Source organism: Pelecanus crispus, chromosome 2, assembly GCF_030463565.1.
Source record: "Pelecanus crispus isolate bPelCri1 chromosome 2, bPelCri1.pri, whole genome shotgun sequence".
NCBI classification, from domain to species: Eukaryota; Metazoa; Chordata; class Aves; order Pelecaniformes; family Pelecanidae; genus Pelecanus; species Pelecanus crispus.
The window spans coordinates 136,553,295-136,693,829 of record NC_134644.1 but is presented as its reverse complement, the minus strand read 5'-3'; the positions used below and the strand labels follow the sequence as shown (position 1 = coordinate 136,693,829).

The 140,535-nt window shown below is 41.4% G+C and overlaps 4 protein-coding genes, 1 long non-coding RNA gene and 1 other non-coding gene across 8 annotated transcripts in view; 4 read left to right on the top strand and 2 right to left on the bottom strand.

Moving 5' to 3' along the window:
- The window catches only part of PPP1R42 (protein phosphatase 1 regulatory subunit 42), a 21,403-nt gene extending 1,983 nt beyond the window's left edge, over positions 1 to 19,420 (top strand). The window contains exons 2-8 of the mRNA XM_075706072.1: positions 374 to 540; positions 988 to 1,126; positions 2,956 to 3,072; positions 8,974 to 9,091; positions 10,387 to 10,515; positions 11,784 to 11,939; positions 19,416 to 19,420. Coding sequence (XP_075562187.1) covers positions 374 to 540; positions 988 to 1,126; positions 2,956 to 3,072; positions 8,974 to 9,091; positions 10,387 to 10,515; positions 11,784 to 11,939; positions 19,416 to 19,420 — 831 coding nt within the window. The remainder of the gene's footprint in view (positions 1 to 373; positions 541 to 987; positions 1,127 to 2,955; positions 3,073 to 8,973; positions 9,092 to 10,386; positions 10,516 to 11,783; positions 11,940 to 19,415) is intronic.
- A 9,594-nt stretch (positions 19,421 to 29,014) lies between these two features.
- Positions 29,015 to 32,127, top strand: TCF24 (transcription factor 24). Its single transcript, XM_009479423.2, has 2 exons — positions 29,015 to 29,422; positions 32,014 to 32,127. Exons 1-2 carry the CDS (start codon positions 29,039 to 29,041, stop codon positions 32,125 to 32,127), a joined length of 498 nt encoding a protein of 165 aa, XP_009477698.2. The 5' UTR covers positions 29,015 to 29,038.
- A 4,327-nt stretch (positions 32,128 to 36,454) lies between these two features.
- LOC142592922 (uncharacterized) lies at positions 36,455 to 40,670 on the top strand. 2 transcript variants are annotated; one of them, XR_012830842.1, is made up of 6 exons: positions 36,455 to 36,575; positions 37,076 to 37,198; positions 37,559 to 37,687; positions 38,473 to 38,578; positions 39,116 to 39,269; positions 40,644 to 40,670. It is a non-coding gene; the product is annotated as an uncharacterized LOC142592922 (long non-coding RNA). The 2 variants fall into 2 exon arrangements; XR_012830841.1 differs by lacking the exon at positions 37,076 to 37,198.
- LOC142593083 (small nucleolar RNA SNORD87) lies at positions 38,956 to 39,034 on the top strand. Its single transcript, XR_012830884.1, has one exon. It is a non-coding gene; the product is annotated as a small nucleolar RNA SNORD87 (small nucleolar RNA).
- Positions 40,542 to 50,197, bottom strand: MCMDC2 (minichromosome maintenance domain containing 2). Its single transcript, XM_009485894.2, has 14 exons — positions 50,098 to 50,197; positions 49,876 to 50,006; positions 49,720 to 49,779; positions 49,192 to 49,387; positions 48,043 to 48,165; positions 47,760 to 47,867; positions 46,436 to 46,564; positions 45,681 to 45,912; positions 43,692 to 43,897; positions 43,195 to 43,361; positions 42,633 to 42,809; positions 41,931 to 42,073; positions 41,245 to 41,354; positions 40,542 to 40,708 (listed from the first exon to the last, which is right to left on the bottom strand). The coding sequence occupies exons 1-14, from the start codon at positions 50,195 to 50,197 to the stop codon at positions 40,542 to 40,544; spliced, it is 2,049 nt and encodes a 682-aa protein (XP_009484169.2).
- Positions 50,198 to 54,686: 4,489 nt separating this feature from the next.
- SGK3 (serum/glucocorticoid regulated kinase family member 3) lies at positions 54,687 to 91,231 on the bottom strand. 2 transcript variants are annotated; one of them, XM_075728266.1, is made up of 17 exons: positions 91,207 to 91,231; positions 83,728 to 83,930; positions 79,257 to 79,340; positions 77,253 to 77,325; positions 74,477 to 74,552; positions 68,895 to 68,982; positions 66,877 to 66,926; positions 65,474 to 65,531; positions 64,595 to 64,678; positions 64,366 to 64,497; positions 62,182 to 62,294; positions 61,925 to 61,961; positions 61,725 to 61,811; positions 59,496 to 59,591; positions 58,476 to 58,631; positions 57,016 to 57,105; positions 54,687 to 56,006 (listed from the first exon to the last, which is right to left on the bottom strand). In XM_075728266.1, exons 2-17 carry the CDS (start codon positions 83,803 to 83,805, stop codon positions 55,836 to 55,838), a joined length of 1,473 nt encoding a protein of 490 aa, XP_075584381.1. In that variant the 5' UTR covers positions 83,806 to 83,930; positions 91,207 to 91,231; the 3' UTR covers positions 54,687 to 55,835. The 2 variants fall into 2 exon arrangements, with proteins under 2 accessions (XP_075584381.1, XP_075584382.1); XM_075728267.1 differs by lacking the exons at positions 77,253 to 77,325; positions 79,257 to 79,340; positions 83,728 to 83,930; positions 91,207 to 91,231 and adding an exon at positions 77,091 to 77,180.
- Between the last annotated feature and the right edge of the window lie 49,304 nt (positions 91,232 to 140,535).

The following is a 140,535-nucleotide window of genomic DNA, read 5'->3' as shown; positions in this document are numbered from 1 at the left end:
TTCCTTTGCCAAGAACTGGTTGCCATTACATCACAGAGGTTTGATGGAGACAAGTACACTAATAATGTGCTTTTCTGAAATTCACCCGATGAAGGCAGGGAAGGGAATGAAGTCATACAGGATGTATGCTGATGGCTGTAGTCCTCAGCTTCTATACGGCAGAACAGTAATGATAGATTTCAGTCCTAAATGTATGCAGGACGTGATTACTGACATTCAGTTTTTCTAGGAAAAATAGGTGTTAAAAGTGTTTGTTAAAGATGAAAATGTATAAATCATGGAGCAGAGCTTAAATATAAAAGCAATCCACAGCTTCCAGAAGCAGGCAGTGAGTGAACTCTATGTAGCATTAATTTGTTATTGTTTATTTCAGGGTGACCTCTCTTTGTGTAAAAATCTTAGAGTTCTGTATTTATATGATAATCAAATCAGTCAAATCCAGAACTTGGACTTTGCTTCAAATATAACACACCTTTACCTTCAGAACAATTGTATTACATGTATAGAAAATCTCTCGTCGCTGAAAAGCCTTGAAAAACTGTGAGTTGAAAATCATGTATTTATTTTACTAGTAAAAGAATAATTATTACACTAAGAAATTAAAAAAATTATGTAGCCAGTAAGGTCCTTTCAACTCTTAAATGTTGCTTTTCAAATAAAAGTAATTGCTTATGGTTTTTTTAACAAAGTGTTCTATGATAAAAATAAAGTGATGGCATATCATCTTAACATATTTATTTGCATTTAAATTATTTTCCTTTTTCAGCCATTTAATAATAATAGTAGCAATATCTAAAACCCCTGAAAAAAACTTGGATCTGTTAGCTGTATGTTCTACTCACATGCTAGGTTATTTACTTTTTCTATTATAATTTCCAAATATTATTCAGTAATACTTAAAATATTTAATTGTTTTAATATATTGAGGCCTTGTGTTAGCTTTTACTTTCAAAGGCTATTAAATCTATTTTGTGTTCTATTCTGCAGGTATTTGGGGGGCAACTGCATCACTGTAGTAGAGGGTTTGGATAAATTAGAAGAAATAAGGGAGCTACATGTTGAAAGTCAACACCTCCCTCTTGGTGAAAAGCTTCTGTTTGATCCAAGATCTCTTAGGTCCCTGGCAGTAAGTACATTTTGAGAGTTTCAATGAGCCATTTATCAGTTGATCAGTATTTTTAAGAGAAGTGATGAGGATCTGATCACTGTGTGTTTTCCTTTTCTCCCAATTGGTGTCATTCTTTCAAATTCTACCAAGGGACTCCCATCCCAATTCTTATATAAGCCAGGAGTCCAGCAGATTCCACTTCTTCATTTATTTTTCTATGAAGGATGGAAATAAGACTAAAGAGAGAGCGGAAGTAAGGAAATGTGTGGATGCCCTATACCAACAGAATGTGAATAAATTAAAAAAGGGGTAGGAATTTGTCACAGTTAGTTATCTTAGTCTACTTAATTTATAGTGAATTAGTTTGTTGATACTTCTCTGATTTGATTGTTACATTAGTTTATTTACTGCCTCACGTATTTCTCTAGAGAATGCAACGGCAAAAGGTGCAAACAGCTTTTTTTCTGGATGTTAAGAGCAACACAATGAAAAGCATTCAGTTTTAGTTCTGCAGTTCTTCTGTAGAAACGAGCCATTCCTGTGGGACCACTTTTACTTTGTTCCTTCTATATTGGAGAAATTATGAAAGTAGAGGGAGGTTATATAGCTGTAGTCTTCCCAGGATAACTCATATATTTCAATGTTTTTCAGCATCCTGGCCTAGACTCGCTAGCATTTTGTTCTTCATGGCTTTTATTAAAGGTCTTTTGGCGTGGTGTTTGTTTTGGTTTGGTTTTTTTAAGAAACACTTGGCATTCTTGACCATGTAACATCTTTGTGGAAGCTGCATGTAAAAACATTCTATTTTTATCCTTTGAGTGTTAAGTGTTTGGTCCCTCTTTAAGACATCACTTCTTACTTCATTGTCTTCTATCTGTTTCTGGTTCTTAATGCTGTCAGAGATGAAAGAGACAAAAATATGGGACCATATAGCTCTATGTGTACCACAAGCAAATGTTTTGATGATGACAATATCATGAATCTTTTGACTGAGGAGATTAAGTTTATGCACTGTGTGCATCAGGATGACACTGGTAATTTCTGCCTCCAATGTAGATCTTGGTCAAATTTTAGAAGGGGGTTACTTTTTCTGTATACACTGCTGAAATAGACATTTTCTAACTAATGGTAAATCCCATATCTAAACTCACTGGATTAGGTGCCCTATTACATCTTCTAGAGATAGAAGCTTCTTGTTCCTTTTACATGAAACTACATTAAGAATTTCCTGAGGTAAATACCTGAAACACACCTACTTTTTATCTAGAATGTAAAGATCTCTCTAACTATTGTCTGTTACAAAAGGCAAAGTGCATTATGTCACTCACCAATGTTCCAACAAAGGGGCAAGGAGTAGATGTATGTATACCGAGAGGTTTGTAGGATCAAGCCTGAAAGAAAAACAGTACAGTCCAGCTGTTACATGAGACTACATGGGTATCAGATATAGATTTCAGCTCTATGCACTTCAGATGTAACCTTGGAAAAGGCAGTCAATTTCTGTGTCCGTTTTGTACTTCAAATGTAGCGTTAGTAGCACTTGCAGAACTCTGTAAAGCATTGGAACATGTTTAGAGAAAAACAAAAAGTCCGTATTTACTAAGAATTCCTGAAATAATTGAGAAAAAAATCTTACTTTGGTTTGACTTCAAAACCAAAATAAACAGCATTTGAGGACAAGACGCAAGGACAGCATAAAACAATGTGTGAGGAATATGGTAGTTGTATTTGCATATTTCTGCTTCATATGCTTGTTCTTCCTTTAAGAGAATTTTCTGTAAGAATTTGCAACTTGACTCATGCATGGCATGAAAAAAAAAATTTTTTTTTCTGCTTTCTTCCTCCAGAAATCCTTGTCTGTGTTGAATATCAGCAATAACAACATTGATGAATTAGAAGAACTGGCAGTTTTGGAAAATCTTTCTTACCTTAGAGCTGCTGACAATCAACTTCAGTATATGAAGGTATTGAAATAAATATTTGTTCTATTTAGTATGGGTGATAAGAATCAGTCAAATTCATTTTTATCACTAAATAATGAGTAAAAATAAACTTTACTTCTACAGTTACTGAACCTCTGACTTTCCAAGTATGCTGTCTTTTCTCATCCAAAAATCTTGTTCAGATTAAAAATGGAGAACCATTTATCTAGGATGTCCAAACGTCCTTTAAGCCTACGTGAATTGGCAATTGCGCATGCATCTAGTAAATGCATGGAAGTTAAAACTATAATATAATATGTCCAAAATGTAGAGTTAGTGTGCATGTTTCGGCCATCTGAGTGACTATCAGTGGCTTAATTTGCAAAGATGACGTGGCCATTAATTAACTTGCAATATTTTACCATATTACAGTTTTTAATTCTGTATTTTAATGTAAATAAAAGACGATTCTTGGATATCAGATCATCTATCTGATTTCACAGCCATTCTAATATCAAAATAACTTTTTGACTATTGTTGCTGGAGTAGCATAAGAAGTATTTGTCTTGAAAGTATACACTGAATTTCTATCATAAATTTCTGCTAAGGAAAGACATGTCTTCATAAGCAAGAGCTCTAGCTTCCACAGTAGCAGCTAAACCAAATGAAATAAAAGTATTTATGCTCTTCCTTTTGCAGGAATTAATGTGGTTCAAACAGAATGTTCTAGACTTACAACTTCCAGCTTATCTCCGCAAAAAGGAACAGGAGTATTGGCCTTGTCACTTCTCATTATTTTTATAAGTTATGATGTCTTCTACTTCTTGACATAAAGAGCAGTTAAAAAATAATTTTAGTGTCATGCCAGTAACTGAATATCAAATTTGTGTTGAACAATATGCTGGCACCACCATTGCAAGGTGGAAGCATGGAACAAACTTTATAAATGACATAATAAACACTGATTTAATTTAATATAGGCATTACTGTTCTGCTTTTTTTGAAATTTATATTTTTATTAATAAATACTAAAATGAATTGGCTTAAATCATAACCCAAGTCACCAAGACAAAGCCTTGATTAAAATAAACTCTTTCATTACCCATTTGCATATACATTCTATTTCCTTAGAAAAGTTAAGTTTCATTGGTTAGTAATTATTAAAATAACTATTCTTATTACTTCTTAGAACACTTAATATCTTTTACATTAAATTTGGCAGTTCTTTTTACTAGTGAGGACATTCCAGTGCTTTGTGTGCATAATCTAATCTAGCAATTTTCTAGGTCATTATACTTTATTTGGACTCTTCATTTTTTACATTTTAATATTAAAAAATGTTGAATGATGCATTTCTTTTTTACTAGAGGATTATTAATGTATTGTATTTCAAGCTGTGTTTCTGGCTGGCAGTTGTGATTGAATTCATATCAAAATACAATTCATGTAGGTTTTTGCTGGGTAATTAAAACCATATTGAATGTGCTGGTTACATCAAAATAACAGTAAGTTTTTTAAATAGGTAGTGTCTCCAAAGCTTCCCTTTTGAAAAGGATTCCTTTTCTAAATAAAACATATTACAGTGATTTTTTAATTGTCTTTTTTCTTTCTTATAAATACAAAAGACTTCAGTTGTGATGATCTTAAAAGATTATCTTAGCCAAAGAACCAATTATTTTTAAGAATGAGATTGCCAGTTCAGAGACAGCATTTTCAGTATCTCAGAGGACAAACCAGTATCTTCTGAAACAGAATAAGGAGAGAACAAAAAACCTGTATTATTCAGTAACTGTGTATATATTATTTAAACATTATTAAAAGTCATTATTTCCTCATCAGGAAGACGAGCATTAAGATTTACCCAAATCAATTAGACATTTAGATTTCCATGTTACACAGTCACAGCTTTTGAAAAATTATGTGGTTAGCATTTGAGTTAGCTGCTGCTGCTATCAGTTACTCTTGGATCAAGCTCTGGTAAATTTTGAAAGTGACTGTCCTGTGTGTTTTCTAAACAATCTCCAAGTTTTGAAAATATGGAGCAGATAGGGTATTTCTATTCCTATCCTTGCAGCCCTGTAAAGTTAATGACCATATTGAATGTGTCTAACATACGGTGTGGTGCAGCTGGTATCCAGCTTCCCAGCTACAATTACTATGGTTAGAGATTACATTTTAGTAGGCTCTACTTATCACTAATATAAATTCTTATTTAAACTAAAAAAAACCCCAACAGACTGTTGAAAAAGCAGTAGGCCATGCAAAGTATTTAAAAAAAAGTCAGTTTTAGCTGTACTTGAGGCTTTAACTTATGGTTAGCATCTAGCAGAAGAACAATTTTAAACATCCACTGTTTAAAAAAAAATAGTTGAGGGAAGTTTTGAGTATGTTTCAATTTATTTGCAACCCTGAATTTCATGATGCCATAGCTTACATTATTCTACAACTGTGATAGCTGAAAGGGTTTTAGGGGGTATACAATTGTACTACATATACTTAATTGCTTCTGCTGGCTGAACTTGTTACGCCTAGCAAAGGCTCTTTCATTCCCACACAAGCTGCCTCCATTCTCCTCCTTCTTGCCCCACTGTTTTCAAAACTCTGAAGTATACCTCTTTTTCATGCCAAAGGCTCTACATCCCTTGCTTTCCCATTCCTGTTTCCCCATCACTGCCATCAAGAACATCCCCAGGAATGTTTGGCATTGATCAGAGACCATGGCAGTGCTGCATGACAGAGAAGTGCCGAAGAGCTCTGTACCCAGCTCTGCTTCAGCCGGTGGGAAGAGAAGCTCTAGAGGAGCCATCCAGGTCTTAGCAGGGTTGGTCAACAGCAGTGATCTGTGTAGCAGAGGTAGATGGCAGCAGGAATAATATGGAATCTTTGCAAAAGAGGGAAATGTGAAAGGCATAAGAAATGCATGAAATACAATCTTCTCATGTAGACTTTTCTCACTTTCGTATAATTAGTATAATTTTTTTTATATCTAAACATCTCATTTTTTTCACATTATTATGAAAACCCATACTCCCTTGCTTTTCAATAATATCACGTCGATTTCAGCATAGTTGAAAATTAGGGCCAGTGCTTTCAAGCACTTAAGGTTCTGGCTAACTCAGTGCATTGTTAGCATAATTAACAGACATCAAGACATACGACCTTGTTTCACATAACTGAAGTTTATATAACGCAGTCCGAACAGTAGACAGAACAAAATTAAGTATTTTTTCTCAATTCATGCAAAATAACCTACTAGGACTGGCTACCACATGTAAAAAGCATATCATAGGTCAGATATCAAGAATATAATTTATTTTAATAGAATTGGCTTTTCTTTGTTTTCTGTTTCTTGCTTCTTCATTTATTTATCCTATCGAGCTTCTAGTTTACTTTAGTCAGGTTCACAAGGACTTCTAGGCTGCAGTGTATTTGGGTTGGAATACTAAGGGAATTTTTTAAAAATACTACTCCTATTAAAAAAACCCACAACTATTCCTGTTTACAAAAAGCCAGAATATTATTTATTTATTAATTACATTAGTTTTGGGAAGATTATGACTTGTGTATTTGGATAGATAGAGAAAACATAGCTAGAAATACCTATAAAAATCTGTATTTCCTAAGTCTTTCATTTATTCAACCTCTGCCCGATATTGATTATGACAAGAGGATATCACAAAAGATGAATTCATTCGCTTCAGAATTGAGTCAGGAACAAGAGAAAAATTATAGATTTTTCTCAAATAGATTATGACAGGTAGTCAAAATGGTGACAAATTGCTGTCTGTAGATGTAGTTAGGGCAGTTGGACTAGACGTTTCCGATAAAAACTGGAGCATACTGGTCAAATACCAATTCTTAAATGGCCATCATTAATTGGTAGGAACATTATTGCCAGCACTACAGCTGCCTACTAAGGCACTTGCCCTTCCCCCTCTCCCCCCCCCAATGGAATATAATTTGCTCGTCAGTATTTTGTAGGAGACCTCATAGTGATAGCATGACATGATCATTTATCAAACGGAGACTGCCCAGAAGAGTGTCTGGTCCCTTTAGTACAGCTTATTGAAAGGCTGGGAAGTGAAAGCACTTTATTAGAGACAGGAAGGCAATGAACAACTAGAGCGTATCGAAAGGGTAATCATATTTCAGCACAGGATTAGTGTGCTCTTAGGTAAACATACACTGGAGTAAGCATGTTCTGGGTCATTTATCAAGTAAGTCACAGCTAACAAAAATCTACAGGACTCTTTGTATACATTCATCAAAGTTAAACTGTATCCATTTTATTTCAGTAATAGACAAGTTTGTGTTGCAAAACTATCGCTTGAAAAAAATTTTTCTAGTGAAGTCTCAAACACATTACAGATTTCCATGACAATGCCTGAATGCTCAGGTAAGAATAAGTAAATGCACTTGCTAAATGCTATTTCTTTTTTAATAACCCTAGCCTAAAATACTTTTCACCTAAATTGCTGTGTTTGTGATTAAGTGTTAGCACAGTTTAGGAACTGGGGGGGTTATCATACTGCCATTCTGATACACGCTGATGAAGCTTTGCCATGTAACATTAGGAGATTTATCAATATTTCTTCATGTGGACTGGTCCTCAGAGGTTCTTGCGGTGTTTTATCAGTCTTGCTCCTCACAGAACCAGACTTATGCTCTCTATTTTTCTGAAAAGACATTATCCTCACCGGCTAACAACAGATGATAGATGATATCGCCATCATCATCGATAGATGAAAAATTATATGGTTTGGAGGTGTGACGCTGTGCTGCCACTTCTTCTTCCATGTGATTTTTCTAAACGTGTGTTATATAACTGATAGAATATTCCCAGGAGGATTTTCTACCAAGGGAGTAGAGCCTGCAGAACCGGAATTCTCCTTGCTTATATTACCCAGGTGATTTTCTAAATTTGAAGGAGCTGAGAGATATCTACATTGTTAGATACTTCATTATTGGCATCAAGCTACAAAATTCTACAGACTTTGCAGTTTAGAATCTGTCACATCGTGGCTAGTAGATTTTTTCCAAATTATTACAACTGTAGAACATAAATTCTCTCTCCTCTTGTATTCATACAGATTGTTTTGAGTCCCTCCTTAAGCTTTTCACACATATAAGGAAGCCTATCAAGAATGACAGTTAAGTGAAATTTTGAAAAGAAAGTATTTTAGGAAGTAGGGTATCTGAGTAGAAAGGACAAACCTGCTAAGCTTTGCATCCTTTTAACTTGAATTTATTGTATTTAAAAGACAGAAGTTGTTTCATCTAGGTCATACTGCCCTTGGTTAACCAGACAGAAACCCAGATGGAGAAAGGTGTATTTCAAAAATTTCACTATTTGGGCCAATACTGTAACTGACCACCCACAGTTATGTAGGGGGGGATTACTGTTTCTCCTGTAAAATACATTTTTACATATATATAAAGAGAGAAGCAGTCTACCATGGTTTGCACAATTTTTAGCTTTTTTTAGAGTCTGTTCTTTCTCTGTAAAGTATTAATTCTTCCACAATTTTTTCAAAATCTAATCAGACACTGATACTTCAGGGCTCTGTAAGACCATGGGGATGTATTAACAGACATTACATATCATACACATTTTTTTGGCTGGTAATTCCTCATCTTTAGGTGCTTATAAGTGGGATTATAGTGGTAATTTTCCATAGCCGGCATTACTGTATCCTTAAAAATGCAGAGCTTTGCAACTGTATCACCATTTCTTCTGTGCAGTTATGATATATTCAGGGAATGCTACGCACCACTCTGTTTGAAAATGCACATTCTTAACGTACATATTAATACATGAATAGCCTCATTGAAGTTATTTCTGTGTGCAGGATTTGGACCTGGCTGAACAAATCGCATTACTACTGAATTTTACTCTGGAGGGGGAAAAATAATCACAACGTTCTGTTCTTGTATCAATTGCAGGATTTAGAAGTTGTATTAAACAAATGGACAAAGCTACGTAGAATGGATCTTACAGGAAACCCCATCTGCCACAAGCCAAAGTACAGGGACAGGATTGTGGTACAGTCGCGAACTTTAGGTAAAAAATAAAACCAATAGCCAGCCCCAAAACCCATCCATAACCCTCACCATTGTAGAAAATAACTGATACATTAATCGTTCTTGAATTGCACTATGTATGTAAACACAATCACTGCCATAAGTATTTATGTCAAATGATAAATTTTTAATTTATGTACAGGTAGTGTAGCTAAAATGGCTTATGTAATCAACTGCACAAATTGTGTTGCTTAGCTTTTGCTATTAGTAGTAGTAATCATTCATTTTATAATAGATGATTGGTGAGATTGTTATAAGACAATAAGATTTTTTTGTGTTCATATTTCAGATTTTGTGAAACTGATTTTCAAAGATAAGTTGAGTCTACTCCCCTATCAGCCTATAGTAGTTGCTTAGGTGTTTTAGTTGTACAGTTACAGTTGTACAGGTTTGAATTTGTTATATAACATTTGTCCTTAAACTTAAAAGTGGTTTACACTTACATTATGAATGTATTTGTTAATCTTAACCTTACTGTGATGCAGTTTACATTATTATTTTGAGATAATGTTAGCATAAAAGGAAGCAACTTAGTCTTCTATATATGTAAGTATTCATACTGTAGAAACAAGGAAAAAATATCTGCTCGTTTTTTTACTTTTTTGGATAAAGGTGGCAATTATCTTAAAAGTTGTAATTACAGAACTTGTTTTTCTTTTTTCTGAGAGTACAAAACATTGGCCATTAAGAAAACAAAAAAAGCCTATCTGCACAATGAAAATAACAGTGCCTTAGGACAGTTTTAACAAAACCTAAATTTGTGGCCAAGTATTTCATTTGGTCTGACTCAAAAATGCAGCTGCAACCAAGGAAACATAGAGCGTAAGCTTTATGGCACCTAAGTGAGTAAAGTTAATCTTAAAGACCTAAATCTGTCTGTCTGTCTTCATGATCAGTAGGATTCCTTGATTGCTAAGACATGCAGTTTCTCTCTCTTAACTTGAATTTCTGCATCTATATATATCTTGTGTAAGAGCATAGCTTTTGTTCAAAACTTTCTATAAGGTGTTGCATGTTAACTGAATGTGAAATATATGTATTTCCCGTGAAAGTTATAAAAATAATAGATGCTTTCTTTTGTAATTAAGGCATGTCAACTCACTCTTGCAGCTTTCATATGAATATCAAGCTGTATTGGGTATTATTTTTACCAAAAGACTAAAAAGAGAAAAAAAGATTTGAAGAGAGCAAATACAGAATCAGTACACATCACATACAGCTTTGTACAGCCTTTTTGCTAACTTCGGGTATCACAGAAAATGTTCTCTTTGACAGAATCCCTTGATGGGAAAGAAATTAAAGAAATGGAAAGACAGTTCCTAATGAATTGGAAAGCCTCCAAAGCTGCCAGGAAAAAAAATAAAGACAGAATGACAAACGAACATGCAGCCTATCTACATTTTTGTAAGCAAGCTAATCAATTACTTCATGATTATTTGCAATATCATAGAAACAATAAAATAGTAGCTAACAGTAAATGTACTAGGAATAAGACTTGTACTGGTGGTGCAACCAAAACACAGGAGTAGAAATGGAACTTTTCCAACATAAAATTTAATTTTAGCAATAGTTCATGTGGTGGTTTTTCCTCCCATCCCAATCTCCCAGAATTATGGACAGGAGTAGCTAATACATTTTGAATGTTTGTAAATAATCATTATTATTTTCCATAATAAAAAAAAAAAAGTGTTGGGCATTCTAGAATAAATATGCATGAAATATATTGGACTTTTAAAATCTATTTGTTGCTACTTATTTGATCTGTGTAAATTCCAGTCCTTTTAAAGGCCTTCACAAGATACATGTCTAGCAGAAGTAAAAGTTTCAAACTTGGAAAGAAAAAAAAAGTCTGGGAGGAAAAAAAGACTTAAACTTAAAAGAAAAAGCCACAGGTTCTTGAAGTGGGAAAACAAATTAGTTTTGAAACTCAAGCAAAACCTGAAATAAACTTTGAGGCTTTTAAAAAATGGTGGGGTGGGGGTGGTTGTTGTTATAGAGTTGACTGCAGATTAAAACATAAGTGACTTAACAGCATGTCTTGCCATCTTGCAGGATTTGGAAACAGACATTAGACTTCAAATTATTCAAAATGGTTTGAATGACCATATTTATAAAATAAAATAAAATTGGTGGCAGTTACACTGTTGTTTTGAGAAGATAAACTGCGATATGTAACTTGGGGGAGAGAGCAAGTTCTTTATAGCCATACTATCACAAATTATTAATTCATGAAATCTCATGAAGATTTTTGAAGACATGAAGTGAAAAGCACTGAGCCTGTCAGTCTCAGCCCCAAGAAAGTTGCAGTCTGCTTAGAGTTTGGAAGCCATATGTGAATGGCAATGGTTCTGAAAGTAATATTCTGTCTTCTGAATAACTACCGATATAGGGGGGTGCTATGTAATTGAATTTACTCCCTTTCAAATAACTCTACCTGAATATGAATACCTACTTTAATATTCACCTTCATCTGTGTTTGCAGCAGTTTCCATAATTTCATACAAAGTTTTCCATTCTCAATTATCAAATTTGAGGTATTTTACCCTAAGGCTTATTACACTGTTTTCTATAACAAGATATATTGGAACCTGTGATCAATCATACTGAATATTTAAATAGATATGTTTTGACTTGGGCTATTGAATGAATCCTTTTTTCTCTGTTTTCTGCAGCTGACTTTGAAACACCTTATCCTATTCTTCCCTTTCACTACAGTCACTCTGTGAAAGAAAAAACAAATTTTTTTGTTTTGTCCGAGATGCACAAAGTCAAAGGAAAACCTCTGCCAAGAATCCTGGAAAAAAAAAAAAAATCAGATGAAAACACAGGTATGTTCCTCAGACATCTTCCTCTTAGTTCTGTTGTTATTGCATGTACAGCTCTTACTGAATCAGTTGGAAAATTAGTACATGAAGGTAGAATTTCATCTGAAATCAGTTTCAGAGTTTTTTAACCATGTTGTAATTGTTGTCTGTCTGTCTTTGAAAGACAGGATAATAGATTTCAGTTTCTGCTTATAAATCAGTAGACTAGCTAATAGTAATAACTTTACTCCAGTGTTATTAGTTTCTGTCATCCATTTGATTGTAATCTTCCAAAAAGGTAAAATAATATAGAAGTTAATTCTTGGAAGTATAGTTACTGTCAACAACATTGGTGAAAGTTGATCCCACACACGCAGTAATATGCAGAAGGAGAAACAATCACTTTTCATCATTATAGCTTAACTTCTAAAATACACTGGAACATGTCTTATGTACTTGATTAGCATTTTCCTGTGGCTCAAGACCATCAAGATAATCAAGAAAGAAAATCTGATGTGTGTGCCTTACAGACATTTAGACATTAGAATAATTTAAACAATTCAGAGTTTAGCGTATGTATTCCTTACTCACATAAGCAGCCTTGTGAACTCTAATGCAACTGTTTGTGGAAATAAAATCTGCTCACAGGGATTTGCAGTTTGGGACCTATAGTTTTTCCAGTTTTACCTGTAGTAATATTTTAATTCAGTATTTGGGACCTAATATCACTCCTTCCAGATTTTTAATACTACTTTTAGCCTGTTTTATTATTTATCAGCTGTACTGGCCAACAAAAAAGTCCATCATTTATGCAATGCTATAGATAAAATAAATAAATAAATCCAACTGACATAGGTATTCTTTTGTAACTAAATTACTAAATGTAGTGTCTTATTTTGCATTCAAATCAGAATTTATTAGTATGTTTGAAAATTTAACTGGGCAACATTTAATGCTATTTTATTCTTGACAACTCACCGCTTTCCATTCCATCAGTTTTGTTCATACTGATTATTTGTTCCAACTAAAAATAGCTGCTTTTCCCTTGAGAAGGGAAGAAGAATTGCAAATCACAGAGCTGCTCTCTTCCGAAGTATCATTTTTGTTCTTCATGTGACAATAGATATATTCTGGCCTAAAAAGAAACTGAACTTGTCATATATGTGCCCATTCTTGAATTTTTTTCCTGCTGCAGAAGTGGAGAAGTTTAAAAACAAGAACTGCAGGAACAATGCACTAGTTATCACAAAATAGTATGACTACGTGATTATTTTCCAGTGAATAGTCCAGGCTTGTGAAATTTAGAGGGGTTACAGCCTACTACAGCCTCATGCCATACAAACATGCTTTTTTTTCCTTTTAATTCCATTGTACAATGAGTTTATCCACATGCTCAGTGTTCTGTCAGCTTGCATTTCATCTTTATTAGCATTCTGTCTTTTGGGCCAGGCTGAATAAAACTACACTTTTAATTTACCATTCCCCTTAGTTCTAATAAAGGATGGAACATGTGTGTATGACACCTCCCAGAAAGTTATTTTCTTCAGTGTAAGAACTTCTGCTATCTCCTTAGAGATAAAGCATCCTGATTCTACTCTACTGTGTTAAAAAGCTGACCAATTGTTTAGCTGCTTTGCTTGACAAAAATTTTCCCAGTATTAAGAATCTGGAGTACAATCCTGGCCCTGTTGAAATCCCTTTTGACCCTAGAAAGGCAAAGATTGCATCTTCCTTACTTGATTAGAATAAAATGTGTGTATTTGTATTAATTTACATTTGCAAATTAAACAATTTGAGTGATTTGTTTTGTTTTTACTGTTAGTCTAGAAGATTTTACTCTGATTCACATAAAGGATAGAATAAACTACAGTCAGATGACTTGCATTTAATATTTTCAAAAAATTTTTAAGCGGGACTTTTATCTTGGATGCTGAAGGTTGCTGTACATGACAATTTCATGTGTAATCACTGATCTTGAGACATATTCTAGTCTTGTTATTAGTGGAATTCCATGGAAACCAAAGTGTCTTGGGAATTAGTTAAAGGTTTGTGAATTCTTTAAAATGGGTTTTTTTTGGGGGGGGTGGTATCAAAATACAGACATATTAATTCTCAGAGTATATGCAGATATGAAATAATGACAAATCACAGTATTCCCTTGCCAGATCCGGTAGTTGGGAATATGCATAAATGTGCCCACAGGTAAAGTGAGGAAATTTTGTCAAACTGAACAAATACCTGTTTTGCTTAATTGAAGTTCAGTATCAGACCAAAGAAATTAGTGAATTTTAATCCTACCCTGTGTGTTAGTCAAATAAATTATTCCAACAGATGTTTCCTCTTTCCCTATACATGCTAGGTGATGTTTGACCTTGGCAACTGAAAAACAGGCATTAAATACCTTTTTAACCTACATCTAAGATCCACTGAGGATTGCATACAGCTTGAACAATGAAAAAGGCCAGTTATTACTAGATTACTGAAATATGTCATTAATCTTTCTTTTTTGATGATATAAAAACAATAGCAATTTTATATTGGATTTTAAGTTAGTTCTGAACATTTAGAGAGAATTACGGATATTGGCAGGAAGTAATTAAAAGAAAACAAATCACTTAACTATTTTAAAGATACCTAATACCTTCCAATGGGATACACTATTATCCATTTTCCCTGAGTAGAGAAGTTGTTGAAATTTTGATGTTGTAAACTTAACCTGTAACCAGCAGTTTCTGCCCACGTTTCCTTACTCATGGAATGAAATAACATAGTAGGTGTTCGTAGCAATATTGCAGCAATTCAGAATCTGGTGGGAAAGTCACGTTTTGTCTCTCCAGTGCATGTTATGTGATTAGCAATATGGTAATATCTTTAAATTATATAGTCAGCATGTAATAAGTACCCTGGCTTGCATCAACTAATCATAAGCCACTCTCCTAGCCACCATGCACATCCCGTACAGTTCAAGTTCTCGTTCAAATGGAAGGAACTTGCAGTGAGCAATGTTAGTTCTCCTTCTTCTTAGCAGTTTGGCAGGTACTTTTATCAACATTGTATGTATTTATGTATTTATTTATTTACTTATTTATTAAATATTTATAAAAGCTTTGAGTTGAGGTGATTTATGTGGTCTGAAATCTATATAGAGTAACGTGTATTTGATAACAGGTAAGAATGTACATGTTCTGCATGTATACTGGGCTTTTGTTTATATGAATCTAACTGGCATTGTAATAAATAGAATTATTAAAGCCTATTATATGACAGTTTTTTGGGGAGGGCTGATACTGAGATTATAATGATTGTATACCCAAAAGATAACTTTTGCAATCATGTTTCATATTACAGAATATAGTTCTCTTATTTGAGAGGGCGGTGGGGGAATATGTTAACTCCAGGTAACCTAAATCTTGTTATCTTACTGAATATCAATTCCAGAATACTTTTGAAAATTCAAAAATAAAAAATATTTTCAGCTTTGGCTTCAGATAAAGGAGAAATACAGAGTTAAGGTACAAACTAGTGCAGTTTTAGCTGTGCACCCTACAGCTGATTTTACCCACTGAATAGCCTACAAGCACTCCAACTGTATTCAGAATTACATGCATTAAATATTTGGAGATACCAGCTGGAGCACTTCGGCAGAGCTGAGAGCATGTTTTGAACAGACCTGGAGTGCCTTTTCCAGCAGCTATAGCCCGTCTCACTGCCTTTCCTTGGTGGTGGTGTTGAAGGAAAAATGCAAACATTTCCTCAGTGAGGTCTAGAAAATATCAATCAGCAATTAGCGATGAAGGCTGTGGAAGAGAAATGTAAGGAATTTACTTGCTGTTGAATTATTCAGCCATGATATGGGATATGAGAGGAGTCACTGTAATGCTAGATAAAGCATAAGGCTGAAAAGATGAAGTTCTGAAACTGAATATTGTTGCTGAAGCAGAGCTATTTGAATGGAGATCAGGTGTAAACAGTTTCTGGTTACTGTGGCCCACACAAGGTTTCAGCGGGCAATTCGCCAATTTGGTGGTTGGTTCCCTGTTTTCTGGAGGATATGCACTACCTGCACAGGCGAGTGTGAGTGCATTTGTAAGACCGTAATTAACATTACAGGATTGTGTATCTTCACGGTATTTTCTGTATCCGTGTTTACAGTCTTGTTGAATTAATTCAGCAGAATGTGGTGCTGAATGATTCTGTCCATGATAATTCATGATCTGTTTTGAAGGAAAAATATAACTCTTATTGCAAACATGCAAGATTATGTACAAACAGCATTATCTTCTCTCTAAACTTAAATTTCAGTAGTGGTAATTAGGGAAAAAAAAAAAAACAAAAGAGTAGTTTTACTATATGCCAAATCCATAGTACTTAACACTGCCACTTCATTCAGCATCCCAAATAGAGTGATAAAAGGCATCCCTTTTTGGCCATGAATTCTGCTGTTTACCTGGAGATTACTTGATTTGGAAATTATCCTTTCTTTCCTGTGTCCATGCCTCCCCACTCCAGTTCTCTGTGCTGCTGGCTGTGCCCAAAACCGGGAAAGAGAAAGGATCTAAAATACAGTAACAGAACCCATGCACTAATAGACCCCCCGTGCCCTTGAAAAGACTAAATGCTTTTTCAGATCACTGGGAGAGCGCACGCGTCTCCTGATGAGCAGATTGCCAGCTAGACCACAGGTACTGCTACGTGTCTGGATGACCGGGTATCATATAGGCACATTCTTGTCGGGAGGTATATGCCTCCTGATTGGCAAGCTGGCAGGAGCACATTTGCTTGCATTAGTCCGCTACCTCTTCCAGGAGATACGTGCTGTTTCCCAGACCTTTAGAAGACCAAGTGGCACGTGCAACTTCTCAGCCAGTAGTAGGTCAAAAAAATTACCAGGGCACATCTGGGTCTGCAGGCTGTAATACACCTTCAAGAATGTTGAAACCCAGACTGTTTGAAACCTTCCACATAAAATACATGAATATTTAGAATCATTTAGGTTGGAAAAGACCCTTAAGATCATCGAGTCCAACTGCCAATCACATTTTAAACAGAATGCATATACAGAGAGGGCTATTCAGTGACTTTAGAGCGAGCTGCATCTTGTAAATGGCTCCATCAAAATCATATCAGGAATGAAGTACTACTTTAGGATGGTAAAATAAACAAAAAGCAAACTCAAATCTTTGCACATCTATTTTTCAGGCGTTACGTGTTCATTATAGTAGTTATTAGATAAATGAAACGGACATCCAGTATGCATTGTTTACTTTTTTCCTATCCTTACATCTTTGTTGTCGGTACTTTTACAGACTACTGTTGAGATAAAAACTCAAAACTTCATAGCAATTTTAGTCTGCTGCGTTAGCATTGAACATTTTTTATCATGTAACTAATTTACAAAATTATAAAAATCACTTTTATATACACAAAGCATGAATCAAATTAACAAAGTAAAGAAATAATGCCATGTTTTCAGGTTTTTAAAACAGATACCTGCATGAGAGATTTAAAAAGTAATCTGAAGTTAAAATAAAGACTGTTACTTGAATAGGGATATACAAATAAATTCTGTAATACCTCGGTATAACTCTGGAAGCTATTCAGTTGAAATCAGTTCCAACAAACTAATTTACTGCAATGATATACACACTGTTTCACTATTTGCCTGCCTGCATCCCACCACACGTTCTGTAGGCATACTCCCATATCTGAAAAGTTGAAAGCAGTTGCTTTAACAAACTTGAGGTGAAAACGCAACCATTGTGCCCTCATCTAGCAAGATGAGATGCTACATTTTGGAGGACAGCGTTACAACCGCTGGTTATATAGGAACAGCTATACCTCCTCAAATTCACTTCCAGCACCTGGGATGCATCCCACCCAGTTGCAAAGATTTGGATATGTCAGATGGGCCTTAGCGGTTCCTAACTTGAGCATCATCTACTGTTGGGAGTACTTCTCCCCACTAAAAAACATTCCTAGGGCCTAGGCGGTGCGAGACCAGGCCTTGCCAGTAAAGATTCTGATGCTTTCAGAGCAATCCGCAGCTTTTTGGTGTGTTAGAAGTACCGAAAGAGGAACAAAGCAAGGCGTCAGTGCTTGAACACCTCCCCTTGGTACTGCTCTGACCCTGATCAGAATATATGTATAGATACACAGGCTTTGTAATCACTGTGTACACATTTGAAATGTAAATCAGTAACCAATGAAAAAATCCTATTTTTCTTAAATGTCACATTAAAAATAGTGCAAGGTGTAAGTTAATGTAATGCCATACTATTTCTTTATATATGCTGGTATAAAGCAGTGCATAGAACTGCCTGTGATACAATCAAAAAGTTCTGAAGTTGGGGAAGAAGGGGAAAAAAATAGCCAAAAAATCGAGTCGGTGTTCAAGATGTGCCTGTTGATTTTTCAGGATGAGGATTATGACACATGATCTGTTAGAATGGGAATGTCTGTCATTGTAATTCAGAGTGTAACTGATAAAAATGAGGGGATCTGAAAGTCTCTTCCATGTTTTCCTTATGATTTTTTATCTTCATGTACTACACAAAGTAGCTATCCTGACTAACAGAGCCCTGAGGGGAATCAATTAACATGTGAAACTGCTTATTTACAGTCACTAAATGATAAATGTTACATATTGTGACTGTAACAAATAAATTTTACTTTTCCAGAAAAAAAAAGTGAGTTTTTACTTTAAGTCATGTGGCCTTGAAGGATTCTAGGAGTTCACTGCTAAAAAAATGTATTTGAACCTTACCTATTCAGTCAAATAACACTGTAACCAGACACTACAGAAATGACTGGCTACATCATTCTGTTCTCTTAATTGTAAGCAGAATTAATTGCTGCATCAAAACCAAGATAAATCAGAGCCAGCTGTGAAATGATCCATGTAACAGACTAATACTTTAACTCAAAAAAAGAATCAGAGCAAAAAGATCTTCCTTTCTTAGAGAGTTAATATATTAGACTGTCACAGTAATCACTAATTACATGTCCAGTAAAGTTGGCTATAATCAGTTACACGTAGTTTGTAGTAAAATGTTTTGGAATAAAAGACTGAGTCTTATCTGATTTCATTTAGATGAGAAATTGCTTTGATTATTACTAAGATTTTTGTTTCTTGTGGAACTTGATACAAATTTATCTGGCCAAAATTGTTAACTGTCACCATTTTTCTGTGTGGAAAAAGCTGGTCAATTTTGTAATAAGGGAATGTATAGTACTCCAGATCATCAGATTACGTCAATTCAGATTAGTCTGCCCTCAGGTTTGGCATTGGTTAAAAAAAAAGGGCTTTCACTGCATCAGTCGATAACCTCACAAATAGGTGAAGACCTTTTTTTCATCTGCAGCTTTTGATAACCCTGCTTATATGTTTTGGAGAAATGTTGTGTTGCCCTCAGAAGCCTTAATGAAGACAGGAGCAACAGGGGCTTTGGTGTGGTTCTGACGTGAAGATCTCATCTGTCTTCTCTGATCTCTCTGACGTAGGTTGAGGAGGAATCTGAAGTAACGCCAAAATTAAGTTGAATTCTAAAACCCAGAAGTTACAGGATGTGAAGATTTGGCCATTATTGGATTTTTATTTTTTTTTTCCTCAAAGCTCACAAAGAAAGGTATTGGCATCTCTTTGGTTATGCTATCTGTGTCTTTGTATGTTGAACTTAACACTGCCCTTTAAGAGCATTCAGAAAAATAAGGTGACTGCCTATTTATTCAGAAGTAATGCTTTGTATTAGAAGCATGTAAAACTATCAGCACTTGGTAGGCTAAACTGGTTGCCTATTAAACTTCCTCAAGAAAGAAGTTTGTTTTTAACCAGTGTCTTACCTAGTTTGTGACCTGAATACACAAGCAGCTGCTTCTTTCCGTATATGATACTCTTAGCAGTTATGCAGAGGCATGCTTATAGTCTCTTACTTCAAGAAGAAAGGAGCTATTAGCACATGATTTTTGAGATCTGCAGTCCTAAAAAATCATTTCCATCATTTGGATTTTTCCAAGGTCTGGTCAATAACATGGAATAGTTAAGAGAGAAGGCACAAGAAGATTAATGATGCCCACGCTGATTAATTTTTGGATTGGGAGTATTACACATTAATTTTACTTCAAATTCTGTTTTAAGTAACTGGGACTTGAGTTTGGCTGCTTTGCACTAGTTTGAGTAATTGAATGATACCTCAAGACTTCTGATATAGGAAAATTCCAAATGTACAGATAAAGAAAGGAAAGCCCAGACTGTAAATTGCCCTTGGAATAAAACCTTTCCCAATGGAGTTTCTCCATATGAATGTCAGCTCAGCATCTTATGCTTGAGACCCTCTCTGAAATAAGAAAGGAATTTTTCCTGAATAAGGAAATCGGGATCTGTCTTTTTGCATTCAATGTTTTGTGTATTTTGTTATAATTTGTATTTTATTGCCCTTTGATAAAGATAATTCAAATACATTTACCTCCTGCATGCATTCTCCCCTTGAAGAACAAGACCTTTATCTTCATTATAAAGAAACAGGTTTCCAAAACTAAGGTAGTAAATGAGTGGTACTATAATCCTGAGGTGCCACTTGCTTCTGTTAAAGCTAGCGAGTCATTTGCCTTTAAAATAAGAAAATACAAAACAATAAATAAAGCTCTGATGCGTAGCTGTCATTATTAGTCCATTACTGAAATTAGTATTAATCGAGCATGATACTTCTTGTTTTAGCTGTTGTAATCAATGATACTGAGGTCGAGGAAGACAGAAAAGCATACATTAAAAAAAAGTTGCTTCTTGTTTAGGCATTTCCCAGAGAATGTCAATACTTTCGGTCAGCGCGTTTAAAGTGGCAGCTGCTGGATTACTGACTCAATGCAGTGCATTAGGAGGTCACCTCCTGATCTTTATAGCATGGCATTATCTTTCCACCTTACACTTCCTTACGCACACCCATTTAAAAGCGTTTAATGGATTTTTAGTATTTCTCAATGCGGGTTATGCTGTGTGAGCCATTTAGAGTGTGACTGACTTTTCACAGGTTCTGAGTCTTTCTGGCTTAAAGATTTTAGTTTCCTGTACATTAAATGAAATATTTAAGACCTGAAGGAATTATTCCCTGTACCGAGTGGGCCATGGGGTTTCACACAGAGAATCCTGCAGCCAAGCAACTCACATCTAGCTAAAGCAAAGCCCTATCAAAGTCTTCAGTGGTGAAATAGCAGAGTGGGTCTCAGTCTCTCTGGATCTAATCTCCCTCTTGCTTTTTATATTCTGTAATAGCTTGGCTCCAGCCCAGCTGCATGCATGTATGTTTAGTCCCATTCTTTGGCCTGCTCTAACCCTGCCCCCCGCATTTTAAGTCCGCAATTCCCCTTGAGTGCAATCATTCACACTGACATTTGATGCATAAATATTCACACTTCTCCAGCTCCAGCAAAGCCAGCCCTTACCCTGCTCGGCTCCCGCTCCACTCGCTCCTGCTGGCCGCAACAGCGCGCTTCCCACGTGGCTGCTAGCGAGGGAAAACCGCAAGCCAGATCTCCTGGGGTTCTCATCCTTCACCCTGGTTTTCCTTTCTCTTTTCTTAGAGTGAGAACGGCCAAGCTAAGGGAGACCCTTTCAAATTGGACACCTTTCTTGTGATCTACAGTGGAACAGTTTAGAAGTACTTCCTTAAATATGGGTGGGTATGAAATGGCATTATGGTGGGATCTCAGCATCTCTAAGTCTTAAAAAAAAACCATCCAAACTTGGTATTATGCTCTAACACTTGTGTGTACACACACTAGAATGGGGCCCTTCTGATACGTATTTTAGATATATTTTAAAAGCAATTATTACTGAGAAAAGTGGATGCTTCTTGGTGGTAGCTGAGAGGATGGAATACTGAAATCATGCTTCATTTTTGCAACTTGCCTCTGAAAATTTTGTGGGTTTTAAAAAAACATTTATTTTAAAATATTTGGATTTATGGCTGTGGATGGGAAAATCTGGAGAGAGGACAGTTTTAAAGGGGGGGGTAAGAGATAGCATTTGAACATTTTGATTGTTTTATGGTTGTTAGTGAAAATGTTCAACAAAAATTGTCATTCAAAATGGCATTTTGATTAAGACAACATTTTTGGAAGCTAAACTACTTTGATCAGCAAATTTGGAAGGAGAGATTAAATTAAAAATGTTTGTCCTATTTTCTTTTTCAATGTTAAAATCTTACTTATAGCATACAGGAGAGGCACTGATGTATTCTGGTATTCCAGTATTAAGAAGCAGCTACCTTTAGTAACTTACAAAATACAATAAAAGGCATTTTGCTACACTGTAATACAACATATTTAACAAAACTGCAGAATATGCTGTAGTCCTACAACACACTAACAACATGGCATTTGGAGGAAGGGAAAAAAGGTATTTAATTGGAAAATTTCAAAATATTTGTTTGAATTTGGAATGCACCCCCATTATGAAATGTTGAGTTTTCCCCATGAAGCAGAAGGTAGAATCATAGAATCATAGAATCATAGAATCATTTAGGTTGGAAAAGACCTTTAAGATCATCCAGTCCAACCATTAACCTACACTACCAAGTCCACCACTAAACCCATTAAGGGTAAAGTAATAATTAATTTCATGTTTCCTGGCTGGGTGGCTGGATTGTTTTTTGATGAAAGTAAAACTAGAATAGAATCATTACGGTTGGAAAGGACACCTAAGATCATCAGTCCAACCATCAACCCAACACCACCATGCCCACTAAACCATGTCCCCAAGTGCCACATCTACCTGTTTTTGAACACTTCCAGGGATGGTGACTCCACCACCTCTCTGGGCAGCCTGTTCCAATGCTTGACCACCCTTTCCGTGAAGAAACTTTTCCTAATATCCAACCTAAACCTCCCCTGACGCAACTTGAGGCCATTTCCTCTCGTCCTGTCGCTAGTTACTTGGGAGAAGACTCTCCCGTGGCTGTGTCTCGCCTTTGATTTGCTTCCAAGCCACAGCTGGAGTCAGTGGGACCTGATGAGGTACGGCCCGTGTGTGGCTCTGCACCGTAACTCTTCACTCAGACAAGCAATGTTCCCCTAGTCCATCAGTAGTAGCAATATCCACACTTCAGCTTACCAGCAGGCAAACATACTTGGTAAGTCCTATACAGAAATGGGAACGGGAGAAAATTAACAAATTGGAAAGAAACACCATGGAATGTTCATGCTGAATTGTAGCTGTAAAACCAGAAAAATAATTTGACGTGAAGGGAGCAAAGTGTACCTGGATAATCATCACTCTGTCTCTAGTGGAGCTTTTTCTTACCTAAATCACACTGGAAATGTGTCTCTCCATGACCCTGACATTTCTCAGATTTGAAATATACTGTGGAAGGTAAGGCAGGAAAGCAATTCTCAGACATTTAGCTGGGAAAGAAGAAGCAGAAACAGCTGCAGCAGCTTGTTACGGCTTTAGACTTAAATAGTGGGTTGATACAAGAAAATAATCACTGTATCTCTTTGTAGTTACAACGGAGAAGTCCTCACGTGGGAGAAAGTTTTGAAGGGGCAAAGAGCAACTATCTCTACCTTTATATCTGTTTGCTTTTTCTTTTTTTTAATGTATCTAAAGCACCTCTTCATCGGTAACGCTGTTAGCAGCCAGGGTGGTCTCCCCAAACCCTGCTCACAAATCTCACCAGGCAATCTCTCACTGCGCTCCGCAGCGAGCTGGGTTTGGAGTTGTCAAAAGGTGGTAATGGGGGGTCCACCACTTCTCTTCCAACTCCTTCTGCTGGATGTCCTGCACTGAGGCCGAACTCAGCACGCGTACAATGGGAAAGTCAAAAAAATACATCATTTTGTGTGAGAGCAGAAGAGCACAGCACTCATCATCTGCAAATTTAGGGTGGCCGGGGATTCTCAGGCAGCTAGGACACCTACTGCCGAGTCCTCTGCCTGTCGTTGCCCTGTGCTGGCGTTGCGGAGGGTGCCACGGCCTAGTTAAAAGCCCTTTTGGAGCGGGCATGTCTTGGGCCGGCAGACCCCGGACACCTCCTTGGGATATGGGAGAGCTGGTGCCCGGGCTGGTGTGCCGGACCCAGCCAGCCCACGTTCGGCACTTACAGAGTGAAGGGGGAGCCCCCGGGGAACGGGGGCTGGAAGGCAGCTCTCCCCGCGCCCCGGCGAGTCCGGGGGGTGCTCCCGTGTCACACCACGGCGTCAGCGAGCGTGCTGGCAGTGCAAGCTTGAGGACGCGTTCAGCGACTGCTTGTCTGAGCCCCGGAGGCCGGCTGAGTGAATTTCTAAGAGGTTTTAGGTGCAGAAAGGCGCCGGCGATGCTCGCTGGCGCTGGAGGCAGGGCGGGAAACCTCGGGGCTGAAACGCGGGCCGGGATGCGGGGCTGGCTCGGCGGGGCTGCTTGGAGCTGCCGCCGCCGTGCCCCGCGGAGCCGCAGCCTTCGCCCGCCCGGGCCGCGGGCGGCTGAGGCCCGGTCCGAGGCGCGGGCGGGCCCGCAACCGCGGCCGTGAGCGCCGAGAGGAGCCCCCGTCAGAGCGCTCCTGACGGGCGACGGGAAACCCCTACCGAGGCGGCCAGCGCCGGGCCACGGCACACCCGGAGGCACCGCTTCGGCTTCAGGAACTAAACCCACCTCCCCCAGCGCAGCCCGGGAGCCCCCCTCGCCGTCCGGCCCTCTCCACCTCGCCGGGGGCGGCTCCCCCGAGGGCAGGAAGGGCCGCGGGGCCTCGGCGGGGCCGGGCGGGGCAGGGGCTGCGGCCGGCGGGCAGCGCCCGCTCGTCGCCCTCAGCGCCGCCCTCAAACCCTCGGCCCGGCGCCTTTGGCTGCCGCGGCCTCGCTCCGTGCCGACCCCGGGGGCCCGCGGCTGCGGCCGCCGCTCACCGGGCGCTGTCGGGGCCGGGGCCGGGGCCGGGGCCGGGGCCGGGGCCGGGGCGGCTGAAGGCAGGTGCCGGCTCCCCCGGCCGCGGCCGTCCCCCCGCCGGGCCCTCACCGGGCTCGTCCCTCCCGCCCCTAAATCATCCCTTCCCGGGGCTCCCAATTATCGCCGGAGATTAAGTCCTTAATTTTCTTGGCTGCAAACCCGGTAACGAATGGCTCGGGCGTTGTTTTTCTACTGCTCCCGCCGCTTGATTTATTGTGCCTGCGTTATCGCACAATCAGGCTGCGCTCAAAATGTTTTCCTGGGCTAATTCTATACCCCCGGTATTTATTTTGACTGTCCCTTCTCATTAACGTCACTAATTTTTAATCGCTCCCCGCTCGCTTTTTAAAGCACCCCTCCGCCCGCCCGGTCGCGCCTCATCCCCTTGGCGTTCCCACCCCAGGCCCGCGGGCCGGGCCCCCGCGGGGGGCAGCCGCGACCCCCTGCCCCGCGGCTGCGGGACGGAGCCGCGCCCGTGGCCCCCCCCGGCCCCGGGAGCCCCCGCGAAGCAGAGGGGGAGCGGCGGGAAGGGACCTGCTCTTGACAAAGCGTGGCCTGAGCGCCCAGCCCAGCCATTAAATCAGCCCCCCCACAGCAACCCCGTTACTTCAGCCTGAGGAAGGCGGCGCGGAGCGGCGGGGCGGGATCCCTGCGGCCCGGCCCCGCACGGGCGCTGCGGGCAGCCGGTGCCGGGCGGAGGCGGCGGGGAGCGGGGGGAGCCTGGGGGGGGGGTGGGGGGGGGTCTGGGGGGGGCGTGAGGCCGAGCCGCCCCACGACAGCTCCGTGATTGATGACCCAGCCGCCCGGGAAGGGGCGGTCGCTGCCGCCCGGGCTGGCGGGGGGAGCCCGGCGCCCAGGTGCGACCCAGCCCCGCCGCACTCGCCGGCCGCGCCGTCTTATAAGGGCGGACGGGACGGGACGGGACGGGGCCGCGGCGGGCGGGAACGGTAAGGGTAAGTTCGTAAGGGTAAGGTAAGGTAAGGGTAAGGGTAAGGGTAAGTTCGTCCCCGGGCCGGGGGCGGCGGGGTCCCCGCCCCGGTCGCGGCGTTGGGCGGCGGGGTGACCGCACCGCTCCGCGCCCCGGCGCCGCTGCCGCCTTCGCACCCCGAGGGGCCGGGAGTACCCCGGGAACACCCGGGGGGTGTTCGCGTTGGCTCTCACCGGAGTTACCCAAAGGGCACAGTCTTTTTAAAAGCCATGCAAAATAATACAGATTCACTGTAATTTTTTTTTTTTTTTTTCCCCTCCGAGGAACAACTGAAAAGGCTGCGAACGAGTTTATCTGGTGGTTGGACTGGACGATCTTAAAGGTCTTTTCCAACCTAAACGATTGTGTGCGCTGAAGTTTCCACCTATTGCTTTTCAGTTTGCGTACCCTTGCGCTGGCGCCTTCCAGCTTGTCCGGCTGGGCAGGTTGCCTTCATCGCCGTTTCATTCACGCGGAATATGGGACTAAAACAAGTGTTGCGCTGTTTTCTTTGGTAAACTAATTAGATTTTAAACCCGTTATGTCTGTGTAACATCGTGTAAAAACGCATCTGCCCGCGTTAGAAATACCGCAATAGAAATGCTGTAGAAATAACAGAAGTACTGTGACTTAACCTTCACACCCCCATTTCCAGGTGTCTCTGCACGCCAGGCAGCAAGTGGGTGTCTGCAAAAAATTCTTGCCGTTATCTTAAAAACCAGACCTCTTTCTTCTTAAATTTTACAGGGGATTGCATGGAAACTGATTGTCGCCCAGCAGCATTTTATTTACTTCATTTTCCAGCCCCAGTTTTTTGGACCACGAGGTTTGGGTGATGACTGGGCGTACCGAGCACGCAGCACCCAAAGCGTGCGCCCTGATCGCGCCGGCGTGAAGAGCGACGCTGCCCAGCCCCGGTGTGCGACAGACGTGATCTGGGCTGGGGACCCACCGCGTTTTGGCTACACACACCTACATACCATCAGTCGATCCCGTGTTTCTGCATAGCGGATTTTCGTGGGCCGTTTGCTGTATGTGTTTGATGGGAAATCCAACAGTGAAGAAATTCATTCAGAGGGAAATCTCTCATTTCCAGAGCTGAAATTTTGCCTTTTTTTTTTCCCGTAGGCCCGGGATTTCATCCGATTTAGAGGCAAAGCTCCTAAAACAGAAATTTCTACTTCAAGGGGCACCCAAGGAAATGAGGTTTTTAGGTACGTGCGTTTCTATATACTGTATGTCACGCAAAGTCATTCTCGCGCTTGATTTGATTATACACCAACAGCAAAATCAAAACTGCATGTAACCCAGCCTCAATCCAGTGTTCCAGTAGACAAGCAGGTATTTGTACTAACCCAGTCTGTCTGTATCCTTGTGTAATTCGGGCTTTTCCAGGAATCAGGGAAGACTGCTTCGTTTCAGTGGGATTTCAACGGGAGGGCAAATGAGAAATCCTGCTGATAAACCTGAAATGATAGACTCTTTTGCCATATTTTATGATTGTATTGATTCTGCAGTGGCAATAGGGATGATTTTTTGCCACTAAAATGCATCTAGATCTGACTGTACTTAATGCAGCGAGAAAATACCAAGAAAAAAAAGCACATGGGACCTTTTTTTATTTTAAGTTAAAGGAAATAACCAAGTTAAGGACCATTTTTCAGCCCTCACTCAAGACAAGCTCATGTAGACTTCATGTGAGTTTTATTTTATATGGGTCATAATTATCACACTAAAAAAGAATAATGAGGGTTTTTTCCTTTGGTTTACAGTTATAATGCACACAGAGTATTTCAGAAATAATTTTGGTCTAAACTGTACTACTGTTCAAGAACATTGCCTGATAAAACTCTGAGTCAGATTAACAGCAAATTAATCACAATAAAGCAACAAAAATAGCAATGTCTTCCAAATACCATCAAATTAGAGCATTGCGAAAAAGATTATTTAGAAACCTTTCCTCTTCTCTGCTATAAATCTTTGACTTGGTTCACTGCCTCGGGCTTTTTACCTTTATCAGCCGCAATTACACAGGGACATCCGTGGGACTTCAGCATGCGGTTGAAATGCTTTGCAAAATCAAGGCCTAATTTTTGTAAATGTAGATGTTCAGTCATTTACACGCATCAGTTTCATTTACAGTTTCCAAATTACATAGTAGTTGAATGAAATTAAATGTTTTAATAACTTGTTGCTACCCTTGTTGTCTAGCTGGGCCATCCCAGAAAGAGCTGCTCCCAACACATGAAAGCCAGGATCTGTCTGGGACATCTAGAAGGGCTGCTTGACTAAGGACAGCAGGATCAGGTATTATTCTAGCTAAGAAGTGCTGCACTTTGGGGAATACCGATTGAATTGCATTTTACTGTGGAATTGAATGAATTAAAGGACTGTGAGTTTTATTACTGGCAGAGCTGACCGACCGTCTTCTCTGAAAGTTGGGGAAAGACCTTGCGGTCATTATTTTCAGCTTTGCTCAAAAGGAGCTTTTTGCTGTTGTTTTTCAAAGGGTTCTTTTGCCCCCCAATGGCCAAAATCCAGTTTACAAGATGCTTTTTACGTTTGAAAACATAGAAGCTACAGGATAAGTGTGGAAATTCCTGAGTAGCGTTAGGGGTGGGAGGACAGAAGTCGGTTCCTGATGCTTTAAAATCATGGAGCAAGCTTCATGCTTCAAAAACTCAGTACTATGCTCTGTGGCTTCATTCACTGCTGCATCTGACAAATGGTATTTTCCTTTCTGTAATCCACAGAGCACTGACCACTTAAAGACCCTCAATAAAATGATGGCAGGTAAATAGAAAATATATGCACAGTCCCAAGTCCCAAATTATACAAATAATGTGCTTTAAAAAGATCGCATTTAGCCTAATTTTTAGTTGGTCGTAAATGGAAACCGCTGTGGCAGTGCTGCTCAGCATTGCCTCTTGGGTTTTCTCAGAAGAGCCAGGTGAACTTTGTGCTACAAGTGATTTAAAGAAATTGTTCTGTGCAATACTCTCCCCAAAAAATTGAAATCTTTGTGAAGAGTTTAACTTCCGTTTCTGTACCTGTGTGTGATATCAAACTTATAAGCAGCTCGCGGAAGAGCAGCTCGCGCAGCAGCATCCTGGCTTTTTCTGGCGCGGGCAGCACTTGCATTTCTGATAATCCTTGTTTTTAGAAAGCATTTGCTTCGGCACAGCATGGCGGCTGGCTTTAGAGATGCTCTTCTTGGTTGCAGGACCCTCCCTGCCGGGGAAGTCACCAATGGACTGTGGACACTTAGCTGAGAGCAGCGAGGAGATCTCGGGCCCGGGTGCAGAGCCCGATTCCCTGCTGCCTTCTGCTGCCGGCAGCAATTCCTGCCTGCCCTCGGCGGCCGGGCAGCGGGCTGGGGCACCTCCTGGCAGACCCGCCGCCGCTAACGCCGCTCGAGAGCGCAGTCGGGTTCAGACCCTGCGCCATGCCTTCCTCGAGCTGCAGAAGACTCTCCCCTCCGTGCCGCCCGACACCAAGCTCTCCAAGCTGGATGTGCTCCTCCTGGCCACCACCTACATCGCGCACCTCACTCGCAGCCTTCAGGATGAGGAAGAGTCGCCGGGAGAGGGCTTGGGTACCCTCCGAGGGGATGGATACCTCCACCCTGTCAAGGTAGGAGAGCTGAGGAGCCGCTACCACCTCCTCTCAGTGAAGAAGTAAATAGGTGTTAAAGATACTTAGATGAAACTGAGGATTTCAAGCGTATTTACTTTGCCAGACTTAATGTATGAAAAGACTGCCTAGACTAACCATCGCATCCAGGTGCTAGGGGCCCGATGGAAATGTCCCGGAGCTTTGTCCCTCCAGCTTCAGGGCCTTTGCACGAAAATACCAAATACAGTGTAGGTCCAAACCCAGTGGGACCTGGTCCCTTGGAAGTGAAGGCGGAGGGCAGCACCGGAGGAGTCCCAGCGCCTCCTCGGCCCCCGCGTGGAAACCTCGGTGATCCCCAGGAAATCCACCAGCCCCCGCCGCAGGGGCTGTGCGTGGCTGGAGCGATGCGCTGCCCGCAGCCGCCACCCCAGCCACGGCGGGGCCCGCTTTGCTTCTCCTGCCCAGGCAGCCAAGGCGTGGGAGGTGGTGGTAATTACCAGCTACGTGTTAATTCCTTCTATGAAAGTCATTTTCTGATGCATTTATTTCGTCTAGTTGGTATACACTGTTGTTGCTTTTGCCTTCGTCAAAAAAATTCACGGCCATACAGAGGGGACGAGAAAGGGGAACTGCTCTTGGGGAGGACCTGGGGCTGGAAACTGGTTTCAAATGCATTGCTCAGTGACTGACGGGACTCTTAAAATACCACGGGGTATTTTCTTTGGCTCTGGTCTCAGGGAGCGAGTTAGAGCACCAGGGTGGTTTTTTTCTTCTTTTTTTTTTTTTTTAAGTCTGGTGAATTCAGAATGATTTAATTAAGATTAATTTGTGAAGTAATCTCTAATTCCTATAAAGTGACTAATTCAGAGAGTTTCTTGTTCACAGTGTTGGGTGCTGTAAAAAGCGTGATGTGAACGTAGGCTTCTGAGGCCATTTAAATGATTAGCAGGCTCATTAAGAAAGCAAAACCTTTACATCAATTAGAAGATGGCTATAATTTAAGAAAAAAATATTTTGATGTATTTCAGACTAAGTTTGAAGTAGCTTCTGTTAGTTCCCTTGGTCGGAGTGAAAGGACACAGGTCTCTTACGGTACTTTTTATCAGCTGCCAACTATTACTGCAGTGAAATACTTTTAAGTAGTTATTACAGCAGTTAAATGATCCAGATGCACATTTCCTGGGCTACTGGAATAACAGCAATACTGCACTCATCTAGCAATGATTTTTGATAATCTTACTTAATGTGCCATATACCCATATTAAGTTTTGTAAAGATTCTATGAGTCTAACCAACCTTTCAAATATTCCTGGTAGTAAATTAATTTTTTAGTTGGCACTAGAACACAAGTGTCACAGACAAATCATAGTACATGCTTCAAAAAAAAAAAAAACCCAAAGTGCAGGATATGAGACAACCAGTACAGATAAGGACTGTAACTACACTCGTATATCAAGCACGGTAACTACAAACAGCGAGGAAAGTAAAATGTCCAAGTACCGTTGTGTGCAAACCAAACAAAAATTACAGTTAATGACTTTAAATTCAGATGTCTTATTGGTGACGAATTCGTAACATCACTCTTGAAATAAAAATACTTCAGTGAGATTGTACGGTCTTTCCAACTGAGAATATGCTGCTTCATTATGTCTTTAAATAGCAGAGCTGAGATTTCACTGCAGTATTAAGCCCCTCTAGTTTTTAGAGCTCTCTTTCATTACCCACAGGAAAGGTGCCAGACTGTTCCCAAAAGCATCTTTAAAAAAAAAAAAGTTATTCTTTTGGAACAACACGCTGGCTGTGTTTCAGCTATTTTTGCATCAGATGTGTATGACAAGTTGTCTTTTCGAACGTCCACCTCGCTCATAATGAACTCGGCACATCGCGCTGGAGCTGAATGCTTCCTCCCAAGAGAAGGGCAGGCAGCTGCAGTCGCCCTTGCTGCAGGGCTGTCTGCAGTAAGGGACTTGCTTGGGTGAAGAAACTCGAGCACCACGAATAGATATTTAACACCAATGTAACCGATTATTCCAATAATCAATGAAGGGAAAGATGAATTGCCTCATTGGAAATTGTTGGAGCTGACAAAGAACTGTTGTCAGTGCTGAAGACTGCCGAGGAGCAATTGTATTAAGTTCCCTCCAACGCAGCCTTCAGCAGCCCCCGCGCCGCGGTCGGTGTGGTGGGGGCCGGCCAGCACGAACGGGTACGCAGGCAGGGCCGCGATCTCTGCAGGCGTTGGTGTGTCCCCACAGTATCCCTGGCACCGTAAAGAGGAATGCTTTTGTTTTATTCTACCAACAGAACATCGAGTATACTAACTGTGGTACGGTGACCGATCAGCGTGACTTGCGTGTTGGGTCCCGGGGGGCTTAGGAGCTGCGCCTCACGATTAATTACCAAAGCAAATACTCGGGCTGAGGTTCCGTTACCCAGCTTCTAGCGACTTTTTTCCAACAAATGACAAAATGGGAACTTTCCGCAGATAGCAACACTTTCCTATTTTCTCATATTGTGATTCCATCAATGTTTAAAACTTGGCTGAGAACCGCATTCGGACTGTGCAGTTCCTGCGTGTCTCAGCGCCGTGCTTGTCTCTTCTCTTGCAGAAGTGGCCGATGCGATCCAGGTTATACATTGGAGCTACGGGACAGTTTTTGACTCACTCGGCACAAGGAGACAGCGCAAACCAAGGAGAAACATCAACAACTTCACAAATCTAATCTCCCCTCTCGCTTCTAAAAAAAAAGTTATTTATTACACCTTTTATATATATATATATTTAAGTTAATATCTACAGACAAACTATAATTCCTGAAATACTGTTTGCAGGGGAGAAGGAATCGATTCTGAAATGTAATTAATACTTCATTAAGTTAATGTGACGCATGATTGGTTTCTATCACAGAGGACGTTGCTGGGATCTGAAAGGGGGAAGTGAAGGCGATGGCGGTCAGCACCAAGACGGGAGGCAGCCCCAGGGCAGAGCTGCCAGCAGCGTAGGTAACCTCATCCCTCCGGGACAGGCGGTGAATAGGTACGCTGTGGAAAAGGGGGGAGAAGGAGCGATGCAGTACTGGCTAAGTACAGAGCACTACACGCTTGGGTGAGAAGCAGAGGGCAAGTCAAAAAATAGCAGTCGAAATCCCATGTGCACTTTCTTCGCTGCACGAAGCCGATGGCAGAAATGCCCCTGACCGCCGTCGTCAGGTCAGGGCTTCGTCCTTCGGATAATCTTAAATGTATGTAGTTATTCCTGAAAATGTGGATGCATGCTCACCTCGAGTAAAAACGGGCTGAAATCTATCCTGCGTACGCACAGTGCTACATACAACAGACACAAACTGCTCTGTACGTTGATATTCTTTGTATTGATCCATATGGTTGTGTTGCATGCTACAGGGTTTAAAACATGTGTAAGTGTTGCCTCAGTACTACTTGTCTGCTCACGATACCGAGGCTCGTTTATCTTGTCTTTTAGTGGGCTCGTGCATTCAAGCAAACGAGCCTTGAGAGTCGGCTTGTTCATAGCACATTTTTCACTTAAACATCTTCTATATTTAAGCAAGAAAAGCTGAAATTAAATGCACAAATGCCATCTAATGTATCTGTTCTGTAAAACACTGTACTTCTTACATAGTTCGTTATTGCTGAGGTAAACATTTTATTAAATATTATTCAGTGGATGTTATGCATTTATTGAGTTGCAGAATCTCTATCAGTTTCTCATTGTACACGACCAATAGTTTCTAATAGTAATATTCTGCATTTATAGTAACTTCTTCCTGAAGGCTTCATCACAGTTTACGTTTTAAAGTGACATTTAGCAGAAAAGGAAAACACAAATACCAGCAAGAACAACCTTTATATAAAAAAAAAATCACTTTATTGCTTTCATTCTTGAGTCAAACTTATGACATCTTTCAGAGGTGCTCGGCATGTCAGTGCAAGTCGAGTGTTTGGTATCACAGAAAGTCAGGCCTCCGGTATAAGAAAGTACATAAAAATTAGCAGAGCCATTAGAAAGACTTGGACAAACCATCTAGGCTATGTGAGCGTTGTAAAGCATGGTAAAATCTGGAACTCCCCTCCACCCCTGCAGCATTCTAAGCTTTTAACTAGATTGTTCTTTTAAAGAGTAAAAATACTTAAAATAGTTTAAATATATATATATTTAAACTTTTAGGCATATAGTTCTTACTTACAATTCTAAGTGGTTTATTATGAGAATCATGTAGCCAGAGCACCCTTCAACCACACAAATGACCGTATTTTGGGGGGGGGGGGGGGAAAAAAACCATGTACAAAAGGGCAGTTTTGCATAGCCAAGCATCTACTCTTACATAAACAAGAGTCTGACTTGTTAAAGAACTGTACTCACTTGCCATAGTAGTGAAAAGTGGGCAAGCATGACCTCTTATTGGGACAGCTATTTGTATTCAGAAATACTAATGAGGAGATGTGAGGGAGTTGTAAAGGTGACAGCAGTCAAGTCTGATGAAAGAGTGACACAACAGGGAGGGTTTCCAGGAGTACTTTGCTGTACAAGGTGAAGGCGTGAGACACAGCTTACACTTTAGACTGATAAAACGCCAAGTAGCAATGTAGAAGCCCAGAGAATTCCATCTCATTTTGTATGTAACTGAGGTCTAAATGAATGGCGTCAGGTCAGGGAATAAAGGACAAGCGAAATCTCAGCCAGAAAGCAACGTCAAACCCTGAGCTGCCACTGCATAGCAGCGGTCTGATAATAAAACCAAACCACGTAGGAATCGTGCATACCAAATGGCGTAGGGAAAACGCAAAATGCGGTGATGTTTGCATCAATTGCATGCTCTTACCTAGTGCAGAGCTGCTGGTTACTTCACAGGCTCTTAACTAATACACCTGGAAGGGACACAATTCAAGAAACTAAAAAAAAAAAAAAAGGAAAAAAGACATACACCCCCCAGTTTTTAAAGGCTTCTTCAATAAACGTAATTGAAAGATTCTGACTGCTTATTCATGAAGTAAGCATGAAAAATGGATAGGAATAAGGGTTAGAAACATGGCAAGTTATGAATGGATGGCTTGGAGAAAACATCTCTACTCAGACTTTTACTACATACAGGCGGAGTTTTTACAGCGGTCAGAAGACAGCCCGTGCAATGGAGCAGCAAACACCGGAGCTACTTTGTACCCACAACGTTTGTATAAATTGTGGCCACATACATGACAACGCAGAGACCTTAGCAGCATTTTATAGATGTATTAAAGGACGGTAAGAATACACTGAATTACAACAGCTGTTTTTTACTTGGGAAGAACTCCCCATACTTATGAGTTGGGATTTTTTTTTCTGAGACAGATTATTCTGCATCAGCTGCAAATTGCTATGCCTCTTCTACCAGAGCCAAGACACCGGGTTGGGTAACCCACTTAATTTGATCAGTGGAAGAGCTCTTGTCTTCCAGAAATTTATACCAGGATCAAAACAGATCCTCTGAGCCTGTTTGCTTCAAACCTGATGTTTGCATCAAATGTTACATTTCTTAGGAACAGTTCGTATCCTTGTATACCAAAATATAACAATTTGGCATTTGGCACTGGAAATACGCATGCATTTTGGAATAAAAGTCTACAATGTTCACACATCGCTATCAAAAGGAACCATTTTTCATGGAGTAACTTAAAGATGTTAGCAAACCTGTTACTGTCATCACAGCTTTTCCTTTGCAGGGACGGGGCCGGTAAACTTCAGACGGCCATACACAAATAACCAGCCTACGCAAAACCTGCTGCGTAGAGATCTTTTTTCCCTCATACGTGCAGCTGTAACTACAATACCGCGCCCTCCAGTCACATATTGCATTTCCCTGGCACATACCCTGCCAATCGCTCCTTTTTCCCTTGGAGACCCTTAGCACAAAGTATTCATTGTGCTTGTGTAAACTAAACGACGACAGCACCGCCGAGATGAATTTTCCATGGCTTTGGCTTCTGAAAGACTCACTATTCAGTGAGGATGGAAGCATTTCGAGGTTGAAAACGCTGGGGTTTATTAAGACTCCTGTGGTACATAAGACACACCAAAAAGACCGTGATGACCTCTGCATGTCAGGTAGTCTTTCTCAGGTACTTTTGCTTTTCTCAGCCAGACCGCGACCCCATAAGCCGCCCCCCAAACACCGACCTGCGAGCTCGCCGCCAGCTCCCCAGGCCCGAGCGGCTCAGCCCGGTGCCGCCGCAGCCAGACCCCAGGCCCGGCGGGTTTCCGCTGCCAGCCCTCCTACCCGAACCCCAGCGAAAGCGCCGCTTACGGCGGCTGCTACCGGATTCCGGCGGCTGCCGGTCCGAAGGAACCAGGCGGCCCCTCGGGGCTCCCGGGACGAGCGCCGCTGCGGCGGCCTGAGGGCGGGAAGCCACGGCGCAGGAACGCCTGTGCCGCCCGCGGGCTGCGAGGCCACAGCCAGGGCCGGCGGGCGGGCGGGCGCACGGCCCCCTCCTCCGCCCCGGCCTCACAGGTGCTGCCGCGGCGCCGGGAACCGCAACCGCCACTGCAACCGCCGCTGTAACCGCCGCTGTAACCGCCGCCGCAACCTCCGCCGCCGCCCCAGGAACCGCCGCCGGCACGGGCACCGCCTCACGCGTGCGCATGCGCGCGCAGCCACGCCCGGTGCCCCCGCAGGCCCCGCCCCGCCGGAAAGTGCCGCCGGGGTGCCGCGCGCCTGCTCCGCCCCTGGCGCGCGGCCTATTTAAGGGTATCCCGCCCGGGGCTCGCTCCTTCCGCGCGCCCCGCGGCCCTGAGGACTGGGGCGCGTGGCGGAGGAGCCGGGGGGGGGGACCCCTCCCGACAGGGCTCCCGTGAAGGCGAGGGGCGCCCCGGTGGCGGGGGCTGTTCCGTGCCTGCCCCGGCCTCCCGTGCCGGAGCGGCAGCTTGGGCCGCCCAGCCTAATGCCGCTCCGCCGGGGCGGCCGAGCGGGCCTCCGGCAGCGGCGCGCCGCTGGCTGGCTTCCGGGGGGGGGGGGGGGGGGGGGCGGCGCGGCCCAAGCCGCCGCCCGCGGGCTCGGTGCCGCCGCCTCCGTAGAGGAGCTCCTCAGCTCGTCGGTGCGCGCACACGCTCGTCTGATCGTTGGAGTGATTTCTGATTGTTTCTTTTCAGAGGAATTGGAAATATACCCGACTGTTTAACGTAAGAAACCCAGTTCTGACCATTCAAAACAATGCAGCCTCAAGAATTGAAGGGATGGGTTGCTGGCTCTGTTTTCTAAACAGCATAAGCCATCCCTTGAAAGATGAGTGTTTGCCATGCTGTTGTATCTTGGTTTTGGTAGCCAGGTGTAGCAGCGATGCACTGACAGCTGCCTTGGTCTGGGTGCTGGGGTTTTAGTTCCAGCTGATGCTTGCTAGCCACACGGGCTTCCCAGGGCCTGCATAAGTCCTCTGAGCCTGAGGTGGACCTAATTAGAACATACTGCTCCACGGGCGAGCTGTGGTGGTTACGTTACCTCTTGGTTCATCGGGTCTTCAAAGGAATGACAGGTTGGACATCCAGAGAGACCTGGTTTTGCTGATAAATCACTTTCATTGGCAAATGCATGTCCTAATTCTAAAGATAAATTACCTTTTTCCCCTTCGGGAATTTGGCAAGCGGTGTATGGTGACCCTGACGATGCCCTTTTTGGATTGTAGGCGCAGATCCAAAATGGTGGGTCCTGGCTGGGACAGGACCTCAGGGCTATGGGCAGTCTCTGCAGTAATGCTCTCCTGCCAGGACCGTGCTGACCTTAATCCAGCTGACAGGAAAATGTGTCAGTAAGTTGCCCAGAGCACAGCACGTGAACTGGGGTTAAGGGCTGTGCCCTGCCAGGGTGCTCCTCTCCCCGGTGATGGCTGCTTGTTAGGAGCAGTGTAACAGCCCTGCAATCAGTCATTCTCCATCCTGGAGCTTGCTTTCGGTAAAATGGTCACGCCTCTGTTCACCCTTGATCTTGGCTGATGCTGCCTGTACTTTTTCTCCCCAGGCAATGATAAAGCCAGCAATTAGGCTGCCCAGTAGGTTGGTATTTCTGTGAGTGGCTTACCTTCCCCAAGGAAATGTTGATGTTCTCTGCTACTGGCTTAGCAGTGGAGTTTTCCAAATCAGACTTCTTTTACCTCTCTCCCTTGTTTTAGGCAGCAAGTGAAGAGATGAGTTTGTTATTGGCTTTGGGAATCTTCAATCTGGACTCTGCTACACTGTTGCCTTCCAAGCAGAAAGATGTCACGTGAATTCTGGAGCTACAGAACTAATTACTTCTTACTGTACGTAAAAATATTGAGGAAAGCCTCCTGAAATCTAGATTTCTGGAGCTGTTTTATGGCTTGTAAATTCTCTTACAGATGGAACAAGAAATTCTAACAAAATGTATTACGACAGCTTTTAAAACCTCTAAGACTTGCTCCCCAGAGCAAAGCAAGTGCAGTCCAAGAATCCCAAAGGAATTGGAGGGGAGAGGTTTGTAGTAGTGTCAGAGCATCTAGGTTTTTAACTGGGGGGAGAAACAAGACTTCTGCTTTGAAGGATTAACAGATGCTAGTTGGAAGTGAGAGACTAAAGTGAAGAACAGCATGTTCAAATCACAGTCCCTGTTGGCACTTAACCATATCGGTCTGATGGAATATATTCCAAAGGGAAAGGCAGTGAAATTTACTTCTAGAAAGACACTCAGCATCTGGGGCTTGAATAGAACAACAGGGAGGGGCCTGGGGTTTTGTGCTGCGAGAGCTTTTTTCTCTTGTTCCTGGCTATACTGAAGCCATTCTGTGCTTAACAAAGAAAGTTCTGCTTGGATTTATCGAAGCACATCTCTTGAGACAAACTTAACAAATCCCCTTGTGTTTGATACCTGGAAAAAATGACACCAGTCTTAATCACAGGTGGCAAAATGCTTGCTGGCGTAATGATGATGACTCTTTGCCGTTTACCCAACTGAATTTTGTGAGGAGCAATGTTGTATCTGATGTGCCAGCAAATTAGTAGGATTTTTCCAGTTTCCAGATGGTAGATTTGCTACCATCATATCTGATTTTACTTACTCTTTTTAAAGGTGCTATGACATCAGATGACTTTCTCCGTTGTCTTCAAGCCTTGTGTAGGCACATGCAGCCAATGGTAGACTCCATCCACTTCTAGGAGTATGGGTGTTTAAGAACGTAAGTCGCTTTTTCATTGTGATACGGTAGTACTTGGGCTCCAGTAAGCTATGCTGCTAGCCACTGAAGGCCTGTACTGGCCACATTTGCTGCTGTCTGGAACTGCGCTGGCTTACATCAGCCAAAGGTGTGGCCTGTAAGTCAAGGACACTTGTGGACTACTGACTGACTGCGCTCTCCTTTACTAGCACTACTGCTACTAGTCTTCTAATTTTTGCTTAAAATATCACAGGGGAAGCTGGGTAGAGGTGAGGTTAAAAAGTTGTGCTCTTCTTGCAGAAATTTTTTTTTCTAAGGATATATGTTCCTTAACACAGCTTGTCAAAAATAGTGATTTGTAACGGAATTCTATTTAAGTCTAGTCTAGAAGTAATTTTGCTGGCATAATGATGAAATCTTTGCCGTTTACCCATCTGACTGGTTTTTGATGTGGATCTTTGAATCTGAAATGCCAGTAAAGTTAATAACTTTGTGTAAGATTGGTTAAGCATACAGAAAACTGACTAACTAATTTTGAAATTCCTTTTCTTTTTTTAGCTTGAAAATGGCAGCCTGAAATGTGGAGTTCTAATGCACTTTGAAATGTTTTCATGGCCCTTCCTGCTCCTCAGAAACACTGTTTGATTCAATAGTAAGGCAGAGGAGTAGCTGTTTAGTGAAAATGTGTGAATAATCTTCAAATGAAGTTCAGGTGAGATTGTCCCTCTAGAAGGGGAAGTGGCCTTGTGGACTCTCTTAGAACTTACTTGTTACATGTAAATATTCATATTAAATTCAACAAAATGGAATAAATCAAGCGTTAAAACATGTAGGAAAACTTGTGTTATGTTGTCTAAATGAGAGTGCTTGCAGTGTTAGTGGTAGCAGCTTTTCTGCTTCTCTCCAAAGCAATGTGTGTATGAAAAAGATCTTGGATTTCTGTTTTCAGTGACTGTTTTTTTTGTTGAGGCTATGTGAGCAGCAGCACCATGATCCTGCTGGATGACATCCTGGGTAGGAGTCGTACCAAGCCTTTGATATTCAGCTTGTCCAGATTTGACAGGAAGTCTGTACAATTTTTCTGCTGCTTTTCTTAACATGGACCTCTTGGATGTAAACTTGCTCAGTATTATGTCCATTGCTGTATCCTTACTAGGAAGATAAAACCAGGGAGGTCCACAGTTGGAGAAGCATGCTGTAGCTCAGACTCCTCATCTTCTACCACAGCACTCTTTACAGTTGTTTTTGCAGTGAGGTAGAGCTGAACTCACTGAGCTGCCTACCCACCAGGTCATCTAATAATGGGTTTTTTCACCTTCCTGTAGGGTTCTATGGTTCTGGGCCATATGCACCCTGCAGTCTGTATAAAGTAAGGTGGAAATACTGGGGTTCCTTCCCCTGCCCCAGATTGTAGGAGCACACCAGCATCCTGATCTAATACTATGTTGCTGTGATGTAAAACTAAGGCATAGAACATCAAGCAGTGTGGTGATACTTTTATACCTTTTAAAACATGAGTAATAATTTGAGAGTTGGCTTACACTAGAAAAAGTTTTAAGGTACTTAAAACGGTTTAATCCTCATTGGGTGATACACTTGAAGCAACAAAAACTGCAGAGAGTTCATGTAGTTGAAATGAAACATTAGATTCTAAACTCCTGGTTTAATTGTTAGTTGTAGTCTTATTAAAAACCCTGCTTTACTCCTGTCACTTAACTGTGGATGAACAGTGGCAGCCAGGAAGAGACGTTCAGGTTGTGGCTTTGTTCTGAAGCCATGGCCTCCTAGGATGAAGACATCACTCCTGCCTTCAAACAACCCTGTCACAAAACTCGTAACAATCCTGTCAGCTATGCTTTATTCCTTAGAAAAACAGCACTGAACTGTCTTACAAAAATATTAAACTTTTAGTTGTGTATTTCTAACTGCAGTCTCTCAAAAAGCTAAAATGGAAACTTCAGGCTTTACTTGCAGAGCGGGGTTTTTACTCTTCCTTACTGTTAATGTGAATTCCTGGGCCATATGCACCAATAAACTTCAGCAGTTGATGGTGACACTGCATTAGGTAACTGTCTCTCTGTTGCAGGGAGTTTTCATCACTGAGGTCAAATGGAAATACAGGATTTGGTGCTACACATAATGCAGACTTACCTAAGCAAAGAAGAAATGAAGACTTGCGCTATAAGACTTGATAAACTCTTGCCAGGAGGACTTCAAAGGAAAAAAAGCTGTGACAGATTACTTAGTAATGCACTCTTGTATTTTACATCATTTTTGTTACATCATAATTCTTGTCTCACTGCCAAATTTGCATGTGAACAAATGGGACTGTGATGCTAGATAAACAAAAAACAAGCCCTCAGGCCCTTGTCTTTTCTTTCCCCAGTGGGGGAAGTTTGTCTTTAGTTTAACCTGGATGAGTGTTACAGGAGCAATGCCTCCTATAAGCCAGCATAGAGGATGGAGGCTTGGTGCTGGGCTGTGGCCTAATTACATACAGCACTGAGAGGCTTTGCAGGAAAGTCAGGTGAAAGACTTTTCTTGTATCAGTCTTCAACAGTGGAAATTGTGGCCTTTGATTTGAAATAAACTAACTGTTACTGCAATCAGTTGTCATAAGCTTTTTTAAAACTGCCAAAATATGAAAATGGTGTACCCAAGACTAAAGACTGAGTTAAATCATTTACCGTGTTTTAGGGTAAGAGATGACTCAAGTAACAAGATGGCAATCAACGCATCTTCCTCAAGTACTTTCTTTCTTAAACTTAGTTTAGTATGAGCCTTAGACAGTGAAATCCTAAGAGAGGAATATAAGCATGCCAGAAATAAAAAATATTGTAGATGTGAATGCAGTATGTATTGCCCTGTTTCAAGCACTTCTGTAAATTGAAAGTTAACACTGGAGTGGTTTTTCCCCCCCCGCCCCCATACTTAAGCTGTGTAAACTTCCCACAAAACTGTGCAGTTAGACTTGTCACTGACAAACTACATATTATGATGCGTGACTTCCTTGTACTATGGAGGAAGCAGTGGAACTTGGCACATTACCTACTGTTAATATGTTTTCTGTTTGCATAATACAAAGCTGTGATAATTTAAATCCCATTTTTGTTTCTCTAGATAGCTTTAATCGTGAGAATTGTTTCTTAAATCACTGGGTTTTTTTCCCTGGCAAAATCCTCTAAACTTTTTTTTTGTGATATCAATATATAAAATAAATGGTATTCTTAAATGGTAGATAAGATTGTTTACACTTGACTTTTTCAAAACTTAGTCTTGTCTAGTTTTTTATTTAACAAGCTCTTGAGCAGGTTAGCACACTTTCTGTTTGAAACATAGATGTGTTTCCTTTACTATGAAAAGTAGAACATACAGAATTTTTAGTGCAGATGCTGATAATGTTGATCCATGAATAGAATCTCTTCTCACTCTGCGACTTGCAAGATAGTAGCCCTGAATGAGGTTTTCTGCTTCTGAACTCAGTTCAACATGGAGATTCTTAGCAAACAAAATGAACTAGAGAGAGGGTATACATTTTAAATATTTAACTGGAAAAATAAAGAATGTACATTTTTCACACCTTTTAACATACCAGTGGCATAGTAATATAGTTTGGACAAAATAGTTTACCACTAGTTTTTATGAAGACAGCTGTCACTATTCAGCTATGGATAAGGATAGATCTCGGATACTAAACAGAAACATCTGTTAATTATACTAGAAATATTGACAGTTTATTTAGAATGGAATATTAGCTTTTACTACTGATTGTAAACTATTCTGGTCAAAAGTAGGTATTGGAGATCTGTTCTCATGTGAATGTTAACCTAGTATGTTTTTCAAAAATGAGATCAAACTGAATTTATTATGCTGGCCCTTCGAAAGAACTGAAGGGAATTTTATCATTGATCCTATTAGTGCTACTGGGAATATGGTGGGGGAAAGGGTAGGAAGTGAGTATTGACAGGTTTAAAAATAAGCAGTCGGAATGTGCGGAGAGAACCACCTGATTCCAGAAACAATGTGAAATCCCCAAGTATAATGCATTTCTAAATTATTGGGTAGTATCTGTTACCTCCTCATAATCCTGCATGCTGAATTGCTGGGAGGCTTTGTACAGTATGGCTTCAGGATTAATGGCTTTTTTCAAGATATGATGTACAAGAGGAGAAGATAGTCGACAGGAAGGAAACTCATTGTATATCAAAAGCCCAAAAACATCTAGAAGGTTAGGTGGGATCAAACTCGTATCCTAAAGAGAAGACCCAGAGAAAGAAGACAATTACTTTATTTTAGCCTTTTGACTTGTAGAAAGAGTGCAGTTTTTTCAATCTGAAATGTTCAATATCCATATATTCTGAGTCCTGCAAGATTATCTACTGAATTACCTATAATACAGGCAGTAAAATTTTGTTTCAATAGTAGTTAGCAAAAGCTATTCTGAATAAAATAAACGATACCTACTTTTGGGAAAGCTGGCTCATTTCAGAAGATACTTGAGTTAAAGTCACTAAGTAGCGACTTTTTGGGAAATACTAACAAATTTGATTGTTCCCATTATTTTATAAGTTGAAATAACCATAAACACAAATGACTGCTATAGTACAGTTACTGTCATAACAAGGCAAGTGCTTTACCATCTGTCCAATTAAAAAATTGTCCTTCTGTATATGTTTCTTTGAGGAACAATCCACATCTACATAAGACCAAAAATTGGTCTGAACTGAAATAGTAACTTGTTGGTCAGCTGCTTCTCCATACTTCTTCCCAGGAATGAATACTGTTGTCGTTCTGCTCTCGAGCACTAGGACAGGGCAAAATAGCATCAGTTAAGTAATCGATCTAGTTCAACTATAAATTCTAGTTGCCCCCCCACACTTGTCTGAAACCAGTCATGATTATGTATTTCACTGAATCGTCATGATCAATGGATCTCTGCAGCATAGCCTGTGTAGCAAATGTAAGCTAATAGGACCTTGGCTTTTTTTTGTCCTTTTTTCTTACACAGGCTGGTTAAAAATAGCTTATAGATTTTACCAGCAGTTGAGGGCCGTAGGCTGGGGAACAAACCTAGCCATGAATTTGCATGTTTGTTTTGTTCTGTCCCCTCATTTATTAGTAGGTGTGAGATTACCGGACTGCAGAAGTTCAAGTTTATCCTTTTTATATGAAGATAAGTCTCCTATGTAACAGATACCACCCTTAGCCAGCACAGCACTGCAAGCGTGAATACTAGCACTTCCAGTTCCGTGTTTATCTTTGGACACAGAAGGAAAAATTTCACTAGAAGGTGGGTGTCGTATGCCACGAGGCAGAAGACAGATGCTGTAATTCAGAAGCCTAGAGGATTAAATAATTTTGTCAGTCATGAACTGTTATTGTTCAATTTTCCAAAACTTAAACAACTCAATACTACACTATATGATGGTATTTATACATATTAAGATCACTTAGAAAATAAAACAAAAAAAAAAGCCTTAACATAAAACCGGTGTCAAAGCTAAATGTTTAAAGTAACTTTGAATACAAAGGTACAAGTCCGAACTTTCTTGCCAACGGCTGCCAACAGGACTGTATTTCTTATGGATTTAACATATGAGGCAAATCATGGTTTGCAATAGCAGTAATTCCTAGGAAGTCAATGAAGTCTCATTATTTAGCCCCATATTGTTAACTCATATTCCTATTCTAGAGAAACTCTTGCAGTGATTGAAATCCTGGATTTGCAATCCTGGCCATCTGGGAAAAATGGAAAAGGCTGGGAATGTGCAAGCTCTGCCTGCCTGGGTTACCCCCCTCCTCCTTCCCTCCCCAGTCCTTTTTGAGAAAGCGGGTATTCGATTTCTTTTTCATCCCCTGTACTGTGTTCCTTGGCACAAAGAGGTTGCAAATTGTCTGTCTGGTTCCACAATCAAGGGCTCCTAATGATTTTAAGATGTCAGAGCACAATTTAGTCTATTATTAATAACTGGGGGAAAATTATTAATTAAAATGAATAAGTATTAATAAATAGGCTAGCATACCATATAACCATGATGTAGGAAATGCCTATGTTGACAGGCTACTGACAATAAAATACTATGCGCACATGCACGACAGTACAAATGACAGTACTGACCAAGAGTTACAGTGTGCAACTGTTCTACTAGTAACCAGATGTTTTGATTCTCAAAACACTCCGAGTTCCTATGCTTTCTTTTATGAAATCTTACTCTTAACCTGGGGAAAGAAATCCTGCAGCCCACATTTTTTTCAAATTTGAACTAGTTTCTACAGCTAAATTTTGCAAATGGTTAAGAAAGTATTTTTTTTCCACAACAAAAAATACTACTGAATTTGTGGAAGAACTCTCAAATGAAAATAAAATTCATGCCACTTTCAAAGTTGTTTTCCAAAAATAAAAATGAATCCCTGTTTTGAGTTGGGGAAGGAGAAAGTAGTTTTGTTTAAATTAATGTAAATTTAAAGGTGAGCATGCTGTACTTTTCTGCAGTGTATGTGAAATTGTGTTAACAGTTTATAGGTGTGCGAAGGGGTAAATACATAACATGCATAAATACAGAAAAACATTCTGTTAAAGGCAACAACAGCCGGATTTATGACCTCCATGTAAAGGCATACATGACTTCTGATACCTTATCAGTATAGTTTTTATGAAAAAGAATGATAAAGATGTAAGTATCTATTTACACACTGCTTACTAACTGAAAATGCTGATAGCTGGGAAGTGGTGATGAAAAGGCTTGAAGTGACACAAGATTTGAAAAGTAGAGCCCTTTGCTTTCATCATTACCAGCTTCTGGGACAGTCCTCAGTTTTGATTTTGGAAGAAAAGTTTTATTTGAGCTCTGCTAAGCAGTGCTAGTGTTAACATCTTACTGAGATCGTTACAAGAGTGTTAAGGGGTTTTATTATTAGTGAAGTTCTGATCTAGATTTATCACTTGAAATAAATAAAAATGTCCCAGGGATAAATATTGGCTATCTTTACTAAGTTGGAGCCCTGTATTTTCTTTTAAAGTGTAGTCTCTTTAGCCTTTCATGTAAGACTGATCCTGTTATCTTTAAAAAGACTCATGTTTTTAATTCTAACTATTTACGTGAAAAATAAGAAATCTCTTTACCTATCGATTACTAGTGTGTCGCTTGTCATAATCAACAGATCCAGATAATCTGCATTTTCTTTTTCACATGTCTGTACTAGACTCAGCAATATTGCGAGTTTCAAAGTATTGTAAGTGCCTGGTGGAACAACTTGAGAAGCAAAGATATTGGCAAGGATGGCTGTAAACCTCCAGCATGAACTTGAAGTCAGTGAGAGAAGATACTTAAAATTGTCACTGACAAAAGAAGGACCTAATGAAAACAAAGTACAGGTTAACAAACACTTCCTAAGAGAGCTATGCAGATATATTAGAACAAATCACCATTCTAGTCTTGATACAAAACTAACAAAGAAAGACTGTTTATGTGTTAAGCACAAATGCAGAATGTAAACATCTGACACTATTAATTTTACTAGTAAAAAAGTAGCAGACACAATGTGCTAAAACTGATGGAATAAGAAAGGGATAATGAACTGAAGTATCAGGTTCCTTTAATGTATGATTTCCAAGTACCTTCCAATGGATAGGAGAAGTTGGAAAGAGAAGTTGAAGAACCACAGTAAATAATTACATAGTTTCCCAACACATGGAAACCGGGCAAAAGAAGATATTCTCAAATAGCAGTAAGGATACATTTCAGTCTGTAAGAGGAAAGTCCCAGAGTGGTTTTGTAATCCAGACCTCTAGATAATAGAAAACTGCACCAACTTTCAAGATTGTGTTCTAGAAGGTTTTCCAACTTTTTTAGTCAATTTTTAATGGAACTTTCTTACCATTTGGTTTACAGAGCTGTACACTATTGACTTCTATACATGCTGTAGCTTGTAAGCCATTTTGTACACAAGCTGGAATTCCTATAATCTTGTACTGGTTTCCTATTTTCATTTTATTGGCCAGTTCATCTAGAAATTAAAAAAAAAAAGGTGGTGGTGGGGGAGAACCTGCAGATGTGTTAGGGCATAAAAACAGTTTTAAAGACATGTTCAGAAAACTTTTCTTCACATTCTGAACAGTGCAATTTTATGATTTAATTGCAGAAAACAACAGTTGGATGCAAAAGGTAAGGAAAGCACAGTGGGTGAGGAAAAGTAGATTCCTGATAAAGAAAATGGATGATGCATTTAGTTCTCCATTAAAAAGAAAATGGACAGTTGTTTGCAAGTACGTGTTCCTACTCTGAAACTTGTGGTGACACCATTATCAGTTACTGTCCTATAAAATGTCAGAGAAAAAAACCACAATAAAGGGGAGATCCAAGCTAAACAGATTTCAAAAAGACACACAAATAGCTTTGGGAACCTTTGTATTTCTGTGCATTAAAAAAAAAAAAAATCACATTTATTTTTTGGAAATGAGAGTTAGGTCGAAATATGAATCTCAGCTGTGAGACCCTCTCTAACCTCATTGATCACTGAAGCCAATGGAAATTTAATGCATGCATAGCTTGCTGTATCTCACCCATAGATTCTGTTTTATAACAATACGTGCACAGTGTCAGTTTTTAAGTGTTTCTCATGATCTTGGAGCTATTTAGTTTTCAAGAAATTAACCATATAATTCCATAGACTTTTGGAATGGCGGGGTTTTTTTTGAAGAGAATTAATGGAAGTATGTTGGTGAGTTGTCATTTTAGTTGGATAGTCACATTAGAAATCATCTAAAGTTTCCAGTGGAATGTAGTGGTAGTAGAAGCCAAAAATCCTGATGGAATGCGGAAAACAGCTAGGTTGAGGAAGGATGTTAAAAATGCATGAAGTTAGTACAAAACAGTATTGACCAAAGGAAGCAGAAAGGAGGCAAAAACAAGCTACAGTTAGAATGCGATACTGCAGCACTGGCCAGGGGATTTTATTTAAATGAAGGTATAAAAGTGAACACAACAGTTTTGCCATGTGCGTTCTTCAGTCACCTGTGTATACTGTTTAGTCACCTAGCTAATTTTATGTATTCCCCCTCCCCCAATTTTATTAAAGAACTGCAATATAAATTATGACTTTCACCATTTTATTCAGAGAAATGGACCTAGAAGGAAAATGCAAGGGATTATTACAGTTCAATTCTAAAACATTTTTGACAAAACTCCAAAATTCAGCTTACCTCTCAAGAAAACTGTAAACGTCTGAATCCTAAAATGTGATTTATCATTGGAATATCCTTTCAAAGCATCAAGAACTTTTGCATCAATCATTTCAACTATTTGTTTATCTTTCAAAATAAAGGCAAAGAAAAGGTTAGTTCTCTTGAAAACATTACAGTTGCTTTTTTTTTTTTAAACGACTGGTGTATTTTGGGGCTTTTTGCACTTAACCATTTTGTTTACTTATTGTGTAACAGAAGTAGGAAAGTAACAGGCCTAACAGTAAAACTACATAGCTCCTACCACCAAGTACTCTAAATTTCATGTCTTCCTGCAGTGGCGAAGAACACAGACTACACACAAAATCATTCCTCACTGTGGCAGATTCTGTAGCTCCAGGCAGATGCACTCTTATATACCTAAACCCTAAAATAAAAATAAAAAATAAGTAATTTACCAAACATTTAAAATGAGGACATGGCTTTCATTTTAAATTTCCCATTAAGAATAGAAGTGATTAAAATACTGGACAGCGAAATTCCAAATTTATCATGTGTTTCTTCAGATGAGCATATGTTCATATACTATGCTTCCACTAAAATGATCTGTATCACGCATTAAAGGTTGACCACGAGATGGCGGAATTTCCTGTTGCACATTCCCAAGCAGAGCAGCCTGGCCTGGCTTTCTGAGGCGCAGGGAGCAAGGGACCGCTGCTTCTGCCTGGCATGGAAACGACATGGGATATGGATATTCATTATTAGGGGTACACGCCCTCATAAAGACGTCGTCATGATGTATTCTGCAGTCTCCTAACTTTGGCATTTGGCTTCTCTTTTATAATTTTATGGTCTCTGTTACAGGAAGCAGCAAACAAAACAGCCTTAAAAGTACTTACGGCCTAATCCTGCAACGATACAAGCACTTCAGTAATACTACTCAAAGAAGTAGTTCCACAGAAGTCAACTACTCATTAAAGCAAACTTGTACTATGCTAGAAGCTGTTGCCCGTAGCTTAAGCATACTGTTCTGTGGTATTTTTACATAAACAGAAACACAGTTTCCAAGGAAAAAAAAAAAGTATTCTACTAGTTCAGCTCTTTTCTTTCAGCTAATTTATTAAATTATATTGATGACATATCTTAGAAGACACATGTCTTAGACATATCTTATGTCTTAGATGACATATCTTTTCTCACATAAACTGTCTTCAGCATTAGGAAAATGGATTGCTGGCATAGCTATGCTCCCAAAACATTTGTTAATGCTGAGCAACCACTGGCAAGGTCCGCTGCTTTCAATAATAAAAATGATACTGTGCTCATTACACAAATGTTGGCATAAGAAGACTGCATAGGAAAATGTCTTTTTCATGCAGGTTTTTAATCTCTGTTAAGTTATCAAAACTATGAAAAAGCTTTTGAAATAGTAATTTTTTTTTTGTTTTACTACCTTCAGAAAATGGACAGGTTTCCTCAGTACAAAGAAATCTTGCTCCTTGTGTGTATTTTGTTACAGTTCCCATTGCAATCGCTATTCCTTCAGACATATAAAATCTTTGAGATGTGTAATTAAAGGGAAACGCGGAAAGACTCAGAACATAACTTGGTAAAGGTGGCAAATGTGTTGGTTTCAGCAGTATACTAATCTAACAAGAGACACAATTACATTAATACCATAATTTTTTTTTTTTATTTAAAACAGCTTTACTTACATGGACAAACACACAATGTAATATATAGCTATGAGAAAAAAAATTCAGAAACACATGAAGTATAAGAGTAATTAGGTTTCATATTAGTTATCTCAAAATTCTTGCAATTTGGTTGGGTAAGACTTCCAGCTATTTTTAATTACAAATAATACTACAACCAAAGGGAAAATGAAAACTGAAAAGTTAATACAAAAATAGTATTTGTTAATACTCCACCATACTTAAAAGATTGCAGATCTAAATAGAGGAAAACAATGCAGACTCACCTGGGCCTCTGTTTGCAGTTGTTCAATTAAAGATAATGTCTTAATAGCTATGAAACATACCTGTGATTGAAAAATAACTTCATCTTAGAAAGGAAAATCTAGTTAAAATATAGAAGATGTACTTTTGTCTACTCTTGTCTGTAAATACCTACTTACTGACTGAAAAATCTGTGCAGCTTGTATGGGATTATGAAGAATGTAGTTTCCAAGAGTTGCATCTAATTCAGCAATATCAGAAGGATTTATTGAAATAATGAAACGATAAACAGCATAACTTTGTTTTGAGTCTGCAGGAGCAAAAAGTAGCTTAAATAAAAATAACAAATCTGTGTGACATTACTTATCAATTTAACAGACTATCTCTTGAGTGAGTAATACCATTATACTTTTTGCAATCATGCACGAATTTCTGAAGGCCACCACTTCTGTCAAGGTAAACAAGGGCAATTTCCCGCATTTTCTGTATTTCACAATGCATCTTCCAAGAAAGATCTTTGCACTCCATCAAAATATTGGAGTAAACTGTGAAGAAATTATGTTAGAACTGGCCATGCTAAGATAATAATAAAGGCATATATTAACAAAGCCATACAAAATTAAAATACTGTCTTTTTCAGACTATGCCATTCTTTAAGGATTTTCTAAAATTCAATGGAAAGTTCTTTCCAATGGCTGAAGCATACTACATTCCCAAAGTAAATTCCTGAAGAATGCTCTAGTGTTTTCTTTTCTCAGTGAATTATTTCACTGCCCAATTCCCTAACCCATGAAATTAAAGCTTGCATTTAATTTAACCTCCCCTATATATTTTACATGTATAATCAGCCTATCAAAAGTAAGACTTAAACATTTCCCTTATCTGAGAAGTCCGTCATAGCTGTTAGAAGTGTGAAACTGGGCAACACCTTTTCCCTTCTTTAAATCTGACTTTCCTACTCTGCTGTTACTGCCTGTAGCACCCACTTAAGGTGTTGATCTTGCACACGCTTATTTCCATCCCTGTACACAGAAGATCAGTTCTGATTCCCATAGACAAAACTTTCACAACTACAATTTTGGTTTGGAGGCTGACTGTGCTCTTCAGCGCCGTTTTCATTGTGTATTATCCACATTTCTGCTTTTTTTTTTTTTTTTTAAAGTAGAATCTTGTACCATGAAGCTACTTTGCTGAATTTTGAGGGAGAATTACTAAGGCCAAAATACAGTATTTGTGTATCTGTTTTACTGTCTTACAGATTTTCTTCTACAAAGTGTCCTTTGTCCTCTCTGTTGATGACCAATATGAAACGCCACTTAAGTCTTCAAAAATAGATTTAGCTACCTGGTAAAGGACAAGACACAGAGTTACTGGGCTGATGAGGAAGCAAAGCTCATAGCGTATGAAAGATCCCCTGCAGGAGTTCACAGAACTGGCTACGGGAGGACAAACAGATCAGCATCCAAGAGAGGAGTAACTGGATACCCGTGCAACGCTCGTATGGCAGCAGCGTAAACCCTGTCCGCTGAGAATTGTACGCTGTGGGCTGGTGGACGTGTTTAGTGCCTGAAGGATCAAATTTTAAGCGCAAGTTGAAAGAGAATTTATAGTAGGGATTTTTTTCCTAGTTCCTTCAGGATTACTCCTACATGATTACTGCTCCATCCCTTGAAATCTTCAGCAAGAAGGGATTAAAGCAGCACACACGCGCACAGATCCACCGTCACCTCCCTGGACCCTGCGTTCCCCGGGCTAGAAAGGAAAGGACAACCAAGCACGACTAGGAAGGACTAAGCTGTGGCCCAGGTCATTGCGCACTAAGCACTGTCATCGCCTAAGCTTCAAAAAATAGAGTCTGACCAGTCCCACTACCGGGGTGACCGTGTTCGTCCGTGCCCCCCGCAGCCAGCTAACCCCACCCCAGCGTGTGTGGCGCGGCACGATGCCCAACATCGCCCTCCCAGCTTCCAGCTCCCGCCATCAGCACCCCTTCCTCACAAACTTCACCGTCGCCCTCCCCAAAATACTCGCCGGGCTTCCTACACCCCCCTTTTCAGCACTGCTGTGTCGGCAGCAGCGGGCACTGAGGGCGGCCAGGCTGCCCACACCACGCTGGGTCGCCCGCCGCAGGCCGGGGCTACCGGTGCCCGCTCCCTCACGCCCTGAGGCGGCTCCCGCCGCCGCCCGCTGGCGGGCTGGGGCGCGGCCCTGAGCCAGCGGCACCGCGGGGCCCAGGCGCCACAGCTCCCCCCGCCCGGCCCCGGCGGGCTCGGCCTCCCGCGGCCACCGCTGCCGGGCCCCTGACGGGCAGCGCCCGAACCGCTCCCCCCGCGCCTTAGCGAGGGCAAAAGCCCAGCCCAGCCCCGCCGATACCCGCAGCTGCACAGGCGCAGCGGCCGTGACTCTGCCCCCTGAAGCACGCGGCTGCTGTGGGGTGCGCTGCCCTCGCCTGACTGTGGGCACAGGCCTGCGCAGGGCGCTAGAAGAGGGTCATGGACTGACAGCATACTAAGTAGAATTGTAGAATTGTTTAGGTTGGAAAAGTCCTTTAAGAGCATCCAGTCCAACCATTAACCTAACGCGACCAAGTCCACCACTAAAACAATTAAGGGGAGAGTGATAGTTAATTTCATGTTTCCTGGCTTGGTGGCTGGATTATTTTTTAATGAAAGTAAAACTAGAATAGAATCATTAAGGTTGGAAAGGACCTCCAAGATCATCAGTCCAACCATCAACCCAACACCACCATGCCCACTAAACCATGTCCCAAAGTGCCACATCTGCCCATTTTTGAACACTTCCAGGGATGGTGACTCCACCACCTCTCTGGGCAGCCTGTTCCAATGCTTGACTACCCTTTCCATAAAGAAATTTTTCCTAATATCCAACCTAAACCTCCCCTGGCACAGCTTAAGCCCATTTCCTCTCGTCCTATCGCTAACTACATGGGAGAAGAGACCAACACCCACCTCACTACAACCTCCTTTCAGGTAGTTGTAGAGAGCGATAAGGTCTCCCCTCAGCCTCCTCTTCTCTAGGCTAAACAACACCAGGTCCCTCAGCCACTCCTCTAAGTCCTAAAAGACAACATATTTGTAAAACTATGTTCTCCCTTTCATTAATAAATACTGCATATCTAACTGCTGCCTTTAGCATGCCAGCCATCTGCAAACTTACCTCCCAGGACAGCACCTCTAAACTCTTTTTCTGTTGTATTTCAGTTCACATTTTTACAACTGCCAAGCATTTCAGTCAGTCATCTTGTCTCTCATGCTCTTCCCAGACCAAAAAAACGCAGAGCACAGAGGCAGCACACTTCCTTTGCTTCCACAGCACCAGGAGCGAAGGCCGCCTACTCCTGGGGTTCAGCTGCACCTCTCAGGGGAGAGCAATCCCCTTTTGCTATGGGCAGCCAAAACCCCCTGCATTAGTCACAAAAAGGCAAATGTTACCTCCCTTTATTACGTATCTGGCAAAACAGGAAGGGGGTACCCACAGGTGGTTCCAGTGTAGGTTCTTCAGCAATCTCCTATCTAGGCTTTACCACAACTACTGCTTCAGATTTCACTTTTCAGCTTAGCATGGGTGAAGGGGCCACCACACTCTGAACCGCGCCGTCTGGCTCTGAAAGCCAGCGTCACAAAATGCAGGGATGCAGAACGAGAGCACTAGGTAACAGATGTACGGGGAGGCTTTGCTGCTTGATGTTGTACACAGTCTGTTATCTTTAGAAGTCCTGATCCGACCGAGGCATTACACAATACAAACTTACAGTAGAACAAAGTGAACTTAAATATTGCAAGTGGTATGTTTAACACATTCACACTTTGCCAAAAAGGCAGAGCCTGCTGAAGTAAAAAGCTTAATAAGCAATTATTAAGCTGCTCTCCCAGAAGTACCTTCAACTACCACTGCCATTTTTTTTTTTTTTTTAAATAGAAAAGGAAAGAAACCCCAAATTTATGACAAAAAAACCCAAACAAACCCAAAAAACCAAAGTCCTCACCCAGTCAGGCAGCCAGTTATAGGCATCTTGGAAATACAAGACAAAGAAACTAAAATGGGTGCCAGCTCCCACAGTAGCAAGTATCCCCTCTCCTTCCCATCTCTCCACAGTACTGCACTGCCTTGCTGGGAGCAGCTACAGTATGTGCTTCCTTGCCATAAAAAGAAGGTAGTTACAGTAGCCCACAATCATTTCAGGAGTGTAGAGGGTAAAAATTCAGTATGAGAATGGATACCTTTTTCTTACAATCAATTTCTGCTTTCCAATCCATCAGAAAGACATATGTAAAAAAAAAAAAAAAAAACAACAAAACAAGAAAAGGATAAGGCTGTTGTTTCCAAATGATTATAACTGCAAGAACAGGATTCATGTAGTTGTCGATTGTCCTGAACAGCCGCACAGCTATTTCCAAAGAGCAGCACTATGGAAAATGCACACCAAGCCAGCAGTCCACTCCCACAAACGATACAGTTCCTACCTCCCTTCCATGCCAATGTCAATTCTTACTACTTTTACTGAGCCACTCCTTCCAACAGCGCACATAGCAACTGCTCAGCATCACTTAAGCACTAAGCAGGAGATAGTGCTATAGAAAATACTCCTTGAGATAAGCAAGGAGTCCTGTTTTAGTTTCCACTTGTCTAATGTTTCACTGTTGACACAACATTAATTTCAAAAGAATTATGATTTGATAGACTCGTTTCCCCAATATTCTCAATTTTTAACTGATCTTGATGCGCTATAGATAGCGTTTCTCTTGGCTAGTTCTTACTTTGTCAAAAATGAGATGATTTAGATATTGAAATTTATCTAACATTTAACTCTTGCTACTCATCAGTGTCTTATCAGACTTCTCTCACATCAAGGCATTTAACTGAATGTGTTTATGAACAAAAACCACAGAACATTTTTGAAGTAACAGACAAAAATAAGTTGTTATTTACAAGTAATATATATAATAAAACTACTACCGTGAAAGGCCTTTATACACTGTAACTGCAATTTTTACATTGTTTAAAAAAAATTTCCTTAAACAGAAATTGTTCAGAATTATCAGTTTGTCCATACACGTGTATGTTACAAGAAATACAACAGCTTTTCACATTTTTAAAATTATCAGCGTAATTTACATTCCCCCCCCCAATGTCAAGTGAATATTTAAAAATGGTGCCAACTGGAACGAAGACAAGTAGGTATGATACAATCAATACAATCAATTTGGAACATATTAGTGTTTCAAACTATAAATACGTGAGAAAAATCCCTAATATTTGGCATGATCCCCTCACCACCCACCCCTAAAAGGTCAAAGCAAAATGGCCTTTTAAAGTAACAGTGATTATTGCATATTGTATCTTTGGAAAAGCAGAGTTTTAACCAAAAATATTTTTAATGTAGTTGAAATATAGACATGTTTACCGCAAGGAGGAACAAGAAGTAGAACACGTGATCAGTAATGTTATCAAATCAATCCAATTAATTTGTTCCGTCCTTGCTTTGAGTAATCCCCCATACCTCAGATAATCCATTTGAACGAATGGGTGCTTCAACAAGCGCAAGAGCAACAATCCAGTTTTACACAACCAACTTTTCATTCTGTAGAAGTCCTTTAACAATCTCGGTCTTAACTTATATTAACCCCTCATTTAAGTGCTGACAGGTAAATTAACATATATTTCAAACTGATGTAACAGGGAAAACATTTACTTTTTTAAACCAGGATATACAAAAGATGATTTGCATAGTTACAATTCAAGCACAAAGTCACTGTAAATAGGTACAAAAGCATTTTATAAATTTACTGCTGTTTGTGCCAGACAAGTCTTAGATAGGTACGAATGTAAACCTGAAGGGACTGAGGAGAACAGTCAGTGTTTTTTGCTTAAAAAATACGTAGAGAATGCTTTTTAAAGGTTTTAAAAAATATTTTCTGCAGCAGGAACAAACAGTTCAAACCCCAAAGCAAGCCATCCAAAATGCCCAAATTCGTCCTATACAGCAGAGAAAGTTTGTTCATAGGTTTCAAACCTACATACCAAACGAGGCACTAGTTACACTATTTTGGAATGTGTCCATAACCCTAACATTTCAGTTCACCCCAAGACTTCCAGAACACTGTTGGCTTCTAACTTCCTAGGAAAACATATCTTCAGAAGGTGGTGCGTATGAAAATCCAACAAACGCATCATCCGCCTCTAGGACACTGGCATTAACAATGTTGTAATCTGAAGAAACGCAAACTGAGTATGGGACCATTTCTTCTGTAAACACTGCATCAAAATTCCCAATATCATCTGGTCCAACCTAGAAAACAGAAAGATCTATCAGTTGTCTTATTAATACTGTGTTTTAAACTTGTGCTTGTCCTTTAGATTTCAAAATCTACTTTATGTCATTCTTTCCTATTTAAGTACAGGAAATTTAAGGAAGCACACCACAACATCCCTGAAAAGTTATTAAAAGCCTGCCTGTCTCTTTTAGGCTGGAGTTCAGGCCAAAGCCTACACACCTTTATGATTTGATAAACCTAATATATAAGAAGAAATGTCTCCTTCTTAAATGTTAGGGAAATGCAAAAACTAATACCCCCCCCCCCCCAAAATCCCAACCCCCAAAATCAAAACCCACAAAAAAACCCCCCAAACCACACCAAATTTTCTTTCTCCCATTTTCCATCAATAATACTTTAAGTGTTAAATTCTAGCAATAGTACTGTTGTTATGATAGATCAGCTTCCCAGTAACACACCTGAGGACTAAAGCACAGTAATACTTAGTCACAGAGAGAAGAGACCAGACAGCTAAGGCTTCTTCACCAAACAGACATAAACTCAACAAAAGGTGATGCTCTTGCCTTTGTGAGATCGCACCTCATGTGATTTTAGGAAGGATTTCCTCCTCATTCCCCCACCCCCGAGTTTTTGGACAAGCAGTTGCAGGTTGACACAGTTTAAACTGAAGGGAGGATAAAGAAAAGCTGCAACTAAGGCTTAATAACTACAAAAAAAGCAGGAAATCAGTCTTTTGGAAACTCTGCAAATACAGAGGCTATCTGTATTTTCTTCTTTGGTCTTCAGACCCCACAAAAATTGACAGTATTTTGACAGGAATGAGCAGAGGAAACAGCAAAATGTCAAATCGAGTTTTAAGTAAAAAAAGACAGTATCACTGCTCAAAATGACTGCTCAGAAGGCCAGTCAGCACTGCGGGGTTCCCATTCTTCACCATTCTGAAACAAACATTCTTTGCAAATAGATGAGCCCACAAAAGCAGAAATTTGTCAGGTATGAACTGAAACAGCACCAGACACCTACCACATTAGGATTAAATGGTGGTGGAATCTTCTTCTGAAGAAGATCAGTCCAGCTGAGAGATTCAAAGAACGGGTGTTTTTGAATTTCAAGCTGCAGTAAGGAATAAAGATTTTAGATGCTTCAGAAATCCATCCTGTGCAACACAGTAAATACTCCTTCAGACTGCATGCACATAAGGAAGTCAAGTCCTTCATCAGTTTGTTTATTCACAGTTTACTTTGCAATAAAAGCTGCAGCTGGTAAAAACAGCAATTAAAATTTGTTAGCCTGCCTCTACAAACTGGTTTCCTTTTAAGATTAGCTCAGTTGGTTAGAACATGGTGCTAATAACACCAAGTTCACAGGTTCAATCCCTGCTTAGTGCAGGAGGGTTGGGCTCGATGATCTCTCAAGGTCCCTTCAAACCCAAAGCATTCTATGATTCTGTGATTCTATAATTGTGTTTTCTGCTTTTAAGACTTAAAATCAACCACCTTGAAGTCTACCACAGAGCAAGAGTGTCTTCTGTTAGTATCTCTGCTCCTGCCTTAAAGTTTTGTCAGTTTTTGTAAAGCAGATCACTGAGAAGCAGCTGCTTCAACAACTCTGCAATACGCTTACTAGTCACAAAGCAACAAAACTATGCTAAACACTACCATCCTTCATCTTGCTCCACACTGTGAGAACAACCAGCGGGGTTAGCTCAGTTGGTTAGAACATGGCGCTAATAACGGCAAGTTCACAGGTTCAATCCCTGCTCACTGCAGGGGGGTTGGGCTCGATGATCTCTCAAGGTCCCTTCCAACCCAAAGCATTCTATGATTCTATGATTGTCTAAATGCTCTGTTACAAGGTCATCAGACCACCTAACGTTAAGGCTGCAAAGCAGAAGACTATGAAGATCTCACAATTAACAGACGGAGTCCTTCTAGATCATTCCTCATCGCAGTTCTGAAGACATCTATACTTTCTTGTGTCACCTTCTTGCAAACAAAGTTTTTGTTGTTACACAGGGAAAGCATCTGTCATGATTTTAAGGCTAAAAAAGAAGAGCTGCTGTTTGCAAGGTATTAGTGCTCTTCTTCATCTGAAGACTGTTTTTCATGTAGTTAGTTAAACTGACATTACCAGAAAATAGCCTTTTCTTTTGATTATTTCCCAGTTTCACTATGAACAGTGAAACCTACCTTAGTACTGACCACTACACCAGGAATTGTTTCCTGTGTTTCCTTTGCTGGCAGGTACAGCAGCAACCAAGCTCAAAGTATTTATATCCCACAACAATCATCTCTCTCCTGTCCCCAACAACTTTCAGAGATTGACCAGACTGATGTCTTTAATGAAGAAATAAAAAGGAGGGAAAGGGAGACAGACATAACAGAGCAATCTCTATCTCCAACTATTAAACCTGCGCTGTGCACATAAATTTGGTGATGTCCCTTTAAATGAAGTACAGCTTGATAAATTAGGACAGTACATACAAAATCTTCCCTTGCTCCAAGTCTGCTTTGCCGATCCTTCTCCAAAAGTTCTTCCAGAATAGACCAGGCTGTAAGACTGATTCCTGGGCGCAAAACTAGGGGTTTATGAAGAATATTCTCGTACATTTCAGCAACATCACGGCAGTAAAAAGGAGGCTAAAAAATAAAAGTTATACATTAATTTCAAGCCACATGCAACATTTTGTTTCATGTGTATGGATCAGTAAATAATTCTATAAGAAATACAAACTGCTAGTGTTTGTATTTCTAGCACTTCTAGTGCTAGAAGAAGAAATCTACCTCTTTTATGCACTAACTTTGAGTCATCCCCACTGCCAGGTCTTTACACTCGATAGCTTCCCCACCCACCTCCTCTTAACATGTTCTCACACTCAGAAGTAGCCATAGATGCCATCCAGCTTCAAAGCTCCCATTGAACTTGCCTGAAAAGAACATGAGAGTGGAAAAACAAATCTATCTCCCTATTTAAGGTCCTATGGGAGGAGATAAAACTCAAGAAAACTAACAGAACAGATTGTTGCTGGAGTGATGACATATGACTAGAAGCAGCATAGTAAGATTTTTTGTTTTAATGCTACATCAAGTGGAAAAGCTAGGAGAAATTCTGGGAGACCCAAGTAAAAAAAAAAGTATTTTAATTTTATTTATCCCAGTATTTGGCAAAATTTCACTTATAAGTTGGGGTTTTTTTAATGGGGTATTATCACTGTTGATTCAGTTTAGTCTCACATTCCCTCAAAGTGATGACTACTTGTCTTCATCTGAGTTGATGTCCAGCAGTTCACTGGAGAGCAAAATTTTAGACATCAAGAGGCAATACAAAATCCAAAAGAGAAAAACAGGTGCTGTGTTAAGTACAAGACAAACTGTTCATCCATTTAAGTGAAGTATTTGAATATTTTGCAAAAGTTAGCATCTCTAACAACACTCCAGGGTTACTTCGCATAAAGGGGAAGGAGGGTGGGAAGCAACCTCTGCCCCCCCATATTAAGTACATACCAGCCCATAAAGCATTTCATAGAGAACTGCACCAAGGCACCACCAGTCCACTGTGTTGTCATAAGGCTGCTTTTTAATGACTTCTGGTGCAAGATACTAAAATAAAATAAAAAAAAATTAAAAAGTATATTAGACCATTAAGCTAGCAAGAGTAAAACCTAGGTTTTAGTCACATCACAGTAAACACTGTCAGGAAAAGTTGCTTCATAGCAATTGTAAGACTGCTAAGTATTTATCTTGTCCTTCAACAAACCTGGTAAATACTTGGTCACCATCTGGTCATTTACCACATAGGACAGCTGTTGTCCCAGCTGAAACAATACTTCCCACACACTACTGTTTTACCAAACTACTTTGCCACCTCTATTATGAAACTTGCTTTACATTTCAGATAGGTTGCTGCACTGTTGCAGGGGCAACATCTCTCAGGAAGCTGGCTACTAGCCATGCCTATTCTGCCATCCCCAGCCTGCATGCTCCCCATCCAGTATACAAAAATGAAAGGAGAAGATCTTAATTCTGCTTCAAATCTATCATTATTGAGAAATTGTATGACCTATATTAAGTTTCACTGTAAACCTCAACGAGGGCATGAGTTGCGAGTTGCTAAACTAGAGATTCTTGTCAAATAGATCACTTGACTGATTTGTGATAAACATCTGGTACCATTGAACACTGAATGACAATGCTAACTGGCTTCCATCTGCCTTGCAAGAAATCTGCACAGCATCTCAGAGTTTACTAACACTACAGCACAAGGACAGCCACTTCATAATACGAGACTATTCTTTTTAAGTAATATAGAATTACCATGGCTGGATCATCATCTCAGTCCTCATCTACAGCACACAAAGTTTTTAACCTCTCAAAACAAGGGGATGCTCACTTCCATCATTCTACTATCCAACTTCTGAAACTTAATTCAAAAATAGATACTAGCATTGTCAGACAAGGCACAGACTGAAACTCACAGTTAAATTACATCAGTCTTTCTCAAACTTTCTGTATGTGTGAGTGCCCTGTAACTCATTTGTCTATAGATGACCCTGCAAAAGCATGAAAAGCAGCTGAAGTATTTTGAACTCAACTACTTAAGCTTTTTCTAATCTTTCACAACCTTGTTTGAGCTTTTTAGGTGTTGGAACTCACCAAGTCATTCAACTCAGTGTTTAGAAACACTGAGAAGATCATTACACTTTTAGCAGGATCGTGAAAGATTTGAATCTAAGTCTTGCATTAGTAAGGCTAATAGACAACTGCTATGTTTAGTCTTGACATTTTTAAGAACTCATACGAAGCAACAGCATCAGCATCCTCATATGTTGCAATTCATGCAAGTCCAAGATGAGTGTGAAGACTAAGTCTCTGAACACAGGAAAAACACCCACAGATTTTCTCAAACAGATCCAGAGTTACCAGTGTTCTATACATTGTCCTTTGAACTTACCAAAATATTCAACAAATACTGTTTCAGCTCACATTTACCACTCAGCTTTATGGATTCCTACTCTGATCATAACTAGGGTAAGTTGTCACATGTTGCCGACCTGCCTTTTTTTTGTTTTTTTTTAGTTCAAATGTTTCAGCTGAATACTGCTCCTCACTCATCCTTTGCTGCCTTCAAAGGCCTTTTCTGTAATTTGAAGTACATTTATCAGATTATCAAAGCCAGTAATCCTGGCATTTCAGTGAATCCCTCATATGTGTTCAAGACTTCCAGATTCTGATTTTAGTAAAGAGAGACAACAGAGTTGAAGAAACTCAGTCAGCAAGTTCAGTTTCACACATACGCAAAATTTGCTCGAGACTCACAGATACTAAGTCCTTATAAACTTACTAAAAATCAGTGGCAGAATATGGTAAGTAGATTCATATTGGCAAATCTGTTGCAGCTGTTACATAAGCTAGCTGTCCTGTGTCTAGCCAGCAGTTACGAGATATGGGAGGAACAGAATGTTTGAAAAGGACTGGAAAAAAGGAGGAAGGAAGAGATGTGTTATGGGGATGTGGGTAGTAAGTAGGAGACACTGTGTATTAGTAAAAAAGACAAAGGACAGATCTGCAGGAAGCTTGGTTTTGGTTTGGTTTCATGGAAGAGTGTGTTGAAAGAATACAAATCTCCAACAGTACAAAATGGAATATTTGATCTTCCAGTTACATAAATATTAATAATAGTCAACAGTCATTAATTAGTTACTGGTCAAAAACCTGTGAAAGTTGTAAACATACTTCTGGTGTCCCACAAAAAGTTGCAGTGGTATCAGAACTTGCAATCCCCTCTTTACAAAGTCCAAAGTCTGTCAACACAACATGACCCTGTTTAAGAAAGAGTGGTATTTTAAAAATGGAACATTGTCAACATGTGGATATACATAACTGTCAATTTTGTGAGAGAACACAGAAAACAAAAAATAATGTTGCATACTTACTAGTGAATCTAGGAGAATGTTTTCTGGTTTTAAATCCCTATTAAAAAAAAAACCAAAATGTATTAATTCAAAACAGCAATCCCTAACATAAGAGCTTCAGAGGCAAGGACTCAAGGATTCTTCAGCTGAAAGCTTCAAGTTTTGGTGAAATTGTTATGTTTGAGTTTCCCATAAGATGATTTCATGTAGTAGTTTTTAATCAGTAATTTGTCCTATTTTGAACTTGTGCGAGACAAGGATGCATTTCAGAAACTTACCTGTACACTATATTTATGGAGTGTAAGTAGCCCAGTGCACTGGCTATTTCAGCAGCATAAAATCTGGCTCTGTGCTCAGGAAAGGAACGTTCTCTTTGTAAGTGAAAGAACAGCTGTAAATATGCAAATAGTAAATAGGAACATTACACACAAAAAAACAGGTTAACAACATGTAATTTTAACAGTAAAAAGTAATTTTATTTAGCTGTCCACTTTTTTTTTTAAAAAAACGTAAAATGAAATACAATTGGTTTTGCTGCATGACTTCGTCATTCCTTCGCTCACTTCTTTTCCTCTCTTTTGTAGCTCAGAAATGGATAGGTAACTCAAACACATAAAAACTTTCCCCTACAACCAAGACTAGTCAAAAGCAACTAGAGTAAACCACTAAGCTGTGAATAGAGTTTGGCAAGATTACATGATGCAAGACAGCCTCCTAACACAGTGTAAACTGGTGTCAAATACATAATCATCCATTATGTATATATAACCTGTATAGGCTTGCATTTGAAGTTTTGTATAGAAGTATTTATATACTTGTATTCTGAAATCACCTAGATGTAGATCACTTTGGGAGATGTATATTCCAAGCTGATCCACAAAATCTCTCAACTAGAGAGCTGTCTGGCTTCAAATAATTTAAACAGATATGGAAGTCTAGCTGAAGATTAAATCACAAATATACAGATGAAACTATACTACGCATTCAACTTCTGAAACTTTTAAGAGAACAGGAATTTTCTGTTTTCTGCCTACAAAGTTTGGGAAAAAATATAAAAAGCCACCAAAGCTTTTCAAGCACTTCATTCAAATTTGAAAGCCGTTTTGAACTGTGTGTTAGTTTGCCTGGAAGAATGCCAAACAAAGTTGTGGCCAGGAATTCAGAGTAGAGCAAACCAGGAGTTTGCTAATACTGTCTAAATAAGATGACAGTACATTAGACAAGAGAAAGGTCCATCTCATCCTAATTCTGACACTTAGAAGGGATCAAAACACCAGCTCTAGAAGCATCATAAATACTGACGGTAGGCCATATGAACTAATGTATACCCCAGTTCATATCTCATCCTGGTTTATTCAGCATTCTTTATACTTGTCTGTGTATATCCAGGTGCAGCAACATAATAGGAAGCTTTGAGATATGCCAAAACAAACTATGTAAATTCTACCCCTTCTCCTGTGCTCTTTCAGCTACCAGAGTTTTATCATCTACAACAGTATCCTGTCTCATCCTTCTTTCCTGTTCTGCTTTAAGCACCTGTAAGACCTTCTAATGTGTACATTTTACACCAATAAATTACCAAATTGAAAACACAGCAAGTGACAAGACATACAGCTCTTCTTTAGAGCATATATGTTGAAGAGTTCCTTTCATACAATAATTTTTCACTACATTGTTTTCTTCAATCACAACTAATTTCCTAGATAGGTCCAGGTGTTATTAGTCTACAAGACCCTTGATTTTCCACAGAACCTTTTGGAGGAACAGAAGCAACATTTTATGCCCTTCTCATGTGTACTGGCTGTTCAGCCAGTTTATACATGAGTTTCCTGAGCACTCCTGGAAGTACTGGGTACTTTGAAAAGCAACAGGTCCCTAGCTGAAGACAAACTCCTCCAGAAGTGTATTTAAGCATACACAGACTTTCTCCATTTCTTTCACAAGTTTTCCCCCATGTTACTTAGTGGCTCCTCAGATTCAACAGCATCACTTCAAGGCAAAGAATCCTGAGGATAAGGCTATTTGGCAAGAAGCAATTAGACCATGCAAAGCTACAGAATAATCCCAAGGTTCCCAATAATATCAGTGTAGTAAATTCAGTTGCCAGTTTCCTTTCTCCTGCTTTCGAAATACTAGCATCTCAGCTAATGTAGATGCAAGAGGAAAAGACAGTTTTACATGGTGAAAAATGTCAACATAAGATTAATTAATAATAAAAGTACATTTATGTAACTGCAAAATACAGTATTTGTATCTGACAACCATGAATAAATTTAGGATTAAAGTTGTCGATAAGAAGAGGAACAGGGTCTGTATAGCTATAGAAGTCTGTAGTAACAGCAGGTAATAACAAGATTTTCAGAATTGTGAGAATACTGATCATGGCCCACTGTAAAGGATCATTTCATTCCTCCCACCTAGAATTAGCAAAATAGACTCAAATCCAAACAACCACCACATACCTCTCCTCCATTAACAAAATCCAGGACAAAGTAAAGCTTTTCTGTTGTTTGGAATGAGTAATGTAATCCCACCAAAAATGGATGCTTCACATTTTTCAAAAGCACATTACGTTCAGCCATAATATGTTTTTGCTGTAAGGAAGTAAAAGATCAATAAGTAAACAGGAATGATTTTGTAATTAAAGGAAAAAGGAAGGGAGGTGGGTGGAGAAAGAGTATTTCTTTTTACCTCTTTCCTATTAAGAACAATTTTTTTCTGCAGCACTTTGACAGCATAGTATTTCCCATCCAGTTTTCGTTTTGCAAGAAGAACCTGTGAAATTCAAATCAAATTATGAAATGTGATTGTTGCAGTTCACATTCTGTTAGTAATATTTTAATAATTTCAGCATAACTGGAAAGTATGCGTGCTATTTTTTTGCAATAAAATTTCTTTGCTTTTAGTATAGTCAATCAGTAATATAATCACCAACAGAGTGAGCTACAGTTCAGCAAAATCTGTCATGCTAGTGATAACATGAAAGACTGAATTATAACATTTATTTTCCAGGACCTGCTGAATCTCTATCAAGTTCAATTTCAGCTGTTTTTTTAAGTTTTAAAGATAATTTAATGGAAAACAACAACTTGAAAAATAACCCAAAACCAAAGATTTCAAGAGGGATTCTCTGCTGCATCTTTGTAGAATATCACGTCACTTTTCAATGGGCTGTTGCTCACACTGTTCCATAGCGTTACGGGTTTGATAAAACAGTCCATGCCAACAAAGGGAAATGCACGATTCGTACTCCAGCTGCTGCACAAGCAACAGGGGTACCTCCCTTCCTCTCTGGGGGAAACAGAGGATCCCCATTGCCCTTAATGAGAAAGGGAAATGCTCCCTTTTGTTACTCCCAACAAGTGACAGAGGCAGCCAACTGCCACACCAGGGGAAAAATGGCAGGGCTATAAAGAAGCAGCAACAGGGATCCAATACGACAGTTTATACACCACCCTAGACTGACACCACTTCCAAAACCTCTGGCCAAGTCTAGCCAAGAGTCAGTACACACAAGACACCAGCCAGCATCCTTGCACCAGGGTAAGATGCAGTAATAAGAAAGCTCACCTTGCCAAAGCTGCCTTTCCCAATAACTTTCAGGAAATCAAAGTCTGTTGGTTTAGCACTGAAAGATATTTAGGAAGGAGACAGGTCATCTGGATAGAAATTACAAGCTTTACAGCTGTACAACAGGCTACTGTAGCACTTGAGTTGTAATGTGAGAAGAACAGTCTGTTAGCAACCTCCTCTATTCTTCATTCTACCCAACACCCAGACTTCTGCAGACCTTCTCTTGGAGACAATGACGCTTCTTCATTTTGCAATTCTGTTTTCCCATTTAGTTTTCCTCCAGGGAAAGTACTCAAGTTGCAACCTTTGAGTTTATTTTATTTTGTAAGTTTAAGATGTAAAGGAGGAGCAAGACTGTTCTTTTATTCTCCACAGTCTAGTTTCTTGTAATTTTTAAGTCTCCATTTCCCCATGACTTCCTGGAGCTTATGTCTCATTTCCAGAGGGCCAAATGGATTCTTAAGCTTACACAAAGGAAGGAAGGAAGGACCAAGTTTGTTATCTATTCTCTCTTTGCATATCCCATCCTTCCCTCCGTCCATTCCCCTCTCATTTTAAATTACAGCAAGAGGAGTCAGGCCCTAAGACCTTCCTCTTCTGTGTGTGTATGTATGAACTCACTCTCAGTTTTTCCACTTCCCACATCACCACTCCTTTTCAGTTATTTCCCAGGATTCCCTCACTTTTTCCTAAATACAATGTGGAGATATTTTTGTCAGCAAAACAATTATCCATGTTTTCAAATTCCGAAACAACAGTTACATCACCATGCACCTCTCCATTTATTGCCCCTGAAGGGAAGTACTCTTAAATTTCATTTCTTACTGCAATCTACTAAGCATTTCCTCCTGTTGGCCCAGAACAAATCTGAGGAAAGCAAAACCAAAATAGCAGTCACCTCCTAGATGAGAAATGCACAGATTCACAGAGAACTGATAACAGAAACTCTACAGAAGACACCAGAGAAGCAAGTTATGACTGCAGTAACTAGGTTTGTAGTATCAACAAGGCAAGCTGCTCCTTTGCCATGCATTAAAACAAGCTTGTTTTCAGAAACTCTTCATATTCTTAACAGTTGTGCGACCACTCCCAAAACAGAGAGGTCATCTTTGCTATAGCATCCTTAAGTAAAAGGATAGCAGACTAACAAAATCGGAAGGCGAAAAGAAAAAAACGTTTGAAAAGTGGTTGTTTATGTAGCACAGGATTCAATGTTTTGCTTCCTCCTGAGCAGTGCAAATCAACAAATAAAAGCATATATCCAAAGAACTTTTCATACTATTAACAATTACACTCAGTCTAATTTTTCAGGTTTTAAAATTAATTTAATAAAATGTCATTAAAATAAAAAAATTACATTAAATTGAATTACATTTTAATTCAATTTAATTGAAACCTACTGAGGATTTCCAGATGGTCCCAAGTTGATATTCTGTGAGGTAGAGTTTAACTGTTGGGAGAGACAAAGAGCTTTATTTTTCTTTTCTTTTTTTTCTTAATTCTCTCTTCTACTTCAACCAATATTAATTTCAAAATACTCTACTAATTTGCTCAATCCATACCTTCACACTTGTTACATTAGATTTTTAAAGAGATCTAACATCCAGATTGGAAACTTCTTAAGTCGAAATATCTGGCCATCATCACCTTGTCACAAATTATTTCTACACACATCATCCTCAAGGATGGAGGTAATAAAATAATTGTGTCCAGACACAGAGGACAGATTAGCAACAAAGATTTAAGAGCGTTTCAACAAAAAACCTGCTCCTTATCCTTAACCCTTTTCTGTACTTGCTCTAGGAATGTATTTTCTACCTTTTATTCTAAATTTTCCAACATCTTGACAATAAAATAATTTTCAACCCATACTGTTTATGCAACAGTAATTAATGAAGGACATGGTGCTTTTAAAAAAAACAAAAGTGAACATTCTCCCCACCCCAAGGAAAACATTACCAACCTTTTCTATCCTGACATTAAAGGTTAACTAACTCAATTCCAGGAATGGCATGAATCTTACCCGTACACACCCAGACAGAATTTGTAAACTACAGGGAGAGGAGGAAACCACTGTCATTTAGGTAATATTCTCCCATTTTGTTTTTCATTAAAAAAAGCAGTATTTGTACTCTCATTGTGGTTTTGGACTTTATCAGAGAAGGATAAACTGCATATAAGTACAAGTTACCTGGGGACAGGCTAGCAGGCATCACAAAACCAGCACTCCTACAGAAGCAGAGAATGCCCTGACAGCAGCACTGGATGCTACTATTCACTAATAAGAGCCAATCACACAATGGTACCGGACAGTTTTAAAAAAGCTACTAGAGTAAGTCAAGATTTTTCTTTTCTTGAGGGCTTGTTTTTGTTCCTTATTCTTCAGCTTCATCACTTACAGTAACTATGACAAGGTGGATTTTCTATCAAAAAGTATGGTCCAGGCTACTATGCATTAGCCCTCTTCCTATTTTGGAATTTGTTGTGGCATGACACATCATTAATTTTCCACAGAAGGTTTAGATCATTCCACATTACTTAAAACACCTTTCAAAGGAGGAAGAAACTGGTATTTTAAATTAGAATTTTGCTGCATGCTTACAGTGCTGTCAAGCACTTTTAAAAAAAAAAAAAAAAAGGCAAAGACTGGCATCTTTGGATGTGAAACTTTCAGAAATACTAAATCTGCTGTGGATTACACACAAACCAAAATGACAACTCTTACATCTTTAACAGGGGCTGAATAAGAAGAGAAGTACTAAGATCACATCTGTATGCCAAGAAGTAAGCCACAGAGAAAACAAGCTTAAATATGGCACTTCTGCCTTCCTAGAAATACTCCTTTTTTCAAACAGCAGTGTTTCCGGAGGCTGTAAATTTATTTTCAGAGAATCCATCTAGCTATGTAGTGGCTTTTGTGACAAAGAGGCTTTAGACCTCACACAGTGTTATATGTGAAATGAAATCTAATCCATCCTTGCTCCTAAGTGACTTTTAGAAGGACTGCATTTTTCCCGGGAGGATTGTATTTCTCCCCCTATTTAAAAAAAACAACACACAAGCAAACTAAAAGACAATTAAACATTCAATCTCCCCTGCTCCTTGCCAGATGTTCTTAGCAGGAATCTTTTAAGAGATTGCAAAAACTGTGACAGCTGAGCTATGACAAAAGCTGTGTTTCTTTAACCCATATAGCAAGTGGGGAAGAAGCAAAACCAAGCTAGCAATCACTTTTACCCCTCTCTGTGCTCACATCCGACAGAAGAATATCTTACAGCCGACAGTGAAACAGATTTGTTTAAAAGAGCACGGATGGGATTTATTGTGAAACCAACCAGTAATTTTCAGTAAATAATATATCTAAGACTGCCCTCAAGTAGCTAAACTTTAGCAGACTATTCTACTTCTGTTTTATTACCTTCCGACTGCTCCTTTCATCTTCATCTTCAGATGGATCAGACTGGTGTTTTGGGTTATCCATCTGAAGAAATGCTCTGACATCTGGGCTAGAAATACGGTTAACTTCATTAGCACACCAGTAATATGCATGATTTTCAGCCATAACCATAGGAAGCACAGGATTAAACAGCACTGTACAGAGGAGTTACTCATAACAAAGCTTTATATTTAAGTTCTGGTAATTAAGGACTGTGTACAAGAAATGTTTTTATAGCAACATAATTCAACTGCTGAGTGTGTTATATACAGTACCTAAAATTTTCCACTTGCAAAAAAATGACATATTAAAGTATATGTATGTGAAGACTTCATAATGAAGTGGTCTGCAGAACTGCATTCAAAGGTAACTACTAGAAGAAAGAACACTATCCATAGCATGAGTTGTAACCGGCTAGCAACCACCAGGAAGCCAACTTTCTTTCAAAAACTGAAGACTTTAAAACCCTTTTTAGTTTTCCAAATTAATGAAATAGTCCAACACAATACAGAGTGAAATACATAGTCTGCATCCCAAAGAGAGATGCATGTCCCAAGAGGAACATGGTAGTAACGTTCCTGTCCCCATTCGCTTTAAAGCAGAAGATGGTGATTCAGAGTGCATTCTAGCTGAGCACTGACAACATAAGAAATCCTTCTAGTCAGCTGCAGAACACAAACGCTATCCTTCAGGAACCGGCAAGAGAGACTACAACCTTCCCATACTACCTAAGAAGACACATTTTAACTTCAGCATTGGTTTCTAGCTTCTGTCTTGGTGGGGGCTGGGGGAGGAGGACTGGGAGAAAGGAGGGAAAGAGAATTCCAAGAACCCGCTCCCAGGAAGCAAGGCTTACCCAACGGTAAGTTCAAAAGAATGTAACGTCTTTCTTAACCACAGCACAATGAGGGAGTAAAGAATAACATAATACAAGTGAGGCAAAATGAAATCCCAAACAAATGGGCATCTCGTATAGCCTTTATATCACTTGAAGAGATGACTTGAATCTTTCAAGTTACTTCAGTTCACTAAAAGGCAACCTGCTTATCAAGGATGAAACCTTGCCTAAATTTCAGAGATAAAGTTCTTTGAGAAGGTCTCAGGGCAGCCACTGATGGGAAACTCTGCATGAGCCATTCAGTACAGAAAAGCACTAACTTACTATGGAGCTGCTTTTATCTTATCCCAAGTATATAAAAAATAGGGTAGTTTTATCTAGGAAGCAGATGTACTTGCTTTGCTATTTTCAATCCATTTCACCCTCCACACTTCTGTAAAGTGAGGATCAGAAGAGATGAGCTGTTTCTAACATTCCTCCAGCTCCTGTACTTCATATTAGCATTACTGAACTTAATTCATGTCCTATGCTATCTGATGCTCCCAGCTTCCATTGCTTACATTCTGTATTCCTAAACCCTATTTGAAATCAGTTTCAGTTACCTTCAGCCTTTCAGGTCTAAAAATACAGCAACAAGACTGGTCACACAGTTTCCTACCATCATTTTGGTTTACTTCTTCCCATCTTATATGAACTCCAAGTTCTGATCTGTTTCAGGGTCTGTCTTGTATCCTGAGTCCCAGGATGACAAACATCACTGTGGTTTGAATATTGTAGTAATATTGGCTCATGATGCAGCAATTTAAGTTTCGAAATCTTTGGATATCATAACATCAAGAATAAAAAGTTATGGTTAATGCTTTTCACTAGACAGAACAACAAAACCAGACCTTCACTGCCTTTCAGCATTAATTACTCTGGACAACTGGCTGATTAAATAGAGCATGTTGTAATACATCTCAAATAGTTACTATAGTAACTTTGTCCATGACTGAATTCACAGCAGGAAAAAAATTTTAAAAAATATCCCTTCACAGTAAAAGGCTGCTGTACAGTTGCAGGGTATTCAACAATCTCCACAATACGTGGCAGCCAGAAGCGTAACTGATCAACGTTACATTGTTCACATCTGTAATTTTAAAAGCACTGCAAAGAAGCAGTGATTAAAAAGAAGTTTAACGTACCAAATTCTTAGCCAAGACTGCAGCATGTTATGCAAAATGCTATATAGGTTGGTAGGACTTCTATGCTATATTAGCTCACATGTATTAACTCAATGTATTTTAAAATACGCTGAAACTATTCCTAAAATAACCTCACACATCAAGCTAAAAGGATAAAGAAAACAGTTTTAAAAGGGATGCTTGATATACATTGTACATGTACTACCAGCAAAAGCTGGTTTTGTCTGGATTTTTATGATTGACTGGGTAAATTTAGTTTATGGATTATCTCCGAAATCCACAAAGTGGTGTCAAGCTCTGCCTAAATACTGTTCCTTCCAGGATACTTGTTCTGCATTAGCCTTCCTGCAGAAACATATGAAGCCACACAAAAAGAGCACAACTAATGCAGTGCAAGGTTTGCTTTCCCCAACGTGGACTGCAAGATCTTATAATCCAGGGGTTTCATATTCATTTTCATATTCAGACTTCAAAACCAGAAAAATCTAGTCACTCTGATTTTCTTCTAGGAAACATATGCAGGACCCCGCTTCTCACTTAAAGAACTGATGACTCATTTTCCCACAGAGGTTGCAGGGTACTGTCATCCTCGAGTTCTTCAAGTGTTATGCAAATGTTCTCATTTTCATTAAGGAGCTACTTTGGACTATTTAAAAATAACTACGTTACATCTTTAACGCTTTCTCTATTACACATTTGGATTCAAACAGATTTCCTTTGGACGTGTTCTGATAGACAACTAAAGGCATTACTTTTTCAGTGAAGACCTACATTTGAGGGGGCGAGCAGCCCAATTTGAATAGTTGCTCAGTGACTTAGGGGGCCTCACAGTGCTCACAAGTAACAAACTCCCAGCTCCTACTCAGTCAGCAAGGGGGACTCATTATCAGATCAATATCCCTTCTGACTTTTTTTGCAACATCTGCATTCTATCCATGAGAGCAAGTTCTCTATCAAATGCAGTTAGCCAAGCGTATGCAGCTTGAAGCTAGCCCACTTAATTCCCAATTCAGTCTAAGCCAATGATCCATCTCGCCCCATATTCCATCTGACAGCTGATTGCAGGAAAATCCTTATCAACTATTCCAGGGTCTCTCTAATCACTCTAATGCACTTCAGTTTTTTGTTGTGTTTATTATTGAACAGAAAGGTTTGGCTTTGATACAATATTCAACAGACACGTCAGACCCAAGAACAAAGTCCCCCAGGGGGGAGGGGAATAAGAAAAGAAAGAACACAGTGCTGTATGTTTCAGAGAATAATGTAAATATTACCATCCTGAACACACTGAATCTCAAGTTTGTGCTTTTCAACTCAGATGTTCAGGTGCCTTCCCTTCCAGGAATGAGGACATCATCATGAACTATCCTTAAGCTTTTAGTGAAACAGTTTTCCTAGGCAGGACTTAAAAATACGACATCCTGATACTGCATTTAAAGCTTAAAAGATGTAGTGAAAGGTGGACTTCCTTAAAGTTCTGTGAGAAGGCACAACCCCCTAAGTCTTCCTTGCACGTTACTAACTTTACATAAGTTGTTTTACCTAATATCAAATTTAATTAGCACATTAAAGCAAAACAGTCTAAGAAAGCAAGGATGTGGACTATCTGTGAAGACTCAGTCACCACATATTCCTTGAGTAGTTTCTAGCAGATTTTACAAAAAACCATCAACCAACCAACCAAGGTCATAAAGTTTTGGTATTTCTTCACTAATAACATTAATTGGCACATAGAAAAGGTGACAGATGATGTAATTATTAATATGATTTGTTGCAATGGAGCACTGCAAAAAGTAAAAGCTCACTCCAGAAAAACAGAGTACCTTGGAGTTATTAAAAGAAAAACACCACAGAAAGTACTATAAAATTAAATGCTCTTGCACTGAATTGTGAAACTAAAGGCTTGCTTTTTCTCCCACATAAATCACTCTTACTTTAAGAGTGGGGTGGAGAAGAACAGCACAAGACAAACTTCAGTCTCTATTTTATTTTTATTGTAGAACTATGCCTAATAAGCTTCTTATTTAACACACTTTCAACAGCACCAAACACTTCATAAGAACTATTTCTTAATACTGGTTTAAGTTAGTTTTAATGGATCAGACAGACTAAGTGCCATGTTAAAGAACACAGATTCAGCTACAGATGCATTTGAGCGTGAAACAGTTCTAAAAGCTCACAAAAATTTAAGAAGGTAAGTGGATTTGAGGTTTAGCTTTTTTTTGTTTAAACACACAATTTTGTGATGTGCATAAAAAAAAAGTACCATTTTACCTTTGGAGAACAAATATATGTTTTGAGACAAAATATTTTGTACTTGGACATACTGACAACCGAACAGGGGAGGGGACTGTGCTAAATAAAACCAGTGTCCTTTCCTAACATAACAAAACAGATTAGCTTTCAATAATTAGTTATTTTAAAGTGCTTTCTATTCTTTCCCAGGAAAGAACACAACTACGACCACAAACCTCGCAGTATTTATTCTAGTGGAAAACTATTCCACCGTAAAGACTTTGTTTGGACATTTTTTCCACTTATCACAAGGAAGTATATATAAAATGCTCTTTTTTTCCAAAGAAGAAAAGGAAGTACATATTTCAGGTTAATAAGGACATTAAATAGTTCATTTGTTGGAAAAAAAAAAATAATCTGACTGCACACTGCAAACTGCAGCAATAGAGATTAGAGATTTTTTTTTTTTCCTGTGGGAAACTGGCAGTTTCACCAGTTGTACAGATAGGCTAATTAAACAAAGCATATGTATTAAAGACATTTACTCAACACTAAAGCCAAACATAGAGCTTTACCATTTTACTTGTACAAGCAACATAGAAAGCTGCATGGATTTAGTTTAAACTGATTAGGTAGAGATTCAGACTGAAAGAAAAATGCAGTTTACCCCCCAAATCAGTTCAGACACAGAAGCACTATCCTCCAGATTTAACTGGAGCTGACTCTAGCATGTCACCGTCTCTCATTCATCACCATCCCACTGATGGAGGTTAACACACCTGCAGTTCTTCCGACAGAACAGTTTATGTGCGAGCTTATTCATTTGCTTTAGGCAGGTCAGCTTGGTTATCCCAAGCCACCTAAGCAAGCAGATTAAGCTACTTGGTTAACATGCTTAAGACAAGTTCTGGAGCAGACACATGAACTGCTCTAACAAAAGGATGCAGGCAGTGACTTAGTCCCAGAAGGACAATGTACTAGCTAGTGACAGTAGAGTTTTCAAGCAGTGAAGCTACCAGCAAAACAAATGCCTGCCCTACAGCAACAGAGTTTACACTGGAATCTGTGCCTCTTGAACTAAAATCAGTTAATTGACGGCAAGTTTATTTGTGGATCGGTTTTCAGACTGTTCATCAGTCTGTAGATTTTTCCTGAAGGAATGAACAGCTATATTAAAGTTTATTATACTTAAGAGCACTGAACAGGTAGAATATATTTTCTGGTTAAAAGTACTTCATTTGCAATTTTCTATTTGACATCTCACGTCTTTTAAACAGTCGTCATAAAATAGAAATGAAACTACTTACTGGTTGCATAGCTCTGGCTGTCTAACTAAATTCTGAATGAATTCATTCAATCCTGCTCTTCTCTGTTTAATGAAATCTGGAAAAAAGAGATAGATTTATTACCATGATCACTCACCTTGTAAAAAAGATTATTTTAAAATTTAGGGGTTTTTTAGAACTTGAACAGCAGTTATAAAGAGATTGGATCACAATTGGTTCTGTATATGAAAATCACAAGCTTAAAACATCCAGGTGAGGTGAGAGAACAAGTTTCAGTTTCTCTGCTACGCTACCCAAAAAATGTAGAAAGCCAGGTAGATTAAAAGTACACGGAAGTGCTTCAAGAATAGCGTGTAACCACAGGGGGCTAACCTGTGCAGCCATCATTGCACGGGTGAGCCCTTCAGGACCTGACTCCACTCAGAAAAAGGCCACAGGCAAAACCTGACATCAGTTGCACAAGTCAAGTTTTTACAAGAACAGTCCCACCAAGCAGCATATTTCCATAATACATGTATGGCAGTGGGAAAGTTGCACAATTCATCCAGCCGGCAGGCACTCAGATGTAACCATTAAAGATAATTAAATAAAATGCCTTTTTTTTCCATTTTGGACATCACCTCTAACATAAAAAAAAAAAAAAAAAATCTTCAGAAACTCCACTCACATCCAAAGCTTAAAACACGTAACTTTTCTTTAGCAATATGGAGAGATACACAAGGGACTTGAAACAGAAAATGAGCTCTAACATAAAATAAAGTGTAAACCAGAATAATCTTGTCTTTCATTACTCGTATCAACAACAATTTGTACAGAAAAATAATATTTAACTTGTGTATTAACTTTTAAGGTATTCCAATGACTCTTTCTGTCACATATAGATTACTGATAACTATTAAAATTTTAAATGAAAATTAAATTTAAATTAAAAGCTGTATTTCAAATGTTAAGAAAAATGTTCATATTGTTTCAGGGATGTAATCCCTAAACCCTTGTTAGGGTATTTAATAATCCCAAATTACTGACATCAAACAGGAAAGTAAATCTGCATAAAGATATTATGGGAGTCACCAACATCTGCAGTTTCAATATGGTGGATGTACAATGCAATCAGTCATGCCAAGCCTACAGAGCTATCTGTGTTGTTGAAGATAAAAACACCTGCATCACGTCAGCTCAAACACAGTCTGTAATTTTCTAGTTCTGTGTTCTGACTGGTTTCTATGATTTCCCCCTGCCTATTTTTGAAGTTAAAACAAGATTAATTTTGAAATAACCTAAGTGACAATTAAAATGGAGCATTTAGAGGACAATGTATACTATGACTATTTTTGGCAGACTTTGCGAAAAGGGATACGTAAGTTTCACTCTACTGCGCTTACGACTCCAATGCAATAGTACAAAGCTGCATACCCAAGCATGGATTGACAGAAGTAAAATACCTTTTCACCATTTGTAAAGTATGTGACTTATTTCATAAGCCAGCAGAAGCATTACATCAAAGCTTCAATAAATCAGTGCTACGATAAAGAATTATTTAAACGAGCATCATGGCTCCATCTCCACCCTGCCCCGCAGCAAGAAACATCTTGAGAACTATTTAATTTCTCGTACTTCAAGGATTTCAGGATAGTTCACAGAAATTTAAAACAAGTCTGAGGACTTTGTTTTACATATATAGTTTTAATAAAGTTTTAGGGTTGTTTTCCCCCCTCCCCCACTTAAACTCCAGTTTCCTAAATTTGACTCAAGGAAATCCACCCGTACATTTGGCTGCACAGCAGACCAGACTGCATGACATTACTAAATGGGAGATTCATGTCAGGATCCAGATGATTAACTGTCACTGCCAAAAATTAATTTGTTTAAAACAACTCTCAAAAACCCAAAACAACACATCCCAAGAAGTTCAAAATCTTTGGATCCATTTGTTCTTCAGCAAAGGAGAAAATGACATGCTTGAAACAGGTGCAGTAGGAGGTGGAACTACAAACACAGTCTGATCCACATCAGCAAGCCAGGGGAGGGTGGGAGGTTCCCAACGACCACCAGGAAAACCCTTAAGTAAAAATGGCCTGAATGAAGGGTATAAACACACAGAGCAAAGGCCTGGCCTCCCATCTGCCTTTTTATTTATTCACCAGTGGTGCCACCTAGGTTAATTCAATGCACTTTACAAGTGATTTTCCATTAGTATTCTGATGTGGACAGAGCAAGCTTAATTGGGACCTATCACTGCTAACTGGATCACATCATGTTCATATCAGACAGGCTTCTGTAGGTGGAACAACAACAGGAAGAGGTTTATTTTCATCTAAACTGTACAAGGAAGCACATTTAGATACAGAAAGTTCAAAAGCCTCCAAAGATAAATCCTTCAGTTATTTAATTTTTCAGGGGGGGGGGGGGGGGGGGGGGAAGTCACACAAAGGAAGTTTAAAATTTACTAGGCATACGTTTAGAAGAGTTTGGGGTTTGGCTTTTGCTTTTATAGAAGAGAGATTACACCAGACATTTCAGAATGTCTCACAGTCCCGAATATGGGACGATTGGGATGAGCTACAGCCTTCAGCGCAAGAGAGGCACCAGGCCACTAAGCAATACTTTGTTCAAGATCACAAGGTAGAATACCTACCTACGCTAGTTCCTGCTCTTGACTGAAGCATGACTAAACTTTGGTTTAGTCACTGTTTTGAGGACTGGTGTACAGCTCATCTAAGATAGCTTCTTGTAGGCTGGAATAGATGAATTTTCATATAAAGAAGCTGACAAAATGAGTAACAAGGTAACAACTTACCAGGATCAAAATTATCTCCAAATATTCTTTTAGCTGGAATCTTCAGGTTCATGGTGGGAAATTGCTTCTTTAGCTGTAAACAAAACATGTATAATTGGATTGTGCTTAGACAGAGGGCCTAGAAATAACTGCATTTTGTTTGTTTTCTGACAAACACTTTGAACATCCGATTATCAGTAATTCTGCTCCTCTCTGCCACCTCCTCTACTCATACACTTAGGGGGAAAAAAGCAAACCCAAAACAACCTGTACTCTGCTTGTTTGCACCAGTCACACCCTTTTAAATTCAAAGGCCATCTCACTTTAGAAAGCTATGGACTATTGCAGCTATCTTCCGCAGTACTGGCAAAATGATTTTCCACTTGCCCCAGATTAAAGAAGTAGGCTAGAATTTCAGTGTTGGTTTTATTCTCCTCTTTACTTCCTTCCTCCATCAATTCTCTCTCTCTCGGGTTTGTTTTTTCCTTGCCTTCTTACATAGGGATATATGCATGAGGTTTAAGATGGACTGGGGATACAGGCCTCTGGATTTTGCCCAAACAACATTCTTAAAGCTTGAGAAACCACAGGTAGCCTACCCCTAAGTCAAAATTGTAAATAGATGAACAACCTATTTTACGATGCTGCATTTGATAATATTCTACACTTCATAAACTGACCAGAAGATCGTCTACAACAGCACTGAATTTATCAAAAAACCTGACGTGAGCCAAGCCTTGATTACATTTGCTTCATCTTCAAGCACTCCAGGAAAAGCAATCTTATTCTCATCCTCTTTAAAAGAGTAGTTTTCTAATACAGGAGCTGGCAATTCTTCTTCCTTAGAAACATCAGTATCTCTTCCAGTTAGCAACACAAGTTCTTTTTGGTGTCCTATACTATATGAATTACACTGAACAGAAACTGGACTAAATGTCCTCCTGGTTATGCTTCCCCAGGACCTCCACCTCTACACACATTAAAGACCAGTGCTGAACAAACTTCAGCAGAGCAATGCTAATCTGAATAGCAAGAGAATGTGGCAAAGGGAACAGGATCACCAACACCCACTCTGCAGGTATCAAAAAGGGGATACTTTGTTTTCATATCACTTGGAAGTCTACCCCAAGATGCAGGCAAAGCATAGCATGGTGCATCCAGGCTGACTTCAGCTCAGGCTTTGTAAGACAGCTCCAAGCTCACTGCCTGCATTTGTATACCACTTCCACATATAAATCCAGGTACAGTGAGGCAGAACGGAGAAAAGCCTGACTACTCCCCATAGGGGCAATGGAAGGGAAATGGAGCAGCTGGTATTCTTTTCTTACGGGGATCACACAGGAATTATTTCTTCTTCTGTCAAAACAAAAATTGTGGGCTCTAAACATGAAGAACTGGAGAAAACTATGGACACAGGACACATAATAGACTACACATCTGAGCAATTATTTGCCCCACTTGCCCACTATGTAAAAGGGGCAAAATCCTCTTCTAGCAACAAACCCAAGAAATCCATACTTAGTCTTTGAAGAGGCCTATTTTATTTGGACAACTGCCACAAAAGTTGGCTATGAAACTGCAGGTAGCAATTGCCATGACTGACTTACCAGAAAGTTTATATTAAGAAACGAGAATTTGTTCATTGCTTTCAGTACTTCAAAGTAAAACACTTATTTTAAGAGAAATTTATCTATCTAGATGCTTTAAGTTTTGCAGTGATTTTTGCTATCACAAACAAATGCACATTTCGGATGTTTTGACAACCAGTAAACTGGAAGTTTCTCTCATTACGCTAGGATCCCAAGCAACAATAAAACAAGTGACAAAAGAAGTGGATTTTGAGTTTGAAATTCAAGCAAACCAAAGTTTAAAACCCCACCCTGTAGTTTTCTTTAAACTGGCTCCTACAGTTATTGAATGTTGACTCAAAATCCTCAATCATGGAATTAACTCAAACCATAACGCTGCAAACAAGTGTTACTCTGTGCTATTCTGGCATGATTTCATAGCTTGCCTTTTACTTACCGTATTGTAGAGTTTATCAAACTCCGCATACCGTCTGAAGACGAACCACTCATTTCTGCCAACTGAGACCAACACTTTGTAAACCTGTAGTAGCAAAAATAAAGTTACTGCCAGCAGCAAAGTTTAATAAAACCTCCCAGGTTTAATCCTGTGGTGGAAATAAGGGCAGGCTGTGAAGTATATTGTGTAAATATACTTGTTGAGCTATGTATTTCTTACAGCTGTCACACAGACATCAACACAAATCATTAAAAAAACAATTAGAAGAGCCTGGTATTTTATAGAAATATTTTTTGCTTACCTAGTGTTTAAGCTGATTTAATGGAGTTTCATAAATTAGTTCACCTCCAATAAGAACACCTGGCCATCAGATAACAGTCTATAAAAATTTGCTATGAAATTTGTTACAACTTGATAATCCATAACAAAGACTAACATTAAGGAAATAAAACATTTAAATACTGAAGATTGCCTTCACCAAAACCTAAAGAGAAAGCACATATGGAAGGCAGTTAAGTTGTTTAGCCTGGAGAAGAGGAGGCTGAGGGGAGACCTTATCGCTCTCTACAACTACCTGAAAGGAGGCTGTAGTGAGGTGGGTGTTGGTCTCTTCTCCCATGTAGTTAGCGATAGGACGAGAGGAAATGGGCTCAAGCTGCGCCAGGGGAGGTTTAGATTGGGTATTAGGAAAAATTTCTTCATGGAAAGGGTAGTCAAGCATTGGAACAGGCTGCCCAGAGAGGTGGTGAAGTCACCATCCCTGCAATCGTTCAAAAAACGGGTAGACGTGGCACTTGGGGACATGGTCTAGTGGGTGTGGTGGTGTTAGGTTGATGATAGGAATTATGATCTTAGAGATCCTTTCCAATCTTAATGATTCCTAGTTTTTACTTTCATTATAAATAATCCAGCCACCAAGCCAGGAAACGTGAAATTATTACTCTCCCCTTGATTGGTTTAGTGGTGGACTTGGTAGTGTAGGTTAATGGTTGGACTTGATGATCTTAAAGGTCTTTTTCAACCTAAACCATTCTATGATTCTATGATAACTGTTCCTTGCAACATCTTGAATACATATTGTAGGCAGGATCCTGGCAGATGACACAATTGTTCAGGGGGGAAAAAAATGCTGCTGTGGCTGAAATACAGCACAGGTTACAGAATACACAGCACTGGGATCAAGGGAGGCATAGCTAGAACCTGCTGTGCAGCTATAGCCATTCAAATCCCATGGCAGCACAGGACTCCAGTAACTAGACCCAGATTGTCAATCCCTGCCTTCCTAAATCTGGCTGACAGCCAAGTGTCCAGCAGGCTTCTCCTGTCTCTTACACAACTAGTTGACCTCTCTTCTCCACCTTCTTGTGCTTCCAGAAGGAGCCTGACTATTCCTTCAGGAGAGAGGATGGGCACAGCAAGGAAATGAGCACAGAAGGCTGCTAATTCCTGATGTAAAGAACTGGACCAACACCCCAGTCTCCCTTCTGTCCTGCAACAGCAGCTCACCTCTCTAACTCCCTCAGTGACAGTGGTGGCTGCCACTTCCAGTTCCCCAGCCTGAGATCTGCATTCATGCTATGTTAACTGCTCAAATAAGCTGCTCTCAGTCTTCCCTGGGGAACCCAGGAGGCTGGACAGAAGCATCCGGCAGGATGCTGATGTGACTCTACTTAGAAAACTAGCTTTCCCTTATACTGCTAAACAAGCATTAGCATAAAACCTAGCTACACACCTTCTAGAGCCTCCCTAAGGTGTAAACAGAAAAAACTTCAGCTGCAAAGACTTAAGTACTGTCCTCCTGAACCAGGTATCTTATACAGCAATCAAGTCCTGCAAATAATGCTCAAACACGCATCTTTACTCCCCATGACTGCATGGCAGATCAATACCAACAAGCTTAAGAAGCAGGCCATGGGCAACTTCTTAAATTAGCAGGGCAAAATGCAGAGACCGCAAAGTGCACAGGTGAGCATAACTTAGGATACAAGATGATAGTAACCTCCTTGTCAACCTCAAAATTAAAACAGTTTTGTTCTTGGAGTAGCTGGCTGTAGAACAATGACATGGTCAACATTTTTTACATAAGAGAGCATTAAAAAAACCACACGAGGTCATCCAGTTCACACCATCATGGAAGCTCTTGCATACCCAACACAGTAGAAACTGCAAGTTCAACAGTTAACTGAAGCACTGAACAGTTAAGAACACACATGGTATCTATAAAGAATTTGGTAAACCCCCAAAACATAACATGTCTTTGGGCTGTATTATTACTATCAGCTACATCTATGTAATGATTTAGAGAGATGTGCAATGCTTGTTTCTAGAAAGGCCGGGGGAGGAATCTAGCCTTACTTAGATAATAACCTTTTCAAATTTAATTACTCCTAAACCAAAACTAGTCTTAGAAAACTCCTAAAAAATAGATAAGATGCACGCACACCTTGTAATATGTGGATAAATAGCACAAAGCTTTGAGAAAGGAAAAAGGAAGAAAGAGAATTCCTGAAAACATCATGATCACAATCATCACCATAAACTATCTTCCCAGATACAGATAGGATAGGGTCCAGCTATTTCTGGATGCGATAGATTTCTTCATGAAATAAGTCACTGAAATTAAAAGGCTTCAACTCTGGTTTGGTAGCTCATGCTTCTGGATTAAATATTCATTTTGTATTACACAAAGATAAGTAAAAAGGTAGGCTGTTTTCCAGTTTCAATAGAGCAAGCATTAAGAAAGTAAGGAAGCTATTTATTAAGTGTTAACAAAACAAAAAAAACCAACTCCACAATTTCCACAGGGCTGTGGATTAGTATTATACATCACAGGTCTGAGACAAAGTTTCCAGATTTAATCAAACAGCACCCTTGAAAGAGATTTCCTCTCTCACTCCCCTCCAAAAGCAGTACTGGCAGGCTCCAGTCATTACAACACAGCTACAAGAGGAGACACAGTAAAAGCACTGACAGACACATGCTGGAATTCACAGTTCCTACCATGAAGCTTAGTATGATCCTCGCTTTCCTAAAAGATATGTGTTAATACTCAAAAGCTTGGTTGTGAAAAGCAGTTCTTGTCAAGCTGCTATTTGATGCAGAAAGCAGAAGCTGCCAAGACAAAGTGTACCTCCACACAGTACAAACTGGGTTGGATTCCTTTCCCCTACCTCCCTTAACCCCCAGTTTTTGAAGTTTCCTACTCCTGCTTGTACTGCTTTCTAAAGGGCATGCCCAAAGACAGTGCATTTAAGTTGCTAAGGTTGTCACACAGATCTTCAGGTAGAATGACCTGGAAATCACAACAGTAGTATGTACCACAAATGTACCACACTGGCACATTTTAACAGCAGGACTGCCAGCACTGATGCAATAAAACAAATCTGGTTTGCTCAAGTTCAGACTTTTATGATGTTTTTCCTGCTCATCTGAGTTTCACGTGCACGCAGCAGTTTAAAGTATTAGTAAGGTTCTCTTTTGCTTCTTCCCTCTACCAGCACACTCCTTCCCCAAACTACATCTTGATACACACTTGTAGAATCAAATAGCATTATTCTTCTCCGATGAAGAGAGGTGAAGAGGAAAGACAGATATATAACTCATAGTAAATCTTTGTTTTGCTGTATTCTTCAGACAGCAATTCAGTCTAAGGGTGTTTGCATTCCACATCTGAGGAGTGACTAAGTCACTCAAAAAAACCCAAAAGCTTAGAGGAAGTTGCACAAGAGCAATGAAACACTTTGAGCTTCTTAAAGGAAGTATTACGATGCTGTCTTTATATCCTAGCTTACATATAAGCAAAATATATATCCGTGCCACACTATTTTTCAGTACGCAATGCAAAGAGTTTCCCCACAAAGTGGGAAGACTTTACTTCCAGAAAGCAAGTCAAATTGGGAGGCCAAAAAAGGAAGAGGGAGGGGAATGACAAGGAGTAGAAATGGGAACAGGACAGAATCAGAAAACAGGAAGGAAGACAGAAAAAAGGTCTTTCAAAACTTTGATGGTTATATTTTTTTCTTTTACACAAAAAAATTATAAAAGTACAATAGGATATCTATGAAAAAACTGGCCATTTAAAAAAAAAAAAACAAAACAAAAAACAACCAAACCCACACTTCACTCCTTTACAAAATAAATGTTTTCATGAAAAAAATCATGCAGGATGGTACCAAAGTTATCCCTGCATTTAGACACTTATGTATTTTATATGAGAAAATGTTGCTATTTGGGGGTAAAAGTACCAGAAATTTGTAAAGCCAAATTCTTTTTGCAGAAAGCAACACAGTTAAACACTGTAAAACATTCACAACTTCTCACACTGGACTATGACCAGTACTCACAACAGCAAGTGAACAGTTTTCCATAAACCTGTTGAAAATAATACCAAGCTTACTAGTAGAAAAAGAAAGTGGCACTTCTAGGCACTAATATGCATTTGCCTACAGTGCTTACACCCTTACATACTTACAGTAAATCTTTTTTTCTTCTCTCTGTGTTCATCAGAGCTGGGAATGCTAACACTTGGGCAGCTTTCTTTGAGATCCATTGTATGTGTTTTGACAAATTTGTTACAGGACCCTGCTTTGGGTGTTGCAATCAGAAGGTATCTTCAATGGTATTGATCCAAGATACGCAGCTTTTCTTGAGAAAACGTGAATTCCATCATGTAATCTTAAAGTAAACATAAAAGGAAAATTAAGTACAGGAACACTTAACTCACAGTGCTAAAACCTGTGTGACAAGAACTTTTCCTGGCAGGAAATGCACTTTACTATGCACATATACAACCATAATCATTACGATTTTGCAAACTGTTTCATGCTTGCAGTCCTTTGTTGTTTCACTGAACTCACTCACATTCTCTAAGGACACAAGGGCACCCAAAAAAAAAAAAAAAAATCACTGAGTTGTATAGACATACTGGAAACAGATTTGGGCCCACTACAGACAATACTTTGAAGGAACAAAGACAGAGCACAGAGAAATAATTAAAGATGACAACCTGATACCAGACATCTGATAAAAGCCACTAACATGTACATTCAGAACAGTTTATTTCAAAACCAAAGGTTTTCAACTTCATGATTCTGCACTAGAGGGCATTTTAGATTTGTCAGAACATGCTGAGTGTATTTAATTATCACATTAGAGATGAAAGATGACATGAGAAAAAATAACTTTTCATGTGAATTTTAGAGAGGGATGCAGGTAGCATCATGTGTCTGAATATTTACCTTCTCTGCCCCCTCTTCCCCCATACTTGGCATACTTTGCGTTTAGCAGAACAGTAAGATTGTCCATTCCCTTCAGCAGAACAGTTAGCTTCCTTGCAGAACTTGAGAAAGGCGCAACACAAGAGAGATGGTAAAGCCATCAAAAAGGCAGAGAGCTTAATACTAAGTAGATGCCTCTTCACACACCAAGGGCAGTATTCCCCCCACCTGCCTTGACCACAAGCCAATTGTTTACTGGACCCCACTGCGAACAACAGGAACTTCAGCACTGCCTAAGAGCAGCCGAAATTAATGCTACATAGCTACAACCCTCTGTTCAGGCCTGCACGGCCATCTGAAGTGTTTTAGTGAATGCAACTCAGCTTTTAGAACACTATGTGTCTGACCAGCTTACAAACATGAGAAAAATTTTTTAGAAAGAAGAGACCTCAGTTCTCTTCAAAACACCCAGAGGAAAAATAAGCACTCAGTTCAACACTTAACTCCCTATTTTCTTAAAACAAGGTAGTATAAAAGTGAACTATGTATTTCATATCACAAATTTCCAAAAAGCACAAACTAATCCAATGCAATTCTGCTATTAGGGAGACACCCATATTTATCTTGGCACAAAGGCCAAAGCCCCTGGAATCCAGTGAAAAGATTTGTTCTTGATACCCAACTAGTCTTAATCAGTTGATTCTTTTTCTTGTTCTCAAAAGCCAGATCAACTTTCTGGTTCAAAGTTGTTATTATTCAACCTGTAGCCATTTAAAATTAAGTAATTTTCAAAGATCCTTCTGGTGACTTTAAATGAAAAGGAACGTTTGAAACCACTGTAATCAAAGGCGAGTGATAGATCATTCATACTGCAACATATTTAGAGAATTATTTTTAGTTACAGCTGCATTTACCTTGATTTGATTGTTCCCTACTTCACTGATTAGGTAATTACAGGGTTGAGCAGGGTTAAGCTTCCCCTCGCCTTTATTTGACTATTAACACAGCTCATCCAAGCCAGTTACACAGACTTACAGTTCCAAATTGGTTTCTCTTTTCCTTTGACAAGCCACTATTAAAGGCTTTATTACAACAAGGCACAGTTCCCGTTTTCCACAGTTTTATAGTGGTAGGGGGTTAAGACTGTTCTTCACCCATTGCCACACACTAAAATTAAGACCTGTGCTCTTCTCCATCATAAGAGGACCAGTAAAACAGTCAATAGGCACCACTTTCAGTAAGTGTTTTACTAAGCACTTATGTCAATCTTTAGCCACTTCAGGTCCAGCACCAGGAACTGAGCACAAGTCCCTGGCTTTATCTGTCTTCCTGCTCATCACAGAAAAACAAGTAAAGCTATAAAACAGATTAGGTGTTCCCTGACTAATACCACTCACCATCTTTCTCCCCTTGTAAACTGACATTAATTACAAAGGTTCCTAACATGCTTGCAACTCATTTTCACAATATAGGCTGTGCTTCTCTCATCCCTTTCATTTTCTTATTCTTGGTGTCATAGTTTTAAATACCAGTACAGGAGCAGTATGGATTAAAAGCTGTAGCCCAAAGCGTATCACTTGGAAGACTAAGCTTTATTCCAGATCTGAAGCTGAAAGATCTACATAAAACAAAAGGAGGAAGTGTCACCCAGATTAATTCAGGAAGAGTTTATTCACCTCACTAGGGAGCAAAAGAATAAATCATCTGATAAGCTGAAACTGCAATGTTCGTATTTCTTTCTTTAAGCTGCCTGGAAGATCACTGGCTGTGATTATTTTCTTTCCCTGAGGCATCTCCTCCAAGTTGTGCCTGGGTCACCAACACTAAGCTGAACTGACAAACTTGGAAGAAATGCATTATCAGTTTGCCACTAAGCTCCAAAGGATCAGAGCTTTCTTTCAATTTCTATTTGCCACAAGTCTATGAGCTCTTGAGAGCTTCTTGTATCTGAACTGTAGGTCTGACTGTAGAAATAGGGAGAGATTTGCCTTAATCTTTGCCATGCTGTAGTTTAGGAACACAGCTGTAGTTTTAGTAGCAGGTAAGACCACTAATGCTGTGGTAACTACATGAAGTAATAACAGAAAGCAAACAGTAGAGACATATTTTCATCCACAGCTTCACAAGTGCAAACTGCAGTGTTTGAGGGTTGCCAGATATGAGTGAATTTAACAGACACTGTCAGCTGAGAAGTCTCTGCCTCTGGGTATAGCTTCTCCTGTAACTAAGAACAAGTATCCCCTGGCTGCAACTTTGGTAACAGACACAAAGGAGAATGAACTTTAGAAAAACAGGCAGCAAAATAAATACCCCTTAAATCACACTTGAGCACTAGTGAAAGAGCATGTAGATAATGTAAGACAGGTTAACACTGAGACCAGTGCTGTCCAGAAACAGCTAAAACTTTTAAGTTGCTACAGTATCTAGGCCTGGAACAGGGGAAGGCACAGACAAATGCTTTAGAGGAGAACAGAAGTCACACATCATCCTGGCAAAGTTTCAAGACTATCAACAGCTACACTGTCCATTTTCGCCATGATGGCTGTCAAAAAGCAAGCAGTATTTTCACCATTTCCTACAGGAAGCCACAACAATGTCAAATTTCAGGCTGACCCTTGCCTCTGGTGAAGTAAGAGCACAGCTGTAACAGAACCCTGACACTATGAGAACATATATATATCTACGATACCCACAAATGAAGAATTTTCTGAATGCCTTACAATAAAATATTTTGTGAAACCTCACAATAGCTATATCCAACAGGCAAACATTATGTAGTTCAGTGGTACATGGCAACCTCCTTTTACTCCTTTCTACATAAGCCAGGCTCAAACTGTATTAGAAAAGGTTTCTGAAGTTTAATCTGATTGTTTTATTCTGTACTGAAACATTTTCTTTTCTCTTTTAAATGATAAAGGCCTGAAGATGATACCATTGTATAACCAAGAACCCTTGTTCTGGGTGCTTATGAGTCAATCTCTGCCAAGAACGTTCAAAACTAGATGAGGAAGCTGTGTACTCACCTCCTGGGTGAGTCCTCTCCAGCTGTAGCCAAATTGCCTTAAATGCCTCTAATGCCAGTGGAAATCAGCTATCATACTCACTCCAACTCTTTGAGTAATAGAAGGGAAGCAGAGACAAGAACAGTCAAAAGACCCAGAAGACAGTGCCCCTGCAAGCATGCTTGGAAGAATCACCAGGATCCATACTCGCTCATTGGAACAGAACAGGCATCTCCCTATACACTAATCATCCACCTAGAAAGACTTACTCTAGGACTGAGTCACAAGTAAAACCAGCTGCTGAAAATCCCACCTGAGTGTGATTGCAATTACAGAAGGAACCTGCATATGCTGAAACAGAAAGCAAGATACAGGAGATAGTCCTACTATTCACTATAAATATTACTTTGTTTCCTCTTACTTTAGAGAAAGTATCATCTTTGGCATACTTTTCATCACTTCCTCAGTCTTCTCCACAAATATCCTGATAATGACTCAAAGTATCACTGAACATTACACAATCTTCGAGAAAGCCCAAAAAGTCAACTTCTTCTCAAGCACTGCATGATGAAACAGAGTCCCACTCTCTTGTTACCAAACAAGCAGCTGACACAGGAAATGGGAGACAAGATATTCAGAATCCAATGCAACAGAACTACAGGATGAGGAGAGCCAGGGACTACAGGAGAAGCCACATGCTTCAGCAAGAGTCAAAAGCAAAGCACAGATTGCTAATCTGTAAAGAGAGATGGATGGCCAGAAGCTGTTGAATAATTAGGTTCTGAAGAAAACAGGTTTCACATGGGCCATCCTTTAAAAATACTAAATACATATGATTTTTGGTATGAGAACACTCAACACCAGTGTCCACCTCTAGAAATATTACAGCTGAAGAAATAGGAGAGTAATAACCAAAACACTCTGGCCAATCCTTGGCTTACCGCCACACTCCCTTCTAACTATAATTTGAGAGGAGAATTGAGAATTCAGCCATTGATGTAAAGGAAAAAGCCTGCTCCCTGTTTACATACCCACCCACTACCTTGCATTTTTAAAAATCTTTAGTATCACCACTATGGAAAGCAAACTGCTACTCTGCAGCAATGTGGGCAAAGTCCAATTCAACTGAATCTTTCTACTTGTAGAAAAGGATAGCAGGTAAAGTGAAAACTCAACCAAGGGAAAGAAATAAGTAACTCCTCTTTTTTCATCTCTGTCAAATTTACTTTGGAGAAGTCAGGCAAATATCTACTTCCCACAATTCTACTGCACCCAAGAACATCCCATCTGCCCCACCTCCCAAAATAAGCTTCAGTAAATTACTCTAACTGGCTTATAACAAGATTCATGGATTGGACTGGATCTATTTGCATTCACATTTATTACATGACAGAACACAAGTTCTTTGCTGTGGTCAGCAAACCCTGAGTAATAACATGGGTCAAAAGAAACAAATACTGCCAATAAAAGGCAGCTGTCTTTTAATCCTGAAGGCAGGTCCATAATAATTTTATCTTTAGCCTGTGTATCAGGAAAAGTCACTATGTGCCTCAGACGTTATGACTTACACAAACAGCAGGGCACACAAAAAAACCCCAACTTTGCATTACACTTGCTACCTGCACATCTCTTGGCGTGCTTCCTCAGCCTTCCTACACACCAGGTCCAATTAAAGTTAAATGTAGATGCCTAAGGATAGTACAGGTCAAAAGTTGCAGCAACAGCACTGTGAGCTACTTTCAAGAGGTCTTACAGGCAGCTGATACCAGCCACTTGCAACGTAGTCAGTTCTACGTAAGAGGGCAGTCAGGCTTCAGTAAACACAAAGCAAATAATCCCAGCCTAATTTTGCCCCTCTTGATGAAGATTAAGCAGGAGACCCCTACATTCCAATTCCAGATATACCGCCCATTTTGTTTTTTACGTGACCTTCAACAGAAGTCACTGCACTGTTTCACTACATAAACACAAGAGAATTCTGATCTATTTAAGATTGATGTTATTGCTAACACATCAAACATGGAGAAAGTTACTGGATTTTAAAATAATTAAATATGTAACTCCAAGCTACAGTTCATGGTCCAGAAAATACACTTTTGAAGTCTGTGCTATACAGAATTCACGGCTGCCTAGAACCATAAAGCTGTTGGATAATGAAAAGGCAACAACTTAAATTATCAGAATTTAAAAGGCAAGTAAGAGAAAGAGCCTTTAGCAATATCCAAATTGCATACCCAGTTCACCACCACTTGATTCCTCATGTTACATCAGTGCAACCACAGCTAATATTTTACGTCCATTCTTCAAGGACAGTTTACAAACTCCCACAGGTAAGAGCATTCACTGACACCTCACGTATTTCAGTGCTGCACGGAGAATAAGAAGGTGTTTCAATTCTACAAGGATTCAGAGAACAGTTGTTTATGCATGTGTAACAGAATTTGGTGCAGTAATGTCAGATGTGGTGAGGCTGTAATTTACAATCAAAGGTGGACATTAAGGTTGGAAAGCAAATTCATCATCATCGGGTAACCACTAGTGACTATTTCTTCAGCTTTAAAGTTGTCACAGTTGTTCAAGGAACCAGTACTTCTCACTGACATGTGCAAGTTTCTGACCTAAACAAGCATCTCAAATACCTGTTGTATTTCTGACCTAAATGAGTACCTTAAAATACCTTTTAAGAAATAGGTCAGTTTTCTAGCTTTATTAGAAATACCATGCATGGAGACTACCTTGACAATGTTAACAGTGAGCTTTCCAAAATGCTTTCCAAAAGCAAACAACATTTTTTCCCTGAAATCTAAAGTATCTTAAAGCCTTCAGCAAAACACTCCTCCATACACACCTTCCTTTTTTTATCATTAGTTCCTATTAAAGTCATTGAGGGGATTGATGTGCTGGTGAAGACTAAAATAAAAAAATAAAAATCAGAACTATAGTTAGACACTCAGACTGAAGCAACAGTAACATCAGAAGAACCCAAAATGGAATAACAGCAGCCGTTAAATTAAATACAGATTGATTCTGCATGAGTCTATAAACACACCTAATATATGTTGGAAAGGAGTTGTTAAAAAAAAAAAAAACCCACAACTTTGCTACAAGAATACTGCAGCAAGTGATATTCACAGAAATGTTCAGTGCCAAGTAACTGGAAGAACCATAATGGCATTCAAGTGACATTACTGTGTTGAAACAAAATGCAGTACCAGCATGAAAACATATCTTAAGTTAAAGACAAATAAGAAATGAACATTCCATACTGCAAAATTACTGCACATCTAGAAGCAGGACAGTTACACCTTTAAGAGCTGCTGGAGGAGGAATACTCGCATAAATATTAAAAAAAGACGAGCTGTCTGAACAGCTCAAGCCTTAATACTTTACAACTGCCTTTTAATTAACCTCCACAAAATCAAGTTCCTCAAGGGTACCTGAATCCCTGCAAAACAGCATTGCCTAAAAAGCTTTAGTTCTTCAGGACAAGACCTCAGTGCTATCGCCCCTCAGGTTCGCTCCGCTCTTCCAAGACACCAGCTCCGTACTGCCTGCAAGCCACTCGGAGAAGAAGAGCGAATACCGCGCAGACAACGCCCCGGGGCACAGCCCTCGCCGAACGCCTGCCAGAGGAGCCCAGCGTAAACCAGACCCGCACCTACCTACCGCACACGCGAGACCACCGCCTCCGCCGCACTTGGCGCGGCCCGGGAACGAACCCAAGCTGCTCACCTTTACCCCGACAACTATTTCTCAGCTCCCCGATTTCTAGGAAGTTACAAATTTCTCACATTCCCGGTCCGCTGACCCTGCCAGCGCCATTCCCCACCACCACCACCACCACCGTCCGCCGCGGCCATCTCCTGCCCGGCGGCGTCCCGCTGCCCCGGCGCCCGCCCCCGGAACCCCGCAGGCTAACGCACACGCGGCCCCCGCGGCGAGAAGAAAGAGGGGCGCAAGGCGGCTCCGCCTAGGAGAGGCGGTCGGCGCCGCCGCGGGCAGGGCCCCGGGCAGGGCCCGCCGCCCCTCACCGCAGCGCCGAGCGGCAACGGCCGCGCCCGCGCGCGCGGCCCCCGCCGAGCTCCGCCGCGCAGCAACGGCGGCGCACGCGGCCCCCGCCCACGCACCCCGCACGTGCGGCCGCCGCTGCTCCGGGGGCCCGGAGCGGGGGGAAGGTTCCACACCCTCCCCCCCCCCCCCCCGTTAAGCTGCCGCCGCCGCGGGAATGGAGGCGCGGGGCCCAGCCAGCCGCCCCGGCCCACGCACGGACGCGCCCGCGGGGCCAGCGCCCGGCCGTGGCCGCCCTGCCCTGCCCTGCCCTCCCGCGGCCCGCCGCCCCCGCGGCGCCAGGCTGCGGCCCGGGCGTGGCGCGGCCCCGGCTGCCCGCAGGCCCCCTCCGCCCACCGCCGGGCCCTCCGCGGGGCCCACAGCCCGTCCTGCCCCGGGGCTGCAGGCCGGGAGGCGAGGTTTCCCCCCCCCGCCCTCTTTTTTCAAAAAAACTTTTATTTTTTTAATTTTTTTTTAATTACAAGTTCCCACTCCCCCCCCCCCCCCCCCCCCCGGGGGATGCTCCCACTTCTGCTGGGCGGCTCCCCACAGAAACGCCTGAAAAATCAGCAGCGGCGAAGCTGCCACTCCGGTAAAAATAATAATAATTAAAAAAGTAATTGCGCACAAGCGGGGTTTCAGTTTAACTCTTCAGCGTGTGGAGGGGTGCCTGCAATCCGCTGGCAAGGCCGTCGCTAAACCGAGCCGCTGCTGTAATGAGGCTCTCCCCCTTCTGTATGTGCAGAAGGAATAACGCAGAAAAATGAGACAGGTTTGTATAATATCTAGCGCTATTTAGGGAGCTATTTCTGCACCCTCTAAAATTAGACTGTAAGTTTCAATAGCCCAGTTAAAATTCAACTAGACTTCTTAACGCGAACTGTAACTTGGTAAGTTTTTCCTGATCAGATTGAGGCCATAAAACAGTTATAAAATTACAAATGCCAGAAAAAAGCTCCTTCAGTGGCAGCACCACTTCCGCTTTATTTCGTGAACTAGATCTACAAGTGCGGGGCAGCCAGGAGTTAGCATGGATGCAGTTTAACAGAACAGACCACCGCACCCATGAAGTTAAAACCTCGTGTTTATTGAGGATCTGCTACGGTCTCTAAACGTCCATGTTCATCATTCAGACAAGGCTGAAGAGACGAAGGGTATCTAATGTAAACGGTAACACTCAGGATGAGGTAAAAGCCTATGCCATTTTAGCTTCCTCCATATAAATACCCCAAATGATTCTTGGGATTTCAACTGCCATGTGAAGAATGAGCAAGTGTGAAAACACCGTAGCCCGTTCCACTGTCTTAACTGAGGTAATACCTAGGTGCCCCCAAAAAACCCACAGGTTTTCATCAGGAAATTGTTCTATTGATTATGGAGAAGCCCCATGTTCTACAAGCATGTCTTCACAAGACTTGTATTGGGGCCTGATGAGACATGACGATGCTCATTTCCACAGTTACAGGTATTGGCAAGTATCTGGCAAATAGCAATTCGGGAAATGCTGTTTCTGGACACTCCTGCTGTAGAAGTATTCCTGCATAATACTACACTCATGTGTCAGACACTGACAGTCATCCAAGCACTCCCCAAAAACAAACCAGAGAAGCAGCCTGGCATTATTTAAAAGACGTCACTGTTTTGATTAGCATGTTGTAACTGTGTATGCACAAGCTACAAGGCAACTGCATCACAAGCTTCCATTTCAGTAGAGTCTGCACAGGAAGGAATGAGGAATTTTCCCATCCTAACCTGCCCTTTCCTGATTTTGGAGTTTCGTATTTTTGGCTAGGCACTGCTAGATCCAGAGACTCTGCATTGTAGCAACAGCCGCCTCTCGCTTGTTCAGATCAGGCAAGGTATTTGCCTTACATACATAGAGAGGTTTCAAAGAAACTGTGTTAGCACTTCTCATTGTGAAACCCAGAGCTTTTGAACTTCAGTCAGTTAAAATAACTTGTTGGCAAATAATGTAATCAGGTAATCTGTATTCAAGAGTTATTTTCCTTTACAGTTGTTTAGCAGTATTCATCTTCTGCCTGGTTAATAGTTTTCAGTTAATCATTCACTTGTCAGCATATCAGCTGAATGGAGCCACTGGCCTGATTTACAGTTAAGTACAGGGCCTCAACCCAGGAAAGCAGAGAAGATGACCCTGGCCTAGAGATAATTTAACTCTGTCTACCTGGCCACACAGTCTAAGCCCTAAACCTTTGAATAAAGAGTGGCTATTTGTCCTTCTTCACAGTTCAAAACTCCCTGAAGACTGGGCTGTCAACCAGTTAATTTTATGCAGTTCTTCTCACTACTCTGGAGCTGTGCTCAAGTAATTACAGAGCAGCCAATGTGGTACCTACCCTTAAATTGTCATTTGCCTGAATTAATTCCACAGCACGTTCATCTGTCTAGTGCATCATACCATACAAAACACTGTTAAGGTCCTAAAATTTAAATAAACTCTAATTTACAGATTTGCTTGATGAGCTTTTAAAGGCTAATATTCTAATGTCAGTGTGGATACCTGATGGTTAACTGCATAGCACACACAGAAACCCACGGAACTCAATTTGCCTTTTAAGTGAAGTTAAAGGTCAGCATATCACGCTGAAATTTTTGTCCCCGGGAACTCCCTTGCATTCCCCATTTATGTTTCCTGGGCAAGTAATACACACAAAGAATCTCACTTCTGCTGCTTTGCAGTACTTTGCTTCTAAAGAATGTTACAAATCCATGTACTGTGCTGTCATCCCAAGTATTTCAAGTCTTTGCTGAAGAACACCAGTGACTGGGTGGCGGGGGTGGAAAAGAAGAAAAAAGGGAAGAGAAACGAAGGACCCATCTCAATCCCCTGCAAATACAAGAGGTCACAGAAATGCAGGGTACCTTTGACATGTTTCTCCAAGCCCAGTATGAGCAGGTAGCAATAATCTAACTATTAAGTTCTGTTTTTACTGAAAATGTCCTTAAATTAGTATGAAAACGTTGTCCCTGACCGAAGATCAAAAGTCTAATTTTACAACATCAAGAGAACCATATAGACAAAAATACAGTATGAAAAACATTGTAAGACAAAGACAAGCAGGAATGCAGAAGACTTGGTTAAACATAGCCAGGAGCTGTGCTAGTGAACACTGTTCCGTGTGTATATTCTGTGATACTTTAGTATATATGCAAATATTCACACAACAAGCACAGCCCAAACCACTTGACAAGCATAGTCCAGTATTTTTAGTTACTGCTAAAACATGGTGGGTCAACTGAGTAACACCTCAAAATCATTACCTCGCTATTGGCTTCAAACACCAAGATCACAGCTTTCAGTTTCAGTTCCTGCATCTTCAAAAGAGTATCTTAGCTTACCACTTTTAACACCAGGCTTTCTACCCTACTCCTCACGCTCAGGGATAACACAACCAAACGCACGTCTGTTTAAAATCCTCCAAAAGGCATTAATGTGACACTGCAACAGATACAAAGTGATCTTTTAAGTAATTATTGTTAGCCTTTAGCCTATAAAGCCTTAAACTTAGACTTCACTCAGGAAACAACCGCTGGCCATTGTAGTTAACTTTGCATGTGAAAATCTTTGATTAAAGAACCCAACTCCAAGCAGATTGCATCCACCTACTCAGCATTGAGCAGTCTGAGGACATCACCCTTTGGAAAGCCTCAGGCTGCAATGGATGGGCCTCATAATGACACAAGCACAGGAACTCAGGGCAAATACTGTCTAACACCTGGGATTCTGGCAGCCACAAAAACTCCATAAAATGTATGAAGGCAGACATGCACCCACCTTTTTCTACCAATTACTCTCACACTGCTTCCCAGCTTCTTGTTTGGATACACCTAATTAATTCATGTTCATACCCCACTGCCTGCTCAGGAACAGGACTTTGAAGAGGCTTGGGAACGGGCCAGTTGGGACCAGGCGTTCAGCACTGCCAAGCATGACACCCAAGAGAAAACGGTACTGGAGAAAACAGTCTTCTAATAGATTCCCTGGACACATGAGGTTACCAGAAAACACGGGCAGATAAAATCAAATAAGAAGACCCTCAGTGGGAAAGTGATTTAATGGAAAGCCTGAGAGTTAAAACTGTGGAAGAAATGCCAGCTGGACAAGATTTAAACCTCACAGTGCACATGCAAGCAACAGTGTCACCAGGTAACTGTTCTTTACCAAAGCTAGTTTTGTAACACTTAATGCATGTATGCATATTAATGGCTTTCATTTAACTCATTTTCATAGCTGCGTGCCTGTGCTTATTAGCAAAGTCTGAATAATGGTTCAGTTTTACATGAGCTGTGCAGGAGAAATGCTTTTTTCCCCTACTTTCCTTTTGTATGCTAGATCAACTACAAAATGTCTTCAGATTACAGTCTTTCAGTTTGAAGGATTGAAATGAATACTTAAGAGCCCAATTTGTAGTGAACATATACTTCAGCCCTTCTCACAAACAAATGAACCAACCCACCCAAAACTACCACAAGCCACCTAAACAAGTACGACTGAAAGATTCATTACAACTCAAGAAGAGTACAGGGATCTCGTTAGGTCATGCAGAGAAAATATTAGAAAGGCAAAAGCCCAGCTAGAACTCAATCTGGCCACGGTTGTAAGAGATAATAAAAAATATTTTTACAAATACATTAACAACAAAAAGAGAGCCAAGGAGGATCTCCATCCTTTATTGCATGCAGGGGGGAACATTGCCACCAAGGATGAGGAAAAGGCTGAGGTACTTAATGCCTTCTTTGCCTCAGTCTTTAATAGTCAGACCAGTTATCCCCAGGTTATTCAGCCCCCTGAGCTGGAAGACAGGGACAGGGAGCAGAATGGAGCTCCCGTAATCCAGGAGGAAGCAGTTAATGACCTGCTACGCCACCTGGGCACTCACAAGTCCATGGGGCTGGATGGGATCCACCCGAGAGTACTGAGGGAGCTGGCGGAGGAGCTTGCCAAGCCACTCTCCATCATCTATCTATCACCAGTCCTAGTTAACAGGGGAGGTCCGAGACAACTGGAGGCTTGCCAATGTGATGCCCATCTACAAGAAGGGCCAGAAGGAGGATCCAGAGAACTACAGGCCTGTCAGCCTGACCTTGGTACCGGGGAACATTATGGAGTGGTTCATCTTGAATACGCTCAACAGGCAAGTTCAGGTCACGCAGGGGATCGGGCCCAGCCAGCATGGGTTCATGAAAGGCAGGTCCTGCTTGACCAACCTGATCTCCTTCTATGACCAGGTGACCCACCTAGTGGATGAGGGAAAGGCTGTGATGTTATCGACCTGGACTTCAGTAAAGCCTTTGATGCTGTCTCCCACAGCATTCTCCTAGAGAAGCTGGCGGCTCATGGCTTGGACAGGTGTACTCTTCATTGGGCAAAAAACTGGCTGGATAGCCAAGCCCAGAGAGTTTTGCTGAATGGAGTTAAACCCAGTTTGCGACCGGTCACAAGTGGTGTTCCCCAGGGCTCAGTTTTGAGGCCAGTCTTGTTTAATATCTTTATCAATGATCTGGATGAGGGGATTGAGTGCACCCTCAGTAAGTTTGTAGATGACACCAAATTGGGCAGGAGTGTCGATCTGCTGGAGGGTAGGATGGCCCTGCAGAGGAATCTGGACAGGCTGGATCGATGGGCCGTGGCCAACTGTATGAGGTTTAACAAGGCCAAGTGCCGGGTCCTGCACTTGGGTCACAACAACCCCATGCAATGCTACAGGCTTGGGGAAGAGTGGCTGGAAAGCTGCCTGGCCAAAAAGGACCTGGGGGTGTTGGTCGACAGCCGGCTGAACATGAGCCGGCAGTGTGCCCAGGTGGCCAAGAAGGCCAACAGCATCCTGGCTTGTATCAGAAATAGTGTGGCCAGCAGGAGCAGGGAAGTGATTGTTCCCCTGTACTCGGCACTGGTGAGGCCGCACCTGGAATACTGTGTCCAGTTTTGGGCCTCTCGGTACAAGAAGGACATTGAGGTGCTGGAGCATGTCCAGAGAAGAGCAACAAAGCGGGTGAAGGGTCTGGAGAGCAAGTCTTATGAGGAGCAGCTGATGGAACTGGGATTGTTTAGCCTGGAGAAGAGGAGGCTGAGGGGAGACCTTATCGCTCTCTACAACTACCTGAAAGGAGGTTGTAGTGAGGTGGGTGTTGGTCTCTTCTCCCAAGTAACTAGTGATAGGACAAGAGGAAATGGCCTCAAGCTGTGTCAGGGGAGGTTTAGATTGGGTATTAGGAAAAATTTCTTTCCTGAAAGAGTGGTCAAGCATTGGAAGAGGCTGCTCAGAAAGGTGGTGGAGTCACCATCCCTAGAGCTGTTCAAAAAACAGGTAGATGTGGCACTTCGGGACATGGTGTAGTAGGCATGGTAGTGTTGGGTTGACGGTTGGACTAGTTGATCTTAGAGATCCTTTCCAACCTTAATGATTCTATTCCAGTTTTACTTTCACTAAAAAATAATCCAGCCACCCAGCCAGGAAACATGAAATTAATTATTACTTTACCCTTAATGGGTTTAATGGTGGACTTGGTAGTGTTAGGATAATGGTTGGACTGGATGATCTTAAAGGTCTTTTCCAACCTAAACGATTCTATGATTCTATGATTATTATCTCTTGACAAAGCATAAGAACTTGGCAAGTAAAGGAAGCTTCCTGAACCACATTCACAGTGAATTGATGGTTTTCCAGCACTCCAGATACAAAGATGATCCATGTATTACAAGAAGAGCGCGTGGAGCACAGAGGCTGGTGGAGATCAAGACCAGGATCTGCAACAACACTACACGGACCCCACCTAGCATAGCAAACGCCAGTAACCAAAATAATGGAAAACTATAGAAAAACTGTAATAAATTGTATCATTTCACAAACATCACAGAGTATGCATAACATGGACCAGAAGAATGACAGCAGCACCACATCAAAGAAATTCTTCACAGAAGCTAAGAAGAAAACTGGTTTAAATCAATCAAAGCATATACTAAAGATGAACACTAGTAGACAAGTAAGCGCTGTTCCAAAAGCAGCAGTGTCACAAGGAGTTAAGGAAAAATAGGTAATGCTGAAAGATTAAAAAGGCAAGTTTATCCCCACCAAGGGACCATGTGTGCCCAGTACGTTGTTTCATACCTTGGAAATTCAGATTTCCTGCCAGTGGTCTTCAGAGCAACTGCGGTTTTTGTTAAAAATATATGAAGCTCTCAGTCTCTTCAGCAATGCATTTACACACTGGAATGATGAAGCCAGCAGCTGAGAGTTTCTCTGGGCAAGATTAACTGTACTAAATAGCAAATACTCTCAGTCACATGGAAAAGTCCCACTAAGAAGGAGTTCAGTGCCACCTCTCTCTTAAGTGCGTTGACATTTACATTGGTCAATGCTACAGCACATGTATCTGGTCCTTCCTAGAAGCAGTAGCTGTACTCTGAACGCTCAGCAGACCTATGCAGGACTTCTTAAAATCTATAGTCTGGGCTGAATAGCCACTCTTACTTGTCTGCTCGGTATCCAGAGCTCCAAAACAAACACAAACAGTTAGGTTCTGTCCTGGTACCACCTCCAGGCAGAAGAAAAGAGGAGGCATGTCTGAAGAAAATTATACATATGGCAGGTTTTACAGATCCCATCTCAGTCCAACATAGCCCTCATCCTCACGCAGTACCAGAGACTTTGCCTAAGGATACCTCCTTTTCCCCTCACAAAGGCCACTTTCATATCCCAGATTTTACTCTACTTCAAACAATTTTCATTCCCTGAGACACAGGGATCACTATATTCTGAGCTGCTTTCTTACATGTCAGGGATTTCTGGCTGTACTTCATATACTTCATGTTCGGTTATGTCACATATGGTGTCTACAATGAGAAGGAATCTGTTTCAAGCAACACCTATGGGCAAAGACCCTGTAGAAAAGGGAGTTTATGGACCTGGCCACCACCTCATTGTGGGGGAGTACTTGACATGCATAAAGATCTGGAGGTAGCAAATGGAGCATAATAGGCTGAGTGGTGGTGGGGAGGAAATCCAAGTGATTTGTTCCAGTAGAAAGGCTGTATGTACCTCAGACATAGCACAGACATCCCTCATGATCTTGATACCAACCTATAATCCATATCATAACCCGCTTCACATTTTATCCAAACACATGAGTATTAGAGAACACACATACATGCAAAGCAATTTACTGTCACAAGCACTAGACAGGCTTTTAAAAGATGGAAAGCAAACTGAAAACTTGAAGACAATGAAGGCCATGAGTTACCCTTTTTTCCTTTAATGCAAGAGTTCTGCTTGTTTACATTTCGTGATTACTTGAAGCCTCTATATTTTCATAAATGTGTTTAGGAAAACTCATTTCTTTTGTACAACACTATGTTGTACCTAACAACCCCTTGGGTAATTTGATATAGGCAAGCAATTTTTGGTAGAAACTGCATAAATGCATGATGGGATTTAAAGATAAAAAAGCAGTATCAGGCAGTGGAATACCTTACCTGCATTTTCAACGCATGCATCTCTACTTTCCTCACTTCATCCTCCTCAAGTTCTTTATTTCCTTCATGCATATATAAAAATGTATTATTATTGCCATATCGGTCATTTTGGAGTACTTTTTTCAGTTAGGGCAAGTTTAGTTTCTAAAAACTACTTACCACGCAAGGCATTTAAAGTGAAAGGTGAAGTGCACATGAACTGTCTGACAAAGCCCACTTCTGACCCAAACCCTGCTGTTTACATCCTGTTCACTTATCAGTGCAGTAACTGGCAGCGTTCCACCAGGAGATATTGTCCAGTTATAGCCCCATCGTTAGGAGAGGCACCGCTAACCGAGGGCACACAGCCACACACCAGTATTCATTGCCCACCGGGCCCCGATCTCTTTTTGCCTTGCACCTACCCTCACTCACTGCAAGCGTGCAGTCTGGAGCACCCAAGCAAAATCTCCACAAACTAGTTCAGCTACCAGAAGCAGAATAATAGTATGAATGCTAAACTCCCGATCACCTAGTTTACCTTAGTTTTCAGTTATCTTAGAGATGCACAGAGTAGATACTGCCTCAAACCACCTCCACTTGCTTACATGGAAGCATGGAAGATTTACATGGGTTCCAAGACAATGAGGAAAAAGAAGTCCATTGGACCTGACTTATCCCACAAGGGTGAATACATATGTAACAAAAGGACAAAGGTAACTGGCTGCTTTATAGATATATAGCAAAATATGTGCTTGACATGTCAAATATACACCTTATTGGTATGTGCTAACATGTTCTGGGGCTAGTTACAGCAGACATGCGTACAACACTAATAAATTACTGCACTGTTAAACACTTTGAAGCTGAAGTTATTCAACACACCTCATGAAGTATCAGTACAAGTTGTTAAAAATCCTCCAACTCATAGTGCTGCAAGACCTGCATTTTGTTCTTAAAGACTCTTTGGAATTCAGCTTATAAATACAGTTCTATAAAACAGGTCAAGTATCTGAGTTTGCAGGAGATCTGAGCAGTTTGTGCAGAAAAGTATAACCAAAGCTAAGCTAAGTATAAAAGAAAAAAAGCTCTCTAAGTAGTAATTCTGTATGGATGTTTCTTAATTCAGCCTCCTGAATCCCAGCTACAGCACGTTCTGCTAGAATTGCAAATACAGGCTGGAGTGAACAAACATGCTTTGGTAAACAAATGCTCTGGCACACAGTGTTATGTAGGTGGGGTCTACCCAGAATGTCAAGAGTTCTTCCCCAGACTGGAGAGATGAGCAAGAACACAAGCACCATATTTGCATTTTCAAGTAAATACTGGTAGCGCATCTGTACAGGTATTCTATTCAAATGAAACTAAACAAGGGCATTGGTTTGGGGGGTGTCCCCCCATTGTGTCCACCCCCACACAAAAGGCTCACAGACTTTTTCCAAAATGTCAGCATTTTAAAGGCAGCCTAAGATTTACAGAATAGACCAGATTTGCTGTTCTATTGATACTTCTAACCAATTGTTTATGTCAAAAGACACATGCATTCCACTAGAGCATTGTTATGCACCAATTCAGAGTAGAAAAAAGGCAGCAGCGATGTTAAAAACCCCACTACCAAAGCAAGAAGCTGTATGTCATAATCCAAAAATGAGAGAGATTTAAGCAAAATGTTGTAAGAGTTCATTATTTGCCATCTTTACTTTGTTTAGTTGTTTATGTAGCTGTTGCCTCATGTTTGCCAGATGCCCAACCTATTCCCGACCCACAGAGAAGATATATTTCCATCTACTAACTACAGAGTCTGGTTTTTGTTCTCCAAGCACAAATACTCTAATTTTCAGCCCTGGGAGCTGTGGGTCAATGTTTTAAGTGTGTATGTGGGTCTGAGCTATTAACTGAATTTCAGCAACAGATTTGTATGAAGATACATCCTGTCCTCTTCTAATAGGTACAAACAATACAACACAGGATGTCCAAGAACAAGCAGGGACACAGGATAGTTGATCAACTTCTGGACTCTACTGAACTAAATTTTCTTTAACATATCTTTCTTCTTGTAATATGACAATCTAGCAGAAGCCAGTTAATGGAATATTATAAATCTGAGTATGAAGCATAAGCAACAATTAAATAAATCCCTCTAATCTCGGTATTAACTCGAGACCACTTGTGGTGGTTTAACCCTGGGCTGGATGCCAAGTCCCCACCAAAGCCGCTCTATCGTTCCCTTCCTCAACTGGACAGGGGAGAGAAAATACAACAAAAAAGCTCGTGGGTCGAGATAAGGACAGGGAGATCACTCAGCAATTACCGTCATGGGCAACACAGACTTGACTTGGGGAAAATTAGTTTAATTTATTGCCAATCAAAACTCAGTAGGGTAATGAGAAATAAACCCAAATCTTAAAACACCTTCCCCCCATCCCTCCCTTCTTCCTGGGCTCAACTTCACTCCTGATTTTTTTCTCTACCTCCTCCCCACGAGCAGCGCAGGGGAATGGAGAATGGGGGTTGCGGTCAGTTCATCGCACGTTGTCTCTGCAGCTCCTTCCTCCTCAGGGGAGGACTCCTCACACTCTTCCCCTGCTCCAGCGTGGGGTCCCTCCCACGGGAGACAGTCCTCCACGAACTTCTCCAATGTGGGTCCTTCCCACAGGCTACCGTTCTTCACGAACTGCTGCAGCGTGGGTCCCTTCCACGGGGTGCAGTCCTTCAGGAGCAGACTGCTCCAGCGTGGGTCCCCCACGGGGTCACAGGTCCTGCCAGCAAACCTGCTCCAGCGCGGGCTTCCCATGGGGTCACAGCCTCCTTCGGGCACATCCACCTGCTCCGGCGTGGGGTCCTCCCTGGGCTGCAGGTGGATATCTGCTCCACCATGGGCCTCCATGGGCTGCAGGGGCACAGCTGCCTCACCATGGTCTTCACCAGGGGCTGCAGGGGAATCTCTGCTCTGGCACCTGGGGCACCTCCTGCCCCTCCTTCTTCACCGACCTTGGTGTCTGCAGGGTTGTTCCTCTCACATATTCTCACTCCTGTCGCCAGCTGCAGTTTTTGTCCCAGGGTTTTGGATTTTTTTTTTTTCCCCTTCTTAAATATGTTATCACAGAGGTGCTACCACCATCACTGATGGGCTCAGCCTTGGCCAGCGGTGGGTCCATCTTGGAGCTGGCTGGCATTGGCTCTACTGGACATGGGGGAAGCTTCTAGCAGCTTCTCACAGAAGCCACCCCTGTAGCCCCCCCGCTACAAAAACCTTGCCACACAAACCCGATACACCACTGTTCCATTATGCAGTTTTAAAAAGGAACATGGCAGTATTTAATGTTTCAGGTCAGCAATTTTTTGATGTTAGCTCTTATGGTGTTGGGTGTTAAGGACCACAGAGAACAAAGAAAGATATTGTAGGTTGCAGCATGGAACATGAATACTAAGTAGGAGAAGTTATCACAAAATTGTATCTGTTGGCATTCAGCTTTGATGTACATACAGCCATTTTAAGGGACAATAAAAACCAGATTATTTAAAAGACATGGTGTTTTCTTGCAGTCATTGTTCAAATTAGTCAAGTGTTTCATATGAAAAATGTTCCTGCACACAAATCCAAGGTACTCTGTTTTCCTTCTGTAAGGCATGAGATCAAATCTTATTCCAACTACGGTCTTCTCCCACAATGCTGTACAAATTAAAGCAATTTTTGTAGATGACAGTGCAATTTTAAGCTTGCATAAGCACACAAAAGAGCAAAATGCCAAAGTTTTCTAATTACATGGCAATCTTTGTGTCAACCCAATTCATTAAATGTTTTTATAAATCTTTGAATTAAGCAAAGAAAAAATTTTGTTCTAGAAAGACGATGAATTTTGTAAAGCCACGAGAACTCAAGATGTCATACATCTCATGAACTGAAGCACTTGATAAATACAGCGTTACTGCATTGGTAGTAAAATATGGGAGCTGTGCAGAATCTGTACAATGTTCAGGAAACTACCAGTAATCAACCTCTGTTCAGATGCAATTGCAACCCTGATAAGGACACCCAGACTGGAATATGCACCAGGCTAATAGAAGCTAATAGGAGCAGTGTTGAGGGAGGGTGCTAATATCTTCCACTCTTGGATTAACTGATGAAATTTCAACTTCAGTCTGAAGCAGATAGCATCTAAGTGCTCAAAAATCTCTCTGTGCTGCACTAGCTCTGTTTCCCCTCAGGTTTGGGATGAGTCACTAGCGGGTTTCTACAGCAAATTGCTTCCGATTCAAATGTACCTTTCATTTATATAAAAAGTGTTCCGGTAACAGCCCTTCAAAATACCCACTTCAGAAATAATGTTTCGTTGTTCACCTGTATATAACTGCGGTTCTCCCAGGCCGATGCTGCTCATTTTTTCCCTTTGTTTGCCACCAATTTATGCCTACCACACGCAGTCGTTAGCACACCAGAACCGCAGGGAACGCCTGTGCTGCTGGCGCGGTCACCTCCCCTGGGGAGCCTGGGGTGGCGGGCAGATGCCCAGCCAAGGGGCCCTTACCACGTACCTCCGTTAAAATAAAGTTGGGGTAATTATGGATATTTTCATTCCTTCACCCATCTGCCTCCACTGATTGATTCAGAAGCATCTTCAAAATCAGAAAATACAAGCACTGTTTATTTCTCACTCTTACAAAAATAATGCCTAATTTTGAGAAGAGAAATGTGGAAATACTGAGGACAAAACCATATTTTTACGTAATTCTTTTAAAGTCAGAGCAAGCAAGATGGGTGTTTATACTGCTGATTCCTGGCTCCAGCATTCCTACATGCATAATTGCTCAATAAAGCTTTTCAAAATTATTTTATTGCATTCATTGTGAACTTGCACTGTTAAACCAGTGCCTCATTTTAAAATCCCATCTTTATGGGAAGGATGTCTCAAGTCATACAAGCCAGCGCAGCTTAGCACTTTTATGGGATAACGGAGTGACAGTAGAGTTTCTATCAACTAACAAAAGGACCAGTGGTCGAGGGAGACAAAAAGAGAACAAATAAAACATTAAGCTAACACCAAAGAGAAAGACATTTTGGACATTTTACATAAATGCAAACTTGAAAGTATTAATATGCCTACCATGGTGGGCAGGTATAGAGTCAAACTATACCGCTGCGGATGCTAGAATTGTGGGAGTATGAAAACAGGAAGACAGTGGGATTAGTTATTTAATTTACATGGGATTATATGAAGTTTTGTTTTATTGCATGTCCAGGAAACTTGACAGCAGAGCCCATGACTTCCTGTAGTGTCTGGGGGAGGAGAGAGGAAAACATGCAGAACCCCCGCTCCTTTACTTTATTAAAAAAAAAAATCATATAGAGATTTTCTTTTGTAAGGCAAAACCCCCACAAACCCCAAGCATATGGGGGGGGGCAAATTTACTACGAAGGAAAGTAAATCGGATACTAACAAAAAGTTATTGCATAGAATACTTGTCAGTATTTTCTGAACACATAAATTGTGGAATTCCTCTTACATTTTAAAAGTTTTCAAATACTGCTAGATAATCTGCCCAGACCTGAAAAATTAAGCAGTCAATTTACTGAAGAGCCTTAAAAGGAAAGTATGTCTGACACTGGTCTGTGGTTAATTCTGTGGTATGTTGGCACAGAATGTGTCACAAATTTGGAAGGAAGTCAGATTAAAGAAAGAAAGAAACAAAATCCCAGATATTGGCTAAAGAGAATAAATAAATAAACCAAGGTCTGAATCCAAATTAACAGATTAAGTAGTATTTTCTTTGCCAGTAGCAGTATTTTCTTGGCCAAGACTATTCAGATTCCAATGGACAATAAAATTAAGACCTGCTACATTGTAAAACATGAAAACAACAATAAAAATATGCCTACAACACAGACTCAAAGATTCAACCAAGGCACAAGGAAGGTTTTTGCAGCAGAACAAGGAAGAGATCTTGAGTCTTCCAAACTCCCAGCGCGTCTTACTCATTATCCCACAGCAGAGGAAGATTACTTGCAAAGGACAGCTTTTTTACTCAGCTAGGAAAAAATGGCCTACTTCTTACTTTCTTCTAAAAGCACCCCAGCCCTAATTCTCTAGCACCATGTAATGTTGATTGCTTATCTGTGTAGAGCAACAGCAGAACCCCCTGGTTACATACAAACGTTTGGAAGACCACTCGCCAACCCCAGGATGATGGGAGCTCCCTACCAGTATCTGGGTGCATGTGTCAATATGCTCAGTGAATTAGTTTGCTAAAACTAATCTCTAATTAGGTACAGGATAGGGAGGGCTGCAAATAAATTAACATCAAAATCCCAGTAAGTCTTGTTGGGCTGGAGATGGTAGTACAAGTGGGAGAAAAGGAGACAGAAGCTTCAAAAAGCATTTTGTGATCAGGACAAACTGGCAGAGCTTTGCCTACTTAATTATTGTATTAAACCCTAAATCGTGTTTTATTTTGGGCACCTCCTTCATCAGCACAGAAAAAATGTTGCAGGTAGTTGCACACTCTTGGCAAACAGTAATATCAAAAAGTAGGCAAAGAAAAAATATCTTCCCATTTTTGTTCTATCATCTTTCTCATCTACCTTCACTGGGAGGATAATGTCTGTCTACCATGTTACACCCTGCCCTTCCACTTCCCCATTTTCTGTAACCTGTCCTCACTGGAGGAAACTCACAGGGTTTCAACCCTCAAGAGGTGCAGGACTTTGCTCACAACCCCTCTCTTCCTGCTCTCTCCACATTCGAACGCCACCATCACCCACTCTGTTCAGGATCCTTTTCAAGCTGCAGCTGTGACTTGTCTTATCTCACCAGCTAGGAATGAAAGCCAGAGTAGAGTTCTTTGGAAAAGAGGTCATCTTTATGAATTTTGTGCAAGACATCCAGCATAATGTGGACTTGATGCAGTTTCGAGTGCCACATGGCTGCCAATGACCAAAATAACTAGATAGATTTATACATACAGAAATGTATTATTGCACACACCCCTCTTATCATGCTCAACGGCTGACATAATAATCCTTTAAACCTTCAAAATCTTTCTATTCCTAGCTCTTAAGGCCCTGGTCAGGACAACCAGATCCCTCTCTTTTGAAAGAGCAGCAGCACACGTCGCAGCTTTAATACAAAGCAAACGCTGCACAGACTGGCTTCTCATAGCAGGGTGGGAGCACTCTTTCTGCCTTCTTCACTCACCCTCGCTTTGAAGAAAATCAACAGTAAGTTTTTAGGATTGTCGGTGTCACAATGAATGTGAATGTGCAAAGGCTCAATTCTCTCTTGGGAGTGGAGAGCAAAAACAGCAAGGGGAGGCATTTACAGTTAATTGCTGAGGCCACTTAAGTCACATAACTGTTCCTTATAATGAAGTGGGTTTGTTAAGGTTTTTGCATTCATTGCTGGAACAAGCAGTGGGAATAAATCTTGGGCCTAAATCCATGGCTCGAAGAGCTTGGGTGCAGCATCTGTTCTTTGCACAGTATCAACAACTTGTGGAATGAAATGTGGTTTCTACGGACCAGAAATGGAGATGTACTACTGTACTGTAAATCTGAAAGCACGCCCAGTCTTTTTTTTAAATTGATGTTTCCCACTGTGGTAGATCTGCTGGCACTGGGCACGTGACAATGTGCAGTAGGCAGTTGGCAGAGTCTGAAGCATTACAAGAACCAGTCATTTGCACTAACAGGGCTAATGAGTTTAAACAACGGCAAAGACATTAAAAAATATCTAGCAGCACCAGGGTTATTTGTTTGATATCTCAAATCTACGTATCACACAGCTAGCAACTTGGAAATAGAATCACAGAATCATAGAATCGTTTAGGTTGGAAAAGACCTTCAAGATCATCCAGTCCAACCATTATCCTACACTACCAAGTCCACACTAAACCAATCAAGGGTAGACTAGACTAAACCATGTCCCCAAGTGCTACGTCTACCTGTTTTTTGAACGCTTCCAGGGATGGTGACTCCACCACCTTTCTGAGCAGCCTCTTCCAATGCTTGACTACCCTTTCCATGAAGAAATTTTTCCTAATATCCAACCTAAACCTCCCCTGACACAGCTTAAGCCCATTTCCTCTCGTCCTATCACTAACTACTTGGGAGAAGAGACCAACACCCACCTCACTACAACCTCCTTTCAGGTAGTTGTAGAGAGCGATAAGGTCTCCCCTCAGCCTCCTCTTCTCCAGGCTAAAGAACCCCAGTTCCATCAGCTGCTCCTCATAAGGCCTGTGCTCCAGACCCTTCACCAGCTTTGCTGCCCTTCTCTGAACGTGCTCCAGCACCTCAATGTCCTTCTTGTACTGTGGGGCCCAAAACTGGACACAGTATTCCAGGTGCGGCCTCACCAGCGCCGAGTACAGGGGAACAATCACCTCCCTGCTCCTGCTGGCCACACTGTTCCTGATACAAGCCAGGATGCTGTTGGCCTTCTTGGCCACCTGGGCACACTGCTGGCTCATGTTCAGCCGGCTGTCAACCAGCACCCCCAGGTCCTTTTCAGCCAGGCAGCTTTCCAGCCACTCTTCCCCAAGCCTGTAGCGCTGCATGGGGTTGTTGTGACCTAAGTGCAGGACCCGGCACTTGGCCTTGTTGAACCTCATCCAGTTGGCCTCGACCCATCGGTCCAGCCTGTCCAGGTCCCTCTGCAGGGCCATCCTACCCTCAAGCAGATCGACACTCCCACCCAGTTTGGTGTCATCTGCAAACTTACTGAGGACGCACTCAATCCCCTCACCCAGATCATTGATAAAGATATTAAACAAGGCTGGCCCCAAAACAGAGCCCTGGGGAACATCGCTCGTGACCAGCCGCCAACTGGACTTAACTCCATTCACCAATAAATAAAACAGAAAAGCCTGAAATGGGAATTTAACAACACTTATCTTGATAGCCACATGGTATAAGGAGCAAAGGCCCTTGAATGGACATGAAGCTTTATTGTTGTTTAGACTCACACTTCTTTTATTTCAAAATTAGCAATGTTTTCATTAAAAAATGGAAAAAATACAGAAGACAGCTGATCCTTTAGACTTGTTTCCAGACAAATGGAGAGCAACCAGCTCAGAAGAGAGGTTGACTAAGCCTCATGAAATGGGAGGAGGAGCTCATAAGTGTAACAAAGACAAATGTGAACACACTCAGGTAGAGAGGAGACCTCACAAGAGACACTACTAAGAGGAGAGACAAGAACGCAGCAGCAGTTCCTCCAAGATATGATACAGTAGGGTAATCTGTGCTTGTGCCCTGTAAAAATAAACAGCAGAAGTTGCAGCACAAGATTTATTTGTCAAGACAGACACAGAATGTGAAAACACAGCCAAATTGCTAGCAATAAGTATAAAATCTGCGTAAGTACATAGGTATGAGAATCAGCATGGTTAAGACAGAATTGTAATGCAAATTAAAAAAAAAAACTGGCTAGCAACAAAAAAAATCCTTACTATCAGTATGTTTTTAGCTTAAGAACAAGAAAAACCTTGCTGCCCTAGTCAACACAGAGAAAAACTGATGAGAGACGACATCCAGAAGGCTATCGTGTTTAGGACATCAGTCTTCACCAAGAGGGTCAAATGCAAGCAGTGATTAGCATAAATAATAGCAATGACAGATACGATTTCAGGGGGAAGGGGGGGAGAGAGAAAGATTGTGAATGAAAGTGTGTGCATCTGTGCATGATGGAAAAAAACAAACCAGTAAACAGAACAAAGCAACAAAAGCCAACAGGTAAGAATATTAGAGACCAAATGAGTCAGTTGAACTTCCAGTTCCTGGGGAAAACAATCCAGAACAAATTCATTAGCAGCACCTGGAAGATAATCTTAACTAGTAGCCAAAAGAGATTTGTTAAATCCCATTGCAAACTTCCTTTGACAGGTCTTCCAGATAGGTAGGAGAGAAACCACAGATGTCACATCTTTCCTTTAAGTAAGGCTTTGAAAATGCCTTGAGATATTTTAACAACCAGACTACAGTTGCAGGAAGAATAAATATTAGTTCAGGATGTGAGAAAAAAAGGTTAAATATATCATCGTCAGGATGGAGTACTGATCTGCAAGGACGGAGTGAAATGTAGCAGGTTATGTACAAGATACCGCCCACAGGCAGGAAACATCAAATATAGAAATACAAGATGGGAAACAACAAGGCAGCACACTACAGCGGGTTAAGAAACACAAACATTGCTATGAAATATAAAATAAAAAAAAGTGTTGGAGCTCAAAGCCTGAGCATAATCAGCTGAACTCAAAAAAAATCCTTCTACTTTACTCTGTTTGTGTCTGAATACCTAGGCAAGATGTGGACCCACCAGAGAGGGTCTAGGGAAGAGTAATGAGAATGCAAAGTAGTCTAGAAAACGTGACTTATGGGGAGGTGGGATGGACAAGCTAGTTGTTAGTACAGGGGAAAAAAAAAACTACTTAAGGGATAGCTGTTACATAGGAAGACTACTACAAAGAGAAGGGAATTGTATCTTCAGTCAGCTATGGATAGGACAAGTCCTAATGAGCTTAACATGAGCACAGGAAAGGTTCAGGTTAAACACTGGAGGGAGACAGGAACATTAAAAAAAAAATTAATGGAAGGATAGTGAAGCACTGGAAGAGATTCCACCACAAAAGAACTTTAAAAACAGCTGAGGCAAACACTTCTTCAAAAAAGACAGATTGCACCTTTGGGGCAGAGACAGTTAAATGACCTCCTGAGACTGAGACCTTATGGCTGAGAGCAATGTTCTAGGAAAGAGACGGTGGCAAACAAGAAGTGAGGGGAAGAAAAAGTGGTTTGAAAGCACAGAAAAGAGAAGCAGTAAGGGAAGTCAAGTGAGAGGCAGGAAACTGAGAAAAAGAAAGATGAAAAATGAGACTGCCGTTTGCAGGGAGAGCCGTTTCAGAGGTGTGCTGCACTTTCATGAGCAACTACTTACGAGGTTGCCCCTGAAGTCAAGAGAAAAGGCAGGCTCCAGGTGCTTGCATCTGCCCTTGCTGTAGTTTTTGTTCCAGCTGCTATGTTTGTTTTGTTTAGCTGCTATGCACTATACCTTAGCAAGTAACACAGTGCAAGAGAAGCACATCCACAGAAAGGAAGACAGTTGATGTTGAGGATGCAGCATCCACACTACCCATGTTGGCGTGGCAGGATTTGTATGTTTTGCTTCAAGCCAGCTCTAGCCTGGTCCTGCGGGCAGGACACCTGTTCGTGGCTGGTAGGTATTAAAAGCACTCCTGCAGAACATCTTCCAGTCAGACTTCATCTGAAAGGAATCTAATTCATGTTCCCCAAGACCACCCAGCCAAAATGTGGTGAGGGATGTACTTCAAAAGCAGGCTCCTGAACTGAACTAATACAGTAACACAGACTTGCCCTAAGCCAAACCAGAAGAATCCACGGACCAACAGTGGCATCCATACGGCAGAGAGCAAATCAGGACAGGTCAACGGTAGCAGACCAGAAGAACACTGCTTGCCTCAACTGTTAGATAGCTCTAAGTGCTTTGCAGCAACAAGCATGACTGGAGTGACAGCATTAAGTGTCTAGGCACCAGGCACTGACTGTTTTGAGACAGCATATTGACCATTTTAACTGACATCTGATGTGACATATGGACGTCTTTGGTAGGTCTGTAAATAAACTGTAACAAACCATCACAATGTTTTCATTTAACAACTGCATTTAATTTAAAATAACATCGCTAATAATCTTTTTTCTTTCTTTTCTTTAAATGAGGACCTATGTCTAGCAACTTTCTGACTCATATAAATTAAAATAGCAGAACCAAACCAAAAGGCCAAGCACCCAAGCCATCAATCTTTTCCAGCTGCCAAGTCATAAAGCAGTAAATGTTCCAGTTTCTCCTTGCCAGTTCCTAATTTCTTATCAACATATCTTCATTTTACGATGCAACTTTCTTTTCCTAAAGAAGGGTCAAATTGTGCACATATCTGTGTATGCGTGCCTCTCTAGATTCTGAGCTGCAAGGCCATCCTCTGTTCCTGATGAGGCCATCGCTCTGTAGCTTCTGAAATATTCGGTACCTTCGGATTCCTTGTCAAGGACCATTTTGTTTCTTACTCTGTGCACGTCACGCATCCAGCATGGTTCCCTGAATAATTATCTCAGCTTTGACTGGGTGGTTGATGATAAAATTTCTTTCAGGTCACTTCAAGTGATGCTCCTAGGTAAAACAGCAAACTGATTTTTGCACACGTTGACAAGTTTACAGTTTCGTTTCAGAGTAAAACCCTCTGTTATGGGATTCCTCCTTCCACCTCTATTTTAATTCTTTATAAATAAACACACATGAAACATGGGGGGAAAAACCGCAAGCAACCTCAACTAATATCAACAAATACAATTAAAATGTTTGCACAGAAATTCTAGATACCTTTCAATACATGAGAGAAGCTACAGAATTCTGGTTTTATTCCCAGATAATTAAACAATGGGAAAAATGGCTGACGGCATCAAACATAAGAATATCTTAACTGAGGATGCTAGCCAGCTTGTGTTGCAGAGCTATGTTTGCAAGACAGGCATTATTTACACATTCTGGTGAAGTACTCCACAAGTTTAACATTTTAAGGTCGTTTATGAATTTCTAATAGCCTCTGTGAATTCACATAGAATGTGCTTAAACACCCAGATGCTATGATCAAAACCAAGTGAATCATAAACTTGAGGGTCGTCTGAATTGGTGAGGTTAAATCAAGCTTCTAGGTTAAATTTACATTGCCTTGGATGTGTAAATCAACATTTAGGCAGCAAAACTTAGTTTTAATTGGCTTGGACAGTAGATGAACTCTTTCGTTTTCAGTCTGCCTTCTGATTTTAATTGGGTAGAAAACTACTGTAAATATTTTCTTCTTTCTCACCCCTTCTTCCCAAGGTTTTTTATGAACAAGTGAGGTATTGTTTAGCTGCTATGCACTATACCCTCCACACCCCAAACCAAAACAGAGAAAAAGTATGCTTTCAATTGCTACAGAGCATTCGGGGTTTTATAGATTTTTTGATCACACACTGCAGAACAATTTTGCATAGACTAGTGCAACTTACAGCACCTTTTTAGCTTTGCTTTACATTATCTGCATAAGGAGAGAAAAGTAGGCTTGGAACCTTCGGCAAGTGGACCTAGAAAGATTTGCTCAGCGGTCTCCAAGTCTCTGGTCAACAGCTCTGTGCTGTTCAAAGCACAAGTACAGTGCATCACTGTTCTCTCATTTAAATGTAGAATAATTCTAGGATTCATGGCAATGCCAGCTTAAACTTAGCCCTAAAGAAACCCTTTGTTTTCAAATAAATCAGTGCCTGGTTTTAGATAATTCTATAAAGAATCCTATTCATCTACCACATAACGTATTAGTTAACATGAAAAGAGCACCAAAGAGGCAGCCAACCTCCAAAAAATTCTGAAGAAAAGTGAAGTTAAGCCAATCTATCTGGCATATGCCTTTAGAGTTACATATAATGTGTGTGGACACATACACAAGATGTAAAACCTCACTGGAAACAGCACAGTTTGTTCTTGATACAAACACTTTACACTAAGTTGAAAATTTTGGAGAACACTGGCCACGCTCTCTTGCTAGAGCAATGTAATTGCTCAGGTTTTCTGACACTGCTGCGAGTATCACATGGTTTTTAAGGGACACTACCAAGGGATAGTTTTGTGGTCCCCTGACAGAGAAACCCCATATGTTTTCAATCAGGGCTCTGAACACAGAAGGATGGCAGAAAAGAGACCAAACAATTCCAAAGACAATAGATATTCTTTTACCAAGGGCTGATTTGGGAGGGATGGGGGTGAAATTTAGACGTTTTAATATTAAAATGCTGCTTAAGTATTTCCATGATAGTTTGAAAATCCAGAACCCCTTGTAAGAGCAATTGATCAAGCTAAATTACTCATTTACAACAAATTTACCATGACTACCAGGAGATTAGATTAACACCATTAGATGAATTACTTAAATGAAACACTTGAATGAAACAAGAGGGCCTAGTATTTGGGGGAAAAAAAAATCAGGAGGCAAATTGGATTCTAGGCTGTCAGCATCTACTGTGACTCTAGATAACCCCCTTCTGTTTCACTTCTCACCTCTCATAAAACATTGGTATATACTCTTTAATGCTACATGCTCTTTTTACTTACCTTTTTATGACAACATAGCTTTTTTCTTTTCTTTTTTTTTTCTATAATATAATCAAGATGCACCATTACTACTGCAGCAAGGAAGCAGAAGTCTAGATCTTTGACGCACTTGTCTTCAGGAATTTGACAGGCTGGGTACTTTTGCCAGGTAGCTTTTATTTCTGAACTGTTCTAAATTTTCTCCATTTTGTAGTTTTTGGTAGCATTCCAAAGTTGTAGACTTAATGCATCTTGCTTTTGCAAGGTATGGTTAAATCCCATCCAAAGGGGTACAAAAGTTATTTTTTTCTTTAATTACCTCCTATCCCTATTCCATACTCTTCCCAACATTAAAGCAAAACACCTACCATAAACGGGAAATTCCACAGCATTTAAGTAAAAGCATTAATTTTCTGAATGCTCAGTCCTTACTTATTCACTAAACTTAGTATGAAACTTATTTCAGGGCTTGATGTGATCCCAGTTTATAAATAACTAACACTAAGATGCCAACAAAAAAGGTCTAAACCTAAACTATCATAATCTAAATACACGGTTGTTCTGTCAGAGTCCTGTGGACTGAGTACATTCACATTTAAATACATATGTCCGACATTCCTGCACTTAAGCAGGAACTACACAGGGCATGGAAGAGGTCAGAAGACAGACAGTCAATGGCTGCAGCACATGCTCTAGGAGATGAGTCGGAGGCGACTAAGACTCACTTAGCCTTGAGAAGAGAAAGCTTCATGGGGACCTAACAGCAGCCTCCCAATGCCTTTGAGAAGGTTACCGAGAAGACAGAGACACAGACTCTTTGCTTGCAGTGCATTGCATGAGAAGGGAAATCATTGGGAGGACAACTGACCACTAGGACAGGTTGCCCACAGGGGCTGTGGATCCTCGGTCTTTGGAGGTTTTCAAAACCCGGCTAGACAAAGCCCTGAGGAACCCTGTCTGAACTCAGGGTTTACCCTGTTTCGAGCAGGAGGTTGCACTCAATACCTCCCAAGGTTCCTTCTAACCTGAATAACTGCATGATTTAAGACATTTATCCCTAAGCAGCACTTACCCCTTCAGCGTATCTTCCTCGCTGAATACAGATATCACTGTAATGCAATGTTATGTGCGACATCACAGGACAGTAATCCTCACAAGTCTCCCAAACACAATTTCTCATTAAAATATCAATTTGAGCAAAGACTAGTGGTGCAAAGCCCTGAAATAGCCATCAAGATAGTTTCTTAAAAGTAAGAACTGTGTTTCTAACCAGTGCCTTATTTTAACAGCAAAGTTATGAGACCTCAAAAATTCACCCACAGTTTGCATATATTTAGATACCAGATTTTGTATCCTCTCTTAATTAGATGAATATAAATACTTGGGAGTGACTTCAATTCCACAGTTGTTCAATAAACACTCATATATGAGGTGTAACTCCACAGAACACTGCAACTCTCTTTTGATGCACCTGCTACATTAGCACTGAGTTCAGACCCAGAGGCAAAGCTTTCCTTGGTCTGTTCTAAAATATTTTGCTATTAACAACACAACAAAAAAGTTTTAAATCGTTCTGTTTCATCAGTTATTTCACAACAGTGAGCAAGAGATGGAGAAGTACTGTTGAAGGAAAACTGCAAGAACTAGGAGAGATGGCAGCAGCAAAGCAGCACGCTGGTGCCTCGGAAGCAGCTGGAAACTTGTTGGTCTTCCTTCTCAGCAGAGGCAAAGGACCAGAAGCTGGTACCCCTTTGGTTTACTCCAAGAGAAACGTTAATGGTCTGTAAAGTTATGCAACTTCTGCAGCGGCAGTATTTTGCAATAGTATTTGGCAAGCAGCTTGCCAGTCGCCCTCAGAGTTTCAAATGACTGCCAAAAAATAAGATGTGATACCTCTTTGAATAAAGGACCTTTCAAATAAATTTAGACACCAATCTTGCTTATCCACCCCCCCCCCAAACCAGGTGCTTTCCTGCCCTAGAACAAAGAAACACTGTAGTAGCAAAGCAAAGCTTTTCAGATATGAGGGAATGAGGAATTTCCCTCTCCTTGTCAGATGATGCTCACAGGGTGTCTGAAAGAACCAAGCGAAGAGATCATGTGAAGATACCACCTTAATTGTTCCTTTGCTAAAGCCTGGGAAAGTCGACTCTCAACACAGAGCCGGGCGAGGGAATGGAGTTACAGGTCAGGTCACAGACACCCCAACCTGTGGATTGGGTCTGTTACAAGGACTAACACCTGCATAATACAAAACTGCCTGGCTGGCACCTACCGCCACACAGATACACTGCAAGAGAGAGGTGGCCCAGGATGGGGATTTCTGCACTGGAAATGGGGTTTTCTGGTAGGAAATACTGGATGCTCTCCCCACTTCAACTTCAGGGCTTAAACTCCTAAGCTAGGACTACAAACAGCTGTCACCATCTACTCCAGAGCTCAGAGCCCATTCTTAGCCTAGAGAAGAGGAGGCTGAGGGGAGACCTTATCGCTCTCTACAACTACCTGAAAGGAGGTTGTAGTGAGGTGGGTGTTGGTCTCTTCTCCCATGTAGTTAGCGATAGGACGAGAGGAAATGGGCTCAAGCTGTGTCAGGGGAGGTTTAGATTGGATATTAGGAGAAATTTCTTCACAGAAAGGGTAGTCAAGCATTGGAACAGGCTGCCCAGAGAGGTGGTGGAGTCACCATCCCTGGAAGTGTTCAAAAACGGGTAGACATGGCACTTTGGGACATGGTTTAGTGGGCATGGTGGTGGTGGGTTGATGGTTGGACTGATGATCTTAGAGATACATTCCAACCTTAATGATTCCTATCTTTTACTTTCATTAAAAAATAATCCAGCCATGAAGCCAGGAAACATGAAATTACCACTCTACCCTTAACTGGTTTAGTGGTGGACTTGGTAGTGTTAGGTTAATGGTTGGACTTGATGATCTTAAAGGTCTTTTCCAACCTAAATGGTTCTATGATTCTCCTGGGCCCAGTTTTCTCCTAGAGCAACTAGCCAAGTGTTGCGCCTCTCTTGAAACATGGATGTCATGGAAATTCCAGCCTCTGATAATAGTCTCATCATCAGCGATCAAGGACTAGATCCCAGGGGAACACACAAACCGCTGCAACAGAGTCGGGTTCCTGCTGGTGCTCCCTCATGTCAGCCTTGGGCAACCTGCTGCATCTTCCACAAGATGGCCCAGGTTAAACACAAGGAGAGAAGTGTGCCCTCCCACTCACTTCAGCCTGTGCGACAGCTGTGGAGGTGGGGGAAGATGTGGGCACGGGGACCAGAAGCCCAGGTTTCAACTACTAGAACACAGTCTACTCTTTAGACAAGTCCCACTACCACCAGCTCTCAGGGAAAGGTGAGCACTGGTTCCTCTTCTGGCGATGTTTTAAAAAGAAAGCCCATACATATCTGCATTTTGAAACACAACCAGTCCTATCAGCATCTGTGTTTACGGTGTGCTTGCCAGGTGTCCTAGTTTCTTAATCTCCTAAGGGCTTTGATGCTCAACTACAGCAGCTCTAGATAAGGCGCTTAAGAACTTTCTGCTTAAAGAAGGAGATCCAATACGTTTAAGACACTTTCAGAGTCAGGCAGACACTGTGTTAGGTGGTTTGGAAGACTTGGGGAGATAAATTCTGTTTGAGAATTAGGAATGCAAGCAGGAACCTGATTAACACATTTTAAAATGTTCTCACAGTATGCTGAAACTCTTCGGTTCTACTTTGGAAAGCCTAAGTGTTTGCCCTGCAGGTTATTTTAGCATATGGATACTACTTAAACTAGAACAAAATTAATCCTTCAATATAAACGCTCGAAGTGCTAACTTCAAATAAAAACAACATATTGCTTTACTACAGCTCAGTCTATATAAATACATAGATTACTTATGCCAGTTTCTAGTTCCTTGGTCTACAGAAAAAAGTAATTCATAGCAGTGTAAGTCCTCACTGACTTATGAGCATCCAAAAATGAAGTCACAAAAACAACCAATAGCGACTTTCCTTTGGGAAGTGCCCAGTCCTTAAAAATAACATTTTTCTAAATGACAAATTAGACAGCCAAAAAGAAATATTCATTTACAACTACAACTATGTATAATCTGATCTCAACTTACATGCAGAAATGCAGGGCATTTGTGTATAAAATGGCTTGTAGCCGTGGGACAAAAATGCCCTAGTACTTGCATGCAAATGATAAAACTGAAACCATCTGGAAAATGATCTGGGATATAGGCAGGATAACCCAGGAGAGAGCTGATGTGTGGATGTGGCTGAAGGATCACAGCTTATTAGAAGCTTATCCTGTATGGATGGGATGGAAAATAAGATTTGACATACCCTCTTATACAGTGATGATTAACATGAACCTGCAATTAGCACGCATGGCATTATAAAATGACAGATGACTTCCATCATAAATCCTAGATCCCAGGGGAGACAAGAGTTGCTTTGCATCTATTTTTATTTGCTAATACCTGCAACGTTTTATTTAATATACTTTATTTTTGGCTCTCAGCATATCCTATTGAAATATCTTGTTGCAGGGTCAAGTCAGCTTTGGAGGCTTGCAGCTACTCCAGCTAGCTAGGCTGAAACAATTCTGCATATTAAAACCCAGCAATCACTATTTTAAACACATGCCATTACAGTCAAATTATCCACCTACTTGTGGATTGACTTTAAACAAGTAAAAAAATGAACAGACTAGTAATTTTAAAGTGCCCACATCTTAAAACTTGAACTACTAGCTCCCTGCGACACATTATTTTATAAGCAGAGTGGGCTAGGAACCGCCCAACTAATGTCCCCTGTAGGTTCTTTAAACCTCTGTTCAATGAGACTTGAACATCCAGCTTTGTAAGGCTGCTTAGAAAGCTACCTGTCCTTAGAGAACGAAAATGCAGAGAGCAAAAATAAAAAGCAACAACTCCTATCAGTTGTTGGTTATCAGAATGAAGATCCCCTCAGAACAACATAACCCATGAATTACAAGTCTTGCAGTACTCTGGATGCAGGCCGTGCATACACCAGTCCTCATAACGCTCCTTCCCCTCAGGAAATGTTTAATCCTCTTCTAAGATAACAATAGATACTGAATTTATTAGATTAGCATGAAAGAAATTAAATGCAAGAGCTGTCAGCATCTATTTTGAGTGTCCAATATAAATTTCAATGCTATTTCAATGCTCAGAGCACGTAACAAAGAGGCTGTAGCACTTACTAGAGAGAAATATAGAGACTGCAAACTGGTTTTTGCTGCCAACTAATGCATATTCCTGCTCTTCATACGCTCCCCAAAATTAAGGGAAAGAGCTTGGCAGAGAATTCAGACAAAAAAACAGCTCTGCAGGAGCACGTAAGTCTCAGCAAGAGGAAGCCAAGGAGCGCCAACCAATGCAAATGAAAGAACTGAGCCAAAGACATCCTGCAAATACAAAGTCAGGCAGGTGAATGTTGCGGGATACTCCTTCAAGCTCTACTAGTTCTCCTCCTAGTGCTAATCCTCCAAGTTTGCATCAGAACTTTACCTTTCCTGTAAGAGATCTGCCCAGAAAGTACAGATACTTTGCAACTCCCTCTGCACGCGAGAAAAAAACATGATAATTTTCTCCCTGCCTCCAACCTTCTCTCACATTTAAGGTGTTTAATGGGGTAAAGAGGCAATTCCAGCCCTTGCCTCTCCGGCACAGAGATGGCTAGAAAGGGACACTGCAGACCTGACCTGTGTTAACTGCTTTTTCTCTGCGAGGTGCAAAGCAAAGTGAGCCAGCATCTCCCCATCCTGCGGTGGCACAGGGAAAGAGTTCTCTGAAAAAGGGCTCTTTCAGCTGCACTAAATGTAAATGCCAAGCCGTCCCCTACCTCTTAAATGTCCGCTTCCAGCTTTGCATCACTGTCTATATGGAATTAAGTAGTGGAACTGAAATGGAGTTTGGTGGTGTCCGTAGCTGCAACCCAGAAATCAAACCCTCCCAAACCCAGCCAGCCATGCAAAATAAAACATAACATGTAAAACATATGCGCAGTAACGCATAAAAACATTAGGGCAAGAGTACTAACAGGAGCAAGTAACGCTGTCGGAGAAGGGTGGGAATAAAAAAAAAGACGAGAGGAGCATGTGAAACGCAGAATGACTTTGCAACTTCTTTGCAAATACAGCGGCTAAAACTATACCAGCGGGGGAAAAAAAGCAGAAGTTTCTCCATGTTTGCTCGGAGCACTTTGCCCCCAGTCCGTAACTGGATCCCTGCAACCGGAGCCGCACGCCCACGCGGATCCGCGTTTCCCTGCGCGAACGGTTCCCGCTCCCGCTCCCGCTCCCGCAGAGGGCTTGGGGAAGGGCCACACCGAACACACTCCGCAGGGACGGCTGGGGATGCAAGAAAAGCACGCACGCATTTTTCAGGCTGCAACAAAAGCGAGGCAAAACGGTCCCGTGTCCCCCCCCCCCCCCCCCCCCCCCCACACACACACGCACCCCGGCCCGCCCGGTGAACCCCCGGGGCTCCGGACGGCCGCTCTTCAAAATGCCCGACCGCCCGCCGGCACCTGGACCCCGCGTACCTGCCTGCCTGCCTCCCGCCGGCCGGGGCGGGCCGGGGGCTGTCTGTCCGTCCGTCCGTCGGTCCGTCCGCCCGCCTCTCTGTCCGTCCGTCTGCCCGCCCGCTCGCGCTGGCCTCTTCCTGCTCGCCGGCGGGGCGCGCGCTGCCTCCCCTGCCGCGTCAGCCGCGCTCCTCCCGCCGCAGCCCCGGGCTGGCGCCCCCCCCCCCCCCCCCCCCCCGCGGGGGCTCCCCCACCCGCCGCGCCGCGCCGCGGGGACGGGGCGGCCACGCACGACGGCCGCTCCTCCCTCCCTCCCCCCTCCGGCGGGGCTGGCGGGGCCGCTGTCGGTGGCGGGGCCGCTGTCGGGGCCGCCCGCTCCTCGCCCGCGCCCCCCCCCCCCCCCTCCCGGGCGGCGGCGAGCGGGGTCAGGCGGGGACTCGCGGCCGGCGCCGGCCCCGTCCCGCTCCGCCCCGGCCCCCGCGGCCTCGCCCCCAGCCCGCTCCCGGCGGCGGCGGGGGGGCCGGGGCTGCAGCTGCCCGAGGGAGCCGCAGGGGCAGAGCTGCGGCTGCTGCCGGCAGAGCCTGCGGCGCCGGGGTAGGGGATTGGGGGCCGGATCAGCGGGCTCCGCCGGCCTCCGGTTACCCCGGCGGATGATGCGGGGCGACGCGGGCTTCCCCGCATCCAGCAGAAAGCGGGCAGCGCAGGCCGGGCCTCGGGAGCGGGCTTCGAGGGCGTGAGGGTGGTGCCGGGCAGCGCCCGCCAGCACGGGGGCTGCTCCTCGGCTGCTGGACGCGCGTACCCCCAGAACGCTGGGTCAGCTGCGAGGGCGTCAGGCCCTGGCGCAGAAAGCGAAGATGGATTTTCGAGGCCAGCGTTTCATTCACCTGGCCAGCAGTCCATTGATTCATTTTTAATTAATCGGGCTGGATGGAGGAAAGAGACATTGGGGACGTTATCTAGGGTGCAAAAGCATCCTCCCTCCTTCTGTCATCTAGGCATTATTTTGCCTTTTTTCTTCAATAGTCACTTTCAGTCCTCATTTCTCATGGCAGGATGTGGTAAAAATAGAGTTATCAGTCTGTCTCAAGCAACATTTGTTGTCTCTTTTCTGGCTGCTGTTTCTGTGCTTCCTGCCACGCTTTCTTCCCCACATAATGCCACAGGATGCAGCGCAGAAAAGACCACCCCACTCTTTTAGTTTGCGCAATCCTGCCTCAAAACACTTCTGTGCATCAGGTTCATGGTTCTGAGCATGGCCAGCTGAGGTTGCCACATGGCACACCTAAGATGGTACCAGCTTGGAGGCTTCACAAACCGAGGAGAATTTCAGGAAGGCCTCAGAGATGGGCTGTGAGATGAGGGAGGTTGTTCGAAGCACAGACAGGGCACAGGTGAAATTTTTGAGTGGCAAAAAGAGGAACGCAAGAGACTACTGAGAAAGGCAACAACTCTTGCACCCTGAGATGCAAGGAAGAAAACAAGAGACTATAGTACTGGCAAAAGTGAATCCTAGACAAAGAGCTCAATATGATGGTCTGGTATAGTTAATCTGATGTCCTAGCATATCTTAAAAGAATGATCGCTACATTACAGTGTCTCTTCAATACAGTTTGGATAGTTCCTTCCTTCCCTCCTTCTAATTAAGCAAAGGAGTGAGATGAAAAGGTATAGCAAAAAGCCATGTCTTTGAGGAAAGGTAGGAATAAGCAGTTCTTGCCAAGACGGTATGGTTTCATGCAAGCTTCCTCTTTTACTCTCTTCATTTAAGGATTCTGCAAACACATTTTTAATGGGAATGCTGTTTTAGCCCATCATTATGCCCACTCATTTGACTGCACCTGTAACTCACTTCTGGTCTTGGTCTTTTCTTTGGCCTACCACCACTTGCTGGAACTGTATATTTGAGCTGCTGCAACAATTGCTGTTGTGTAGAACATTTCTCTTTCTGGCTGATGGTTTCTTTAAAACTGTGCTGATGGTCCAAAATACAAACTTGGAAAATTGCCCGATTATTTAGATCATTTATCAGAGAGAGCTGAAGTACATTTAAACATCATGGGAACTACCAATCTGTCAGTCTCACCTCTGTGCCTGGGAAGATCATGGAACAGATCCTCCCAGAAGCTACGCTAAGGCACATGGAGGACAGGGAGGTGATTCGAGACAGCCAGCACGGCTTCACCAAGGGCAAGTCCTGCCTGACCAACCTAATGGCCTTCTACAATGGAGTGACTACCATCAGTGGACGAGGGAAGAGCTACAGATGTAATCTAACTGGACTTCTGTAAGCCCTTTGACACAGTCCCCCACAACATCCTTCTCTCTAAATTGGGGAGATAGGGGTTTGATGAGTGGACTGTTTGGTGGATAAGGAATTGGCTGGGTGGTTGCATCCAAAGGATAGTGGTCAACGGCTCAATGTCCAGATGGAGATCAGTGACAAGTGGTGTCCCTCAGGGGTCTGTTTTGGGATCAGTGCTGTTTAATATCTTCATTAATGACATCGACAGTGGGATTGAGTGCACCCTCAGCAAGTTTGCTGACAACACCAAGATGACTGGTATGGTTGACATGCCTGAGGGATTGGATGCCATCCAGAGGGACCTGGACAAGCTGGAGAGGGGGGCCTGTGTGAACCTCATGAGGTTCAACAAGGCCAAGTGCAAGGTCCTGCACCTGGGTCAGGGCAACCCCCGGTATCAATACAGGCTGGGGGATGAAGGGATTGAGAGCAGCCCTGTGGAGAAGGACTTGGGGGTGCTGGTGGATGAAAAGCTGGACATGAGCCGGCAATGTGCGCTCACAGCCCAGAAAGCCAACCACGTCCTGGGCTGCATCAAAAGAAGCGTGGCCAGCAGGTCGAGGGAGGTGATTCTGTTATCCAAAACTGATGCTGCTATACAATGTCCATTGTAAAGCCCTACCCTGTCTGTGCTTTGTTTGGTTAATAGATTGCTAATGACAAATTGTCCAGGAACAGGACACAAGGTGATGTATTATTGTCTTGACTAGTAAACCATGAAGAGTTATTAAGGATCTGCCAAGAAAGAAAGTAGGGGAAAGGCAATTTCGGCAGGGGGAGATTGTGACCACCGACTCAATTAAAAACTAGAAAGACTACCCCCCCACACTCTCCCTGAGCATGCATAGTAAGTTAAAATCATACTGTACTTTTAAATTTAAGCGAAGAATATATGAACCAGTGAGAGACAAGTATGCTTAGCTAATTTAATGATTATGTAGTAGGTAGGTGTGGTGTGTTAATTGTAATGTATAAAAGTTAGAGAAAACTTTGGTAAGTGTGCTAGCTTTGTGGAATTACCACCTAGCACCCATTTCTGCGCAGAAATGAAATAAAACAGTATCTTGTCTCAGTGTGCGAAAATTGGCTTATTGCACGCAGGGTGAACGAGCCCTATTTGGGACAACAATTCTGCCCCTCTACTCTGCTCTGGTGAGACCCCACCAGGAGTACTGCATCCAGCTCTGGAGTCCTCAGCACAAGAAGGACATGGACCTGTTGGAGCGGGTCCAGAGGAGGGCCACCAAAATGATCCGAGGGCTGGAGCACCTCTCCTATAAGGAAAGGCTGAAAGGCTGAGGGAGCTGGGGCTGTTCAGCCTGGAGAAGAGAAGGCTCTGGGGAGACCTTATTGCAGCCTTTTAGTACTTAAAGGGGGCTTACAAGAAAGATGGGGACAGACTTCTAAAAGGGCCTGTTGCAATAGGACAAGGGGTAATGGTTTTAAACTAAAAGAGGGTAAATTTAGACTAGATAGAAATTTTTTACAAAAATTGATTGGTGAAACACTGGAACAGGTTGCCCGGAGAGGTGGTAGATGCCCCATCCCTGGAGACTTTCAAGGTCAGGTTGGATGGGGCTCTGAGCCAGGCCTCCTGTGTTAGGACAAAACCAAAAACAGAATGAAAAATGTTCTTTTCCCCTCCCCAAAAAGGAAAGGGCTGTTCAACCCCAGAGTAGCCTATAACCTGATGTATCATCACAACATTCTTGTACTTCTCATACAGTGGATAAAGTATAGTTTTGTTGGTGTCATGCCATACTGGCATTAGGATTTCTACTTCCAAAGCTCTAACAAGGTATTCTTGTATTGTTTGTTCCTTGTCTGAAATTAAAAATTGTAAAAAGCATCCATTTTAAGTGAAATCCACCTCAGTTATCTAACAATAATGTGCAACTCTTTTGAGAGTTTTCCCGCCACTTAAAAAGAACACAGAGCTAGTTAGTCGGAAGAGAAACAAAAAGACAGCCTTAAGCAGTAGCTTTTATCAGTTGAGGAGGCTGAACCACTGGACATCTCTTCACATCCTTTTTTTGCATGTGTATAAAAACACTACGAATCTTTCTTTGACCTGATAGAATCCGTTTTTCCTGCTGTACATGCAGTTTGACCCAAACCAGGTGGCTTGAGAAAGACATGGTCCTGCTGCAAGTGATGGCTTGGCTTGCTGACAGCCTGGGAAAAAGTTTCCAGTCTGGACCACAGCCTGCAGACACAGGCCTGGCCCCTCCATGACATTGCTGTGGTGGTGGAGCCCCTGGGCGACTGCAAATTCACACTCTTTCTAAGTTCAGTTCTCTGTACCAGAGACTCTTCTGTGGCTACTCAGGCTTTCGCACTCCTGTACAGCCACAGCACAAGACGTAAATATCAGTGAGAATCTTAACTGCCCCCTCTTCAATATAACCAAATTTCACCTAAGGTGAAATTCTCTTAAAAAAAAAAAGAAACAAAGAGAAAAATTACTTGCCACTACAGTCAGCCTTTTCTTTTTTTCCATTGTAATTGCCCTGTAAGAACAGCATGTTTTCCTTTTGCTCTGGTATTCTGCTGTGAGGACATAAGTACACACTCAAGGTCCCTAATGCTACATCATCCATAATAGGAAGCACTAAACCTAGAAAATCTTTAAAAAGCTGGTCTCTGTCCTGCTGCTGAACAAACAAAGGTAATAGGTGTGCCTCATTTGTTCCGTCATCTGTTTGCTCCATCGTTTGTTTTTTTTTGTTACACATATCCTTGCAGACAGGTTGATCTGTTTAACTACACACAGGTCAATGTCTGAATAGCTCACCTAGACGCACCAGCAACACAGAAAGAGAAAATGGGGAAAAAACAGATGATGATGACATACTGCTTTTAAAGCATAACAAAGCTCCTATCAACACCAGCCGTCTGGTGCACAGACTGAGGTCAGAGTAAACCCTTTCTGCAGTAGCTGAGTGGCTGTGGAGATGATGTATTCTCCACCTTATTGTGAGAGACCAAACGAAGGGAGGGAAACATCTTTTGCAAGGTCACCATTACTTCTGCCTTCTTGCTATATCTTCTTTCATTTTCTTTGTCACTTCACCTATTTGCATGTCTCCACCTTTCTTCCCTTTGCACTTCTTTCCCCATAGCAACTCTGCCTGCATACATCCTACTTCTGCCTCCTCCCACATCAAGAAGCTGCGTAATAGTGCAGGCTGAACTTTAGAAGGGAAAATTGCAAAGACAAAGGGTTGTTAGCTGATGCAGACTGGTAGTGAGCTTTCTAGCACTACAGGCTATGAGCTAAAGTAGGGAGAAAAGAAATAGAGATAGGCTAAGGACAACTGGAATAAAAGAAGTTAAGAAAGTTTTAAAGTAGGGAGCAGAAAGTTATATGAGGTGATCTTCTACCTAGGATTTTCTGTTCAGCAGACCTGACAGTACATGCTCAGGCTAGTTAGATCCCTCACAACCACATACTAGCAAGGAAATAAATCAATGATTACGTATCATGAGAAAGGCTTGTTGTGACATGGCATTCGTCTGCCACTAAATCCATGTTCATGAAGAGTTTCCTATCTTCAGGCATACAAATTCCTATTTTTTTCAGAGCAAGTTCCTGAAGGAATGATAAAGTTTGTCTTCAGGGGGCTAGCTAACTATACATATTTCTAATAAGTGTAGAGCTTTACAAGGTATAGGCATCGAATTTACTTTCCTCCAGTAAGGTAGTATAACACTTACATGTTTTATTGAACATTTGAAACATGGACTACAGCAATTAAGATGAAGGTTCAACACAAACGTTAAATAAAAAGAAACTTAAGCGCTTTATTGAGCTCCTGGAACTTGGTTGCCAAATCACATCTGGGGATCCCTATCTAACTCCCATTGTGCCTCCAAGGAAAAACCATCTCCAAAGCATTGCCATTAGACTTTCATATTCATAGAATCATAGAATGTATTGTCCTGGTTTTGGCTGGGATAGAGTTAATTTTCTTCCTAGTAGCAGGCATAGTGCTGTGTTTTGGATTTAGTAGGAGAAGAATGTTGATAACACACTGATGTTTTAGTTGTTGCTAAGTACTGCTTATGCTAGTCAAGGACTTTTCAGCTTCCCATGCTCTGCCAGGTGCACAAGAAACTGGGAGGGGGCCCAGCCAGGACAGCTGACCCAAGCTGCCCAAAGGGCTATTCCATACCATATGACGTCATGCTCAGTATATAAGCTGGGGGGGGTTGGCCAGGGAGCAGTGATCACTGCTCGGGAACTGGCTGGGTATTGGTCAGCAGGTGGTAACCAGTTGCATTGTGTATCACTTGCTTTGTATATTATTATTACTGTTATTATTATATTGTTATTATTACTCCTACTATTGTACTTGATTTTGTTTCAGTTATTAAACTGTTCTTATCTCAACCCGGGAGTGTTTCTCACTCTCACTCCTCCGATTCTCTCTGCCATCCCACCGGGGCAGGGGGAGTGAGCGAGCAGCTGCGTGGTGCTGAGTTGCTGGCTGGGGCTAAACCACGACACATATCAACACCCAAATCAGAACAGGAAGAGAATAGTGGAGGTCACCCTTCTCATAGCCATCATCTTAATTGGTTTCACTTGGTTATATTTCCTACACTGTTGGATGCTTTGAGTTTCGTACTTTAGTTGGTACTCGTCAGTGTCATGAGTAAATCTGAAGATTCTGAAGAATTGGAGTCCACCACAGATGGATATTCAGGTGAGGTGCCCACCTCCGGAGTGCAGAGACATGTTTCCAAGTCTTAGTTGTTATTAAATAATGGTCGTTAGCAGTCTAATCCTGAGACAAGGTGAATATCGGTGAACTGAGTAGGAACAAAATATCACCAAGTCTGTTGGTGATATTTCAGGACATGTAAGCACTGTTACTTAGCCCCTAACTAGGAGCAGCTTTCAACACAGTAAGTACAGTTCATTTCCTGAAACAGTGAGAGGTAAGCAATTAAGCATGGGATCCTCCATTTAGGTAGCTAGTAAACACACTTCATTTTCTCTCCCTCCTTCCAAAAAGTAAATTTGTTACTCTGTTGCCATATCTTCTTACTCAACTGCTATGGCATATTATGCTACTGTTAAACATTTAAGTAAGTTCTCTGTAAAGTTCAAGGTTAATTAGACCAGAACGTTCACTGCCCTTCAGCTTTTGTTACTGGATACACCATAAGGTTCATCCATTCACATCACAAACCTGTTTAATTTTTGCATACAAAGCAGAGCCCATTTTTGCATTCAGGGTTCCTGCTGCTATGAACTATTTGTCTTACGAAGCACCAGTCACATCGGCTACAGTATCTAACAGTCAACCTCTGCAAGCAGAATTAACTAAAATAATGGAAGATAGGATATTCTTTAAATCTGTAATAAACTTCTTTAAAAATAATAAACCTATTTATCTTTAATATATTAAATAACAATTCTCAAACATCCAGTCAGGAAAATATTTCTCCACAAAAAGACACAAGAAAAAAAGGCAGTATGGCATGTATTACAAGGGTGCTACACTATTATAATATCTAGATACTTCCAAATGGAAACCCAAAGCATACAGCAAAGAAAACACAAGAGGACATATAGTCATCTTACTCACTGCAACATGTAATAATTAAGCAGATGGTTAGTTAGAGGCCGTAAGTAAAATCCTGTCTACTTTTCCTTGTTTAATATCTTTATCAATGATATGGATGAGGGGATTGAGTGCATCCTCAGTAAGTTTGCAGATGACACCAAGCTGGGTGGGAGTGTCGATCTGCTGGAGGGTAGGATGGCCCTGCAGAGGGACCTGGACAGGCTGGACCGATGGGCCGTGGCCAGCTGTATGAGGTTTAACAAGGCCAAGTGCCGGGTCCTGCACTTGGGTCACAACAACCCCAAGCAACGCTACAGGCTTGGGGAAGAGTGGCTGGAAAGCTGCCTGGCCAAAAAGGACCTGGGGGTGCTGGTTGACAGCCGGCTGAACATGAGCCAGCAGTGTGCCCAGGTGGCCAAGAAGGCCAACAGCATCCTGGCTTATATCAGGAATGCTGTGGCCAGCAGGAGCAGGGAGGTGATTGTTCCCCTGTACTAGGCGCTGGTGAGGCCGCACCTGGAATACTGTGTCCAGTTTTGGGCCCCTCAATACAAGAAAGACATTGAGGTGCTGGAGCGTGTTCAGAGAAGGGCAACAAGGCTGGTGAAGGGCCTGGAGCACAGGCCTTATGAGGAGCGGCTGAGGGACCTGGTGTTGTTTAGCCTGGAGAAGAGGAGGCTGAGGGGAGACCTTATCGCTCTCTACAACTACCTGAAAGGAGGTTGTAGTGAGGTGGGTGTTGGTCTCTTCTCCCATGTAGTTAGCGACAGGACGAGAGGAAATGGGCTTAAGCTGTGTCAGGGGAGGTTTAGGTTGGATAGTAGGAGAAATTTCTTCATGGAAAGGGTAGTCAAGCATTGGAACAGGCTGCCCAGAGAGGTGGTGGAGTCACCATCCCTGGAAGTGTTCAAAAAACGGGTAGACGTGGCACTTGGGGACATGGTTTAGTCTAGTCTACCCTTGATTGGTTTAGTGTGGACTTGGTAATGTTAGGTTAATGGTTGGACTGGATGATCTTAAAGGTCTTTTCCAACCTAAATGATTCTATGATTCTTAAGATAGTTTTATAAAAGGGAATTGCGATTAAATCTTAGTGGTATGGAAAAAAATACATCATGTGATATAACAATGAAAGTCTCCAAGAATTTGAAAAGGAATTAACTTACCAAAGTTTCAGTGTAAGAAAACATCCCACTTAGAAAATAGGTTTATTTAATGAAGTGGTTTTTTTGTTTCTTCTCACTTCGTTTTCATTCCAGCTGTGGTTGCTGTTTTGGGGAACAAGAAAGTCCCTGCCTCAGATGTTTCCCATGAGCTATCAGGAAGTACCAAAGATGAGGCAACAGCTTTCCCAGAAATAAATTCTCAAAACCTACCACAAACTCATGGAGGTGTTCTTATTTGTCTTAATATAGGATTTGGGGTGTAAAATCTTTAAAATGAGAGAATAAGCCTTTTGAGTGGGGAAGAGTGGAAGGCTGTAAGGAAGTTAAGTTACCCATTTCTAAGTGAAGTGGAGGGGTTAATAAAGTTTATATATGTGAAGTCTTTTTTATATATGCATAAATCGGAAGTGGTGTTGCTTAATGCTCACTCGTCATTAACACAGGCACTCTTTTCAGCCCTGCTGATAGTGAGAGTACAACTTAAAAATTAAAATACAATTTTTGTTTTCCTTCAGTTCTGTTGTTCTGCTTTCTCATCTTTACTGTTGTATTGGGTTTCCACGGCAAGATAGCAGGCAGGCTACAGGGGTGGGTTCTGTTAGAAGCTGCTAGAAGCTTCCCCTATGTCCAGTAGAGCCAATGCCAGCCGGCTCCAAGACGGACCCACCGCTGGCCAAGGCCAAGCCCATCAGCGATGGTGGTAGTCCCTCTGGGATAACACACTTAAAAAGGGGGAAAAAAAAACCCTGGGACAACTGCAGCTGGAGTGAGGAGTGAGAATATGTGAGAGGAACAACCCTGCAGACACGAAGGTCGGTGCAGAAGGAGGGGGAGGAGGTGCTCCAGGCGCCAGAGCAGAGATTCCCCTGCAGCCCGTGGTGAAGACCATGGTGAGGCAGCTGTGCCCCTGCAGCCCATGGAGGTCCATGGTGGAGCAGATATCCACCTGCAGCCTGGGGAGGACCCCACGCCGGAGCAGGTGGATGTGCCCAAAGGAGGCTGTGACCCCATGGGAAGCCCACGCTGGAGCAGGCTCCTGGCGGGACCTGTGGATCCATGGAACAGAGGAGCCCAGGCTGGAGCAGGTTTGCTGGCAGGACCTGTGACCCCGTGGGGGACCCACGCTGGAGCAGTCTGCTCCTGAAGGACTGCACCCCGTGGAAGGGACCCACGCTGGAGCAGTTCGTGAAGAACGGTAGCCTGTGGGAAGGACCCACATTGGAGAAGTTCATGGAGGACTGTCTCCCATGGGAGGGACCCCACGCTGGAGCAGGGGAAGAGTGTGAGGAGTCCTCCCCTGAGGAGGAAGGAGCGGCAGAGATGGCGTGGGATGAACTGACTGCAACCCCCATTCCCTGTCAGAAGGGAGGGGTGGGGGGAAGGTGTTTTAAGATTTAGGTTTTATTTCTCATTATCCTACTCTGATTTGACTGGTAATAAATTAAACTGATTTTCCCCAAGTTGAGTCTGTTTTGCCCGTGATGGTAATTGCTGAGTGATCTCCCTGCCCTTATCTCGATCCACGAGCCTTTTGTTATATTTTCTCTCACCTGTCCTGTTGAGGAGGGGTGTGATAGAGTGGCTTTGGTGGGCACTTGGCATCCAGCTAGGGTCAACCCACCACAACTGTCTTCTGTTCTGTGAACTTTTCTGCACTGTAATGCAATACAGATGAAACCAGGTTAAGGAAACGAATGAAATCTTTCCGGTAGGGTAAACTGGGAAAGACCTGAAGTTACTCATTTTCCTTTTATAAACTTGCACACAGAAATAAGCATAGTGAAATACAATGGACGTACGACGAAAGGATAAATGAATTGGGCAAGTGAAGGAGACATACCCATATTACTAAGCCCTGGGGTCTGTAACATGCTGTAACTCCATTCTAAAAGCATCTATTTTGTAATCAACTCTTGCAAAGCTCCAGCAGGAAGAATAGAGCGAGTGTCCCAGATGTGCTAACCAACTGGCACATGGATCTGCTCTCAGTAGAGCATGTTTCAAACAATGGTAGCTATCTGCATCTGAGGTAGCTTCTTTGCTAGTGGGAACTGCTGGAAGTTTACAAGAAATCCTTCTGTACACATGATAGGAGATAGCTGCTCACAAAAGGTCTATTTGGGAAGTGTCTGGAGTCCTAGGAAGCGACTGAGGCACAATATTTAAAGTAGGGATTAGATAAACCTAAACCAATGTTAAACCAGTGGTAAAAATGCCATGTTCTCCACTTCAGAATATTTTCAGATCATATCTGTTCCTAAAGAGTTATCTGGGGAAACTATCCACTGTCTCTCCTACAGCTGGACTTGAAAGGCAAAATTTTGGGCGCAGTTACATATCCTTTAGTTTCTTCTCCATCTTATTCAGACAACTGTAGTGAAAATACCTGCCTGAGGCCTTCTTCCAGGGGTCTGGTATTGTGCAACAAGGAAGAGGGATTGCTGAGACTCCCTTCCTGCGGAGCTGGGGTTTCCCAACCTGCCAGAGGCTGCTTATGTTGTCTCCCTATACCAGAGGTCCCACGTGCATCTCCTTCCCCCTCCACTACCCCATCGATTCACTGAATCTCTTCAGTCCTCCGATACTTTAATTCATTTTTCCTTCATGGAAGGAAATGTGTCAGAGAGCCAGTGAAGTGCTTTGGAAGAGCTGAGTTGGGAATAATGCTGTTGGGAGGGGTAACGGCTTCAGTCAAATACTCTTTGATCTGTAGGTTATTATAAAACTAGCTGAGACTCTCAGCTCTGCTAACCCACATACAAGAAAGTAAGCTCTCAGTCTCTTTTTCTCAAATTCTCATTTTACTTTTTCCTAGTTTTCAACATAGTCAGCATGTTTTTGTTTCTCTTCATCAGGAATATTCCCCCAGATTTCACAGTTCACCTTGAGCACTGGGCTAGCTGCTCATGGTGTAAACAGGAGGTGAACAAAAGTTAACTATCGGAGGGGTGGACTTAGCAGTCATAGACACAAATAGAAAGATAGGAAAGGGTCGGGAGTAGAGCAGGTTATTTATCATGAAGCAATATAATCTCTGACATATTTTTTCGCATATCCTCTAATTTTGTATCATCTTTCTTTACTGATATCTTGACTCTTACTTCCAGTCTGTGTGTGATACCAGCCTCAGTTACCTAGCTCTTGCATGCTTGTATGAGGACATCCAGTCTTTCTATCATGTCTTTTTTTCTCTAGACCGTGACTATTTTTTGTTCATCTAGCTTGGACTATCCCCTGTTGATTCACATGCTTCTTGAAACGAGGTACTAACACACACTGCGCTTGCTGCAAGTTGCCATGTTGATTGTTTTGTCTTACCTGTGATACCCATGCTCTGAATCCTTTAAAAGGCTTTGCTTTTTCATAAGAATATGACATGGCTGACTCACAATCAGTTTGTGATTCAATGTATGCCCTGATCCTTTCTGAAGAATGTTTCCAATAAATTTACTCCCTTATATTGTGATTATAAATGGAATTAAAGTACTATATATGCTGATTTCTAATCCTATTTATTCACCAGCTTTTCAAGAGAATTTTGAACTATAAATTCTCCCTCAAAGTGCTTGCAACTCTTTCCAGCTTACTGTTTCCCACAAGCTCAGTAAGTATAATCTTGCATGTAATTAATGAACAGACTGAGGACAGATGCCTGCATAACCTCATTTTGATATGCTTTTACAGTTCGGTAGTGACCAGCTGCTCTGCATATGCTGTGATTACATAAGTATGCTATTATCATGGCTTTTCTATCTAGCACAGCAGTATCCGATCAATGCATTTTCTGCTGGCCTGATTGTAAGGTGTAATGTGAGAGGATACCAAAACTCATGAATGCCAAGCTAAGACAACTATCACTTCTTCTCATGTATGTGGCCTGCTGTCACTGAGAGAAACTAGGTTACCATATTGGGCTGGCATTGTCAACGATTCCTCATAGTAATAATGCATTTGCAGAATGTCTTCCTTATATCCCCTTAATTGTGTCTTACTTTCTGCTTTGGCATCATTGGATTTTTTTTTTTTTGACCATATTGCTTTCTGCTTGGTAATTTGATTTAGTTTTTTTTATTTGGTTCTTTTTGAGTTTTGGGGTCAATGTCATTGTTTAACCAAGTTGATTTTTCTGCACCTTACTATTCCTTGGATCGGGATGGTTTGGGCACATGTAACCTCTGATTTTTTCAGAATTATTTCCAATTTTTACTTTCTTCCCATGAAATCCCATCTAGAAATGTGGAGAGTTTCGAAGATGTTTTATTAAAGTCCACTGTCTATCTCTCTTGTCATTTCATGAACAGTTGTGCAGCTTGTTTGCTACTTCTGTTCACTCAGCTAGATTTGCTCAGATTCAAATCTAGAAAGCCTTCCCTATAGCATGTCTTACATCTTCTATATGAACACAATCTCTCTCGAACTTTCTAGCTGTTAGCCAACTTTCTCCCACTGTACCCATTTACCAGCAGATATCTGTTATAGTAGTGAACTTTGTGGAAATGAAAGACCCTAGTAAGATTTTTTTTTTAAAATCCTCCCCTTAAATTTATATCCCCTGAATCTTCCTTATGCAGTGCTCTCTAGTAAAGTCATACCATAGTGGGATCTTTCCTCTGCTTTCTCTTCGCCCCCATTTTGTTGCGGTTGTTTGAGCAGATTTCCCAATGAGTTCTGGACCTCAGAACAGGCACTCATGTTCTCAATGTGCAAATCACAGCTTCCCGTCATTCTTTGGCACATAATGTTCTTCTATATCAATATGTGTCTTGTGAACTACCCTACCATGCTTGCTATGCTAATGAAATCTTAGTGTGTAAGCAAAGCTTGTCAGATTTGCTCAGTACTGTACGATTATCTAGGATGTTCAGCAGTTGGACCCTCTGTTTTTCTTTATTTGATCAGTCAGATAAAAGGCAATAGAGTGACAAAGTAGTTGTGCCTTATAGCACCGATGTATCATCCCTGCAGCGTGGCAGTTCCTGGGAGCAGCCGGGAGGTTCACTTGGTTAGCTTCTGCTGACACCTACTGCCAGAGCTGAATGCAGCAAAATAACACAGGAGAAGGCTTCGACACTGTCCCACAAGATTGCTTAAATGCAGCTTTGGATTTGGACCACCAGTATTGTACTCAAACAGATAAATACCATCCACAGTTTTATAGAAATAAGAGTAATACAGATCAGAAATGGAAAAGTCTCCAGGAGCAATTTTTTTTTCTGTTTTTTCTAGTAAAATTAGTGAAGGACAAGAGTTAATTGAAAGTCACTTTATGCATTTTCCATGATAGAAGCTAATGAGTTTATTGCTAGAAGTAAATACTTCTCAGAGGCAAAAAAGGTGTAGATTTTTTTTTTTAAATAGATGATACATCTTCATTGTTACTGCAAATGGTTTTACATCAGATTCAAGAAAAAGCTTCTCCTCAAAGCAGTTCCTGCCCAGTAGTAGGGACCTGCATCTTTGGTTTTGCAAACCTCCTTTTCACTTACTTCAATACTGAGAAATCACACCCAGGACAAGGAAGTGTGGTAGAAGATCCCACTTACTGGAACGTTGTTAGGTTTAGTGAACTGCAATAAATTAATTAGTGCACACAAGAGCTGTAGTTTAGACCCTTATAGATGTATAAAGGCCTAAGAACCTTTTGAGCTATCAGGAAACTGGAAACTATTGTAACATCTGGCTACTAGTGGTAAAGGTGTTTGTGCACTTTGGAAGATGGGATATTATGCTCAGTTGCTAAAGGACAGGGCACCAAACCAGTTTGAAGGGTTCATCTAGTTTATATTTGAACTGTAACAAGATCTAGACTAAAGCCCTCAGGAGACAATCTGAGGATAGAGTGGGGTTTTTTGCTTTCTTTTTTTTTCAGCCAGCTGATCCACTCCCACCATTTCGTATTTGTGTACCACGTTCTCTCCTGTGTCTTCAACTCTGAAAAATACAGGCTCTCAGCCTGTCAAATACTTCCAAATTTAAGCATAATCACAAGTCAGGCATCACTGCTCTGTGTTCTTGGTAAGAAGCATTCCATTGTCTTTGTCACCCATTCACATCCTTGACTTGGGAATTCTTCTGTCCTGTCCTCATTCTTCTCTACTAAACTGGGTATTTGCAGAGAGAATTTCACTAAGGACCAGACAGTAAATCGGGATGCTTAAAGACATGTGATTGTCATATAGATTTAAGCAAACCTTTAACAGCTGCCGAGATCAGTGACTGTGCATACGCTGTGAACATACAAATCAATACAGCAGTGAGTGCGTTGGTTGCTCAACCTGTTTTATTTTGAGGCATTTACCTTTTAGTGTAATGGGATTGTACCATTCCTTTGATTTGTATTTGACAAAGCACTATGGAAAGCAGATAAATATTCACAGTAATTGCCATTGAGACTTCCATATAATCAGGTTACACATCTAAGCTAATAACACTTACATTCTCCTCTTTTTTAATGGTCTGCTGCCCTAAAGATTGATTTTCTATTGACAGTTGCTGGACACTGACAGTCCTGATAAATCCATTTTGTTTGCCAGTTGTGCTGGCGTCAACTCTCAAAGAGATTCTCAGAATAAAAAATGTGGGGTCTTAATTTTGCAAAGGAGTTTGCATGTGAAATCAATTTAATTTGCTTGCAAGATAGGGCCTCAGAACCAGATTTTGAGCAAAGAGATAAAAGGAAAGCATAGGTAAAAAAAACAGTGTACCCGTTGAGCAGCTTGTCTTGGATGCCGAGATTGTCCCTTCATGGGAGTGAGCTGTAGAGCTGTTCTTACCAGACAAGGCTGTACCTGAACAAACATTGGGAACATTGACTTGGCAGCAGCAAAGCTTCTGAGCAGGTTATTTGCATAGTTGTATTTAGTATTAGCAGGTCTGCCCAGGATCTCCCTTTTGCATGTTGTTTTCCGAACGTGCTTATGTTTTGTTAACGCACATACCACATTTTGAGCCGCCCAAATTTGGAATTACATCAGTGTTAACAAAGTGCATCTATTAGTGGCATGTAATGCAGAACCTGTTGCAATGGCAGCAGTTCAAGCTCTGACTCTGTGAAAGCACTGGAGGAAAACAGGTTTTCATTTTGGAGATCATTGGAAGGCAGTGTAGGAGGGATATGGAAGTTACTCAGTTGGACGTATCCAGGACAAGAGTTACCAGTCCAGGTCCTCAAAATAAACCAGATGCTGTTTTCTAACCACCACGGACTAACTATTAATTAACCCAAAGGTTTATGAAAGCTGAACTGAAGTTGCTCAGTGGTGATTCCTGTCCTTCCAGAACACTGTGCTGGGCTGCACGCTGCCTCTGAGGACAAGGACGCGAGGAGGCCTGTGGCCAACACCCCTTCGGCATACCACAGTAAGCGTGGTGGTTAGTGCTCGGGCTTTTAATAACACCTGCTCAAGTGAAGGCCAACAAAATATATGCAGTTCAGCAGCAGTTCGGGAGTGAGTGCAGAATTGGTTTAACAAGAGCGATAACTAAAAGAGTCCACACTGCATGGAACTTGAAGCTGCTCTGTGCGGTGAAGCACATACTGTTGTTGACTCCTTGTAGATAGCTGGTACTACTAATAGTACTTATGATATCATAAATACTATCCAGTCAGGGGCCTGCCCATGCTTTTTAGACACTAGGGTGTCATACCTAAATAGAAAAAAGTTGCATTCATTGTGGGATTGTGATGATATTGCCATCTTCCTCCTAGCTCTTTCTCGAGTGCAAGGCTGAAATGTAGAGTGCTTTTAGGGCCAGGTCAGGCAAAACTGCTAGTCTTGCAGGCTAGGCAGGGTCAACTCTGCCAGGGATTCAATCAAGATAACACCAGACTTTTAGCTATCCTTTCTCCATCACGCATGGTATGGAGAGCATGCGGAGCTGTAGCTGAAGGCTGATAATAGCTTCCACTTCTTGACAAAATAGAGCATCTTCTAATTTATCATGATCTGGTCTTTGGCACGCTGCACAAACCTTTTGTTTCTGTTTAGCTGGAAACTTCTGTCATTGCTCTTCCAAAAAAACAAGTCCCTCTGAGAAATAATTGCTTTCACCTGGGAATGACCCATTTCCTGAGGGTGAATGATGAAGAAAAGAGGGAATAGCACTGGGTGAAGATCAAACTTAAAATTTTAGATCTTGCACCCTGGGCCTGAAATGAATGCCTGGTATTTTGCCTGGCAGTGCTCAGTCCTCATAAACAAAGTAGCATGGGTTCAGATATATCCTGTTGCTGATAATTAATCGCTCTTCTGACCCATTATGAATACATCTAACTTCGTAATCAGTGTGATCTTCAAGTATGCGGTAGATTCGAAAGTAATCCTACTTTCCTGACTGTGATGTTGCTGTTTGCATTGCCTGTGAAATAGCGTGGTTATTGCCGTGATCTCTGGCAGGACTCATTGCTACACTTCTGCAGGGTATCTACTAACAAGGCAGCTACTGTATTTCCTGAATTTTCCTTTAAGGCTGCTTAAAGGTTTAGTTGCTTGCATGACCTGTGTTCAGTGATGTAACACAGAACTTCCTTATCCTGTTTGCCAGATACAGTGTATAAAGCGTGTAAATAAATATGCATTTAATTTGCATAAATTATTAGCTTGCCAGAGAATTGTGATTTTTATCAAAGATTCTGTAATGAAAGTTTATTGTTGCAGAAATTGCTTGGGCAATCAATCGTGATGATAAGTCTGCATATAGCTGGAATACTTACAAATGGCATTCATCGAAAACATTCATGTTAATGAGAGTCAAGTCATCATAAAAGACAGATTCCTCCATTGAATATCATTTATCAGTGAAATTAATGTAGGGAATAGGAAGGAGAAATGCTTTTGACTTTACAGTCATAGTTTATTAAGTGCTTTCACAAAAACATCTGGCTAGAGAAGTAAACAAAACATCAAAATTTCTGTCGGCTTTGACAGTAAAAGCTAATTATTTCACCAGGGTGCTACCTATTATTTACTACAAAGTACTATTAAACAATGACAGAAGTGTTTGTCTCCCCTATGCGAAGAAATGGATTGCTCCAGAGGCCAGCGATGTTACAGAAAAATTCTTTGACATTCCTTCAAAATGCAGGCCGGGTTAGCACAGGATTGTCACCGTCCGATGCCCTGAATGGTGCCCATTCTCAATAGTTGCCACACAGTTTCACAGAGGACAGAGGCTTCCCTATTTGCATTTTTACTGTGTTCCTGCTACTTATGAAGGGAAGACTAAGGAATGAATGGGAATAGACCGCTGATTTATCCCCCAGTACAAGGCACATTGGCAGGATTGTGGAGCTGGTGATGCTGCTACCTTACTGTCATACGCATAAAAAAGAATTAGTAGCAGGCAAGAATGAAAATCTGCCTCATAATTTTCACCACCTTCTCTTCAAACCTGTCCCAGATTTTGAAAGATTAGATAAAAGATTATGCTGTGGAATGCATACATTTACACACACATATATATTTTCTGCACCTGACAAATTGCTGTAACCAAGAGGGAATGAGCATGCACAGCTCCGCTGCCATCACTGGAAGGTGGCAGTGCTCAGTCTGTCACAGGGCCAGGCCTAGAGCCATTTTTTTCCTTAAGCCTGTGATAAAGCACACAAACAGCTTTTTTTCTGTATGTATTAATCACCTGAATCTTTATAATTTAAATGTCAGCTGCATAAATTACTTTTCATGGATTAATGAAAATGAAACATGCTCTTTGTACTGGAAAATACAAGCACAATACGTTCTCTACAATTTTTATTCTAATTTTAAATCGTTTGTGTGACTGTAGAATAGGTAAGGCCTCAGGATGTGAACGCCAGGTGTTTGTTTGGTGGAACCGGGATGACGGAGGAAGCGGTCGTTTTTGCCCTTGTATTCATAGGGCTTGGTCAGTCTGGTACTTGGCAATACCCAGGGAGGTGCTACCTCATCCTCCAGAAGTTCAGCTTTTTTTTGCCTTTATTAAAGGATAAATCTCTATCTGGAATAGCTTCCAGAGAACTTAAAAAAACCTGCGCGCTGACAGTAACACTCCTCGAGTTCTCTGCGTGAATATGCTGCCAGCCCATGGTAATTATGTTGGAAGTTGTGAACATTATTCCCTTTCATTTTTGTGAAGTATCATTTCAGACGGCCACTGGAGATAACGTAAGCGCCAGCTCCATTGCCTTATTATCTCCTTATGTAGCACCAGCAGGAGGGATCACTTGCGCTAACAACTTGCTCTCGTGTCTCCTCGTGTCTTCTTTCAGCGCTATCAGCAGCCAGCAGCTGGGGAACACCTCCGTTTAGATAGCTCACCTCCTGGAGAAGCAGCCTGGCGTAGCCACTCGGGAAGCGAAACCTTGCCAGGGTACATGGAGCTCCAGAAAGCCCAGGGAGTTCAAAAAGCAGGCACAGCTCTGCTGCCAACGCCAGCCCCGCGTCGGCCAGGCCTGGCTGCGTGACTGGCGTGGGCGAACCTTTGGGGCCAGAGCCCCCGTGCTCATGTCCACAGGGGAACGCTGGCTGGGAGGACACACTGCTTGCAGTGCTGTTTGGAAACCTCCATGGCCGGGTAGCCCTCCGGGCTCACCCCCAGGCCCTCAGACCTGCCCTGAGCAGCAGTGGTGAGGGGCAGGCTGGGGCCCAGCCGCCCGCCGTGCCCCATCCTGTCAGCCCCGTGGCGGCGGCAACCTGTTGGAGCTCGGCCAGGCAGCGCTGTGAGGAAATGGGGGCCAAGGCCGGGGGACGAGGCCCGGCGGGGGCACGGAGCCCCTCGGCTTGGGGCAGCGTGAGCAGCCTCCCTCCCCGGGTGCGTGCCCAGAGGGACAGGTGGGGC

Excerpts from the sequence above, each read along its gene's own strand:
- TCF24 (XM_009479423.2), top strand. The coding sequence starts at position 29,039 with ATGGACTGTGGACACTTAGCTGAGAGCAGCGAGGAGATCTCGGGCCCG. Across the intron at positions 29,423-32,013 it reads GATACCTCCACCCTGTCAAG|AAGTGGCCGATGCGATCCAG; the intron begins GTAGGAGAGCTG and ends CTTCTCTTGCAG.
- MCMDC2 (XM_009485894.2), bottom strand. The coding sequence starts at position 50,197 with ATGCATTGTGAAATACAGAAAATGCGGGAAATTGCCCTTGTTTACCTT. Across the intron at positions 48,166-49,191 it reads AACCTGTCCATTTTCTGAAG|GGTTTAGGTATATAAGAGTG; the intron begins GTAGTAAAACAA and ends TTTTTATTTTAG. Across the intron at positions 42,074-42,632 it reads GCATGCAGGATTATGAGGAG|TTCATTTTGTTTGCTAAGAA; the intron begins GTAACAGATACT and ends CCCTCTCTCTAG.
- SGK3 (XM_075728266.1), bottom strand. The coding sequence starts at position 83,805 with ATGGATCTCAAAGAAAGCTGCCCAAGTGTTAGCATTCCCAGCTCTGAT. Across the intron at positions 74,553-77,252 it reads TGGAGATAATTTTGATCCTG|ATTTCATTAAACAGAGAAGA; the intron begins GTAAGTTGTTAC and ends TCTTTTTTCCAG. Across the intron at positions 61,962-62,181 it reads TCCATAAATATAGTGTACAG|GGATTTAAAACCAGAAAACA; the intron begins GTAAGTTTCTGA and ends TTTTTTTAATAG.